Source organism: Eleutherodactylus coqui, chromosome 13 (assembly GCF_035609145.1).
Source record: "Eleutherodactylus coqui strain aEleCoq1 chromosome 13, aEleCoq1.hap1, whole genome shotgun sequence".
NCBI lineage: Eukaryota > Metazoa > Chordata > Amphibia > Anura > Eleutherodactylidae > Eleutherodactylus > Eleutherodactylus coqui.
Genome location: NC_089849.1, coordinates 37,090,049 through 37,203,312, shown reverse-complemented (window position 1 = coordinate 37,203,312; position 113,264 = coordinate 37,090,049). Strand labels below are relative to the sequence as shown.

Sequence of the window (113,264 nt, the reverse complement as noted above, 5' to 3'; positions counted from 1 at the left end):
ATTTGCAGAAACGCACCGTTTTTCAGCGCTGCGTTTACTGCGGTTTCAGCAGCGTTGTCAGGCATTTTGGACAATGTTTTCGCTGCTGAAAATGCAGTCAACGAAGCTAAAAAAAAATCAATACTCACCTAGCTGGCACCCTTCGGGTCCCTGCCACTGCTTTCCGGAGTTCCGGGCACTTATTTTCGCCAACAGAGGATCTTTTGCTAGTGACGGGGTTTGAAGACCCCACCTCCAGCAAGAGATTGCTCTGATTGGCTGGGCCCGCTGAGTGTCAGCTAGCTCAGCCAATCACAGCCAGCACTGGATGTACCAATCACAGCAATTCATTGAAGTTCATTGAGCGTTGGCTCTGATTGGCTCAGCCACCTCTCTTGCTGGAGGTGGGGTCTTCAAACCCCGTCACTAGTAAACGATCCTCTGTCGGCGATGACACGTGTCCAGAAGCCTGCCCGGAGCTCCAGAGAGCAGCAGGAGGAACCTGGACAGTGCCTGCTAGGTGAGTATTGATTTTTATTTAGGTAGTGCAGCTAGCGCTTGCATTTAGCGCTGCCAAAAATGTGGTACTAAATTGTGCCACGTTTTCAGCAGTGCTGAAACCACTGCCCATTCATGTCAATGGGCATTGCACAGCTGAAAACGGCCAAAGATAGAACATATATCGCTGTCAAAGTGCAGCATTGATGCTTGTGTTAACAACCCCATTGAAATTAATGGGAGCGTTGTGCAGTGTTTAGTGCAGCACTAAAAAGACCATGCTAAACGCGGATGAGGTGGCCAAGGCTCTCAGTCAAGAATACTCAGGAAGACGGCCAATGAGTGCGCCAAATGTCAGGAAACTGATTCAGAAGTTCAGAGAAACTAGTAGGACAAACCGAGAGCTGCTCATCTGAGTAGTGTTTGCCGCAGCAGGTGTTGACAGCTGTGTTAGCTCTTTTCAAGAATGGTCCAGAATAAAGCCCCAGCAGACTGGCATTGGAGTATGGAGTGAGTCAACCAACTGTTATCCTCATTGCAGCTGGTGGGATACAAGTGGTTCCCATCCAAACAACAAGTTCTTGGTTTGTCCTGAACACTTTCTTTTCATTCAGAAGATATGCTGGGTGGACCTGAATTTTAAATCACCCTGGAAATACATTCGTGGAACTTAAAGGGGATGCATAACATCAGCCACTGGAGGCACAGAAAGTCTCGTTAAACTTTTCACTCAACACTGGGAAAGGAGACTATCGCCTAGTTCACCGCAATAGAAGATCAGACAGAGTATGTTTTACAACAAAATGTCGGAAGCTGCTCCCATAGACTTCTATGGGCACCCTTGGTGGGCAAATGTGCACAAAAATAAAGCAGGTCCTATTTGGAACTTAATCGGTGGCCTCTCTTTGTCCCTTACTGTCTCAGACATGTTGGCCTTAGCCATGGTCACAGTCTCAACTGATTTGGTCCCTCAGCTGTTGAAGACATACTTTCCAGTCACATTCTTCTACCCAACCCTTCTGCTGCATCACTCTATTGAGGTGAAGGTGCACATAGCAAGGCCATACTTCCAACAGTGTTTCTTCCAACAGATAACCACTAGGGGTTACTGTGTCAAACACTTGTCAGAAGTTCTCACACTGACTCTCTGACTGGCTTCAGGTACTACTTCTCCTAGGGAGGTCTTTGTACAACATCGGGAAGTTAGAGAATTAGATTTGGTACATTAACACAGGGGCGCTAATACTTTTGCACTTAGCATTGAATTTTTGAGTTGTGATCCTTTTACTTTTCCTATTTAGGACCTCAAGAATGCTCTTGCCAAATTTCATGTTTGTACATCGGGAAGTTAGAGAATTAGTGTCGAGTCAGTCAGTCAGTGAGGGCTTTCACCTTTATATATAGACTAGCTTACCTGTCGCGCGTTGCTGCGAAGACAGACATACATACTTTCTTTTTTATATATATAGATAACAACCAATCACAGTGAAGCTTTCATGTTACCTCAGCAGTATAATATATAACAACCAATCGCAGTGCAGCTTTCATGTTACCTCAGCGGTATAAGAAATAGCAACCGATCACGGCACAGCTTTTATTTTACCTCAGTGGTATGGGAATTAGCAACCAATCACAGAACAGCTTTCATGTTACCATAGCAGTATAAGAAATAGCAACCAATCACAGCGCAGCTTTCATGTGACCTGAGCAGTATAAGAAATAGCAACCAATTACAATGATGCTTTTTTTATGTGACCTGAGCAGTATAAGAAATAGCAACCAATCACAGTGCAGCTTTCATGTTACCTCAGCAGTATAAGAAATAGCAAAAAATCACGGCGCAGCTTTCATGTTACCTCAGCAGTATAAGAAATAGCAACCAATCACAGCGCAGCTTTCATGTTACCTCAGCAGTATAAGGAATAGCAACCAATCACAGTGCAGCTTTCATGTTACCTCAGCAGTATAAGAAATAGCAACCAATCACAGCGCAGCTTTCATGTTACCTCAGCGGTATAAGAAACAGCAACCAATCACAGCGCAGCTTTCATTTTACCTCAGCAGTATAAGAAATAGCAACCAATCACAGCGCAGCTTTCATGTTACCTCAGCAGTATAAGGAATAGCAACCAATCACAGTGCAGCTTTCATGTTACCTCAGCAGTATAAGAAATAGCAACCAATCACAGCGCAGCTTTCATGTTACCTCAGCGGTATAAGAAACAGCAACCAATCACAGCGCAACTTTCATGTGACCTGAGCAGTATAAGAAATAGCAAAAAATCATGGTGCAGCTTTCATGTTACCTCAACAGTATAAGAAAGAACAACCAATCACAGCACGGCTTTTATGTTCCCTCAGTAGTATAATATATAACAACCAATCACAGTGCAGCTTTCATGCTACCTCAGCAGTTTAGAAAGTAACAACCAATCACTTTGCAGCTTTCATGTTAACTCAGCAGTATAAGAAATAGCAACCAATCACAGCGCAGCTTTCATGTTACCTCAGCAGTATAAAAAAATAGCAACCAATCACAGCTCAGCTTTCATTATACCTCAGCCGTATAAGAAATAACAACCAATTGTTAAGGACCGCTGCCTGGTCACATAACCTTTCAGGTCTTGAGGTCCAAATTAGAATCGTATCTGGGTGCACCTTAGAAACCAAGAACTAAATTCAGAGACAGTTATCGGTTTCCTCAGATACGCGGAGATGAACCACGACAGGTATACTAGTTCTCTCCTGGTATAAGGCGGGCGTACTGAACGTTTATTAACTTTGTATATATTTTTTATACAGGAAAGGAATGGGTCATTAGTCACAGCGTTAATCTCATTGGGTTGAACAAACATTATGAATCATGCATTGTTCAGCAATCGCATAGCGTGAGAGTCTATGAAATATCCTTCAAATATCTGTTTTCCCGGCGTTATCTGGTTTCTCCCTTGTGATTTTAGATGGTCGCAGCGTCTTGTTAGCACAGTCAGTTCTTCGCCCAAACCTCATGGCGTGGGGGAGCTTTTTCTGATAACGGTTGTACATCTGGCACCCAGACTTGGTTTCTCGGAAGAATAGAAACAAATTGTTAAACACTGTACCGTACCTCCTGCTCTAAACGTATTTCTGCTTGAATTATTGTTTTACTACACACAAGCTTATTTACATCTTATAATGCTCCATTTTGTATCTAGCGGCCATTTTGTATCTAGCGGCCATTTTGAGACAGATTCTTTATTTTTTTATGGACATGTACCTTCTCAATCCCCCCTAGAAACTGTCTCAAAATAAACAATAGCTTCATAGCTTCTACAGAACGGGGTAAGGTTTGGTTTCTCTATTTCTAGCTTATGATCTATGCCCTACCTATCATTGTTGGTCAGCTGTCCAAGATCTAATCCCTTCCCCGACAACTAATCCTAACTAACTAAACGTGAAGACCTAATAGACACAGAAGGGATCTACAACACACATGCTACTCTATTCTAATGGCTGGGAGACTAGAGTGGTCACCCCTGTTTCTGTTGAGACAGATCCATAAGGGGGTACATTGCTCTGTTGTATTATAGGCATGTAAAGGATATGCAGGATCATGAGTTCTTTGCTCCGGGACCCAGGGCCTTTTTGCAGTGCGAGGTGTGGATCCAAGTGGGCTTTCCTTCGAGCTTGAATGCAGTTGGTGTGGTAAGCAACATCTGGTAGGGACCTTCAAACTGGGTTTTTCTCTCAAACTTTTTCACATAGACCCTGTCACCTGGTTTCAAATTGTGACACTCGTCTGTAGGACCTGGGAGAGAAGCAGAGACTGCAGAATGCGTTATTGACAATTCCTTGGAGAGACCTATGATAAAATTAACAAGAGAATCATTACCTAAACTCAGCTACTGTTGTATGTACATAACTGAGAAAAAACTAATGGAGGACACTCAATTCAAGATTTGCCCGTTTCCCCCATTGCCTTTTGGATCTACTTTCCCACTACTCTGTGGATGGTAGAGTGTGTGAAAGGCCTTGGATATACCCAAAGCAGACATGATGTGTTGCATTATTTCACCTGTGAAGTGTGTACCTTTGTTGACTCAATCACTGGTGCCTCGTATCTGCAGATTACCTCATTCATGAGCTTCTGTGCGGTTACCTGCTTATTTACTTTGGTAACAGGGTAGGCCTCCAACCTGAAAAGAAATCAACAACAAGCACATATTCATGCTTCCCAACAAGCGGGAGCTGAATGTAGTCAATTTGCAATCCCTTAAATGGGTAGAGTGGCCCCGGCAAGTGTGATGTGGCAAATTTTACTTCTGCCCTGTTGCTTACGGCAAAGAGCATGCAAAATTGGACAAATGATGCAGCAGCTACAGAAAACCCAGGAGCCACCCGTCCTCGTTCAAGCGCCGACATTATTGCTGCTTTGATAAGTGCGTCTTTCCGTGCATCAGCTGGGCCATCATGGGGCACAGGGACTGTGGTAGGCAAGTTCTGTTGACTGTTCGCCATACGCCGTCCTGTTTCTGCTGCTCCCATATTTAGTCCATTTGTCTTTTTCTTTCTTGCTGGCTTGTAACTGTAAAGTCTTTAGCATATCAAAGTCCAAGTTTTTATCAATGTTCAAAGTTTTGTCCATGTCCAAAATTTAATCAATGTCCAAAGTTTTTGTCAATGTCTTCTTTTCTTCCACGGCTTGAGGGCCGCTGCCTTTGCTGTGTGGTCTGTGAGGGTGTTGCCTCTTTCTTCTCCAGTGTAGAAATTGGTGTTAGCTCTCCACTTTGTCAGGTAAAAGTAGGGCCTCCATGAGACTTTGCACCGCTGCATCATTCTTAATTGGCTGTCCTGTTGAGGTAAAAAATTGTTTGACCTTCCATATTGGGCCGTAATCATGAGCTATGCCAAATGCATACCGGGAATCAGTGTAAATGTTTGCTGTCTTACCTTCTGCCACTCTACTCGCCTCAGTGAGGGCCTTCAGTTTCGCTTCTTGTGCTGAGACATGCGGAGGCAGAGCTTCTGCTTTTAGGACATCTTGTTGTGTGACCACTGCATATCCGGTGTGGAGTCGTCCATCCTCACCCTGGGACCATCTACAAAAAGCTCAAAATATGCATTGGTAACAAGGGGTTTCAGTAACTTTTCAAAACTTACATTTTCTTGTTGCATCACTGCTAGACAATCATGCTGATATTCTATTTCAAATAGATCAGAATCTTGTTGGAAAAAATTTAAAAATAGCTGATCTGCAATACCAATACCTAGATCACCTATGCCTTCCCCTCCCCCCTTTGAACCAGGATACTCAATTGGAAGAAGAGTAGCCGGGTTCAAAGTGGTACAACATTGAAAAGAATGAAAAGAGCACATTGTAGCCGGATCTGACAGGCCAGAAATAAGTGCTTGGGTTGCACTTGCGTGAGTATGCTCTGGATGTCATGAGGGGTGAGGACCACTAGGGGGTAGTCCAATACCAACTCAGAAGATTTGTCAACCATTGCCTGTACTGCTGCCACCACACAGCCATGAGGGAGCTCCTCAAGCCACTGGATCCAGCCTCATGGAGTAGTATTCAAGTGGCCGTGGTTGTCCTCCGTGCTTTTGTGTCAATACTGTCGTCCCATGGCCAGAAAGTTCAGTACAGAAAAGAGTAAAGGGTAAAATGTAGTTGGGAATACCCAAGGCTAGAGTACTGCTTCAGGGGTGAGAGAGAAAAGAATTATTGAAAGACAGTCATAGAGTGGTTGTATAAGGGAGGAAACCGAGTGGATCCATGGGCGGCAGTATGAAACAAGGCCCAGAAAGGTGCAGAGTTTGGCAACAGAGGTAGGTACAGGTATGGCCTAGACAGCAGCCTTTTGTTCCTCTGTCAGATGTCTAGTTCCTTGGGCTAAGCAATGACCCAGGAGAACAACCTTTGTTTTGCAGAACTGGAGTTTGTCTTTAGAAGCTTTACAGACATTTTCTGCAAGAAAAATTAACAGTGTAAGATATCAGTGCCAATAATAGAGACATGAATTACAACAGGACAGAATAATCTACAAACACCTATTAATATTTGAAATGTGATATTCTTCAAGCAAATTCATTATTAATCTGATCCTGCCTGCAATGTCTTATCAAATCTGAAGAAACAAAAAACTTTTACTAGCTGCTCAAGATTCTCACCCCCTCCTTTGTGGACAAGAGAGGGATGACCTATTACGTACTTTTACATCACCTAGCTCCACCCGTTCGATACTGGCCGATTGCGTCTTTCTTCACACTTTCATTTGAACTCCACAGTCTGCCCATCCACATCACAAACAAGCAAAGTCCCATGCAGAGGGGGAAGGAACACTTCTATCCCCAGTCAATATTTGCATCACACATTTTACATTCATCACAGTCTGAACACGGGTCACTAACTCTCATCCATGTGGTCAAGTCTGGCGTTCTCATAAAATGTGGATACATTGCACTAACCAGAGCAGCTGAGGACAGTCCCTGAGCAGTTGGTAGCCGACTCCTCAGATAGATGGATTTTAGACAGGGAAAGTGGAACAAAACACACATTTATAGACAGAACTGACGACCATGCCTGCTCAGAAAGCCTATAGTTAACACAGGATACAGTAGGATGCACACCGTTCACATCAGGACATAACGCGTATGGTGCAACTGTCTTCGTCTTGCATACAAATGCATTCAATCGCTACCACCTCTCTCTGGAATCAATCAAACCTTAACTGTTTGTAATACTAGAGATGTACAACAGATTCCACAGCAACCACTTTGTCACTAATATTTTCCCATAAAAGGAACACACACATTTTGCAATTACACACACCAACCAATCACAGAATTGACATTTACATAAAGAACAGCAAGAATATACCTTAAAATTCCTATCCTTCCTATTTTTAAGACAGTATGATTCATTACGGGTTCTATTCAAATCACGCAATCAAATGCAAGATTCACAGAGTCCGTCTCAAACACTAGCCTTTGTGCTGGCTATCTTATCTATGAGGGGGGGTTTGAGACAAGCTGCGGCTTTTCACAGATCAAGCATTAACCCTTTATCTATTCCTATATATATATATATATATATATATATATATATATATATAATCACGTATCTTCTCCCTCTCTCTGTAGGTTTTTCTACTGCCGTCTGCGATCCTCGCACCTATAGTAACCATTCTCCTCAGCACTATCTGACTTATGAGAACAGCAATGACACAGTGTTAGGACATTAAGACATACAAGACAAACAGTACGATGGTTAATTGTCACATAGTTGTCCACAGATTCTGCATGAACTTGCTTCATGTCATGACACATTTCTTCCCCATGTTTCTCCTTGCGACAACTACATTTGTGGGCAATTTTAAGCACAAAACCTACTTGGGATGGGGGTGCTAAACACAGACTGCAGAACGGATAATCGGGAGAAAGCTGTTTGCAGGCAGGATGAGGGGAGACCAGGGGATTTGAATGTTTCTATGCAAAATTCAGAAAAGGCACTCATCATTGCAGTGCAAAGAATTGGTATGCCAGGTAAAAACATACATAAATGGGAGATGTATGTTTCTGCTGCGGAGCTAATATAACACCTGAGCGGCAGCTGAAGGTATTGTTACAGCAGATGCTAAAATGGCCGCTGGGCCATGGCTGGCACTGAAATGGCCACCAAAGGCGTGGCCTGACTGGGCGATGGTGACGGGAGGGTCCAGGAATACTACATACTAGACACGTATCAAGATATACCGATTGATATTGGCCCCAATAACAACACAGCCATCTAGGGGCAAGGCAAAAAGGGAGAAAAACATCATCCATGACACGGCCAGGGCGGTGCCCTCAGATAGTGAAGAAGGGCTGGTCTTCCTTTGTCTTCAACTCAAAACATATGAATGAAAGCCATCTTGTAACTGCAACTTTACGTCACTTATTGAAACATTTTTCTCTGCAAACTTGAGCAATCGTCTATTTACCAAAATTCCTTCATTGTCAGCTAAGACATTTTTCCTTCTCTGTCTGTGACCCTGAGCAAAGAGTGAAGTCTAAAACCGACAGCCCCCACCTTTGCAAAACAATTGTATGTTAGCTCTCTGTGAATATGAACTATTCCCTGCATTTAAACTCATAAATAACACATATGCTGGGACCTTCTGATAACGCCACATGTTCTGCATTTTCAACTCCTTCTCTACATACTACCAACTGGACAGGATCCAAAAGACCATCATCTACAGTCTTCTTCTTAAAAATTTAAACATCATATATTACGACGGCCTAATCAGTTTTAAATTTAGACATCGTGTATCACGACGGCCTAATTGACTTTATTACTTAAACTACTTATACACCTGAGACGGCCGTCTCTTGTCCGACAGGAACAATCGTTGGACTCGACTAATAACGCTGTATACGGATACACACCTAGGATACTTGTCCCTAGTCCGACAGGAACTATTAAAAGACCTGTCCAACAACGCTGTATACGGATGATTTGGACATCCAAAAGGACCTACAACTCACATACCTAGGACGGCCGACCTCAGCCCGACAGGAACTATTGTCACGTCTGATAACGCTGTATACGGGTGACTTAACAACAATCCTGTCCAGTTATTAATATACACAAAACACTCAAGACCTGAGGTAAACGTCTTTATCGACGACAACTATAATACAAACATCAAACATCCGACTGACATGGGAATCTGTCAATCAAGTGAGCAAAAACAGACCAACGACAGACATCATATAATAAATATGAGACTTACCGGGCTGTATGAGGGTCATCAGTCCTCTATTTTGGCACAGCGGATATAGGTCCTCCCAGTCTGTTGTCGTTGTTCAATGAGTGATATAAGTGTTGACCGATAAATCCTGCCGACTACGCCAATTGTTAAGGACCGCTGCCCGGTCACATAACCTTTCAGGTCTTGAGGTCCAAATTAGAATCGTATCTGGGTGCACCTTAGAAACCAAGAACTAAACTCAGAGACAGTTATCGGTTTTCTCAGATACGCGGAGATGAACCACGACAGGTATACTAGTTCTCTCCTGGCATAAGGCGGGCGTACTGAACGTTTATTAACTTTGTATATATTTTTTATACAGGAAAGGAATGGGTCATTAGTCACAGCGTTAATCTCATTGGGTTAGACAAACATTATGAATCATGCATTGTTCAGCAATCGCATAGCGTAAGAGTCTATGAAATGTCCTTCAAATATTTTTTTTCCCGGCGTTATCTGGTTTCTCCCTTGTGATTTTAGACGGTTGCAGCATCTTGTTAGCACAGTCAGTTCTTCGTCCAAACCTCATGGCGTGGGGGAGCTTTTTCTGATAACAGTTGTACATCTGGCACCCGGACTTGGTTTCTCGGAAGAATAGAAACAAATTGTTAAACACTGTACCGTACCTCCTGCTCTAAACTTATTTCTGCTTCAATTATTGTTTTACTACACACAAGCTTATTTACATCTTATAATGCTCCATTTTGTATCTAGCGGCCATTTTGTATCTAGCGGCCATTTTGAGACAGATTCTTTATTTTTTTATGGACCTGTACCTTCTCACAATCACAGCGCAGCTTTCATATTACCTCAGCACTATAGGAAATAGCAACGAATCATAGCACAGCTTTCATGTTACCGCAGCAGTATAAGAAATAGCAACCAATCACAGCGCAACTTTCATGGTACCTCAGCAGTATAATATATAACAACCAATCACAGCACAGCTTTCATGTTACCTCAGCAGTATAATATATAACAACCAATTGCAGCGCAGCTTTCATGTTACCTCAGCAGTATAAAAAAATAGCAACCAATCACAGCTCAGCTTTCATTATACCTCAGCAGTATAACGAATAGCAACCAATCACAGCGCAGCTTTCATGTTACCTCAGCAGTATAAGGAATAGCAACCAATCACACGCAGCTTTTCATGTTACCTCAGCAGTAAAAGAAATAGCAACCAATCACAGCACAGCTTTCATGTTACCTCAGCAGTATAATATATAACAACCAATCACAGCGCAGCTTTCATGTTACCTCAGCACTATAGGAAATAGCAGCGAATCACAGCACAGTTTTTAGTATACCTCATCAGTATAAGGAATAGCAACCAATCACAGCGCAGCTATCATTTTACCTCAGCAGTATAAGAAATAGCAACCAATCACACGCAGCTTTCATGTGACCTGAGTGATATAAGAAATAGTAACCAATCACAGTGCAGCTTTCATGTTACCTCAGCAGTATAAGGAATAGCAACCAATCACAGTGCAGCTTTCATGTTACCTCCGCAGTATAAGAAATAGCAACCAATCACAGTGCAGCTTTTATGTTACCTGAGCAGTAGAAATAGCAACCAATCACAGCTATAAAACAAAATATAAACTTGTCCCACCATGTTTCATGTGCTGCTGTTCTGTTCCTGTCGGCAGGTATACAGGAGTCCGGCTTTCGTGAGATAATTCCTGCTTTATTTGTATAAACTTGTGCTCATGACAAACAAGAGAGTACGCGTTTCGGTTCACATGGAACCTTGGTCACCTATGTGAACTGAAACGCGTACTCTCTTGTTTGTCATGAGCACAAGTTTATACAAATAAAGCAGGAATTATCTCACAAAAGCCGGACTCCTGTATATGGAAATTTGTGTTTCAACCAATCACAGCGCAGCTTTCATTTTACCTCAGCATTCCCAATATCCAGCAATTGTCTTGCAAAACGTTCGGCGGATGCATCATTTTGTAGTTGAACACTCATCCCGTTGCTCGTAATGCCTTTTTCTTTCGTACTTGAGATGGAAATCGAACGATCTACGTCTGGGGGGCATAACTGTCGGCGATGCTAACACGCGCGCCACCTATCGTAGGATAGTTGTACTATGCCAGTAATCTTCCCAGGAGTGTACTCAACAACTGCCCAAAGTTTCATGGCGATTGGATGAATGGTGTAGTAATGCATAACGGACAGACAGACAGACATTCATTTATATATATATATATATAGATTATGTATAATGTGTAGTTCTATATTGCTGACATACAGCTTATCTATTATCTAACCAGCCATCATCCAACATCTCCACCTATGTCCTCCACAATTACATCCTATATACATAAAGGGATCCTGTGTTAGCCAGAAAAATCTCAGAAATAGTGGATACTCTTGTAAGAAAAAAAGCCATAAGTGTTATAGGGGTGATACGTTTTTTGGGCAACCAGAAGAATGATATCTGCAAGCTCTCCAAGCTATTTAATGCCCCTTCATCAGGCATATAAGGCTATAAAAACTACTTTATCTGTATGGCATTTGATTGGCTGCTCGGCCTCATCTGGTCGCTGTTGGCTTCAGCAAGTGATGTCACGGATTGTTGTGGCTGTTGGCTCCTCTCCCTCATATTACCAGATCATGCAGATTATGATATCTGGCAGGTTATATAAGGAACTTCAGCGTCAACATTCCATTGATGATTGTATTGGTTGAAGGTAAGTCCACTGTGTCTGGAGCTCCTGTTGTGTCCGGCATTATCTTCTATCATGTCTATAGCTCTCCTGCAGGTGGCACTAGAGGTTGGGGAGGGTTTTCTTATAGAATAATGGCTGACCCCAACCCCTAGATTCTCACTATCTTATTTACTGTCTAATAGTGTGGCGAGAGATATGGCGAGTATCTGCGAGATGGATATTGTGGAGGAGTTGGAGGCTGAATACCCAGCAGAGATGTGAGTATCTTATAGTATGATGGGTAGAAGGATGCGTCCGCACGTCACTGATTTGCTGCGGATTTTGGTGCAGATCTGCAGCAAGTTTCACCCATTCAATTGGATTCAAATCAGCTGCAAATTTGCACCAAAATCAATGACAAAATCTGCAACTAATCAGCGCCGTGTGAACGCACCCCAAGGCAACATTTATATTCCAATGGCAGAAGATGAACAGCTTAAAGGGGCATTCCAGTTAGCGAGCGAATTTTCAGAAACTCCACATATAATAGTGGTTGGGACGAGGTTTACACACAACTGCTTCTACTTATAATCTGCACCACCGTTACCTTTTCACACTGTTCTCCAGATCTGCTGTTTCCTTGCATCTCTGTTTTCCGAAATTGTCTAACACTTCCCTTCCAATATACAGCTGGAAACTACATTGCCCATAATTCCCCATTCTGTCACCAAATCAAAGTAAAATACTTGAAGCTGCACCATAAGAGCATATATATATATATATATAGTATTTTCCCACACAGCCCTGTATGAAATGGCGCGCTCGGTTCCAGCTGTGTCCCAGCAGTTGGTAGCTGCACACTGGCAATGCACATGCACTGAGCCGTACGCGTTCCTGACAGCTGTGGGGGACACTAGTCCTGGTCATGCCAACTGAACAAGCCCGACTTGTAGCACTAGAATGCCTGCGGGTCGTATCTAGAGGCACCTGGAGAATAATCGCTGCTGGAGCACCGGGAAAAGTCACTAAAAACACGACCGCATTACACATCTACATAACATTAGCAAATCATTACTAACTACCTAAAACTGCTTGTCTATGCCATTTTGCTTAACCCCTTGATGGTGCAGACTTTTTTTTATTATTTACTTTATTTTTTTATTTACTCTTTTATTCTTCCGGTGACTTCTCTGTCTGAAGGCTTGTTTTTTTGCGAGATGAGTTGTATTTTTATTAGTATTTTTTAATGTAGCCTATAATGTACTAGGAAACTTAAAAAAAATAATACTGGAGTGCAATGGAAAATAAATACAATTCCTCCATCTTTGTGAGGTCTTGTTTTTTTGGCGTACGCACTGCGGCAGAAATGACATGATCACTTTGTTCTGTCAGTACAATTATGACAATACAAAATTTGTATGTTTTTTTTTGTACTAAATCTTTGAAAATAATTTCCTTTGTAGAACGCTTAAACGTAATCAACTCAGGCACTCCCTGAAGTCATGAGAAGCGGCCAATAAGAAAAAGAGGACAGACGCCCTTAGACTTGAAATCTCCAACATCAGACACGAGATCCTATCTATTCTTGACCAAAATTCCTTACATATAAGAGACAGGTTTTGCACGGGGTGTTACGAGTACGGCAACAAAAGTGGGAGATGGTTAGCGAGGGCTTTACATCCTCGGATATCCCAGACAAACATACTATCCATCAACACATCCGACGGGTCGGTCACCCACGCCCCAGAAGGTATTATGGAGGCATTTAGAACTTTTTACTCCAGACTTTACAACATCCCTCGCCCATCAACATCGAAAGAGGCCGAATTAAAAGACACCACAACACAATATATACAGCTAAACGTTGCCAGCACTGTCCCGGCAGAAGAGGCGGCAGCCCTCGAGGAGGATATTACTCCCTTGGAGCTATCCCAAGTTCTGAGGGACCTGAAAATAGGGAAGAGCCCCGGGCCGGACGGGTTCACACAGCGGTTTTATAAGAAACTAGGTGGACAACTGTCAGACCTTTTACTGGAAGCATTTAATGCGGCCTCTTGGGGATGCCCATTCCCTCCCCAGGCGCTGCAGGCCCATATAGTGATGATACTAAAACCAGGAAAGGACCCTCTTTCATGCAATAGCTACAGACCCATCTCCCCTATCAACAGCGACCTTAAAATATTCTCCAAGATTTTGGCAACCCGGTTGAACCCTCTTATCCCCCACCTGATTCACCCGCACCAGGTCGGGTTCGTTCCGGGAAGAGAGGCCCGAGATAATACAATTAAAACATTGTCCTTGATCAATAAGGCACGCAGCACTCACGCCCCCTTATACCTTCTGGCCGTAGATGTGGAGAAGGCCTTTGATAGGGTGAGCTGGGGGTACCTGGAGGAGGTGTTGCAGGGGATGGGTCTGGGTCCGAGGGTCCTTTCCTGGATAATGGCCCTGTACAGTTCCTCGTCCACACGGATTAGTATTAACGGACTCCTGTCAGACCCCTTCGAGATTCATAACGGCACCAGACAGGGCTGTCCACTTTCCCCAATACTTTACATCCTAGCGATGGAACCCATGGCAGAGGCCCTAAGAAGGAACCCGGATGTGCGGGGGGTGGTCAATCAGAGCAGATCCCATAAGTTATCCATCTTCGCAGACGACCTACTGTTATATGTCACAAATCCGCGTATTTCCTTACCGGGGATTATAGCAGAAATGACCAGGTGCAGAAAGCTCAGCAATTTTAAAATGAATACCCAAAAATCAGAAATCCTCAATATATCCCCCCCAACGCCCGAAGTCAATATCCTGAGAGAATCCTTCCCCTTTCTCTGGAGAGAGAAATCTCTAAAATATTTGGGAATTCATATCCCGGCAGACACAGCCAACTCCTACGATCTAAACTTCAGACCTCTACTATCTGTGTTTGAGACAAAACTGGAGGAATGGTCAAAAATTAACTTCTCATGGTTTGGAAGAATTAATATTCTAAAGATGAACATCCTCCCCAGAATACTTTACGTCTTCCCGACGGTCCCATATGACCTCCCCAGGTGTTTCTTCACACTATTGCAGAGGGCTATGGTTAGATTTGTCAGGAGAGGCCTCCCTCCCAGAATAAGTTACAAAAATCAAACAAGACCAAAAAATTCAGGCGGAACTGGCCTGCCGGATCTTTAACTCTACCATAAAGCAGCATTGGAAAGATGTATCTTGGACATCTTGCTTTGTGCAGATAGAAAGGCCTGGGTACCGCTGGAAATAGGTCAGAACCAGTTCAATCTGGGGGGTGCCTTTTGGATCCCAGGCGGGGTAGTCTGGAGAGGAGCGGGAGCTTCGCCACTTGACCTGACCATGCTTGGGGTCTGGGCCCGTCTGGGTAGGAATAAGAGGGTGATTACGTGCCCTGGGCCCCTGACCCCTCTTACCGGAAACCCTCAGATCCAGGCTACATTGAGGACGGAGGTTCTGTCCTTCTTACCAAACCATCCCAGGCCTCGTGCTTGCAATGTCCTGGATCTGCAGGGCATGCGCGCCTTAAGTGATCTTGCAGAAGGCCAGGATACAAAACCAGGAGCATGGATGCAATACCTCCAGGTGAGGGATTACCTAGGATCATTAAAAGCCCCTGTCTTATTAAGAGCAGAACTCACGCCTTTCGAAAGACTATGTGTAGCCTCAGAACCCCTCCCTCATGTGGTCTTTCTTCTGTACGGGTTGTTGATTGATACCAAGAATGGGGAGGACCGACCGAGATGGAAGGTGGCGTGGAAGGAGTCGCTCGGAAGACGTGTCCCCAAGGAGCTCTGGAACAAGTCCTATGCCCTTCTACATAAAATGTCCGTCTCGATCAAAGCACAAGAACTAAATTATAAAATAGTATCGCAGTGGTACAGGACCCCGGACAAACTTAACAGAATATTCCCAATGACCCCAGGGAGAATGTTAAAGATGCGGCTCAGACACGGAAACTATGCTCCACATCTGGAGGAGCTGCCCGTTAATTGCTCCTCTTTGGGGTGACGTTGCTGGGCTGTACAGAGCAGTATGCGTGACATCTCTGGTCCTCACTCCTGAGATCGCTCTCCTGTCCATGTTTCCAGGCTCTATCCCACGGGTCAAGAAGGGCCTCTTGAGACATTTTATTATGGTGATGCGCCATATTATCCCCATACACTAGAAGCAGAGGGGAGCGCTTACAAGGGCTATGTGGGCAGAGTTACTCGATTATATCAGGTACATGGAGGAGCTCAGGAGCTCCGACCTGAGTGAGGATCGGGGTGTTGATGGCTCCTCGAGCACCTGGACAGCGTGGATTGTTTATAAGGGCTCCGCGGCATTCATTAAGTGGCTTGCAGATGGTTCAGTATAGGAATCGGGGCGGCAAGCCCTCTCATCGACCCTGGAGCAGCGCCCTACTTCTACCTCAACTCTAACGGGCGAGGGACCGAGGCGGAGAACACTGATTCCCACCCTCTTTCCCCTCACCCACCACTCTCTTTCTTTACTCGCCATCCTTTTGTGTCTAGAGTCTCACTGCTTCCTCTCCCCCTCTTTCCTTACCCTTTCCTTTCATCTCTTTCTTTTTTCTTCCTTTTCCCCTCTCTTAAGTTGTATTTGAATTTTGTTACAAAAGGTCAGCGGTATGCGACAGGTGGGCTCATGTAAACTCATATATTCTTGCCCCCTCATTATACCCCAGCGATGTCTAGCCGCGGGATCTATCCACTAATTTATCCATAGGGCATCATAGCCCAAACCTGGAGGAGCCCTTAAACGGCTCCCTCCAGGGAGGCACGGGCCCACAGGTCGCATGGTACGCTCCCATGTTTATAAAATGGGTTTCGCTATATAACCTATCTCTACAATATTTTGATAGTAAGTTCAAAACCAGGCCTTGGCCTGTATCTAGGATGTTTCTGCACTGATATTAACCAAAATTTCATTCCCCCCCTTCTTGGATATGTCAATAGACCGCAACCGACTTTATGTCATCTAACATCACAGTGCATTTCTTTGTAATCTCGATAGGTCGGTCTTGTCTGAGATATTGCTTTGAATGCAATTTGCTAAAGAAAACCACAATAAATACATATTGAAAGAAAATAATTTCCTTTTTGCCGCCATCTTCTGACTGCCGTGACTTTATCTTTCCGTTGCTGTATGGGGGCTTGTCTTTTTTGCAGGACGTCCTGTAGTTTCTCTTGGTACCATTTTGGAGTACATATGACTTTTTGATGAACGCTTTTTATTATGTTTTTCTTGAGAGTCGTCTCCATCTTGTTTATTCTCTAATAGGACTCCGGAGGAAGAAGAGGTGCAGTGGGTCCCACTGGATATTGAGGAGGATGATGATGATGATGACCTCATCATCCAGAAAGATTTTGGAGCTATCTTGGATGAGATGTAAGTATCTCACTGTAGGACCCCCACGTTTAGGGTTGGCCTTAGGCTGTGTGGTGCCGTGTGAAATTGCCCCTTGGTGCCCTCTGCTTGTCACTGTTATGTAATGTTGGTATTCTGTACTTTCTTCATGTTTTCTTTTCTGCTAATCACTTTCCCCAGGATAGATGCGTTGGCAGGAGTCTAGATATACCGTTACATGGCCGCCCCACATACCGCTGTCCGACTATCCCTCCTGCGCTTTACACGGGAGTGAAAGTCGTTCTGTGGATGGAGGCGGAGATCATTCCAGCCACCACCATCCACAGTAATCAAGATCTGCCCAAAGATTGAGTGGCTCCAGTTTACACGGGTGACAGTCGCTTGGTTCTTAGTTTTGCAACAAACCACGTGACTGCAACAGAGGAGTGATTTCTCGCTCAGCGCCCTGTCAGCGGCCGCGTGTATACGGGGCAATTATCACCCAAATCTGGTGTTTTTATAAGGACGGGCAGTATTGTTCTGACTACTTGTAGCATATATTAGTCTTATATGATTAGTAATTTGAGGCACTTGGTATTTATTATTGTATCTTATGAGGCGTTATGGTGGGCGGTTATATATTGTGACCCCCAATGGATCATGTTGGTGCATTTTAAATGTTTTTATCAATAAAAATACTTATTAGAGATGAGCGAGTATACTCACTAAGGCACATTACTCGAGCAAGTAGTGCCTTAGCCGAGTATCTCCCCGCTCGTCTCTAAAGATTCGGGGGCCGGCGCGGGTGACAGGTGAGTTGCAGCGGGGAGAGGGGGGGAGAGAGGGAGAGATCTCCCCTCCGTTCTCCCCCGCCGCTTCCCGAATCTTTAGAGACGAGCGGGGAGATACTCGGCTAAGGCACTACTCGCTCGAGTAATGTGCCTTAGCAAGTATACTCGCTCATCTCTAATACTTATACTTTATAAAAAGTTTGGTGGTTTTTGTGCACTTTTTTTAGCACAATCTCATGGTTTGATCTCGTGGTCTGCCATGTATTAGAAGGGATCATGTAGTGCCAGACGCTTTCTATCTCGTCTTTTACAGTCTCATTTTTAAGACAGTCACTGAGCCGTAAAAATGACAAATTATCTTTATTCTGCAAGTCAGTACGATTACTGCGGTATGAAATTTATCATTTCTCGTATGTTTTATTGCTTTTAAAAACTTTTTTAGAAATAAAATAACTTAAATTCTGAGAACCCAAACTTTGTCCTCCTTCAGAGATAATGAGCCTGTTTACCCCCTTTCAGAACTAATGCCTCCATCACCCCCTTGCATGTAATAAAATAGCATCAGTACATACTCACCTCCTCTGTCCCCAAGCCACCGCTGGTAGTCTGCGCCATTGTGCTCCACTGACTTCCACATTGTGTGTTTATGTGTCAAAAACTGTCAGCTGCAATCTGATTGGTTGTTATGGAATATTGTTTTGTCTGTTCTTGATATTTTTATATAAATCTTCTTTTCCGGACCATTTTATAACCTGTAAATGTCATATTTATAGTTTTTTCTTTCTCTACTTCGTACACAGATGGTTTGAGACAATTATAGACACAGATATCTATTTCGGGTAATTATCTTCTATCATAATGCCGTATTTCTCTAGTATTACATATAGGAGTCTTCCGTGCAGAGTGATATAAAGGTTTAGTAGCGCCATCCTTGAAGGACGGCACGCTACATTTGTACTGCAAACCACCATGCACTGCTAAGCTATTTGAGTAGCGCGGTTCCTGCTCTTCAGTTTGAATGGCGGCCATGCTATGTAAATCGTGTAGCCGAGCCACGACTCCTTACCACTGAGGCGAGATGCATTAGCGGTGTTACATCAGTAGATATATTCCTGGGGGAAGCAGTAATATGTTGTATTTTCTCTTCCAGACCTGATAGATCTGCGTACCATCCATATCATCCCACCCTGGAGACAATTCCGTTAAGTATATACGGTAGAAGTAGCAGGACTACATTCATAGTGATGCAGTGCCGTACAAATATGTCTTGGTCCGCTGCTTTAAACCCGCCCCATAGTAAATTTATGCAATCTAGCTCCAACTGTAATGGCTGGGACTAGAGAAGCCTCCATTCCTGATCATTTAACCCCTTCCATGTTGCGATCAATAGTGATCTTGGCATGAAATTGGAAGACAGGAAAAAAAAAAAAGACCATCCATGTGTTGACTTGTTGGTCTAGGGGTATGATTCTTGCTTTGGGTGTGAGAGTTGGTAGAGTATGAGATGCTTAATCTCTGGTTTGTGGGTTTGAGCCCCATGTTATGCAGCCTCCTCTTTTCCATTCTGCTGGCATTAACCTCACACCTGAAAGTATCAAAACAAATTGGCTGCTCCAGTTTTCTGACTAAAGAGAAGGCTGCATTTCCAGAAGCTGGAAAAAAGTTTGGTGGCTCATTGGTCTAGGGGTATGATTCTCACTTAGGGTGTGAGAGGTCCTGGGTTCAAATCCTCAATGAGCCCATGTGATAACATTGGTGTCTTGCCCCTAGGGGTGTGGCTTTGCCTATGTTGTTTAATTCAACTTGTGGGTGTGTTTTTGGACTTGACAGACACTTATTTGCCTGTCATATTTGTCTCGGTGGAAGAAAAATACCACCCATGTGTTGGCTTGTTGGTCTAGTGGGTATAACAACACGGCTAGAGCCTCACCCCAAAACCAAATCGCCACCGTGTTGGGTTTTTTTCAAGGAACTTTCTTCCAGCTTCTGTCAAAGCAGCCTTCTCTTTAGTCAGAAAACTGGAGCGGTTGGTTTGTTTTGCTACTTTCAGGTGTGAGGTAAGTGCCAGCAGAATGGAAAAGGAGGAGGCTGGCCAACATGGGAATCAAACTCACAAACCTGAGATTATGCGTCTCATGCTCCACCAACTGAGCTAGCTGGGCATCTGACAGCTTTTTGGTCTTGCTGCTCCTAAGTGGGAGTTACGCCTCAGATGCAAGAGCCATTTTTTGGATACCTTAATTCAACTCGGAGCCTTTTGGAAGTGTAACTGTGAGGGACACCGCCACATTTTTCTCCAAAATGCGTACACGTCGTTGGACAGGACACTGTTCACACCAACACACAGAACAGGGCTGTTTACACCTCAGGTCTGGTCCCCTGCACAGACACTGAACATGTCAGTGTTCACACCAATTCACACCAAGGATTTGCACGCAAGATAGAACAGGACTGCTCATACACCTGTTAAAGAGCAGGTGAAGGGAGGTCCGCATAAGGTGCAGATGGGGACTACAGGTGTCTAGAGCATCCTCAGGTAATGTGAGCGAAACAGTACAGACTGACCATGCGTCTCTGAATACCAAGCTCTGAGTGGAAATATGACAGAATGCATAAAATGACCAGCATCCTCTAGTAAGGGGGAGCTGGTATTTATGCGCAGCAGGCCAGAGGGGATTGGCTGGCTGGAAAAATCCACACCAGTGTAGCTGGAAACCATATAGAACAGATCTCAGGAGCATAACCTGACAGTACCTTAGTTCACTTTGAAGCCTTTTTGAAGTATGCACACTTCAACAGCTAGTTAGTTTAAGGGGACATTTCTGGTTTTCTGTTGTGAGAGGTAGTCTGTCCCTTGGGCACCTCCGCTACCAGCGTCAGCCCCCTGCCGTGTTTAATCACAGGAATGGACACTCTGCACTGCTGAGGGTGGCGGGTGGGGTACTGTAGGCTGTAAGCTGAACATGTCCAAGCATTGGTGATTCAGTGGTAGTACTCTAGCCTTCCACACGGGAGGCCAGGGCTCCATACCTGAACAATGCAGGGTGCTGATGCTAGGTTGTGCTGTTGGGACCTGTTGTTCTATGGGTTTCCAGGAGCACACCTTCACAGGTGTGGTATAATTGAACTGGTTGGATGTGTTGTTTCGCCAGACAGCCAATCACCACAGGTCTGTTACACAGAGTGATGTCTTGTGTGTTGTCAGGTGCGTAATGTCTGACATGGTTCCCTGTATCTTAGTTTGGTGTCTGGCTAGAGGGAGCTGGATTTCTCATTCCCCCTGGTGTTTGCATTCATGCATGTAGTTCTATAGTTGTATCAGTGATGTGTAGTGTGTGTTTGTGCAAAGTGCTGGGCATGTGTTGTGATCAGTCCTGTTCCATTTTGGATGCATTCCAGGATGTGTTGGTGTGTCCGGTGTGGCTATAGATTTTGGGTGAGCTAGATCCTTAGTTTCCAGCATGGGACCATCCCTATCGGGACGATCACCCTGCATGCAGGCAGGATTCATGTGGAAAATTTCTTGGCAGAGTAGAAACCCGCGAGACAAGGACCCTTAAAGTGTGCTTGCTGGCTTAATTGACTTGGCCAATTTATGAAGTAATACCTTGTACTTTTATAGCTAATACATCTGGTTATGTGTGCAGGTATGTACGGTGCATGTTTTGGTCAATTCGGTCTTTATGTTATGTCTGCCAGTGAGTCCAGTTTCAGTTCCTTAGTGTTTCGTTTGTGCATTTGTGGAGTATCTCAGATTATACAGCAAGTGCATCCTGGAGTGGATGTAACAGCTGCTTTCTTTTTTGCCCTTGTGAGTCACCATAAAACCGGAGTGGTTGTTTTCAATGTTTTTGAGGAGAATGGGAAAAAAAGGGGCCGAATCACCTAACGTGAGGCTCAAACTCACGACCCTGAGATCAAGAGTCTCAGTGCACGGTCTGTCACCTTGTCTTTAGTCGGAAAACTGGAGTGGTTGTTTTCTTTAGCCACTTCCAGTTGTGAATGCCAGCATAATGGGTAAAAGAGGTAGGTCACCCAAGTTGGGCTTGAACCAACCTCGAGATTAGGAGTCTCATGCTCTACCGACTGAGCTAGCCTGCTGTTCCCAAACCAGGAGTCTCGCTTTGGGTGTGAGATATTTTTGGGGGTACATTAATTCATCTGGGAGGCTTTTTGAAGTGGGTCTCTGAAAGAAAGCAAAAATGCACACTTCGTCAGCTTGCTCATCTAAGGGGACAATTCCCATTTCCATTGCAAGAAGTAGTTTTGCTCAGAGGGGGCGTCTATCGCCAATGTCAAATCTATGCTGCGTTTAATCATGTGAATACTCTGTGCTCTGGGGACAAAGTAGGCTGTAGGCCAAATATGTCCAAGCATTGGTGGCATTCGCGTCTGGGTTTGCCACTCTCTCTTTAGTCAAAAAACTAGAGCAGTTGTTTACTTTCAGTCGCGAGGTGTCAGAATAATGAAAAAAGAGAATCATACCCCTGGACCAACAAGTTGACGCAAAGCAGGTCATATTTTCATCAAGTATATAACTGGGTTCTCTGGGAGTTGCTTCAAAAACACAGCTGCAAGTTGAATTAAACAACACAGGTGGCCAAAGTCAGACTCAGCGGTTTGAGCCCAGGGGTGGAAACACACAAACCAAAGAGTATCAGCACTTGCAAGACAAGGGGCCCATCCGGGATTTGAACCCCAGAGCTCTTGCCTGCTTGGAGGTTCTTTTTTTAATTTTCATCACACAATTGTCACACAACTGGGAGAGTCTGCTTGGCACCTACAAAGGCAAGCATAACAGATCAAACATAGCAGGGGATATGGGGAAAATGCTTGCTTCGAGTGCGAGAAGTGCCAGGTTAAAATCTCATACAAGTCCTTGCTTTGGAAGATTTGATCTTCCTGTTTCACCAGCTATGTGTAGTCTTCCCCTTGTCCACACTGTCCTAGGTGAGGAGTTACTGTTTGTTTTCTATGAAAGACTTCTACATGCCACAGCGTAAAAATGGAGTGGCCTGCTTTGCCAATACATTTCTGCTGTTTAACATTTTGTATGGTATGCTTAGTTTTACTGCATCCTATATGAAACAGCTGAGACAAGTGTGTGTAGGTTGTAAAACTGTGACAGGAGAAGAACGGCAAGGAGGGTATATCTCACCACGATGCTTAAACTGAGTGAAATGAAAACTCCAAGAGAGATGGTTGGCCATTATTTAGACATTTACAGGCTTAATTTTTATTGGAGTGATGGGTAGGTTGGTAGTGAGATCCATCACTCCTTCTCCCAGTCCAATACAATTTTCCTGGTTCCTCAGTCAGTGCAGCTGCCTCCACGAAGCTGGTTTCTGCGACATAATCTATAAGCCGTAGGAGTAAAAACAAATTCACTGTAAGATTCTAAGGGCCAGTTCCTACAAGTGTATGCATAAAATGCAACGTTTTACTGTTGTGTGAGCCGGCATATCACTGCATAGGGCAGCGGTGTTGCACTGAGCAGGACTGCGTATCTCATGCAAACTGTCATGAGCAGTCAGAATTGTTTCGTTTTTTTCCCCCACTGTCGTTTAGTGAGGTTACATATAAATGCTGCACATACACAATGTAACTGAATATGTACAGCGTGTATTACGCACCTATAGGCAACAATAGTGCTCTACCACACATAATACCTGGTAGGATAGAACATGCTGCTTTCTTATTAAGGTGCATATAATACGTGATAAAAAAGGCTAGTGTGAGTGGGTCAAGGAAAATCAATGTACTTTCATTGACTCCATTCACCGCATATTATATGCACGTAATTCACTGTCACATATCGACTGTTTCGAGCGCCTCACCATTATGACCACGTGTGACAGCAGAGCCTCGATCGATCACTCTAGCAAGATTGCGAATGTGGAGTCACCAGACTACAGTTGGATTTGTAACCAGCTTTCACGGGGTCCTGCCACATGCAGACCCCCTGATCCATCTTAACACACTCCAGCACACTATAATGCCACGCACATACACACACCACCAGCTGTTAAGGGAAGCTGGGACCCAGATTTTGAATTTTAAACACAATCCTCAAAGTTTATGGTTCGTTTTAAAACGGACAAGGCTTGACTAATAAATTGCATATATTCTATATATACACACACAAACAAAGGATATACAAAAAGGTTGTTATACGGGAGTATAAGGGTATACACAACAAGACAGTATTTTAAAATAAAACAAGGAGAAAAATAAACAAAAGATTCCAGATTTGGGATTCTGATTCGTGTTGAGCCACTGAAGCAATGGGAAAGTACTTACACTATCGGCAAAGGTCTCACAACAGGGGTCTGTGGAGCCCCAAATTGTCAAGGATTGAGTTACTGTTGAGATACGGGGCAACCCACTGTTATGTCAGTGTGAGTTGTAATCCTGTATTGTGGGGCGCACCCATCTATTGGCTGGCTTCTGTGGTATCGTTCACATTGCAGATTTAGTTGCATGCAGTCACTCCTCCCCAATCAGGGCTGGGTTGAGTGGGTGGCAGCATATAAGTCTGCAGTGGACAGTTTGGCGCCTCTGGTTTATAGTCTGGCTTGCTGCATATTGTTAGGTTCTACAGCCATTGTGCCAACTCTACGGCCATTGTGCCGGTCTTATGGCGATCGTGCCTGCTTTGCACCTTATCAGGTATTCCATTTTTGGCTTTTTTCCAGCGAAATATGTTTTTGGGTTTCCCCCACCTCTGTGATTTTAATTCACTCTCACAAGGGCACTTGTAAAAACGCTGTGTTTTTCAACGCAGTGTTTACTGTGGTTACAGCTGCGTTGACAAGCATGTTTGACAGCGTTAACTGTGTCTTCTGCACAAGTAGAAACGCAGCCAAGCAAGCTGATAATGTCAGAACTTAGCCAACCCAGTAGAACCGCCCCTGAAAGTCACATGACTGCACAGGGGCCATTTAAATCTTTCGCTGTATGATCCTTGTAGGTGGGCGTTATTTGTGTCCCATATCTCAGGTTTTTCCTCCATGAGGACTACCAAACGACCCATATCTAGCAGAGGCATTCTGCCCCCTTCCTGTATCTACTCTGAACTGGCTTTTCCTTTGTCTGAGAAGCTAGAGATTAGCTACTGACAACTTCCTGTAATTTTTTTTTTCATTCTTTGTGGCATAGAAACCTGCGTTTAAAAACATAGTCAAGCGCTGTAAGGCCACTCTTACACATGCACTTGCAAAAAAAAAAAAAAAAACGCCGAAAGAAGAAGTCGAGGTTCTGAGTTAATCCCGTGTCACAGAGAGCTTGTAAAGGCCTCACATTCGATGTGTGGCAGCACCCAGAGAAGTTTATAGCCTTCAGACATATGCTGGTGTCCACCTTCGACAAGCAGCTGGAGATTGTGCACCCCTGACTAACGTACAGGGACATGTCAGTGTAGCTGTGCTGAGGAACATCTGTTGGTCCATCTGAATGTGTTCTTTTCTATGGTAACGAATGTTACATCACATGAAAGCCTTGTGTCTAATATATGTTTTCTGTTTGTATCTTATGGCAACAGTGATCTCGGCACGCGGGAAAACAAGAAGGCGATATTCACTGGAAATGAGAGCAGAGGAGTGATAAAATTCTTGTTTCTGCAAGGAAAGTCCACGAAGGATATTCATGGTGATACGTCGCAGACATTGGGGGATCAATGCCCTTCATATTCTACAGTTAAGAACTGGGTTGCCAAATTTAATACGGTCCACTTCAGCACCAATGATGAACGTCCTGGATGACTGAGAGAGGTTGTTGTTCCGGAGATCGTCGATGCTGTGCACAACCTCATACTGGAGAATCGGCCACTTTCTCGTGAACGTGTTTGTGTCATTATCCATGAACATTTGAACATGAAGAGGCTATCTGCAAATTAGGTCCCCAAATGTGTGACAACGGATCAGAAAAGCATGCGAGTGAAAACGTCCCGGTCCATTTGTCAGCGTTTCCGGACTGATAAGAACTTTCTGGATCGACTGGTCACTATGGATGACACTTGGATTTATTTGTATGACCCTGAAACCAAGGAGCAGTCAAAAGAGTGGAGGCACAGTGGTTCTCCTCGCCCAAAGAAGGTCAGCCACTAAGGTGATGGCGTCTGTGTTCTGGGATAAGGAGGGCATGCTGCTAGTGGACTACCTTCAAAATGGTTCCACCATCAATGCAAGGTATTACATTGACCTTTTGGACCAATTGAAGGCAGCTCTGAAGGCCAAAAGGTGCAGCAAGCTGTCCAAAGGAATCTTGTTCCTGCAAGACAACTCCTCTGCTCACACTGCACAAGCAACCACGGCAAAACTGGTGGAGCTAGGCTTCCAGCTGGTTGACCACCCACCTTATTCACCAGATCTGGCTCCCTCCGACTATCATCTGTTTTCAAACCTGAAGAAACACCTCAAGGGGACCAAATTTCACACCATTTCTGATGCCATGGCTGCTACGGATGACGGGTTTGAGGCACAACCGAAATCCTTCTTTTTGCAAGGCTTACAGAACTTGGAATCCCGATGTAAGAAGCGTGCGGACATCAGTGGAGAGGATGTGGAATAAATGTAAGGTTTCATCTTCCCATCTAGTTTCTTTCTGGGTAAAGCCAAAGACCTATCAGCAGCCCCTCGTATATGTCTGTTTTAATTGTATTATAAGCTTCCCACAAGCGTATGCCCGAAAATCGCACGATAGTGCAACGTTTTTCGGCCATGAACGTTGAGCTATCACACATGTATCTTACTGTACTTTTCGTGCTCACCAGGACCGTTCACATGGGCGCAGGAGACAGCCGTGCCTGATTTAAAAGGCTATTTAGCCCAATTAGTCCCCAATGTGCTCTTTTCCCTGCTAAATCGCATGGGTCTCCATTGCACATTTACGCATTCCCCCCTTCACATAGATGCACAAATAGAACGTAAAACAGAGCATGCTGCGTTTTTTAATTTTGCGCTTGCAAAATAGGCATGCAAAAGCAAAAATGAGTATTAACCCATTAAAAACAATGAATTCTGTTCTCTGCGAATTGTGCATGGACAAACATGCCCTAAAACAAGATATGATCAAATAAAAGATTAAAGAGAAGATTAAGATTTAGGAGATGTGTATTTTCTGTATTTAATGCTCCTTTAAAAGTACAGTATATGGTGACATTTATATGTACAGTCTTTGTGGGATAGGTGGAAGACGGTCCTACTGTACAGTCCCAAACTGGATTATAATGCCATGTACATTTCAGAGACTTTGATATATTTTTTGCGGGCACAAACTGCGCTGCTGCTTACCTTTCTCCTGCTTGTTGGATGCAGTTTGATCTAGGTGACTTATTCTAGTCTGCTCCTAATCTCCTCTACATATTCAACTGTTCAGGCTATAATCCAATTTTACTGTTTTTGTGTTGCTCAATCTTGCAAACTCAACCACACGCTGCTGCACCAGCAAGCCAATCATTACTGTTAAGGCCCATTTATATGCAAAGACAATCTTTCAAACGATTGAAAGATTGACAGTTTTAGAGATCGTTTTGTATGAACTGTTAATGGACACTAATGTCCATTAGCAGTTTATTACCTTCATTTGCATGTAAATGAGCCTCCAGCAGCTGTTTGCGAATCCCAGCATGTGGTCTGGACTTTGAGCTCAGCTGCATTGTCTTCCTGTGGGCTGGCAGCTGAATACAATGCAATCAGCTGTTCTCACAGAGAACACAGCTTCTCTCTCTCTTTGGCTGAACAATGGATTTTATGCTCACCTAAAAATCATCGTTCAGCCGAAGAGTGAAAGATGGAATTGTTTACGCACAATGATTATTGCTCAAAAGCAATAGTTTTAACGAATTTTAAGCGATATAATTGTTTTGTGTGTGCATGGGGCTTAAGTCTTTATTAGGTCTGGACTTAAATGTGAGAGCATGAGGTTTCATAGCAATAGATACTTCTGTAGTATTTGTTATATAAAACTGACAAGCTTTAATAGTCACTGTCTAAAAAAAAATAAAATAATAATCTATGTACTGTCTACACGACAATTCCTACATCCAATCCTGTCCAGCCTAGCTACCAAGTCTGTCCTGTCTTTGGACTGATACATTTTCTACAATGAATGCCCATGTGCAATCTAACTCGGCTCCTTTCCTCTGCCTAGTCCCCAGAATCTCTACTGATACCTGTAGTTCTGGATCATGATCTCTGTCTACCTCTTCAGATTTCCCACCTCAAACGTAGTCATATTCCTGATTACGGGCTCTGAACCTGGTTCCATCTGCTACAGTATAGTCCTGCCGCAGCTGTGGCGTCTGGCTACACACTATGGACGATCAGCTATAAGGATTCCACATCCACTTGTATGCGACATTCCACTCCAAGTTGCGTTATGTAGCACATCTGGTAGGACTCCTTTCAAGTTAGAGTGAGTAAACAAAGGAATCAATATTGAAACAAGTTTGGGACAATGGTAAATAGATTTAATTTAAGTAGTGCAATTAGACATAAGCAACATAAGGCACAACTTGTAGGATGGAAAAAAGACAAACAAAAATACATAAAACAGAGTCTGGCCCTGCCAGCGGCGGCGTCCGCGCGTACCTGCTGGCTTTTAGTTTCATCTGTACTGCGGATGGTCTGCTCAGCTCGCTGTTGGACATGAGCAGTACAGATTTTTTAACTCCTGCTTTGCCTGCGGAATCCGCAACCTTTCCACAATTACATTACGGAAGGGCTGCGGATCTGACGGCTTCCATTGACTTCCATGGATTTCGCGCGGACATCTTCCATTGAAAAATGGGAGCACGTGGCAAATTTTTCCTACGCTCGCAGAAACTGCAATTTGTTTCCGCGAATGTGGAGGAAGAATAGATTTCCCAATCCGGCCGCGGATTCTGCAGCAAATTTCAGTCCGTGGACAGGAGCCCTTAGGGTGGTTTCACATCTGCATTGGCACCTCCGTCGCTGATCTGGCACAAAATATCAGAAGAAAAAAAAAAAAAAAAAAACGCCGCATGCAGCACTTTCTTCAGGCCAAAAGCCAGGCAGCTGAGAGTAAAGTGAAAGGACCCCATTAGAGTTAATGGGGTCTATTCGGCACTGCTCGTTCCGTCCCAAGACGGAGCCCTTCGATCACGGGAATTCCCCTTTTCTGCGCCACCAACAGAGCAGGAGAGCAGTACCCCCCCGAAGCAGGTATGAAACCACCCTTAGAAGTGTTTCTCCTTTAGTGTATACAGTAAACCTTAAATTTAAGTGGATGTTCTTGCTTTCTTTGTTTACTAAAAATAAGGACTTTTTTATTCCATGTACGTGGCAAATCTCTCACTAATAAACCCAAACATTCCTCGATAACTTTTAACATTTTTTCTGGTTACCTGGATGAAGATTACGGAGCAAATTTATGAAAAAAACGGTCTTAGAGGAAAACTGTCTTTGTTGCCCATAGCAACCAATCACAGAACAGATTTCCTTTTTTAACAGCGCTATAAAGAATGAAAACTAATCTGTAATTGGTTGCTATAGGTAACAAAAGCAGCTTTTGTTTAAGAGTGGCTACACATGTAGCAGAGTTTGGAGAAGGTTTGCTGTAGCAAAAAATCCAGACCAAAATCTGCATCATTGTTGCGGATTTTGAAAATACCCTCGCAGCAGACTTCACCAGTTCAATAGAAAGGGATTAATCCGCAGCAGATCCACATCAATATACACAAAAAGCGGCACCGCCAATTATGCTGTGGATTTGGTGAGAACACCCTTTAACAGTTTATAAATCTCTCCTCATGTCTACTGAACCATCCCGCCACTCAAAGTGGAATTTACCTGTGATGTCACAAGGGTTTGATTCGGTGTGCCACAAGCATTAACTCAGTTGAAGAGCGTGCGTTTACGGCTCGTCAATACTGGTTAACGGGTTCAGTTAAACAATATTAAAGTGCATTTCGGAAGATGTAGGTTGAAGAAAGGACCAACAAAATCCTGTGTTCGCAAACTGATGGAAAACATTTTTTGTCTTGACTTCAGGCAAACCGGGAACAATTAATGCCCTCAAAGATGCGACACAATGGAAAGTTGCTGTCGCATTAGCGGCGGTCTTTGCCTAAATGCAGCATGGATGATGAAGGGGCCATTTTCAGCACATGCTCTGGGCAGACCTTGTTTTTTATAGGGAACCATAAGAAAAATTAAGTCATAGAGGAATGTTTAGGGTTCTTAGTGAGAAAAATCATCCTGTATCAGAAACTATGCAGTGTAACAAATATGCAATATTGGAATATCTGGAAAGGCAATGGTGACGACTTATAACCAGCATTGTATGCAATATTCAACAAGTACAGAAAAACAAAAGAAATTTAGTTTTGGCCATAAATATGTACAGTTTTCAAAATTACATAAAAGATCCAGAGCATTAGTCTTAATCCTTTCCAATCCAGTTTGTATCCTGGTTTTCCTAGGGGGCTTACTCTTTTTCTGCCGTTCTACAACAGCGCTATATGCTGGCTAAAGCCAGTACTGCATGAGGTGACACGTTGGACAGGCTCCGACAGCAGAGAGGCTGGCAATATACAGTAAGAGAACCCCGACGAATGTCTTCCAACATCAGAGCTGTACAGCCTTAAATCATAATGTCGTCAGACAGTGGATTGGAAAGGGTTAAACCAAAAACCTAAGTCAAAAGTCTAATGTGTAGCCAGTATACAACACCCCTGGCTGTTATAAAGTTCTATGAGCTGTAGAGTAATGAGAGTCCAGCAAACATCACTTTACTCTGTATTTCTTGAAAAGACCCCTTCACTTACTAAATTTGACTAAAGTGTTAAAAAAAAAACACCCGAAAAAACTCCACGAGTCTAGAATCACATTAAGAAAAACATTTGGATGAAAAGAAAAAAAAGATGAAAGCATATTCAGACATTTACAAGCTACTCCATCAGTGTTAATGTGGAACATAGAAGATTAATATTTAATTCTTGCGTGTTCATCACCTTATTGAATTCTCTCTACAAAAGGGTAAAAAAAAAGGTAAAAAAGTAATCTAGGAATGTAAAACCAAATACAAAACAAGGAATGTTGATGGAATTCTATAGAAATGTAACAAATACTAAATTTTACTTGTTTTTGGCCCTATAATTTCATCTAATGATAAACACACAGGCCGTTAAGGAGCAGGTCATCTTGAGATGGCAATAACGATTTCCTGTAAAGCCAGTTCGTAATCACCATTATACTACCAATCTTCCTTCTTGCTCTCCAATCACTTTTTGAGCTACATCTGGTGGGACGTACCCTTTCTAAACTGCCTATCAAATGTTATTATCGAAATTAGTCAAACTAAAAATTTGACAAAATTTTGCCAGTTGGAATGTTTTCTATACAACTCTCATGCGTTGGGCAGGTAAGACTAGATAAATATATTTTATATACAATGACGTGTGAATTAACATACATTTCCATAGGTGGACACCGACATGCTATTTAGAGTGTTCACACGTATAAATTAAGGAACGATGTAAACACTTTTAAGCTTTGAGACTTACATTACTGTACATGGTCTAAGATGATAAAAAACGCATCTCATGTGCAAATCGCATCTAGAAAGAAACTAGAAAAAGTGTTGGAGCATTTGGATTTAGCATTCGATCTGTGATCGTGGACTGCGCCGTAAGTTCATGGTGTGCCGATGCAACTCTTGCATTTGTCTAATTCGATCTTTCTGCCACATCAAGTTGGGGGGCATGGGGTATTTCTGGGTCCCATGCAGATATCGGAATGGGATTCTCACGTGACAGGCAGTAGCACGACACCGCGGCTGAGGCATGGGTGGGAGTAGCATCCAACGCTTGCGTTCAGCACAATATCGATAGGCCTCTTTCCTGTATTGTTTGTCTATGTCATCGCTGTTCTTCCAACCCCCAATAATAAAAACATCCTCTTTGTAAAAGCAGATAGCGGCCCCTTCTATGCCGAGAACTTCTGGCGGTAAGCTCTCAAGAATTTCATTTGAGACCTGCCTAGAGATTTTACTTTGAGCCTCGTCAACAGTCACAGAGTAGCTCTTAGGACAGCAAGAAGCGGTATTATAGAAATTGGTGCATGCAACGGACATCTGGAATGCGCAGTAATTGTCTAGAAGTGGCAGCGACTCAATATCCTGCCACCTACTACTTTCAATGTCATATCTGCAGTTGATTGTTCTAAGGCCATCTTCGTTATCACTATCGACTGGTGTACGAGCAGTTAGGTACACGTAGCGATCTTCTACACTAACGGCCTTCACATCCCGTAAAATTTTGGGGGCAGATTCTAAGATTTGCCACTTATCTTGCTCAGGGTCATACACAGTGACATCTTTAAAGCCAGGGCTAAAGTTGCCATGACCACCAATACTATACAAGTTGCCCTTCACAGACATAAGGCCAAAGGAATGTTTTCGAGTGATCAAATTGCATACTTGCTCCCAAACATTTCTGCTTGGATTGTATCGCTCAACAGTCTTGGCAAACCCAGGCTCCATGGAGCCAGCAACATACACATGGGTATCTGTAGCCATCACTGCATGTCCATCGAGGTGATTGTGAATGTGAGGCAAGTTCACCCATCGGTCTTCATGAATGAAATACCCAACACATTCGCTTAAGTAGTCTCCTCCTTCCGAAACGCCTCCAATGACCATAATTACATCCATGTTCTGACCAAAGCGTGGCAAAGAGGTCATGTGGGTGGCCAAGGACTGCAAATTTCCAGCTTGCAAGTTTTCGGATCGCAAGGCATGGCCCTCAACAGCCTCCGCGACCAACTGCAAGCAGGCCTCATTTGTAGCAACGAGCCGATCGGCTTTCACGTGTCTTGTAAGATAAGTGGGTTTCATTTGAGAGAGTCGAAGAAGCTTAAACAATTCCTCAAAGTACTTCTCTCTCTCATCGGTGTTTTTCTGAATCCATTTTAGAATGGCCTCGAAGAGTATTTCTTCAGAGTCTACTGTGATCTCTGGATCAGAAAGCCAGTCTCTAACGAGATGGAATGGAAGCGTATAAAATTCGTCATCCTCGATTACCTTGTAAAAATTTCTACGAATCATGTCAGCTGACTTCAAGGCTAGCTGGTTGAGGGTGTACATATGAGCCAGGCTGTGAATGGCTACGCAGTTCGAGAGATTGAGCTTTTTCTTCAAAAACTCTCCACAGAACTCCTTCAATCGAAGCAACAAAAATCTAAGGGATTACAAAAGTAACAGGACAAAAAGAAAGAAAGAAATTAGATTACATGTGAGAAATAAATGAAGAAAAGTTATCTGGGTTTGACAACTAAAAATGGGTAATGCTAATTAATGAACATGCTACGACAACATTCGTTACAATTAATTGCCTCATCAGGCCAACAACGTATGACACTGTACAGGGGAACAGAATTTTCTTTGCAAAGTCCCAAAAATGTACAAAATTGTGCCATCAAATATACAATTTAAACAAAAAGTATCAATCTGGTGATCATTTTCAAATCATGTATGTTATAATCTTGAAAGGTCTACCAATTTTTACTCCAAATGTCATGTGGACCAAAATCCATAATACTCTTGCTCCACAATGCCAAACTTTTTTTTCCATTCATACATAGTGTTTCCCTGAAAATAGGTCTTACTATCGGGGTAGGACCTATCGGGTTTTTGGGGGAGGCTTGAAATATAAGGCCTCCCCTGAAAATAGGACCTAGCTAAAGTGCCCAGTGGAGGGAAGAGGGACCAATACTCACCTGGTCCGCGGCGTCCCAATGGTCTCCAGCGGCGCTGCGTCCTCCTCGTCTTACAGCTGATCTTCTGCTGGTGATGGGGCTTTAAATACTCCGCCTCCAGCAAAGCGAGCGCTGTGATTGGCTAATCGAGCGCCGGCAGCCAATCACAGCCGACGCTCGATGAGCCAATCACAGCCATTCAGTGTATGACATCCCCGCCGGGGACATCGGGAGGCATCGGGATGCCGTGGACCAGGTGAGTATAAAGCCACCCCCCGAAAATAAGACACTATGCCCTTTGGGGGGGGGGGGGCAAAAATTAATATACGACAGTGTCTTATTTTCGGGGAAACACGGTATATGCATTCTCTCTTGAATGAATTTCCACAGCAGAAAAATCTGCATCAAATGCTGGAGATTTGGATACGTATTTTGTAGCAGATATGCCCCAAATTTTACTTTTCAAATGAAGGGGCGAAATCCACTGCCAATCCGGACCACTCGGTGCAGATTTTTTTCACTGCGGAAAATCAGCCATAAATCCGTCACGTGTGAAGCTATCCTCAGAAAGGAGACACTTACCAATAGCGGTTTGATGCTACTCACAGTTGTTACTGGAAATTAACACAGAATTCTAAGCAATGGATTGGGAGTGATCGATTGTACTGCAAATCGGTGGTGGTGATGGGGGCGATCACAAAGTTTAAGGGGTTGTCCAGGATTTATATAAAATGGCTGCAGTCAGTGAAAAAAGCAAAAACCCATCCTAGGATGGAAGAATTCATATGCAAACTGGAGGGGGAAGGTGACAGGACCAAAGCAAGGCGTAACAGCTCATTGACAGAATTCATGTGTAGTCTGGGGTGGGAAGGGGCGGAGCCAAGACAGGCAGATCCTTATGTAGCACTGTTCAGAACAGTGCAGCTTTAAGTTTTGCCAACCGCCTCGTCACCAGCCCCTCCAAGCTGCATATGAGCTCGTGTCCTAGGACGGATGGTCTACTGGCTGCCCCGACAGCGACCAATTTATGCTACTTACGTTGTAGAAAAACATGACGGCTTTCTTTCAAATAACGCCACTCTTGTCCGTGGGCTGTGCCTGTACTTTGGTGGAGCTGAGCTGCAATACCATACACAACCATATGGACAAGAGTAGCGCTGTCCATGAACCATGTTGTTCTAATCCTGGACAGACCCTGTAAACAATGTGAGCTTCTCACACATACAGGAGTATATCAAAATAATGGAGACCCCCATCTATGTGCTGTCCAATCTATGGGGACCTGCACCAGGCGCAGTGGGAGCCAGCTGTAACTGACAGGCAGGGATCAGAGTAACACCCATGCCCACTGGTAACCCCTTACATGTAAAGAGGGAGGCCGTCTGCCATCCAATCCAGAGGGATAAAGGTTTGCCATGCCACTTGATGGCATCCAGGTCTGCCATTGCTTTCAATGTGATCGGAAACAGATAATACATTCTGAGCAATCATAGGATAGCAGGTTCAAGCCCCCTACAGGAACATTGCACAAAAAAAGGCTCTCATATTTTTTTCCTCTTTTTCCATTCTTTGTCTACCTGCATACAGTCAGATATGCATTGCGGAATCAGCGGCGAGCGTTCACAGCAAATACCGTCCATAGTATGCTATGGAAAAGTGATTCTTCTTGCACACGAGCGGAAACCAATTGCGGTTTCCACTTTGGAAGCAGGAAAAAAATAAATAAATAAAAATTGCAGCACACTCCATCTTGTCGCAGATTCCACGCGGACAGCTTCCATTGAAGTCAATGGAAGCTGTCCGATCCGCGGCCCTTCCACAATTGACATTGTGGAAAAGTCACGGATTCCGTGTCATTGCTAGGCGAGCAGGAGTTTAGGGGAAAAAAAAAAATTGTATAGCGCATGTCCGAAGAGTTCAGCCCCTTAGTGACCACACATACGTGTTTTCACGTCCTGGGTGTCTGGGCTTTGATCCCCAGGGCGGAAAAAAACACGGGGATTAAAGCCGCGGGGGCTGCGTGGGTGACAGCTTCCTGCTATCGGCTGCTGGAGGTAGCCAAGAGCCTACAGATGCAATGGTGGGCCGCAGTGAGCGATCGCCGTTATCCAAAGCATATTGGTGATCGCATAAAAGTAAACAAAAAGGGTAAATAAAATTAAAGTTTCAGCTCCCCTCCATCCTCCGCGATGTCCCGCGGCATTCTGGTCCCTTCAAGACTTGGAGCCGTCTTCTGCGCATGCACACTAGACTAAAATGGCAGGCACAGAAGGCTGGGGTGCCTGGGAGATTTAAAATCTCCCTGCTCCTGGCTAGCATGAGTAACCAAGAGATGTCACCGGGGTCCGCGGTCCCCAGTCACATGATCACCGTTATCCAGTGGATAACAGCAATCATGTAAAATAAATGACACAATTGCCATAAAAATCATAATTGTTTTTCCTTCTGATTTGCTTAGATTAATTCAAAAACTGTGGGGTCAAAATAGTCCTTACACCCCTAGATGAATTCGTTAAGGGGTCTAGTTTTCAAAATGGGATCCTTTGTGGGGGTTCTTTATCGTTTTGGCCACTCAAGGGCTCTACAAGTGGGCAATGGGGCCCAAATCACCATCAAGCAAAATGTCTGTTCTGAAAGCCACCGGCTGCTCCTGGTTTGGGCCCCGTCGTGCATATGGACAGAAGATTAGGGCCACAAATGTGTATGTATCTGAACATGGGACTAACAGGGGGATACATTTTGCTGTGCAAATCCTCTTTTTCCTGCGCACTATAGAAAAAATTGTGTCTTTAAAATTACGTATTTGCAAAAATCTGAAGTTTTATTTTTTCTTAATTAATTGCATTAATTCCTGAAATGAAACCGTGGGGTCAAAATACTCCTGACCCCCCCCCCCCTCAGTGAATACATTCACATGTGTACTTTTTAAGATGGGGTCATCTATCATTCAGACACCCATGCGCCTTTGCAATCTTGACTTGGAGCAGGAAAACAAAATATTCCTCAAGATGTTAATAATTAAAGTTAAATTTGTACGTCTCCTAAATGGTTAAAAAAAAAAACTAATGTTTTTCCAGTGTGCTTCCAGAATAAAGTAAACAGATGGAAATATATATCTTATCAAAAGTTTGTACAGTCCGTTTGCATATACTTGACATTTTGCAGTTGAAAATGTGAAAAAGAGACAATTTTTCCAATATTTTCCCAATTCTGGCGCTTTTAATAAATATACACAAATTCTATTGGTCTATTTTTACTATGTGGTGAAAACACAACGTCAGAATCACTGGGATATGCAAAACCTTCACGGAGTTATTCCATATTAGAGTGACACGTCAGATTTCCAAAATTTGGCCTGGTCATTAAGGCGCAAACAGGCTTCGTCACGAAGAGGTTAAGAAAGAAACGTGGACGTGTTTTGTTTGTTTTTTTTACACGCATACATATGGTGAAACATTTGTGAAATTTAAAAAAAAAAAAGTGGTGACAAATAACTCAAAGTACCCAAAAAAAAAAAGAATAAAAAAAGATGGACATTGCCGTATCCATAACGCCCCATACAATAAATTGGCCAAAGTTTTTATCTCGAATGGCAAACGCTCCAAGTAAAATTTTGGAGCTAATATGTTTTTATTTATTTTTTCCTCCCAAAAGGAAATGAGGGTCATTCGACCGTATCTCTGCAGGGGGAGGAGGCTGGAAGAGCCGGAAGCAGTGCTCTGAGCTACCGCCCCCTCTGCACCCCCATGAACTATTTTCAACAAGAGGCACGACGGGGTCGGAGCTAATTCCCGAAACTTAGCCCCGCCCGCGTCCCGCCTCCTCATTGCAAATAGTGGAGAGGAGGCAGAAAGGGCGCGGGAGCTCAGAGCACTGCTCCCGGCTCTTCCAGCCTCCTCCCCCTGCAGAGAGAAACGCAGTATATCGGCCGGCGTGAATACCCGGCCGATATACAGTCGTCTGAATGCGCCCTAAAAAAGTGATCAAAGTGAGTCAGACTACTCCAAAATGGTACCAATGAAAACTATATTTGGTCCCTCACATGATTCCATCAACGGAAAAATAAAGACGTTCTTAATATTGTTATGCAGCGTTCCAAAAGACTAAAAAAAAAAAAAATTTTTTTTAAAGGAGCACGGGGGGGGGGGGGGGGGGGGATTATGCAAAAGTGTAGAACCTAAAATATATAAAATTTTGGCATCATTATAATTGTACCGACCTGGCAAAGAAAAAAAAAAAGGAAGTGGAAAACCGCCCTATGAAGTCATTTATACTGTATAGTGAATGCTGGGAAAACAATAAAACAAATTCTATGTTCTTTTACCCCAGGATAGGGGATGACTCCCACTAGGTGTCACGGCAGGGTCGCTTCTATTTGCGCAGTGACGTCAGAATAAACGGAGCACTGGCCAGGCACACGCCCCCCGGGGCGGATGAATACCCGAGCGCTTGCCACTCCGATACAGTTTCCCCAAAAATAAGGCAGGGTCTTAAATTAATTCTTACTCCAAAAGATGCGCTAGGACTAATTTTCAGAGGATGTCTTATTTTGACGACAGCAAGATGGTACTGGTGCATCTTGTCTCCACCGAAACTATGGGTGGAGATATGGGTATGTGCAGGTGGATTTATAGGAACCGCCCACAGCTGCCTATTGGCTACCTGCACGCCGGTAGAAGACTGCGTCGGACACTATATTCCAGTGGAGAACGGAGGCCAGGGCCGAGAGTGACAACGGCTGACTGGAGGTCCCTGCAGTTGACAGCGGCACTGACGTCATGGTAAGAGCGGGGCCTGCTTCTGCGGAAGAGGAGGACTCGAGCACAAATTTGCAGCGGAGGCCAGCAAAGCCACTGAGAGCGCAGCAGCCAGGAGGGGACTTGGCTGAGCGGTGGGGTGTGTGACAGGAAGTAGGAGGGGAAATTATACGAGTACACTGGGATGACTAATGGGACCCCGAGAGGGGAGATAATGGAAGACTGCTGTAGAAAGTGACAGTGGAGTCAGGAGTGGACCTTGCAGCCCCGGCGGAGATATGCCAGCAGGTCCACAAGCGCAGATGGGAGGGGAAAATGACAGTAGCCTCGGTAGATGCCAGGCCAGCATCAGCCAATCCGCTGCTGTGGGCTTCACCTAACCCTCCCATGTAACTTTTCCCGGCCAATCCATGTCTTCACCCATTCTTCAGGTGGAGACAAGATGCACCAGTACCCAGTGGGACTACCCGATCTGTGTGAGAGCTCGGCACATCCCACCCTTATCGTCTAAGTGCTCAGACCTTTGTTGTTATTGGCCTTTTTACTGCGTACGCTGAGCAGTAAAAACGCCGACAAATCCCCCGCCCGCCAACACAGGATCACTCCATGGTTACAGGAGTCATAAATCCCACCTTCACAAAAGCGATGGCTGTGATTGGTTCTTAGAGAGCTGCATCGTTTGAGCCGCAGACTGCAAAAACTGCGCCGGAGAATAGCGGGAAGGATCTGGACCGAGTCTACTGGATGACTCGGATGACATGCGCGAAATGCACTGGAAAACTGCAGCAATTGCATTGTCATGGCCCTTTTCCTGCACCTAAAGCATGCTTATTGACTTTTTCTTAACTGTAAGTAGGGCTTATTTTCAGAGTAGGACTTCTATTTCAAGCCTTCACCCCAAAAAAATGAAAATTGAGCTAGGGCCTTTTTTCAGGGTAGGTCTTATTTTAGGGGAAACATGGTAGTTCCACAGTCCCATTGATAGTAAACGGTTGTGCAGGTGTACCAACGCTCCACTCAGTCTGCGCTAATCCCGCAGGGAAGAGGATACAGGACCCCCAGACTGGAGAGAGGAGAAGTCTCTGCGGTGAGCCCCCAACATACCCCCTATCCTGGGGATAATATGTGATCTTCGTGAGGGCGCAGCGCCCGGCCAGGTGAGGGCGTACTCAGTGCCGTAAACTGGTATTTCTGCTGCAGGTGTGCCTCCCATGATGCACACCGTGTATAGGGCCGCCTGCACCCATGGGAGCGGCCATGGCCCCTGTATAACCCCCTACCCACCTGTCGGAGAGCTCCAGCACCTCATGCACGTTGCCGGTACACACTCGGATCTGCCCGGTGTACATGTACTGCACGACGGCCTCTACAGTCTCCAGGTCCGGCCCGGGCTCCGAGCTCCATTTCATGTCCACCCGGCCCGAACGAGACTCCTCAAACTGGCCGGACAGCAGCGGAGCGAAGTAATCGGTGGCCGCGGCCAGTACGGAGCGGTGCGCGGGGAATTCTCGTCCTCCCCCTCCGAAGACGAGAGTCATGTCACAGAACAGGCCCTGCTTCCTCTGCTCGTTCTGTCGCCATGCCAACTCCGAGCAGTGACTCTCTGACATGAACACCTCAGCCTCCCCATCTTCTAAGGCGCCATCCCGCTGCTCTGCATCCTCTTGCGGTGGAAGCTGGGGCGACAACGACGTCATAGCTATTGCCGCAGCCATCTCGGTCTCCAGGGTGGAGAAGCCACCGGTTATCCGGCCTGACAACCGCCTACGTCACGGCAGTCTGTCAGTCTAGAGGTTTAGGCTTATGGGAGGCGTGGGTATCAACAATGCGTGCTGACGTCATCACGTTGACGTACATACAGTTTAATGGGTCCGAAGTGCTGCACTGGTAGAGGCTGAAGGGGATGGGAAAGGTAGTTGGAGGAGTGTCTCCACGTCTACCTGCTGCGGCCATGGACCTGGAGACCAAGACTGGGGCCTTCATGTAGTAGTGCAGGGAAAAGGGAATAGCAACCAGTCCTAGTCTAGCTTTCATTTTTCTAGGGCAGGTTAGAGAATGAAAGAAGGGATCGCACTGGATGATTTGCATTGGGCGGGTTGGATTCTTCGGGCGGGTTGGATTCTGTGTGCGGGAGCCCGCAGGGGAATCCAACCCTGCCCACAGCAGGGCACCCTGCGTACCTGTCAGGGTCTGTACTGCAGAAGTGGCGGCCGGCGCACATGCACACTACGTTTTCTTTCAACCTCCCTTCCCGTGGAATCCGCGGCCTGTCCACAATGCCAACTGTAGACAGGCCACGGATCGGACAGCTTCCATTGACTTCAGTGGAAGCCGTCCGTGCGGGAACCGCACTAAAATGGAGCATGCTGCGATTTGTTTTCCGCATGCGGAATCTGGAAAACAAATCCGCATGTCAAAATTCAAGTGCGGACTCCCATGGTTCCCTATGAGCGGCCTGAACTGCGGTTCATCTGCATGGATGCCCCCTGCAGATTTCACAATTTTAAATCCACCTGTGGACATCGGGCCTTAGGCCTCATGTCCACGGGGAAAATCCCTCCTGCCCCACGGACATGAGCGCTGAAAATAAGAATAACTTACCCGCAGCGGACCGGGCAGCTCTTCTCTTCTTCACGGCCGGATCTTCTTTCTTCGACCGGCGGATGTGCTCAGCACGCCGGCTGCATTCACTTTTATTGACCATCCGCGGGTATTTATCTACCCGCGGATGGTCAATGCATCCCTATGGGGTGCGGAGCCGCATGCGGGTGATCCGCTGCGGATTTTAAATTCTCTTTTGCCCGTGGACATGAGGCCTTAGGGCTTGTTCACATCTGGAGGAGTTGCAATAGACCGCCTGCACATGGCCAGATCGGATTCCACATGTGGGATCCTGCAGCGAAATTTGACCCTGTGCCCAGCTGGTGACCCCATGTACCTGTTTGACGTCTACTAATCTGTGCAGCGGATGTGCCGACCGGCGCACATGTGCAGTACAGATTATGCTGCGGCGATGATGCGGATCCCACAACCTTTCCGCAATGATGTGGAAGTATTGTGGAAGGGTCGCAGGGCAGACAGCTTCCATTGACTTCACGTCCGCACGGAAGCTGCACAGAATCGCAGCATGCTGCAATTTCTCCTCCGCAAGCACAAAATCGCAATCAATTTCCGCTCATGTAGAGGAAATCCCGTTTTGCCATAGCATGCCATGGGCGGCAATTGCTGCAGAATCCGGAGGCGGACACCCGCTCCAGATTGCACAATGCAAATCTGCTCGTGTGCAGCCAGATTTATTATGGGAGCAGGTAAAATGGCACCTAATGGATTAATAGGTGAGTTGTAGGGCTCCTTCAAACATTTCCCCAGTGGTGAACCAGCAACAAATACGGAGGGGACCAATCTGCAGGTTTTCATCTTTGCATTTTAAGGCCACGGTCACACAGGGCGGATTCCCAACGGAAATGTCGCGGTTTGGCTGCAGCGTCGGCTTCAAAGCGGCCCGGCCGCTGGCTCTTCTGACGGCTTAGCCGCAGCGGATTTGCCGTCCCGTGTGGACGAGATTTCTGAGAAATCTCGTCCACATGGCTGGCTAATCCCGGGATTAGCGGCCGCATGCGGATTTGTCACGGCGAAATTCCGCACGGAATTTCCGCGGCAAATCCGCCCTGTGTGAACCCAGCCTAAAGAGTGAAATCCACTTGCATTCAAAATCCGAAGCATAAATGGACATGCTGCAGAGGATTTTAAATATACTGCTAATTGGGTGCAGAAGTTTTCCACTCCATGTGGATGAGATGTTTAAAATCATGACATAATTTGTACCGTAAATCCTATAGATTTTCCATAGCAAATTCCCTGCATTTACATCCTGTGTGAAGGAACCCATATAACGGAAGCGGACGAACCCCATCAACCAGAATGGGATCTGTCCGGTACTTTACCAGAACTCTGTGACACAGATTCCGAAAAGCCCCTCCGATGCTGATGTGAACAGAACCTTAGGCCACTCTCACACTCATTGGCGTTTTCAAACACTATACTGTGTTCAACAGCGTTTTTTAACGCACCCCATCATCGGGATGGGTGATGACGTGCGTTAAAAAGTGCAAAAATAGGGCAGATAGCTCTTGAAAATCACGTTGTTAGAAAAAGCCGCATTTGAGCGCAGGTCTGCCAGGCCCATTGAAATCAATGGGAGCGTTGTGCTGCAATTATCACGGCGTTGAAACCGCTGCGGTAAAAAGCGAGAGAGTGGCCGCACTTGTGGGTTCACGCTAGTGTATATTGGGGGAACTCCCACTGGCTTCCCTAAGCTACCACACTATGATATTGGTGAGGCAGGAAGCAGCAGTAAAACACATCATTTTTGCACACTTCACCGCTTTCAAACAAGACAAAAAGGCAACAAGACTTTCCCCCAGTTTGCATTTTTACATTAGACCACTCCTTTTTACATTAAGCCGCACCTTTTGCTTCCCCTCACAGTAAAAATATAGTCATGTCAGTTGCACGGAATGATAGGGATTACGGTGTAGATACGTCCAGTGATAACAGGTGACCTCCCTTCTGATTGGTGACGTCAGTTTTCATTTTTCTCCTCCATCTGGACCCAGACCGCCATGAAGACTTCTTCCAGCCACATCGACTTGTAGTTATATAATCACCCCTCCTACTGCTAATCCCAATGCTACTTTCAGTACCCCTAACAAGAGTACTACTCTGTTTTTACTTGGGTACACCGCTCTCCAGCTCCCACAGCTCTGTACATTGCCCAGTGAGAGCCCTCTTCTTCACTCACTTCCAGTAACAGCATCCCTCTCTCCGGCTCCTTATGCCATTATACAGCAGTTCATGGTAACACTTACATTTTTGCAGAAAGTGGGCTTGTAACAAGCATAGAATCAGGCACACATAAGAACCTACCGTAGACACGGCAGGGCACTTTATGGCAGGAGTCTTATTTTTATTTCTAGCTTTTGCCAGGGTTGTTCCACCGGAGTTGGTGATGTCGCTCCCAATGTTGCCTAGGTGTGTTCTAGCTGTTGAGGTTTCCTGCCTAGGTTACCAGAAGTGCTCTGTTGTGTTCCTTGTGGCTGCAATCTACTCAGCAATGCAGTTGGCAGCTACATGGGGCACTATATATGTGCTTAGTTTCTCTGGATCTGGTGGCTTTGGTCTGTATACAGGACCTCCATACTTGAGAGGTTTTGAGTAATTGTCCAGTAGTAGTTCTATGTTCAAAATGGCATCTGCACCCCTCCAAGACCGCAGGACCAGGAGACTAGGCAGCCAAGATCATACAGCTCTGCCGGAGCACCGGGCTGCTCGGTTTGCTTTTTTTGCCCAGTTGTGCTATAGGTGGCCAATACACTAGCATGGCAGTTTGTCTACTAAGTATCCCAGAGGTGCGCTGGGCCGTTGGTTTATGACTAAATAACATTCAACAACAAAATGGTAAATTGAACAAATGTAGCTAATCTGTATGGATTTGGTGCTGCTAAAAACGAAAATTACAGACAACATTGATAATTAGCTTTAGTTTTTATTTTAGAAGTGTCAGTTGTGGATAATTGTAATGCAGTAAATGAAATAGAAAATCCACTCACACCAGTAATAGTAAAGAGACGAAAGGTGTTATACTGAAGGGGTTACAGGGATTTGTTGTGTTGCTATAAATTAATATTTTGACTTTATTTAGATTTTCATTGTGCGTTATTGCTTGTTTACAGCTTGGAGATCTCATTTTAGGGCACAATCAGATGAGCGTTTTTTAAGCGCATGTATAGCTGTGCTAAAAAAAATAAATTAAAAATTGCATCTGATAGAATCAATGCTATCCAATGGAAGCGGTCATATGTCGTATTTTTATATGTGCAAGAATATCACACCTGTAAAAAAAATAAATAAAAATTATATATGAGAGAGACAGCGGTTTCACATGTGACAGCGGGGCAGAAAAATGTGAAACCCCTGCATGCTGTCACATGCAGGGGTTTCAGCTTGCTGTCAATGGGCTGGCTCCATCAAAAACATAGGGAGTACATTGCGCCCCCCTGACACCGCTATGGCTGGGGATTCCTTTATCCACTGCGGGGATGAAGGAATCTCCTGCAGCTTTGGCAGAGGTCCGCAATGCTAGCCCATTAAAAAACAATGGGATGTAGTCAACCCCTCCAGTGATAATTTTTCAGGAGGCGTGGGGTGGGGGTGGGGGCTTGAAATATAAGCCCTACTCTGAAAATCATCCCTAGCTGTAGAAAAAAAAAAAAAAATTAACTCGCCTAGAAGCGCTGTCCGGCTCTTCTGCCCGTCCCCAGCCGTCTTTTCTGTATTCTGGTAGCCGGGAATTGATAAATCCCTGCCTCGAGAAACCGCTGCCTCCGATTGGCTGAGCGCTGTGGCCATTCTAGGCCATTAAAAAAATTGGAGTGAAATTGAGGGGGGGTGGGGGGGGGGGGGGAGTTCTGCCATCTTTGGGTGCGTCTTGTTTCTATACCAGGGGAAAAAAAAAAAAAAAAAAAAAAAAATCACAATAACTTTATTCCATGAGTCTGTATGCTTTAATTTTTTTGCTGTACTGCTTTTATTTTTATCTGAGAGATTTAATTTTTTGTTCAAGGCTAGGGTATCAGTGCAAACCCCAAGAGCGAGTGATGCCTAAGCAGAGTCTCAGGACACTTCTCAGAGCTGTCCGGATTCCACCCATCTCTTCAATCTCTCCGAAGAGATTTAATTTTTAAAACATTTTCTGTTGCCATCTTCTGACAGAACTTTATTTTCCCATTAACATAGTTGTGAGAGGGCTCATGTTTTGCGGTATGTCCTGTAGATTCTAATTGGTACCATTGGAGTAAAGACGACTATCAGTTTTTATTACATTTTTTTCCTTGTAGACTGGGTGACCAAAAATAGAGACGCTGCAGAGATACAAAACAAACGGCAGGCGAAGAGAAAAGCGCAAAACTTGACATCACAATAAATGTAGTTCTTCATTATGTACTTTGGCCTATGTAATGAGGTCATACAAATTGTAACCATGAGGTGCTTTATTGATTTTATGGTCTCACAGCTCCAATTTTAAATACTAGAGCTAATGATTTAGCTATATGAATAGATTCTAATCCCTTATGGTCATAGATATGTAAATAACCTCATTTGAATGCATTTACAAGTCTTCATGAAGTTTTGTTGAACAGTGTAACCTGTCCGTGGTCTCCAGAGGTGCTCGGGGGAAGGAGTATTGTGCCATTACATGCTGTTGGTCCCAGAAGTGGTCTGGGTGGATTGCTTACTATGATGTAGTCCTGTGTTTCCTCTGCTAGAGCAGGGGTCCCCAACTCCAGTCCTCAGGGACCACCAACAGGTCATGTTTTCAGGATATCCTATAGTAAGGACACCTGTGGCAATGTCTGAGGCACCGACAATAATTACATCACCTGTGCAAGACTGAGGAAATCCTGAAAACATGACCTGTTGGCGGTCCCCGAGGACTGGAGTTGGGGAACACTGCGCTAGAGAACCTGTTCGCTCTGAAGGCTTTCTTCCATCACCATCTGAAGAAGTTGCAACCAAACAGATGATTTTCTCACAAGGTGAGTGTCACCTTAAAGGCAACCAAGAGACCATCTACTGGTCTTAGTAGATCCGGGTCAAATTCTATACTTTAGGTCAAAGTACAGAACATTTCTACATCTAGTATACCTCAGATGCTGATGTTCCTACAGTACGGGTCTGATAGAGGGCTTAAGCCTAATACCTTCAAGGTACATCTTGCGGCCATTAATGCTCTCTAGGATTACATTTTTTTAAAGCAAGCCATTAATTAGAGGCTTCTTCTGGGCTTTGAAAAACCTCAGACCAGCTGTCAAGCCCCTTTATCCGGCCTGAGACCCATCGTCCTTTTGTTCTCCAGTCACTGAGCTACTAGAGTAGGGAAAGAACAAAAAAGGCAAGAACAGAGCAACCTCAAGGTAGAGGGCGGTTCAGATTAGATTGCGTAAACGGGATCCACAGAAAAACTGTGCTACTTGCCCAGCACGATGGTTGACGACTTGCGCTATGAAATACAGTAGAAGGAGGAGGTTTGGGAGAGCCAAGGCTCAGGCACAACCTGCTAGTTGATTAGAATTCAAGTTGAAACCAATTCGGATTGTGCAGATATTCTTGGACACAGATCACTTACTTTTGAACCAGCAAGTGTTCTTACCCTCACCCACCCAACCAGAATCCTACTGTACACCAGTGTTAGATGACGCAGCCGGCGGGGACGTGTATTCACGTGATACTTCTGCTGTGCTACAGCGGAAGTATAGTGCGACGGCCGGCTTCCATTGACTACAATGGAAGCCGGCCGTGCGTATTCCTGCGGCATTTAGAACATGCCGCGGTTTATTTCACGCTGCAGAATTCCGCAGAGTAAACATTGAGCTGTTAGGGTCAATAGAACCCAATAGCTGCGGGGCAACGCCACAGATTTCCGCCACGTAAAACGAGGCAGAAATCCATCCGTAGGCATTAGCCCTAAAAGAAAGCTGGACAGCCGAGTCAATGCATTTCCATTTAATAAATACAGTTGTCAATACACTTTAATCGGACAGGAATGTCTACACATATCAAAATAAAAAGATGTAACAAGGAGCAGTAATAAAAAGGGTGGTGAGATAAAAGCAACAAATTAAAAAAAAGGCAAAAATACAGAAGGAAACACACCGACCATGACATTAAAAGGAGTAACATATTGTAGTCTTTGATGGAATTGCTTGAGAATGCAGGAACTACTGCAAGGAGCCTGCACACAGGAAGCCTCCACTGCGTGCGCCACGACATATCAAGTATTCTAATTGGAGTGTCCTTCAGATCTCTACATGGTCATATGCTCTGGCAGAACATAGGAGATGTCATCCCAAGGATGCCGGTACAATCCTTGCTTCAGCCTCTTTTGGTCCAAGTAATGCCCTGCAAAAAAAACAAACATATTATAATGTGCGCAAATCATAGCAAACATTGGAAATAGGATGTGAACATTAAAGAAAAAAACGCAACAGACTTACTCCTACCCAGTAAGGGTATAGTCACAGTGTTAAGGTATTGCGTTTGTCTCCAAGTTGCACCTTAAATTCTGAAAACAGCATTCAGACAGAACCACAGGGTATAAAAGAGGTATAAAAGGAAGACCACTCTGGTTTCCATTCTACAACATTTCTGTACATTTCTGGTATTTAACATTTTTTTTGCAGTTTTCAACATCTGAGACGAAACCAAGAGACAAACAGTGTGTGTTTATTTAAAAAAAAAAAAAAAAAAAAAAAAGGATCAAATGCTGGGAGAACACCAAAAAGTGTACATAAATTGCTATAAATATTCCAAATATCAGTACAGAGTAGAGATGAGCGAGTATACTCGCTAAGGCACATTACTCGAGCGAGTAGCGCCTTAGCCGAGTATCTCCCCGCTCGTCTCTAAAGACTCGGGGGCCGGCGCGGGTGACAGGTGAGTTGTGGCGGGGAGCCCCTCCGTTCTTCCCTGCTCTCCCCCGCCGCTCACCCCCGAATCTTTAGAGACGAGCGGGGAGATACTCGGCTAAGGCACTACTCGCTCGAGTAATGTGCCTTAGCGAGTATACTCACTCATCTCTAGTGTAAACTGATCCCCTTCACTGCAAAAGAGGAAAGATGATCAACAAAAATATTTTTTAAAACAGCAGTCAGGTAGCATAATCTTACCGATAAAGCCCATGCTTCTTCCCAATACAAAGATACCATTCAGTGCTCCGATATCGATGTATTCATCAGCTTCTTCTCTAGAAAGACCAGAACAAAATTGTTCCATTATTGAAAATAAAACTGAAAAGGAGTGCACATAATTTAGAAGTTCTAACAACGTGACTCTCCAATCCTACATTTAAAAAGTGAACTAGTCAGTTCCCCAAAGCAGTCAAGGCTGTCAGCAGCAGGGTGTAGGAACAGATTTCAGGGTGTAGTGACAGATTTTAGTGGTTTGTCACTTGTTTAGTGGTTTTGCAAATCTTATTGTTGAAACTTTGCAGAGCTGGACTGGAGAGTAGTTCAATAAAGCTCATGCATATTCATCTATGCACAACCCTCCTCCGCCTTTCCTCCAGATCATAGACCGGTAGAGTTTGAAGGGACCTCCAGGGTCAACTGCTCCAACCCTCTCCTCAGTGCAGGATTCAGCAGTGGTAACCTGTTCCACTCACTGATCACCCGCACTGTCAGGAAGTTTTTTCTAATATCTAATCTCTGTCTTCTCCCTTTCAGTTTCATCCCATTGCTTCTAGTCTTTCCTTGTGCAGATGAGAATAGGGCTAATCCCTCTGCACTGTGACAGCCCTTCAGATATTTATTTGTAGACAGCTATTAAGTCTCCTCTCAGCTTTTTTTTTATTGCAAGCTAAACATTCCCAGATCCTTTAACCGTTCCTCATAGGGAAAAATAAAAAAAGTTGAACACTGGGCCTAGGACAGAGCCTTGTGGTACCAGACTTGTGCAATTATTAATAAAATGAGCTTTACTGGACTTGCCTCTAGTCCAACTCTACAAAGTTCTAAAAGTAAAGGACCATCTGGACAACGATTGCTCAAAAGAGGTCTTTAACGATAATAGTTGTCATTTACAGCGCAAGATGGTCGCTCAAACGTTGAGTGAGCACATTGCGCTCCAGCTGTTCTCTGCATGGAGCGCTCGGCTGTTATACAGCTGAGCGCTCCGAGCGGGATATGGAGAACAGAGCTGGACTGCTCTGTTCTTCATACTCAACCTGTCATCAGGGAGCGGGCTACAGCTGAAACAATAGTATCAGCTGTTTCCCGCTGTGAATCCCTGATAAGGCTCATTGGGCCTTTCAGCACGCTGAGAGACGGCATAACGAAAACTGCACGATGTCAGGGCAGTTAGACTCAACGATTCTCACTCAAAAGACTGCTTTTCAGCAAGTTTTGAGCGATAATCGTTGTGTCTGAATGGGTTTTAAGATTTGCAAACTGGTATAAAAGTGACAGATTGCTGAAATCAGCATATCAGTCACTATATCCTGCTGCCCCAGGAGCTTATGTGACCGGACAGGTTCTTTAATAGTTTTAGCCCAGCAGTACACAACTAGACTGATCTAGAAAAACTTTCCACACAACATTCCCTCAGCCTCGGTTTGTACCAAATGAAAAAAAACGTAGTTTAAAAAAAGGAACCAGTCATCAAGTTTGAGCTCCTCAACTATGTTATGGAGCTCAGAATTCAGGGAACACTGTAGTTTTATACTCCCTGGGTCCCCCCCGTTTCAGCATTGTGTTCCTGTGAAGTTGCTACATGCACACAGTGTGACTCATTTCAGCTGGCTGTGTGCATGCGCTCTCCCACAGCGTCCTCCAAGCTTCCTGTTCCCTAATGTTTGAGCCCCATAACAGTTTATGGGTCTCAAAAAGTGATGATCTATATATTTAAAAAAAAACAAAAAAAAAAACAAACCACATACACCATCTATCTTTTTGTAGTTCTGATCGATTTTTATTCAGCCAACAGCCGAGGGCATCTCTTGATGCCCTTTCACATGCCCCAACATGGCACATAATAAAATGGACAGTGGACGAACCCTTTACTATACAAGAACAGGATACAACAGTCTTACCTAGTGAAAGAGCCGCAGTTTCTCAGTAAATCCACAAAAGCAACACCAATTAATCCATCTACATTCAGGATCAGATTAGGTTTCTGCAAGAGAAAAATAAACGTTTGATCTATGAATTCTGAAGATGACACTAAGGGTATGGAAGGTATTCCACAACAGATCTGTGACAATCTGCAGGTGCCAGATGTGGATTAAAACCCCCATGTCCATTAATGCTAACGATTTTTCCCTTAGCACATCGATGAAACTTCTTGAAAAGGTCATTCATTTTCCATACTCAACTCTATGACAGAAGATATGCAATGTATATGTCTATGAAAATACTCTGTAGTTGATTTTTGCATCAGTCTTCCTTTGCTTACTGAACACAGGAGTGAACAGTAAAGTAAAATGGGCTATAAAAGGAGAAATCTATATATCCGTGCTCAGAGACATAACTTGAAGCTCCTGGGCCCCGATGCAAAACTTGTAACATGGCCCCCAACTATAATGCTTTACTTCTAGTACTGGATTCCCTATATGGAGGAGAGGCCTTATGGGCCCCCTAAGGCTCCTGGGCCCTGGTGCAACCGCATCCCCTGCACCCTCTATAGTTACGCCCCTGTCCGTGCTTGTGTCACAATGAAACCAGAACTGGACAGTTATTAATGGGGTGCACTGTTATGTGATCTGTAAGATACACACTAGGTCAGATATTTCAACCAACCTTTGAAGTGGTGATCTTTTCCACTTCCAGTGCATAGTCTAACAAAGGAGTAGCAGGGAAGTGTTGTTTGACGTAGTCCTTCAGGATCTGTACCCGCATGTCTGGATTATTGATCTGAAAAAGTAAGACGAATATTAGAGAAAAATGGGAAATATTCACGATTCGCAAATCAGAGAATATACAGGACACTTACAGATTTGACTCGGTGACCAATACCCATGATAAGCTTTCCCTCCTTCTTCATCTTGTTAACAAACTCCATGGCGATTAGGCCACTGTCAAAAGCTTTGCTAAACATCTTGGCAGCAGCATCAAGCGCACCTCCAAACCGATCTCCCTGTAATATAATGTAGAGTAGGTTAGCTCCGTGTAAGAGGTTATGAAATGAGGAAGTACTCCCTCCAACGAGGAGCTCTACTGACGTTCCATGGTGAACTTACTATAGTGAGTAGACCAGAGGTAAGGCTGGAGATGAGATCTTTCCCAGCTCTGGCACAAACAATAGTGTTATGAGCTCCTGACACAGCTGGTCCATGGTCCGCTGTTACCATAAGACACATTTCAATAAAGTGTGAGGCATATTTAGGTACCCTAAACGAAGTAGAAATGGTTAATCGAGTTAAGTCTACAAGGTTTAATTATATATAAATTAACATACATATCACAAAAACCCTTACCGTCTTTGGAACCAAAGAAGTCCCAAAACTCCACCAATCCCAATATCTTCTTTGAAAACATCAGTTATTGGCATCCCTGCATAAATGAGTTCTTGCCCCCTCTCATCACAAATGCTGGTCATGAAGGAGGCAGGTTTCCTAATCAATCCCAGCTCCTAAAGAGAAAGCCCATGAGATACAAGAATGTGAAAACTCAAAAAAATTTTGTAGCTGCTAAAGAGTTAAACCCATCAAAAAAGATGCCATATAACTAAATTATTCCATCACGTTCTGATCAACAGGGTCTCAGTCCAAGGACCCCCACTGATCCTAAAATTAAAGGGCCCACAGTGCCGTTTCACATTTTTTTCCTATACAGAAAGGCCTCTGTATACACCTGTGGCCTAGTTTTGTTCAAGTGAACGGGGCTGTGCTGCATTTCCTGCACAGTCGCAGGTTGGGGGCGCTACTGTGCAGAGAAATTTTTTGAAGGGAATGCAGTGCTAACCCCTCAATTTCAGAATCTGTGGGGGTCATGGCAGTCGAAATACCATAAGTCAGAAAGCGATGGCATATTTTTGCAATAGGTCATGATAAAAGCCCTTTAAATATAACCATGATAATACTTTACAATTACTTCAACTATTTACTTTTAAAGATGAATACATAATGCTCCAATATCGAGTACCTACCCTTGCCCATGAGTAGTCCATTGGAACTGTAGGAGGTGGGACCTCCTCTGCTGGGACTATTTCACCCTTGGCAACCAGGTCTTCATACACAGACCTCAACAAAAGGACAAAAAAGTTGATTCATTGTCCAGTCCGATGATGAAAAACATTAAGCCAACTAATAGTACTATAAATCACCAGACACACGTCTAAGCAGAACTAATGGAAATTTAACACATCTCATTTTGACAACAGTGCTGTGTGACATAAAAACCTCCTCCCACATAAAACAACTACACTTGACCATATCCTCTGTCACGCTGCATCTAAAATGTGGAGAAGCATTTTCAAATAAGCTCCATTACACAGATAAAAATTACATAAAACCCAGAAGACAAAAGTAGAGTTGCATCTAAAGTTCAAGCCCTGGGCCACTTACTGAATGACATCTCCCAGCTCATCAAAGCTACGCGGCACAAACACTCCCGCTTCTTTTAAGGCCTGGTTTTTGGCCACTGCGGTTTCGGATGCCTGGTTGGCACATGCTCCAGCATGCCCAAACTGCACCTGTGAGTCAGATATATGGGTTGGTAATAGTTCAACATTCATTTCGGTTTCCCAGTCATAATTGCAAGACAGATGACAATCAGAAAGCTTTCCAGAAGTGCCATTTCAACAAATAAGGACAAAGCTACGGCGACTGGACTCTCCAAAAATGAGGTCTGTAAAAGTCAGCTTTGTACCTGGGACTTATAATATGGCTCTATATCTGTATGCTGTGCAAAACCACACTATATAAAAGTAAAAATTACTTCCAACATTAACTGGACCTGGCTTATTCTGAGTTATAGTATGGTCATAGAAAAAAAATAAATAACTTTTTTTCAATATTATAGCTAGAGATGAGCGAACACACTAGTTTAAGGCTGCTGAGGGATCTCACTCACTCTCCCCCCCACTCCCCCCCCCCCCCCCACATGCTGCTCGGGCGACTACACAGTTACTCGATCGAGTAGCAGCCTTAAACGAGCGTGCTCGCTCATCTCTAATTATAACGCATATACACGGTATATAGTCTCATAATTGCTTATGAGTTCAGCTTCCTGCTTTCTATGCTGGGGGCAAGATCTGCACCATCAGTATCTCTTCATTATCAGTTGCCAAATTTACTGGACATTAGTAAAATGCATTGTACATGTGCCAAATCTGAACAAATTTAAATTGATGCCAATGGATAATAACTATATATCAATTAGATAAAGCATAGTAACGAAGTTGCAGAAACAGTATCGACTTTCTATCAATACCTCAGATGAGAACATTGTTGCACAGGTTCCTATACACCAGCACACAATAGGCTTACTGAGTCGGCCTTCTTTAACACCATGGCATATCTTATATTCCTCTGTGCCACCAATCTGAAAAAAGGTTTAAAATAAAGAGATAATTACCCACATTTAATTGTACTCCTTATACCATGTGTAGTTCAAACTTTGGCCAAATCAAAGAAAAAAAAATGTAATGGCAAAAACATGAGTTTATAGACAGATTCCCACCTCTCCAAGGACCACAATCATCTTAACTCCTTCAGTGTCCTGATAGCGGAGAACATGGTCCATAAAGGTGGAGCCAGGATACCTAGCAAAAATGACATAAAGAGTCACTGCAAACAATTATCATGACTGGATACCAGATGTGCGCACTTGAACTGATCATTAAATTGCGGAAGTTTAGAAAAATAGTTACAACATCTATGGACACATTTCTAACTTTTATGTAAAACATTGGAAAGAATAAACATTGTTCTAAAATGCTCTCTTTATTCCATTCCATATCATGTACTTAGCATCTAAAGTAGTCTTACGGTACTTACCGGTCGCCACCAATGGCCACACCTTCATAAACTCCATCTGTGGTCCTGGAGATGATGTTGTTAAGCTCATTAGACATCCCCCCAGAGCGAGAGACATAAGCAACACTTCCAGGACGATAAAGCTTAGAGGCCAGGATGTTATCAAGCATTCCTCCAGTGTTCCCAATCTTGAAACAACCGGGCTTGATGCCACCTACCTATAGAGGATATGCACATTAATGTGTGATTATTCACAATCATTAAAAACAAAGCGATCGTTCACAATTATGGTTCCGCAAGGAAATTTCTACACATGTTGATAGCGGCAGTCATTTAGAATCCACCATCAAGAAACAAAACTCTATAGTAATGCTGGCAATACGCTTTAGTTAGCCGTCAAGTAAAGGTTCGTTCAGCCAACAGTTCTTTTCTACTCCCATAGGCATGCAGGCTCTGTGAGACTCCTGTGGAAGGTTATTTTCCAGACAGAAACCAATTGGGCATGTTGAAAGCCATCTGCCGTATCTTTATCATCATTGATAAAGATGGGTAGTTGGATATAATCAAAGAGATTCCAGAGGATCAATACAGATGGTCAGTTGATCCTGCAGAAATCAGTATGTTCGGCCGATATTAATCTAATGTGTATGGCCAGCTCAAGTTAATTCAGGACAACAAAAATTCCCAAAAGTTTAAAACTTAAACAAAAACTTTTTACAGAGTTGTCACATGGCCGTAGTTTTGATCCGTGGGGGTCTGGGTGCCAAGACCCCACAATTTCTAAAATGAATGGGCAGAAGAAGAGGTCATCTGAGTGCTGTGGACACCCAGATATGTGGTGTGCAAGCTCCATAAACTTCGCGTGAAGCCCGTACAGCACTCCAAGCTATGACTGAGCCAGACGAATGAGCACAGTGCAAATATGAAGGCTTTTGCCTGTTCATTTCAGTGATCGGTGGAGGTCTCAGAACTCAGACTCCCTCCAATCAAATCTTCTATCAGGTCAGAAGCTTAAAATAAATAATGTAGTTACACTTTAAATAAATCGCCAATAAAATAACCCCCCCCCCCCCCTACTGCAAGACAGATACCCATACTATACGCAATTCTTACAGTTGCAGGTCCAATAATTGTGACCCCTTTTTCATCCGCCATCTTGATAAGCCTCCTGGTTAAAGCCTCTGGGATTCCTTCGGCAATTATTGCAATGGTGCGGATCTGTTAACAAGACAAAACCATTCTAAGCACATAGCTTAACAAAATCTTTAAAAAAAAAAAAAAAAAAATATTGGAATGATCTTAAACCTGAGGGTAATTCATGGTTTCCATGCTGCTGTCATAAGCAGACCTTAAAGAGGCAAAGTTGATAAGAACGTCCACTTCTGGATGCTTTCTCATAGCATCGGCCATGTTCTTAAAAACTGGGATGAGGATTTCTTTGTGACCCCAGTAAAACTTTTGCTTATGATCCCCACTGGTAAGAAAGTGTAAGAAAAAAAGTAGATTACACATATTAAAATGTATGACCCCAAACTATACATCCTTCAGCTACAACCTCTAGCGTGATGGGTAGCAATTAGAGATGAGCGAGCATTGCCCTTAGCGAGTACCTACCCACTCTGAAGAAAAGACTCGGGTGCCGGCCTGGGTGAGTTGCGGGAGTGAGCAAGGGGGGGGGGGAGGTGAAGGGAAGAGAGAGATCTCCCCTCCGTTCCCCCCCCCCCCCCCCGCTGGCACCCAAATCTTTTCTTCCAAGCGGGCAGGTACTCGCTAAGGGCAATGCTCGCTCGAGTCATTTCCCTTAGCGAGTATGCCTGCTCATCTCTAGTAGTAATATATAATCAAAGTTAGGAATATGCCAATAAGAAAAAAAAAAAAGAAACTATTTTCTATATAGAGTCTAAAACTGCCCTAAGATATCTATATTTGAATTACTTCATTATGGTTTTTCTCAAGGTAGATATTTGGAATTGTGCTAGTAACAGTAAATACTAAGAGTCAAGGACTTACGTGAAAGGATAAACCATTGCAGATACGGACGGTTCAGATCGTGAACATATGTAGTCAAAATCTAGCATGCCTTGCACAGCTCGGGTCTGCATGCCCCACACGATAGCTTTGGTATGCCGACTAAACAATGTAGTAGCCTTAGCTGAAAAAATAAAAAGACAGAAGAATTAGCAAGTACCCAAAGAAGTGAAATGATGGCACAATGGACGCAGCAATGAATTGAAGCAGAGAGGTGGCATAGGACAAGGGGCACACAGTGAGCCCTAAGTGTCTAAGGATTCCTAGCACAAATAGGAGGACACCTTTACACATCTACAGGGTCTTAGCTATACAATACCTTTCTAATGTTTGTTTTTGTAATGTTCAGCTATTCACTTACAGTATGCTCCAGAACTCTGGAAAAAAGTCAAAAATATCGATGTTGTGGGAGGGGTTTATTGAACTAAAAGCAAAGAACCCCTCCTTTTCCTACTGTCTCTTGGTGTCTAAAGAGAACTTCAAATCTGGACTCCATGAATTCTCTTTGCCCATATGACAGCTGTCCAAACTTTGTTTTTAAGTCAGGGTAAGTTTCATTCTTGCTGGGAAAATCCCTGAGGCGGTTCCTGTTTGAGACCGCGCATTTCCAAACTTCTGGAGCATACTGCAATCTATAATATGATTTGCATTTTCTTAAATTCAATGTTGAAACTCGCTTTTAGCCAATCGTCCACATCAGAAGCGCGTGTGTTAATCTTTGGTGTGCTCTAAAAAAAATCATTAAAACTATTATTTCCAACCTACCAATAGAAAAAGAAACATATTTGCAAATCATATTATTCTTTTGGGAATAGACTACAAAACCAAGTTGGCGGACTGACCCTAATGGCCATTGTACATGGGCAGAGAATGTCACGATTCTCATTTGCCCGACTGAATAAGATCACAAAGTCTTCACCAGCTCATTCGTACTTGACTGCCAGTTTAGACCGCATGATTCTTGCAGAGCATCTGTCTGCCTACCGCTATTCGCCCTTGTTTGCTGGCCATTCCAGGATGTCGTCCTCCACAACCTGTTTGCCTGCCGGTGTTGGCCCTCGTTTGCTGGGCGCTCCAGGATCACTATCTGCTGCTGTACTGAAGCGCTGTAGCCAATCCACAACTGCGGCAGTCCCCTGTTAGTGAGCCAAACCAACCCACAGCTGGAGGCGGTCCTGTCAGTGAGCCAAATCAACCCACAGCTGGGGGCGGTCCCGTCAGTGAGCCAAATCAACCCACAGCTGGGGGCGGTCCTGTCACTGAGGCTGGCCAACCCATGTCTCCACTCATACTTCCAGTGGAGACATATTGCCCCAGAACGAATGAGGGTTTAGGTCATAGACCTTTGAATTGCTACTTTGAATCATCTGTAGGTTCATTAAGTATTTCTTGTGAGAAAAATAAAGCAAAACCAACAAGTCAAGCGAAACATCCAAAAGTACTAAAATCACTTGAACGATTGTCACCTCACTAGGCTTGGAATGTTTAAATGGTCATCGGAGCTTCTCATTGATGACATGATCCGTTAACCATTTAGATAATTAGGTTTTCTAGCCCCTAATCTAATTCCATCCCATTTTTTCATAAATGAGAATTGGTCAGCATTCATTGATGATCAAAATTTCAACTCCTTATATCTACCCAATCTCCATCCTCCAAGCAGGAGGACTGTGGCACCTGGATTTCTCTTTTACCTTTTGATAGCCCATTTTCCCTAAGAGGGCAGACTATTTAGTGATACATAACAGATGACTTGAAAATGGCTTTTCTATAGACAAGTGTCTATTCACAAATGTGGGATTTAATTTGTGTGGTTAATCCATGTCAAATCCAATGACAATTAAAGCCTTTAGATGTGAAAGGGGTTTCCATAACCTCATTGATGCACAGGTTAATTCTTTCCATGAATTCAGCATGGAAGAGCCCAAGGTTAGCCCTTTCCAATCTACTGTCTGACGTCTGAAGACATTCTGATTGAAGGCTGTACAGCTCCAATGTCAGAAGACATCTGACACTGTATTCTTACTGTATATTACTGGCCGCTCTGTTGTCAGGGGCCTCTCCAGCATGTCCCATGCTGCAGTACTGGCTCTAGCCAGCAGAGGGCGCCATTGTATAATGGCAGAAAGAGAAAGCCCCCTAGAAAGCCCCCTTTGGATAGCAAAGGGTTAAACCTGATGTGGCTTAACCTTTTTGAATGGAACTTGTGTAGATCTGCAGCACTTCAAGATGCACAAATGCACCTGAAATGTATATATTTTTTTTTTTAGAAGATCCACAGCAGAAATCCATGCTTTACACTTCAAGTCAGATTTGCAGACAACAAAGAACAAAACTGAAGTTTACACTGACGATTACTGCATAGAGAATTATGCCAATAGTTTGACCTTGAGTGTAGCTTAAACTTAACCCTTTCCAATCCACTGTCTGACGTCTGAAGACATTCTGATTGAAGGCTGTAGAGCTCCGATGTCGGAAGACGTCCAGCAGGGTATTCTTATTATAGATTACTGGCTGCTCTGTTGTCAGGGGCCTCTACAGCATGTCCCATACCGCAGTACTGGCTCTAGCCAGCAGATGGCGCCATTGTATAATGGCAGAAAATGAAAGCCCCCTAGGAAACCCTGAATCCAAAATTGGATTGCAAAGGGTTAAGTGAATGCAAACTGTTTATTTCCAGCCAAGCAAAAGAAGTTGTCTTGTTATGTATACACCAGCCTTACATAAACCCTTTATGCATGAACAACCCTAACTACTGTACTGTAGAATCAGCGCTGAAGGAGGGAGGAATGAAATGCATCACATTTATTTACACAGAACAAATGGTTCATCTTGATTTTGAGCCATGTTTTGCAAAAAAGAATAGATGAGAGGGGGAAGGGCAGCAAAATACACATAGTAAATTGTAAGACCACACTGCAGACTGAGACAGAGTACAGCCAACACCCAGCTCTCAGCTGCTAGCCTACCTTTAGTTGGTCCTCGTACAGCCGCTGAATCTGTTAAAATGAGAACGTTAGGGTGCATGCCCATAACGGCGGCGTCAAGAGAGCGTGAGGTTGAATGAAGCTCACTCTATACATTTACCAAAACAGTTCATAATGTGGGCAGCTACATTTAGGACCCTACTGGGTGTCTAATACAACAGCAAGGTTGCGCAACTTTTTTTTTTTTTAGTATACTTAGGCCACATGTCCACGGGCTTTAAATCCGCAGCGTTTCTCCCGCACGCGGATCCGCGCCCCATAGGGATGCATTGGACACCCGCAAGTAGTTAAATACCTGCGGATGTCATTTTTCCCCGTCAGGCGCGGATCCGCGTACGGGAAAAGAAATGGACATGCTCCCGCAGGCTTCTATTGAAGCCTATGGAAGCCGTCTGGATCCGCGGGAGACCCCTACCAGAATTAAACTCACCTGCTCCGGACGATGCGGTTCTTCCCTTCTTCGCGGCCGGATCTTTTTTTTTTCGGGCTGGCGGATGTGCCTGGCGCATGCGCGTGGCACGCCGCCGGCGTGCCGAGCACATCTGCCGGACCGAAGAAAGAAGATCCGGCGCAAAGAAAGGAAGATCCGCATCGTCCGGAGCAGGTGAGTTTATTCTTAGGCCTCATGTCCGCGGGGCAGGAGGGACCCGCTACGGATTCCACATGGAGAATCCATGGCGGCCCTGATTTTCCCCGTGGACATGAGGCCTTAGATACTTAGTTTTTCTCATGACTATATAAAATCTTGAAAAATGGCAATGAACTGAAACAAAAAATACACAGTCACCGAAGTCTGTGAATTTACGTATCAGGATATAGTTTAAAAGAATTGAATAAATACAAGCTCAAATGAACACGGGCTAAAATGCGGAAGCACTGTGACAATTTAAGTACACCCCTATTACTTCCATAGGAATTAAGTGATTTAAGCATGTTTTGCAGTCACAGGACTTGGACAACTCGCAGTCATTGAGTTGATAATGACCTCTGTATAGCAAAGTATTCTAAAGTCAAATATATGAGGTCATTTATCAAAAAGCTAAAGCTTGTCCGAAACTGGGTCATGCAACAGGACAACGATCCCCAGGACACCAGCAAATCTACATCAGAATGAAAAGGAAAAGAATCAAGGTGTTGCAATGGCCCAGTCAAAGGGCAGACCTCAACCCAATTAAAATGCTGTGGAGAGATCTTAAGAGAGCTATGCATAAATAAATGCCCAAAAACCTCAATGAGCTGAAGAAATGTTGTAAAGAAGAGAAGGCCGAAACACCTCCAAAACCATTTGAGAGAAAGTCATACAAAAAAACTGTTACTTCAAGTTATTGCTGCTAAAATTGGTTGTACAAAATTAAGGATGAATGGGGTTTACTTAATTTTTCACACACTGCTTCTGCACATTTTGATCTAGCTTTTGGTAATCAAATAAGGACTGTAATTCGGCATGAGGTTTTTAATCTCAGGCTGCCTTTATATATTAGAAGGCTTAAAGAACAGAGGTTTTAATTTTGATGTCCCGATACGTAAAACCACAGATTTCAACAAGGGTGTACTATCTCGTGACTGTACTTGCGAATGAAAATTGGATCATTAACATCCAGAAGCCAAAACCCTAGCACAGATCTTGTGCAGTTTCCACACATGTAGCTGGCTTAAGTGTATCAGATCTCTTAACAAGCCATCCACATTCACAGACAGCAAGCAGAGAAAATGGAAAATGGAATGGGGAAAAGAAAAAAAAAAGAAGTACATTTAAAATGCTTCATGTAAATAATACTTATTTCATGCAAAGTACATAATAAAATGCCGGCACACCCAAGCTACTGCACTTACGCTTCAATAAAACAATCACTATCGTACAAGTATTGTATGGTGTTTTAATGGGAGTGTGAAGTGTCTTACTCTTGTTTTTCAATTAGGAATATCCCATGTGGATAACATGATCCCTGCTTATCCTGTACACAACCCCTATAAGAATGTATCACAGCATATAGGTGGTTTTTGACTAACATTAGGTTCCCCTACTCACTGAATACGTCAGGCGGCATCACTATGTACGTGCAAGGGACAGGCAGAAGATAGACAAAAGGGAGTCTCCGCTCAATATGGTAGCTTTTAAAAGCGGTCAATCCTTTAATAAATTGTCTTAGGTTATGTTCACATCAGCATTGCGGTTCCCATTTTCCTGCACCATTATGGGAGCAAGAAAACGGAATCCTCGGCTGAACTTATCCGTCTTAAGGCAGAAACTACTGGCCACATAATTACAATGAGCTCCAATCAGTTTCCATCATGTAGTCCGGCATTTTCCAGGACGAAACAGAGCCCCCAACACTGATGTGAACAAACCCTTGGAGGGGATTCTAGAGCCCAAATACACATACAGAGCTGTGGTGTCAGAACTTCTACTTCCACCTGATTCCAACGCTGGGTCACGTGGTATAGAGGGGGGGGGGGGGGGGGGTGTCTGTCTCTGTGCCTATCAGGCCATCAAGGGGGCTAGCCGTTTGGTTCATTTTAGTAACCAAGACGACCCCCTTGTCCATTATGGCCAAAGCAGAAACAGAGAAGGGGGCTGGCTAAGTTATTAAGATGAGCCGAACAGCCAGTACCCTTGATGGGCAATACCACATGGTCAGGCCAAAAGCAGAGGTTCCAACACCACAGGGATGTATACGTTTTTAGGCTCCCTAGACAACCCCTTTAAAATGCAAAAGCTAAAGGCTTACACTTTTGAAATGGGATTCTTTGCCAGGAGCTCTCCAATAGCCCAAGAAATTACTATTAAGTGAGACCTGGTGAGGAAAATAGTATTGGCTTTTGAGAAATTTTACTATAGCATGACAGACAAAGAAACGTAAACCATGGTTGTGCATAGGCAGTTGGACAGATGGGACATCTGATCTTAAGATTTTAGCAATTCACCCAAAGTCTTATAATACGTCACATATATGTGATGGTACACAGATAAGATAATTGGAAAAAAAATTACCATTGGGTAAAGTTGGCTTGGACTTTTTTGCTGGAGCGATGTCATCCTGTCGCGATTCTGAGAAGGATGCCGTTCTGCTGGGTGCAGGGGTCTGCAGAAAGATAGATCATGTTACTGAAAATATTGGTTACCGTAAAGCCATATACTGAGGCTTTAATGAAAACCTAGATAGTCCAAATTCTGTGTTCCTTCAGCTAGTTAATGTAAAAGGTGTTACGGGAGATCTGTTAGAATGTAACGTTCTAGTACTAAGTGCCTCCTATGGAGTGAAAACTCCACTTTAGTCAGGTTTGGTGTGTGCCAAAACGAATGATTGAGGGTACAGCCTTATGATGAAAAATGCCATACAAACTAACTTTCTAAGCAAGTTGGATACAGATTGTATTCTTTTATTATTCCTGGTCCAAGAACTTGAGATTTGTTTTTTACCCCATTTACGATTTCATTCTTTTGTCTGCTGTAAGTGTATAGCTGGATAGTTTATGTCTGACTTACTGAGGAGCTGCCACTGGCATTCAACAGGAAATTGGCAGTGTGGGCTGCAGTGGGAGGCTGATTTGGAATTGGTCTGTGGCCCAAGGCCATACCCACAATGGCTGTCATGTGAGTTTCAGTACCAAATACATGAATTGGGATTCCAGTTGTTTTACCTAAGAAATACCGGGGAAAAAAAAAAATATGACAAAAAATAGTCACTTGGTCTCCAAGCCAACATCCCAGAAATAGTGCTGTGTGGGAAGACTTTTTACTTATCCCTTATTCCACTACTTACCAACTTCACCCATCACACGAAGTCCCTCCTGATAATTTGGTCCACCTCGTCTCACAAATATTGTAACCTCATGTTCCTTCAATGGTCCCTGAAAGTCTTTAATGGCTCGAACAATACCCTGAGACCAAAGAAATAAAAAAAACGTGAAGTCTAATCAGGCTAAATTTAACACATTCTGTGGTCTAAGTGTAAGAGGTCTGACGACTCACCTTGAAAGTTGCAGCGACATTAGTGAAATTCGCAATACTGCCTCCAATGATCAGAATTTTACCTAAACAGAGGCATTACACACCAACGGTTAGAATGGATGCTTCATTAAAAAAAAAAAAATAAAACAGCTCAGATGTTTTAGTAAATAGCAGAATTTTCCATGTGCAAATAGTAAAAACCGTGAGAAGAGTAGAGATGCTGAAGGGGGTTTATTTTTAGGACAAGCACCAATGATTTGTAGTCAAGATCCCTAGAATATGCAGAAGAGTTTTCCTAGTAGAGGCCCGATAGCTACACAGTAGGAGGCCCGATAGCTACACAGTAGGAGGCCCGATAGCTACACAGTAGGAGGCCCGATAGCTACACAGTAGGAGGCCCGATAGCTACACAGTAGGAGGCCCGATAGCTACACAGTAGGAGGCCCGATAGCTACACAGATCTTCCAATAGATGCAATAGAAGCTCTTACCATCAGCATGTTTTTCTCTTGTCATAAGAGACAAGATGGTCTTGGCGTAGTCATAGGTCTGTTGCTCACTTGGGGCTCCAGAATACTCCCCATAATTAGCGAGCTCATCCACTCCACCCAGGTCACAGATGGTGTCACTAGTAGAAAAAGATGATAAAAAGAATGACTAATTAAGCAGTCTTCAAGAAAGTGGATTTGCCTGCAGCAATCTGCAAATTGGAGTCTTTTCCTCATGGGGAATATTCTGGTTTGGCCTGCATCTTATTCATGTTGCCCGTCAGAGGATCGGACAATGACTTGGAGGGTAACTAGCTCCCAATAGGGGGCACTAGAGACAGTTTTCCCTTCTTCCATAAAGGCCAGCTTATTTGCATACTTTTCCAAAGGATCACTGCAGGGTGTATAAGGTCTAAGTCACACGGGCGTGCTTTATATCAGATCTGTCTGGGTTTATAACGGAGTAAACTTGGATAGAGGTCTGAGCCCTTAAAATCAATGTGGCTGTTCAGACAAGCAATTTTTTTTCCCCACAGACGGATGGCCTGTGTAAAAAAGTTTTGCAGCGTGTCTTATTCGGATCAGTTTCACAGACAAGTGTAGAACAAGCAACGTCCAGTAACCCGCATAAGGGACAGCACACCGACGGGGTATCTGTGCTGTCTGATGGGACTTTCATTAGAGAATCTCAAGTGCAACTTTGCTATCTGAAAGACTCCTTACTTCAACTTGGCACGCTCGGTATACAGAAACAGTCGTCGCCCCCCCCCCCCAACCCACATATTGTGACCATCAACTACAAGACTTAATAGCAAGATAGCATCACAACAAATCAGGCCACCTAAAAAGGTGTTACCCCATGACATCACCACCTATTTGCAAGATTAGTGGTAGTGCAACCACTGGGCCCTCCGCCCTGCATAATTATTGGAACAAGGGTCTCGAGTCCCCACAACTCATTCACTGTTCTGCTGCATTCAATGTCTATGGGATTTATGAAGATGGCCAAGCTAACTGTTCATTCTTTAGACACACAAAAAAGGCATCTAGGCTCATTTCAGGATATTAACCTGTAGAGATGGATGGGAGTGAGAACATTCATGGCCATCATCACTAGCCTTACTGATAAGGACACACAGGATGAGGACTCCAGTACTGAGAAGTAGAGGCTTTTTGGACAGTTGCAGGAGACAAGATTCTGAATGTCTCTTAGCCCCCCTGTCCACGGGCGAGCAGGTGAGAGAACTGACAGTTCTCTGCGGTGAGCCCATCTGACAGATAGGCTGACTGCGGAGAATCGCGGCTTGCCACGATTTGAGTCCCGTGAGCGGAGAATCACTATGATTCTCCACTCGTGGACAGGGGGGCTGTGCTTTCCATAGTAACGCTATGGAAAGTGTGCACTGCGTTACTCGTGACCGGATTATCGCCGCGAGTAACGCAATGCAAGAGCGTCCGTGGACAAGAGGCCTTAAGAAACAACTGATAAAGTTGGGGGAAAAGTAGAGCTTCCCTAATCCATTTCTACTTTTGTCAAGGAAAGTAATGACACCCTTCCACGAACATCAGTTATGTGTGACCTTTTTATTCACAATAGCCTCATGAATGAAAAGAGAATAATTCTTAAGGGGGGTGGGGAGGGGCAATAAAACATGACTACCAAAACTAAAGTTGATTTTAAGGACTAGGCTTCTGTAACCATTCTTGAAGGCGGCTGCATATTTAACGGTTTTAATATTTTAACACCTGACCAATTTTAAAGATTGGTCATTTAGATTCTTATTTCCAGATCTTAGATTTCGACAGTGAATTATTGACATAAAACAGAACATAGGTGTTAGGGAGGAACTCTATTCTTGTATTCACCCATCCGGTCTTTAGGGAAGTACGAGGTTATTACATTTTGCATAACCTGGCAAACAAGAAACCCAATTCATACTATACTTACAAACCTGCCTGAAGGCTTGAATCCTATTCCCTCTTCTGTATTATCCAGGAAATACCATTAGAATGTGATTTTTCTGTCCCTCACTAATAAAGTAACTAGCCATCACAGGAGATCTAATGACAGCAGTCCTCGTCATTGTCCCCGGCATTCAAGCAGATACACAAGTCCCAGATTCAGCGCCTCTGGACCATCCCAAGGGGTGAGGACTGTTTTAGCACAATGGGGAAAATAACAAATTATGGTTCATCTGTGAGGTATAGCCTGAAGCGAACTGTATCCCCAGAACCATGAGGGAAAATGGTCATTGGTGGCAGCGAGTATTTTTGGGGTGCGTCTTATGATCCTTTTTGTTAGGATTGAGGGAGCGGAATTAGATCAATCCCGTGCGGTTGCATAAATGCCACATGCCGTGCGCCCTGGTGTTCAGGACAATGGGCATTATCCCCAAGAATATGAGATTGTAAGAAATCTAAGAGAAGGAAAAGAACCCTTGTGCATTAGTTGATGCATTCAGGTTATTATAATTCTTTACATAGTTACTCACTTACCTGTACACAACTGAGGCTCCTCCACCGGCAACCATAGTCCAGATCCTGCCACGTGGGTTTAAAATAGTGAGCTTTAGACTAGCTCCACTTTTAGCATCCAAATCGGCAATATAGGCTTCCTGTCATAAAATGAAGAGGTTTCAGATATTTTCTTGTCAAATGTTTTTTTCTACTTCGAGTATAGAACAGCAAAGCTGTACATTATGGGCAGAGGGCCATATATCATACTGTGCAATACTGTCTGCCTTAGATATACAGGTTATGCAATCAGTTGAAAAGCATGTACAGAAAGTGCTGGAACATGCATTCATGATAATTATAGGCAGATAACAAGGCGTTCTAAAACTCCCATCAGCTGAAATCTATGGGGAACACAAGCAGTGTTCATTTACCGTGGTGATGTGGCAGAGAAACAAGCATTAACCCTTTCCAGTCCAATTTGTATCCTGATTTTCCTAGGGGGCTTACTCTTTTTTCTGCCGTTATACAATAGCGCTATCTGCTGGCTAAAGCCAGTACTGCATGAGGTGACACGTTGGATAGGCTCCGACAGCAGAGAGGCTGGCAATATACAGTAAGAGAACCCCGACGGACGTCTTCCAACATTGGAGCGATACAGCCTTAAATCATAATGTCTTTAGACGTCAGACAGTGGATTGGAAAGGGTTAAACAGTTTCCATTGGACGGAAGGGGTTTAGTAATGATCACTCAGCGGGTGGGGAAAGTTAAAAAAAAGGGGTGATGCATACTCCCTTGGGAAATTTAGCATGCGAATGGAAGTTGGTACGATGTCTCTGCAGCACAATCCATTAGAAGGTAGCATTCTGCAAGTCTATGTCCAACCTCTTAATAGGCCTTCTAAACATGACTGGGAATATAAGCCAGAGTCTCTCCACAAGGAGAAACCATACCCCTCCCAACCCACATCATAGGCTTATCACCCAGCAAACCAGAAACCTACTGTACACTGCCAATGGGCGAAAAACCCTGAAACAGCCTGCCTGTACATGGTTCCCTATTCCTTCTGGAGAAGGTCTTGGCTTTGGCTTATAGTCTCAATCTTGATATAGGGCCTACTAAAAAGGTCAACATTGACTTGCAGGAAAGCCATCGTCTATTACTGAAGGAAAGTTGCCCCCCATTTGCATACCCCAGTTCCCACTGAAATGGGTGGTCTGTATAATGCACAAACATGCCAGGTCTCTGCCCTGACTGATAGATGAGTCATGTCTCCCCCCTCCCTCGCAATGTATTCTAAACCAGAAATTCCAATTAATGTTCGTGGTTCTGCATTTTATATTTCTCTAGCCTTCTGAGATGAAACTAAGTAATTACTTTACATAAATATATAACAAGTACATTGCTTTCTAACTCCGAATATTCATTTTTATAGGGGAAAACGCATTTATCTCAAAGAAAAATTAATTTAACCACCGAAAGGAAACTGCAGCACTACACATGTATTAGAATAAAGATAAGTCACCCCGGCGGGATAAATGGACTTAGTTTAGATGTTAGTAACAGTTATATAGAAATTGATTTGCGCCAACATATTCTGAATTGTTTGTAATTTTCAGTCCGTAGAGGAAGGCCACTCAGCTTTAAATCACCTTGAAACGACCTTGAGGAGATGGACCTCTGGGGAGAGGCACTGGAAAGACGGATTTGTTAAAACAAGGAAACTGAGTTAAGCCGGTGTGGTGGGGGCTTGAGATACACAGGCTCCTGGCATCTATACAGAACCTCGGGCTAAAAGGAATGACTGCAGGGACAGAATTTGTAATTCATAACATAAAAAATGCCTTTATTAGGCCGGCAGAACAGCGATTAGAAGAGGAATAGCATTTCACTGCAGTTTTATAAGTACACAAAGTGCAGCATTTCCCAGTATTTGTAGGACTTGTTCCACACCCAAGGACTAGTCCCATTTTCTTTTTGTCTTTGTTCAGTCTAGTAAACAAACCGCCTTTCATGCAAGGATCTTAAAAAAAAAGATTTGTCCTATGATATAAATATCCCCTAGCCCAGGGGTCCCCAACTCCAGTCCTCAGGGACCGCCAACAGGCCATGTTTTCAGGATTTCCTCATGTTGCACAGGTGATGTAATTATTGTCGGTCCTCAGACATTGCCACAGGTGTTCTTACCATAGGATATCCTGAAAACATGCCCCCCCCCCCCCCCCAAGGCTCCTGGGCCCGGGTGCAATTGCATCCCCTGCATCCTCTATAGTTACGCCCCTGTAGAGGTGCATGGATCATCCAAGAGCACATGGTCCAACACTGCTCCATTCATAAGAAGGAATACTGTTCTAGTAAAATGTGGGGGTCCCCGCAGTCAGACTACCCCCCCCCCCCCCCCCAAATCTGCTCAGACCAGTATGCAGTTACTCGAGAAGCGCGATGTTCGCTTGACTAATTGCCTTAAAGGGGTTCTGACATGAATAATTTTTTTATGCTTTAGCAGCCATTGTTCCCTGGTCTGCCTAATGGACCCAGGGAACCCATGGGTTAATGGCTGCTAAAGCATAAAAATCTTATACTTACCTGTTCTCCTGTTGTTGTTGACATCGGGGGGTCATCTCCCGGCAGCATATTAGCACTTTCTGCTTAGGTTAAGCAGCCTGACTAGAGCCACCTGATTGGTGCACGCTGTGCAGTCACGTGGTGCCGAAGAGCCAATCAGGTGGCTCTAATCAGCAGCGCTGCTTAACCTAAGCAGAAAGTGCTAGTATGCCTCCCGGCAGGCAGTCTTCTTCCTCCAGCAGCCGCGCCGCTCCGGGATCGCGCGCAGTGGAGAGGTGCCCTCTGACAGGAGTCAGGACGGGCCGCGTCTCCACTGCGCATGCTCAGCACTCCGGAGTTCAGCCGGACGGACGGGCCGCCCACAGCAAGCACTGCTTGTGACGTGCTTGCTGTGGCGGTCCGTCCGTTGACCTCGGAAGTGCCTGACGGACGGACCAGAGCAGGAAGCGGTCTTTTTGACCGCTCCTGCTCTGCTTTAAAGGCACAGAAGAAGATGCCGGCTGGAGGGGACATGCCTGGCGATCGGGCCAGGCCAGGCAAGGCGAGTACAAATTTTTTTTTTTCATGTCAGAACCCCTTTAACCGAATGTGCTCGCTCATCTCTAACTACCACCAAATCAGACACTTATCCCCTTATCCTATGGGTAGGTGGTAAGTTTGTGTCTTGGGGGAAACCCCTTTAAAATATAGGTTTCTACATTTACTGATCAAAGTCGGGAACTTAACTCAAATTGGTTTTAACAAAGATTATGGCTAAAAGCTAAGGGTCCTCACAGCATAGTAACTGATAGTTGATTCCTGGGGTCCATTCTAGTAAAAAGGGATTTAACCCTTTCCAAATCCACTGTGACATCTAAAGACATTCTGATTGAAGGCTGTACAGCTCTGATGTCAGATGACGTCCAGCAGGGTATTCTTACTGTACATTACTGGCCGCTCGATTGTCGGGGAGGGGGGGGGGGGGGGGCCTCTCCAGCATGTCCCATACCACAGCACTGGCTCTAGCCAACAGATGGTGCCATTGTACAATGGCAGAAAGAAAAACCCCATAGGAAACATCGAATCCAAAATTTGATTGCAAAGGGTTAAAGTAGACAACTCCTTTACCAAATACCTTTGGTTTACTAGAACTGGTGGGGCATGAGCCAAAAGGTCCTTAATAGTATATGAAGAACAGTCATGGTCTCACAGCACTGTTCAGTCTAATATAACATGAACTACCTAGATCTGCCATCAGGCAGCAAAAGCAGCAATGTAGTAGAATACCAAATACATAAGTAGACAATAAAGCTAAAATCTCCAATCACAGAATAAAATTAACAGAAAGGGAAGGACATTACTTCCGAATAGGACATACGCACAAGCATTAGGAATTTCCATCTGGATTCTTACCTCTGGATAAGCTTCTCTTCCAAAAGGTGGTGGAAAGTCCACCTCTCCCCATTTAGCCTTGCAGAGATAGTCAGCGGTGGCATCAATCTTAGCAGCCATATCCAACACATACACGCCATTCTTCGTTACAACTGGAAAGTGGACATAAAAAACAAAGTGAAATTTGTTTAATCTACTGGAATTTTTAGGCCAACCTTCACATTCCACCCATCCTAAATACCAGACTTACCTAAAGGATTGATCTCCATGTAAGTGAAGTAAAGGTCATCGTACAAGTTAAAAAGGCCAGTGATAAAGCTAGCAAGGATCCTGCAGTGTAGAACAGAGAAGTTACATAAGAGAAATGTGGCAAGGGTTTCTAGAACGTAGTAATTTTTATTTCATGTAGAAAGGAAATACAGCATACCAGGATATAGCGGTGCTCCAATCTCCGGTCCCCCGACCCCCCCTGTGCACATCAGACACCAACTATGCACGGAACTGCTGCGCGGCTGCGCTCACTTGATTGGCGCCACCCTGCAGTTTCTTGCACAGCAGGTGGCTAATGCTCCCCAGCGCTGCGACCCCTTCCTTCTCAGAATTGGTGTGGGTCACAGAAATCAGACTGCCACAGAACATGCATATTCAAGCATTATGCTATCGCTTAACAAGATAGGATTAAAGCCTTAAATGACTCTCAGCATAATCTTCATTTATGTGATTGGGTATTACCAACACGGCACAAATAGGATATATACTACAAAACATGCAGGCTAAGAAAAAGAAAGAAAAGCAGACCAGAGGGATAATAATCCATTACACAACCACATAACCGAGCCGTCCGCCTCAAGGAGATCCATTATACCCCAAGCAACAATACAGCACTCTCTGCAGCAAATCTAAAGCCCCCCAGCCAGGTCTAGTGAACACCACTTGTGTCCTGGACAAGTTGCTACATATAGAAAGATTTTACAGCATGCCAAGTCTAATCAATGTAGAAAAAAAAAAAAGGAAATTACGGTCCACTTTTAAAAGCATTAAGCGTTCTAGGATGGGTTAGCCTTTTTTTACTTACTCTTGCTTATCAGGGGTTACATGAATCAGTAGGCGATTCTTCACATCTTGTCCAGTCAAGCGATCCCCCACACCAACAAGTAACTTCTGTGCCTTTGCATCCACATCTCCAACATCCACACCTCCCTCATGATGGAAGAGCACATAGTCCCCCTCCCGGGCCGCATAGATGCAAACATAGAACTCCTCTTCCTGCCACAAAACAAGAACGTATGAGCGACCGTACACAAAAGGACTTTACTGTTAAAGTGATATATTACTGAATGGTGGATACAAAAGTTCATCTTCAGTGTGTACTAATTTAAAGGGGTGATTTCTAGTTGGTCTTTTATTACTCCTGGCAGTGATACAAAGAGGAGCTTGCTTAATTACTATAATGAGCCAACAATCTGTCCTTCATCCATGACAGACACACCGGGCGCCCGCAATATCACGTGACGCCTTGTCAGGATGCAACCAGAAGTGGCTGGTCCCACTCTGAGGTGCTGGTAAGAAATTTAAATCCCCGGATAGCCCCTTTAACCAGGAACTAAAAGTGTCAGACTTTCATGTTCATTACCATATAAGACTCAGTGGTGTTGAATCAAGACGAATGTTGTACGCACCTGCTTATGTGGAACAAATGGCTCAATCAGGAAATTCTTGAGAACTCCCCTTGCTTTGGCAATCTGCAGAAGACACAAATCACAGGTAAAAACCATGAGGAATAAAGAATTGAACACAAAGTCTCAAGTTCAGCAGTTTATCGAATGAGATTTTAGTAAATAAAACCTATCACTAGCCATATTATGGAGTTGAAGGGGTTAATCACTTCTATATTCTTGATGAGCTATCCTGAGGTTAGGTCATTAACAGTTGATCCGCAGAGGTCTGCCGCTCGGGACTTCGACCGATCAACTCTTCCCCTCCGCGGCGGTTACTGTGTACAGTGTAGGAAGCAGATGGCTCCATCCATATTGCACTGGCCCAGGTTGGTCATGTAGGCAATGTCCCCACTGAATCAATGGAAGCCACATTGGAATTACCAACCCAGGATGCTGCAATGTGCAATGAGTAGAGATGAGCGAGTATACTCGGTAAAGGCAATTGCTCGAGCGAGCATTGCCCTTAGCGAGTACCTGCCCGCTCAAGGTGGGGGGGGGGGGGGGAAGAGAGGGGGAGAGAGATCTCCCCTCCGTTCCGCTCCCTGCCCGCCGCCGGCACCCAAACCTTTCGTCTCGAGCGGGCAGGTACTCGCTAAAGGCAATGCTCGCTCGAGTAATTGCCTTTAGCGAGTATACTCGCTTATCTCTAGTAATGAGCTGCCAGCTTACAGCTCTGTATACACACACAGTGGGACAATTTAAAGCGGATTGCAAGGCCCCTCAAACAGCAGACCCCTGCAGATTTGCCACTGATGACCTATCCTGATAAGTCTTCAATAGTTTAGAGGTGGACAACCCCATAATCGGAATCGCATTAGTTTTTACAAGTGCTCATACAAGTCAAAACTTTTTTGCTCTTATTACTACTGTAGCAATTTACATGGTATAATAAGTTAGTTACTAAATTGCATATTGAAAACAGAACATCATGGCGGCTGTCAATGACGGTATCGGCTTTTCTCATATTATTTTAGTGCTGCCCCTGCTCTTCAGCTATTTAGAATTCCAATCAGGCGCTTGTTTGTTTCTTCGCAGAATGTACTGGATCATCAGGCGTTCTGACAGCAGGCAGCCAATCAATCTTCAAGAGCCGAGCTACATCCCTTGCCAAATCACACACCGGGAATACATCCTGCTAATTGGACATTCTGACAGCTGAAAACAAGTGGATCCAGATATTACAGACACTGCTGAAGTGATTTATTCTAAAGATTAAGGCAGATACAGTAGTCAGCTCCTTAAGAAAAAAACAAGGGGGAACTTAAGAAGAGCGGTGCAGAACTTTGTGAAAAGAGTCATATTTTAGCCCTTTTCTGTCAGTCTCACCAATTTTCTAAAGGATGGGCAAGGCGCCTCAGCCAGGCAGATTTACTAGAATTTCCACCATAAATTCACATGAACTATACCGAAAAGCCCTGGCCGCTCACAGCTGGGGTAGGTTTCAGTTTGTGGCTCACAGAAGGCTCAAGATACGTTAAATGTCTCAAGAGGCGGTCTTCATAAACTAGGCTACACATTGTATGTAATCCATAGCAGATACTCACAGTGGTTTCATGTCCCAGCCGTGGTTTTAACCAACTCTTTACTTGGTCCAAGTTTAGGTTAACACCTACAAGCCCAAGCTTTCCACGGCGTTTGATGAGTTGGTCTGGTTTCACCACCAAGGGCTGAAAAACACACAAGAAAAAGACAATGAAGAGGGGGTAAGCATAGTAAAGCAAGAGCATTAATAGTCAAGGCAAATCAGAATATTACAGGATTCATTAAAATAATTGGCCTGTGCATGTGAAGACATTAACATGGTTTCTCAAGGTTTCTAAGTCAAATACAAAGTATCCCCAAGGCTACAAATTCTACACTGTGCTATGAATTAAAAGAATGGCATATAGTGGATGGGGGGAAAAAAAGTAAGATAGAAAAATTGTACCACATTTCAGATAATTGTAGAAAACAAAGTAGTCGAAAAATCGTGTACCATCCGTGTTTATGCTTCAGATTATATGGAGAGTATCTTTACTCTACATTTATGCAGTTGCTCTCAGCCAGAGTCAGCAATGCCTCCCATGGCATCACACGGCAGTCAGTATTTACTCTGGATGTTGTCGGGGAATATAGGAGATACATGTTATATGATAACAGATATAGGAAATCAACTAAATGAACGGATATCACTAAATGAGGAAGAAAAAAAAAAGGCCTTTTGCTGTGCTTCTGATGGAGTTACCTCGAAGAAGTGGCTGCCAGTTGGTTCTAACTCCATCAGAAGCGCAGAAAAGGACTTTTATTCTTCATCATTTTGTTTCTTATCCGTTTTTTCCCTTGGAAAAAAAACGGAGGACTCCTGGACTGCAGCTCTCCAGTGGACTGGATCTTGGGGAACCTCTAAAAAAGATACCATTAGAGGTGCACTTGGATCCTCGGTGCAAGTGTGTTACTACAGTGACACGCTGAGCACCCGGTGAGCTAGACTTCATATTTTATTCTTTGACCTAAACAGTGTGCAAGGCGCTCTCCCCAATACCTGTTTTTTTTTTTGTTTGTTTTTTTCCAAATATCACTAAGCTATTCAAAACTGCACCTGATTTCTTACATCTTTTTTTAAAAAATTACAGGATTCATTAAAATAATTGGCCTGTGCATGTGAAGACATTAACGTGGTTTCTCAAGGCTTCTAAGTCAAATACCAAGTATCCCCAAGGCTACAAATTCTACACTGTGCTATGCATTACAAGAATGGCATATATTTGAATTTAGCTCAACCGTGTCTTCACGGGGCAGAGGAGAAATATAAGTTTAAATCTCATTAAGTAGCCCTATTTGGATAGGTCAAATTTATATACCTGAAATACGTACAGCTGTATTAAAAACAATTTAATTAGAAAGGTTTTAAAATCCTTGTTGTTTATAACTTTGATGAAGGTGAATGAAAATTAGAGAGTTTGGATTGTAAACTTAAATTGTAAAAATTTGAATAAAAAGGGATTTAAATAGAGATGAGCGAACGCACTAGTTTCGAGTAATTACTCGATCGAGCATCGCTATTTTCGAGTACCTGGCTACTCGGGTGCAAAGATTCGGGGGGGGGGGGGGGGGGGCGCCGGGGATGGCGTGGTGGAGCAGGGGGTAGCAGTGGGGAACGGGGGGCTCTCTCTAACACTCCCCTCTGCAACCCCCGCTCACCCACGGCACCCCCCGAATCTTTTCTCCCGAGTGGGGAAGTACTCGAAAATCGCGGTGCTCAAGTGAAAAAGGGGCGTGGCAGAGTACGTTCGCTCAGCTCTAGATTTAAACAAAAAAAAACAAAACAGAAGTCGTACTTAGGACTTATTCAGACGGGCGTATATCAGTCGGGCTTTCACGCCCAGCCAATATACGCTGCCCCTCTCTGCAAGGGGAGGAGGCGGGATTGGACGTGAGCTCGTGCACTGAGCTCCTGCCACCTCTCCGCCCCTTGTCACTGTTTGCAATGGGAGGGGCGGAGCTAAAAGTGTATATCATTTCATAAGGATGCTGATTAATCGGATGAGCTACTCATCATCTATCAGAGTTCTTTTACTCAATAAACAGTCATCATTTCACTTAATACATTCATTCATATTAGACAAAGAAGGAAGAGCTCCAGCCTTGCTGAGTAATAAAGCTGGCAGTCAAGGAGAAGCTTTCTACTCTGCATTACGACAGACTGCGTAACATAGCAGGGCGGCTGCGCCAAGACATTGACCAGTCTTATTTATTCCGAAATGACGTCATACAAGTCCCAGCGTTCCCTGCAGCAGTGCATTAAGTAGATTAACACTCCGATGATTAGATATTGCTCAATGATTTGGGCTCTAGCCAGTCTGCAAATGGACACTGCAGATACAGAGATTTAATGACGGCACTCTGCTGTCATTTATCTACATTAAGTGGATGCTTCCAAGGACTTTGGTATTCACCTCCTTGGAGAATAGCGTTTTGGAAGCAGATTATCTTGTTCTCATGGAAAAGGGTCAAATAAGATACTGAATTTCTTCTTGCAAGGTTACCAATAAGATAGCGTCTTAGTATTTCCAGATTTGGAATGGTATGGGTGGACTACAATACCCAGAGAAGTTAGCAAAACTTCAGTTTAGAAAAAGACAGCTGAGAAGTGACCTAATAACTATGTACAAGTCTATCAGGGGACAATACAGAGATGTCTGCCATCATTAATTTACACCCAGAAGGGCATCCTTTAAAGCTAGAGGAAAGAAGGTTTCTAAACAGACATAGAAGGGGGTTCTTTACTGTTCGAGTAGTAAAATTATGGAACTCTCTGCCTGAGGATATGATGGCGAACTCGATAAATGTTTAAGAAGGGCCTGGATGCCTTTGAGTGGTAGAATATTACATGTTATAGCCACTGATTACTTCAGAAGGGTTGTTCAATCCAGCAATTATTCTGATGGCCAGATTGGAGTCGGGAAGGAATTTTTTTCCCCCCTTAAGGCCGTCAGCAGATGGCCGGGTCGGATCCTGCTGCGAGAATTCTCACAGTGGGATGCAGACCTGTGCCCCTGCATGGCCCTGCGGCTCACCCGCTCCCGGCATCTCCTCTGCTTTGTGACATGCCAGCTACTGCCAAGTCGGCGCAGCCCTAGGGAGGTTTTTGCGAGACCCGCAAAGAAATAGAACATGCCGCGATTTAATTCACGCAGACAAAATCGCGTCTGTGTGCCTAGGATTGCATGATGTAATGCAATCCTATGCAAGCAGGCACGGCGGAAATTCTGCAGGAATTCCCGCCACGAAATCGCCGCCCGTGTGCAGGGGGCCTAAACGGGAAAAACTGGCTTCTACCTCATTGGGGTGTTTTGCCTTCCTCTGGATCAACATTAGGGGGCGGAGCGCAAACAGGCTGAACTGGAGAGACATATGTCTTTTATCGGCCTAACTTACTATGAACTAGGAGAGAAAACAGACAAACATAACAGAACGAGGCAGAGAGTAAAAGTCAAGTAGCCCTTAAATGACCTACTGGTTGGTAAACCGTATGGTTACCTTTAGTGGATTGCAATTTATGTTGTTCCCCATTACTAGAATCCCTCCCTTTAGCAACAAGTAGAAAAAAGGTCTGTGTTTTTGCTACTCCGTAGACTAAGAACGAAGTAAGGTGCTAGCTGTATGGCTACTGGGATTTGCCAACTATGCTTACCTCCGTTAGAAGCCATGGATGGTCTTGAACAAGTCTGTCCCAGTCAGTATCGTAGGTCACTTGGGCGTACTTGAAGCGGTTCTGCACTGCGGCTGAGGTGCAGATGTATTTATACAAGAACTCCTTTCCGGTCTGCTCCGAGATCGCTTTAGCTGACATGGTACGGCCGTAAAGTTGTGGATGCTACCTGTGACTGGCAAAGAAGAACAAAGTAGAAGAAGCGTTACTTAATCTACAGAGTCAATAATATTCTAGCGGTTTAGCCTCTGTTCACATTTGTGTTAGGGGGTCAACCACAATTTTTTTATAAAATTTAACAGCTAGAATATCACATGTGCAAAGAAACCCTGACAGATCCCATTTAAATCAAAGAGCTTAGGCGCCATTGGGATTGGTCGTATGACAAATCCAGAATAATGGAGGGCGCACCACACATGGGGAGAGCATTATATTAAGCACTTAGTCTGGGGATCACATTCAATTTTGTGGTGGTTGGAAATTTGCTGTTGATGATCTATCCTCATCTCATGATAGATCTACAATAGTTGGCCGGCTGTCAGTGCAGTGGAGGCATCACTTGCATTGATTTTCATAGAAGTGAAGCCGTCACTTCCAGATCCTCACTGCGGTCCGGGCTAAAAAGCATAATAGAAGGGATCGTTGGGAATTAAGCAATTGATTATACTTCTGTCCCCGACCATCAGTGTGGACGTCCAGCCCCACTGCACCGGCAGCGGGCCAAGGAATCAGGATCCCCGCCAACAAACTATTGATGACCAATCCCAAGGACAGATCATCAATAGTAAAAACACGCAAAAGCCCTCTAATTAAAAAGAAAAAACTTTTATCATGATAGCAAAACATTACCATCGCCTTCCAGGTCATAATTTAATTCTTGCACTCAGTAATTAAATTTGTTCTCAAGAAAAACGGTGCGACTACCAAATAAGACTACTACAGCTCCCATAGGGGGCGCCAGCCAGCAATTCCCTACAACTCTATCATAGAATAACTACAAATGCTCCATAAAAAAAGTTGTTAAAGCAGCCATATATATGGCCACACAGCTTTCCTAGCACTCATAGAAATGAAGTAAAGCTTGACAGACTCACGTAACGATCTCAGATACGGCAAGTATAAAACTGCATTATGTTGGCAATATATAGCCTGCCACTAACACATTTTGTGCCCAGACTCAAAACCTCATTAGGTTACTATCGGAGAGGTAGGCACATAAAAGTTTTTAAAAGTTTTCCAATATATTATAGAACACATTAAAATGGTACTAGGTCGACAGATTAATAAAATTGGGATTTTTAGGGAAATTGGAAAGGGGAGGAGAGAATCTGGTCCTGAAAGGGTTAAGGGAACACTGCAGAACCAATACACCCGAGCAGCCTTGAGGGGGCCTTGGGTATTGCTACATGATTCAGGGATTCCCTGCGTCTGTCATACACCAGACTCTTCTCCTCGTCGGACGCTGCGCTACAGATCAATCTGGCATAGAGAGTGTATTCCTTTAAGAGATCTGCAGCCATGAAGAGCCACATCCCTACATACAGTATATACATTTATACCTTTGACCCCCTCCACAATAAATACTTGTTGCTCAGGGGATTAAACCTGTGGAGGCCTCATAACGGAACAGAGTTGCCTTGTTCTTGTGCTGTAGTAGCCGAGCCCTGCCTTTACAGCGGGCAGCCTGGAAAACATTATGGGCCCAGCCGAGAAATGATGAGGGTTTGCATCAGATATGAGTAACGTCGGTGAACACCCCTGCTGCATAAAACAGGGCTGGAACCACAGACACAACTCCCACGAAGAAAGATGATAAACATGACGTTTATGTGATTTTAGTCACTCGACCCATTTCCTTTATTTCTTGAATGCCTTTCTCCGTAGACTGATATTTTGCAGCAAAAAATAAAGTTTCCTTTAATCCTATGCAGAAATGGTCATTGTATATCCCGCTCTGAAAATGGCATAAGATGTGCAGAAAATATATAGCATCTTAACCCCTTAGCGACCCAGGACGTAGGCGAAAGTCCTAGGTGCATAGCTATTGCAGCGAGTGGGCTTGGGAAGCAAGCCCCTCCATACTCAGCCGCAATCAGTGTTCATGCAAATCATGGCCGCTAACCCTATAAATGCTCCCACCCTTCTGAAAGTCTCCAGGGCTGCCATGTATTTCTACCTATTAAGACAGGCCTGTGGCATGTCTTAATACAATACCGGCAGAAATACCATATACTGCAAGTCTTAAATTTTTCCAATACATGGTGTTTAAGTTCCCTTATGGGACTAAATTAAATTACATAATGTGTAAAAAATAAATAAAATAAAACTATACTAAAAGTTAAACATGAGAACACACACCGTATCTGGTAGTTTAATATTCGTAAAGCCAGAACTGCTTTTTTTTGGTCACCAGTTAGCCGCCCGCCCCCAGAAAAAAAATTACTTAAAGTCCTATGTACACCAAAATACCGATAGAAACCATAGGTTGCCCCACAAAAAAATTAAAATAAATAAAAAATGTCTGCAGGCAACTCCATCGATAAAAAGATAAAGTGGCGTCCTTAAGGGGTTAAAAATGCAAAGTCTGTAGACATACAGACGAATCGATTTTTCTTGGGTAAATAATCTCAACTAGGCTTTCCTTGTCTGCCACATTGCAGCAATTACTGACTTAATGACTTTTCCTTCCCACACAACGGAGCCGAAATTAAATAGTACATGTCCGGTTAGTGACCTGCAACAGAGGAGCGAGCGTATCCAAGCATATGGTATAAGGCGGCCGACGATCTAGAAGTAAGGATGGCTGCACAGCCTCTCAATCTAATGATGCATAATGAAGCTCTACCGCCCCTGACAGATGTTAGGACAGGTCTAAGGCCTCTCATACAGGCGCTTTTCACCACGATTAACGTGGCGTTTTGAACGCCGCAGTATAAGGCTTTCATTGAAATTAATGGGGCCTCTCAGACATGCGCTTGATGGCGGCGCTGGATGGCGCTTTCCAGTGCCGCGATTTTTGAGTGCCGTCTGCCCAATGTTTGGCCACAATGATGGGGTCTACTAAAACACGCTGCCGGCCGCAGGGAGCTGTAGCCGAAAACAGAAGTAAAATAGCGGCAATGCCGTATCCATGTGCGAGAGGACCCTTACTCTGCAATGTCTGGTGTTCCCATTGAATTGACATGGGGACCTTCTTCTCGTTTTTGGGATTGGCGGTGGTCCCAGCGGTTGCCTGCGTACCAAAGTTATTCCCTAACCTGTGGGTAGAGGATAACTTTATGTATCGGCAAAACCCCTGTAAAGTGGCCGTTCACATAAGGAAAAGAAAGGCCAGAGAAAATATCCAGTTTTGACCATTTCGGCAAGCGATCATTTAAAATTTTTATGCAAAAGATTTTTCACAACGCCCGACTTCTATCTGCTGATAAACATGATCTTTCTGGTTGAAAGTTTGGATCGTTGTTGCCATTTGTTGTCCATAAGGGCTAATGCCCACGGACAAGTTTCTGCCGCGCTTTATGCGGCAAAAATCTGCGGCGTTGTCCCGAAGCCATTAGGTTTTATTGAACCTAATAGCTGAATGTTGACGCTGCGGAAATCCACAGCGGAATTCCGCAGCATGAAAGAAACCGCAGCATGAAAGAAACCGCAGCATGCTCTATTTGCCGCAGAAAACCGCACGGCCGGCTTCCATTGTAGTCAATGGAAGCCGGCCATCACGCTATACTTCTGCTGTGAGCACAGTGAAAGTATTGCGCAATTACGCGTCTCCGCCCTCCACATCATCGGCCACTGGGGTCCTTGGGGTGGAGGGTGGAATCAGCCCTATTCCCATCTGCACAAGGAAAGACTAGAAGCAATGGGATGAAACTGAAGGGGAGAAGACACAGATTAGATATTAGAAATAAAACTTTGACAGTGAGGGTGATCAATGAGTGGAACAGGTTACCACCGGAGGCGGTGAGTTCTCCTGCAATGGAAGTGTTCAAACAAAGGCTGGACAGACATCTGTCTGGAATGATTTAGTGATCCTGCACTGAGCAGGGGGTTGGACCCGATGACCCTGGAGGTCCCTTCCAACTCTACCATTATAGGGTTCTTATAATGCAGTCTGCCAGGTCCTGTTATAGTGTTCATCATTTTACCAGAAAAAAAAAAAAATAGTGTTCTACACGGCGTCATTTTTCTGGCAATTATGACGGAATCTGCAATGCAGGCTCAACGCAGACGTGACCCGAGTCCAATCTGTCAATTTAGTCTGGCATTTTGCTAGCAAGATCGCTCATATCAGTGAGCTGAAGGATGACTGATCCATCAGTCACATTCTGGCCAGTCATAACCTTATGTGTAGGCAGCCTTACTCCGGAGAGGACAGCCACTACCCTCGCTGACAGCTTCTAGAGCCGACACTGTCTGACTGCTAGAGAAAGTGACACGAACATTTCTGTACTTGCTGAATCACTGAAGGAAAAAGACTGGCAAGTACAGGGAGGTCAGAAATGACAAGCTTTGTCCACGGTCCATGGGGTTTCTTTTAAAGCCGTCAGTCACACACACTTCAATATAGTTTGTGTAACTGAAGGAGAAAAAAAAATTAGGACAGTAAAACCACCACATGGGTAAAGTCTCTAAAAATCCCCTGGTTCTTAAGGGGTTAAGCCCCAATATTTTGCCTGCAATGACAAGCAATTTGCTTGTTTACTGCTACACTTGCTTGTTCACATTTATTGCAGTGTTGGAAGCAGTTTCACTTAAAGGGGTTGTCTCGCGGCAGCAAGTGGGGGTATACACTTCTGTATGGCCATATTAATGCACTTTGTAATGTACATTGTGCATTAAATATGAGCCATACAGAAGTTATTCACTTACCTGCTCCGTTGCTAGCGTCCCCGTCGCCATGGTTCCGTCTAATTTCGGTGTCTTCTTGCCTTTTTAGACGCGCTTGCGCAGATCCGTCTTCTCCCTTCTTCTCCCTTCGGCTCCGCTCGGCAGCATAGGCATTTTGGCTCCGCCCCCTTGCACGCATCATCGCGTAGCTCCGCCCCATGACGTGTGCCGGTTCCAGCCTCCTGATTGGCTGGAATCGGCACATGACGGGGGCGGAGCTACGCGATGACGCGAAAAGGGGGCGGAGCCAAAACGCCGATGCTTCCAAGACCAGCCGAAGGGAGAAGATGCATCTGCGCAAGCGCGTCTAAAAAAGCAAGAAGACACCGAAGTTAGACGGAACCATGGCAACGGGGACGCTAGCAACGGAGCAGGTAAGTGAATAACTTCTGTATGGCTCATATTTAATGCACAATGTACATTACAAAGTGCATTAATATGGCCATACAGAAGTGTATAGACCCACTTGCTTTCGCGAGACCACCCCTTTAATGGGCTGGGTGGTAATTAACTTTTTTATGAATGCACAATCAATTTTCCAAATAAACTAGGCCGAGGTTTTTTTTTTTAAATCTCATTTACATGGAATGATAATTGTTATGGCAGCTCATTATTTGCATTGGAACAATAATTGCCCCGTATAAGAGGGTCATTATTCAATTATTTCCTTACATCTTCTTGTATTATGTAGATTAACGGTCACTACAGAACACACCTTTTTATGCCCTAATGCATAACTGAGAACAGATGGGCCTACATGGTGACTTTGGCCAACCTCAATGGATTTCTTTCCACGATCTAAGATTTGCCGAAGTCGGTATTAGTGTATCTTGACGCCACCGGAAGCTAGGGGTTTAATGAGGAACGCCCCTGTCACACCCCTGGCTCCCGATAGGGTCAAGGCTCGCAGGTCCTACTAGGACACTGTGGCTAGAAGTGTGCGCGATGTGCAAATTACTTGTTAGGCTTACATGATTCGCTGCAAATGCTGCCATGTTACTGCTATAACGTGGCAGCATTAACATGTAATACTGTAAGCCTAAGAAGAAAAATTACCCTCACCCTAAGGTCCCCCTGCTCTCAGCAGCCGGACTGCAGCTCTGTGTCGCCTGTTCCCCCGTCAGAACCGTCATTGCCGTGGACGCCACCCCCCTGCTGACACATGGTGCCCTCACCGCGTCTTCTCCGCCACCGCTTGGACTCTTACATCCGTGCCCCCACGTTCTGCGTAGACTCTTGGCTGTCCCTAGTATTGCACTCTTCTGGGTAGTGTGCTCGGATGCTGCGCCTGGGACTTGTTGGAGCCGTTCCCCTAGCTCAGGAGCCCCAAGTGCTCTTACCACTACTCTACTACTTTGGCCTTCACTTCCCGCATCCTGTAGTTCTTTCAGGCCCTGGGACGTCCACCTGATGTTGCTCTCACTTAGTATTCCCATCTTCTGGCGCTCATCAATTACCACCATGTATGGTTGGCCAGTCAGTACCTGCTTGTCCATCTATATTTGGAAGTATCACTGGATCGTAGCTCCAATCTTCTGTACAACTTTCAGGATTTGAGAGGATTTAGCCCATACACTGTGCAGATGTTCCTGTACACGATGGCCGCTACTTGGTTGTGCCGTTCAGAGTAGGCCGTTCCTGCTTGCATTCTGCCACCATGTGTTGCACCACACATACCTTTTGGAATTGTGGTCTGACGAGACCAAAGGGGAACTTTTTCGCCATAACATGTTCTCTCATATATCTTTTGGCAGACTTGATGTAGGTTTTCGCAAAACGTAGCCGGGCTTAGAGGTTTTCCTTTGTTAGAAAAGGCTTCCGTCTTACCCCCATACCCCACAGCCCAGACCTATGGAGAATACGGGAGATGGTTGTCACATGCACTACAAACCAGTACTTGCCAGAAACTCCCGCAGCTCCTTTAGGCCTCCTACACATGGGCTGGTGCATGTGAGATCGCTGTGTCATCGCACGGCAATACCGCGACTTCGTAGCACCACATGCGAGGATATTTTTTCTTTTTAGGGTTGTGTGTGTCTTAAAATTAGTTAGTTTAACCCATTTGTGCAATACTTTATGGTAAGCAGCTTAACTGACTGTCTTAAAGATATAGATGATACAAGGGAATAGAAAAGACTTCCAACTAAGAATTTCTCTGGGTGCGACAATATTGTTGTATTTTGCACAATCTCACAATACTGGGGAATACTTACGGGGTGGGAGTATTTGCCATTAGTATCTGGAGGTCCGTGCTTAGTTAATGTGTTTGAATACTTAAATTCCAGTTTCCATATGCACTGCACCTTAGAACCCATATCATACATTACAGTGGATATAAAGTCTACAACGTGTTAAAAGGTCATGTTAAAAAAAAAAAAAGCCAATAAAAATGAATCATTGAAGGTGGAAATAAATCTGAAATGTGACCCATTATCTGTAAAATGCCATTAGAAAGCAAGCTGCTATATTTGGAGATGTGATTGTGTACAATGTAACAGCATCTGAAGAGCATAGCGGCAATAAGGGAACCCTATAACTACTGGGGCCGCAATGGGGGACCCCATCACTACTTGGGACGCCAATATAGGGGGGTTCCTATTACTACATGGGGCGGATTTGCTGCGGAATTTACAGTAGCTGTAGCAGCAAAGTGGATGAGATTTTGGTTGCGCAAAAATTAAACAAATCTGCTCTATTTTACTGCACATTTGCACACCAAAGGTCCTCATAGAAGTCAATGAGTGGTGCACAAAAGCTCTATTCAGCGAGCTGGTAGAAGGTCATGGACTACGTACTTACTAATTATGATATTTTAGGACATCCTCCTCTCTTATCTTGGTTTGGGTTAGTGGGTACAGAGTGTGATTTCTGCTATACGATACGAAGTTATTTCAGCTGTGCAAAAAAGAGAATAATGTATCCAGTACAATGAGATGAACTGTTGCCAATAAGGATTTCCTTTACTGGTTCACAGCACTAGAAGACAAAGCCATGCTGGTCAATGGTTTCTGAATAGCTCAACTGACAACCCTCAACATAATCAGAGTGACACGTTATAAAGCGATCTGCAGGTGAGTGACCCCCGACGTGCTACAATTCCCCCCCCCCCCCCAAAAAAAGAAACCGCCTCATTTTTAAATACCCTACTTAGAAATTTAGGAGAGTTCCTCCTCTTACTCTTCCTAGACCCTTACCAGGATTGTCCATCACTCTGGAGGACCTAGTACGCTGGCATAATTATAAGGGATGTGGATGCACCCAGGTCCAGAAGCCCTATATGGCCCATAAGGCCTATCTTCTCCATATAGGGAGCCCAGTACTATGAATAAAGCATTAAAGTTGGGTCCCTGTTACAGGTTTTGCATTGGGGCTTGCAGAAATCCAGCGTTAGCCGTCAGAACAAGTCGGGTCCGAGGAATGAAACCGATTTCCAGTTGTAAATGTCTACGAAAAAATGTACCAGGTGGGAATATACTCTTGTAGCGAGGGGTACTGGACTACAATACCAGATATCCCCCATGGACTAATGGAGCTTTGGTCTCTGCTTTTAAAAAAAACCTTAGGTAATAAATCAAGCGAACACAGGGCTAGAATGTGTCCAAGCCTAAAGTAGGGATTAGGAAAACTGCATCACACGTTGCCATCCTCATCCTACCTGAAATTAAATTCCATTCCATCTTACGGCGTTGAGCTCTGATTAAGTTTAGCTGTTTATTGCATCCATGAATACATGTACGTTAGGTGGAGACATGCATACTTGTACTAGAGAACCCAAAAATAGGACTGCTTGGAATGAGTAATAGAGGAATGCCTTCAGAGCAGGGTCACACCTGAAGGCACACCTTGGGATGGAAGAATTATGTCACAAAAATAGGAGCAAGATTAACTTACCCCTAATGTGGCCTAGATACACATATTATAGACACTAAGGTGGCGGACAAAGCCAGATAAATGCGGAAGTCACCAAGTTCCTCCAAAAAGGACCAAACAGCATAAACAAACTGCTGAGAATCTGACGTTTGGGAATAAGAACTAACGTGACACATCAGTCATGTAAGGCCCCACTGACACCTGTGGTGGGCTCTATTAAGGATTTAAAGGGATCCTTTTTTTCCCCCCCATTGAAATCAATGATGGAAATGTTTTTATTTACTTTTTCTCTGTTTGCGCTATTGGTCCTGACAAAGAAAAAAAAAAAAAAAAAAAACACGGCAAATTCATTGATTTCAATAGGAAAGTTTCTCTGTTACAAAACAGGGACAGAGAACTGGAAAACACCATCAGAGCCCAAATGCAGGTATACATTGAGCCTTAAAGGGATAAAAATCATCTGTTTCCAAAGGGCTACAATGCGTTAACCCTTTCCAATCCACTGTCTGACATCTGAAGACATTATGATTTAAGGCTGTACAGCTCCGATGTTGGAAGACATCCGTCAGGGTTCTCTTACTGCATATTGCCAGCCTTCCTGCTATCGGAGCCTATCCAACGTGTCACATCATGCAGTACTGGCTTTAGCCAGCAGATAGCGCTGTTGTATGACAGCAGAAAAAGAGTAAGCCGCCTAGGAAAACCAGGATACAAATTGGATTGAAAAGGGTTAAACCAAACTAACCCATTCTCACCTTTTAGGGTCCCTGTTGCTTAAGTCCCATGTTACTTACAGTCTTGCAGCCAGTCGGCACCAATACTGCATGCAATAATTAGTTTTTGTTCAGTCGTTAGTCACATTTACATGGAATGCTAAATTGCTGAGTTAGGTTAAAATAACCGATATAATCATTCCACGTAAAAGGTCATGTAAGAAGCATTTGGTCACGGCTAGGGACAAGCCGACCGAAAGAAGCCAGGGATTACGAGAACAATGGAAATAAACAAGATCGTTGTACATATGACAGGCATGTACAAAGGTCTGTTTGTTTTCCATTGTTCTTCCAATTCTTGGCTTCTTTTTGTCAATGTTTACCTAGTTGTGACCAAATGCTTCTTAAAGGGAATCGGTCAGGTCTCCTAAACTGCCCAGGCTGCCAGCAGGGTATAGTAATAGTCTGCCACACCAATCATTTAGGCTGCATCCGCACGGGCTACAATGTGAAGCCCATGGTTTCCAATGGTTCTTTCACATGAGCGATGTGCGGATGCAGCATTAGTGTCTTTGCAAAGCTTATTGTTGAACGTTTGCAGGGCTGGACAGCCGACGAGTTTAATAAAGCTCATGAACATTCATATCTGCACACATCCCTCACCCAACTCCTATTTTCAGAGGATGATTGGCACATCCAGGTACTTTTACATGTGACGACTGTTGGGTGCAGAAGCGAGTGCTGTAGTCGATCAATGAATGGAGGTGGAGCGTTCAAGAGATCTCTTCCAGACGGCCAGCCAGCCAGCCACCTCCATTCAGTGTGAACTAAAAGGTAGTTTGAAAATAAACTGCTGCCCATTTACACGGAATGAGAAGTAGCTCAATAGTCATTTTGTTGTTACCTTCTGCATTTACACAGAAAAAAAAAAAAAAAAAGAAATCGCTTGTCTGAGCTATTTTTCGGCCGATAGTTGGCCCGTGTAAAAGTACCCTTGCACATGGAGTGATCATCTGGAGGGTGGTGAGGATATAAATATATATTATATATGCATGAGCTTCATTAAACTCCTCTCCAGTCCTGCAAAGTTTAAAAATGTATGATCTGCAAAACCACTAAGAGCCCTATTTACACTGAAAGATGGTCGCTCAAACGACAGTAGCCAATTAGCTACTAAAGAGCCAATGCAGGCAGAGCAGAGTACTACTGCGATCACTACGAGAACAAGGCAGCTGTTTTACATATGCAAACAGCTGTATTGTTCTCCGATCTTTCAGCTGGTGTCCCGCTGAGAACTGCAGTGGGATACCAGCTGAGAGAATCTTATCAGCGCTGTCGGCTGAGATATTAGCCTGCGCCGCTGATAAGAGTCATCTCATCGCTCATTTCTAGAAAACTAGAAATGAGCGATGAACGAACAGTGCACGATGGGCAGGCGTTTAGACGCAATGGTTATCACTCAAAAGATGACTTTTGACCGATAATCATGGTGTCTAAATGGGCTTTAAACAGTTTAATTTTAATGGTCTCTCACTTATACCAGAGTGTCTGTCACTATACTCTGCTGCCCACAGCCCAGGGGACCCGACAAGTTCTCTTTAAATTCTGCTTATCTTATTCGTACTGCCTTCTTCCTCTTTGACCTGTCTTGGGTCTCATTTTCTGTCATCTACAATTTAGGTCCCTTTCACATCATGTTTGGAAGATCCTTTCTCCACTATGTATTGCAAATCAAATTGTGAATCAGATCTTGACACAAGGGAGAAGGGAAACATTCCATAAGAATCCTTCAGATCCATGTCTCTACTGCATAGATCCTTCACTTAAAAATAGGCTTTCCAGGATTGGGCAAAATTTGCCCAAGGAGGGAGAAATGGCATAATAGAAGACCCAGTACTGACCTCATAAATCCTCCACTGGTCCCCGGAAATCTGTTTACCTGGCTGCAGCGATGACGTCACATCTACTACACGTGACCACTGGAGTGTTGCTACGGCCAGTGATTGGCAGCAGCAGTCATGTCTTATAGAAGTGATGTCATCGCTGCAGCCAAGTAAACAAAGGCCGGACAAGAGGGCTGGAGCAGCAGTGCTAGAAAGGTCTAGGATTGGCCGGGTAAGTGATGGGTTTGAGGTTTTTTTTTTAATCGATGGCATTAACCCACTTGAGGCAAATTTTGTGTGATCCCGGAACACCTCTTTACAGCATAGATGGAAGATTCCCTTAAATACCAAAGTTCAAGTTCTAACCTATTGAAAGGGTAGGTGTCCTGTGAACCCCCGATTTCCGTCCGTCAATATTCTCCGTGCACTTATGTACGGCCCTGTCCATGGAAATCCCTGGCAGTTACAGAAATAGACGAGCAAGCAGCCACCTCTCCATTAAACTGTATGGAGAATGCATCCCACCGATCAGTCATTCATGACATAGACCCTTGCTACACTCTCCGAAACGGAGACCTTGGGGGCCTGGACCCCTCAAGAGGTCCTGCTGTTTTTGCTGTGCAGTAAGATCCAGGCAGACACCTAATGGAATTATCTGCAACGTCTTGTTGGTGGAGGGAGGAATTCCCTAGTAGAACTTGTTCTCTATCAGTAGACATACCTAAGATCTCAGCTCTCAGGAGGATGGGGGGGGGGGGTAGATTGTGCTCAACACCAGTCAAACCTGAATTTTCAGGTTTACCTAAAGTTATTTTGTGAAGTCCGTCACATCATGTAGTGAGACCCCTAAAACTGACAGATGCTGAACAAGGTGGCATGTGCTAATCATCCCTCTGAGCATCCTGGCCGGCTAATCAGCCGAGTCCACGTGGCCACAACCAGGCATTTTAGTAGGCACTACATGGGAAGCTTAGGGGACTTTAGCAGGGTCCTGAAAAGAACTGTATGACAGAGAGGGGAAGGAAATACAGTAGGTTATTCTCTCCCTCCTCATCTTTGACAACTGTGTTCTTGTAAAGGGTGCAGATTTGCAAAAGCACCCAAACACCGGTGCCTAAAGGTCTCTCTACCTCATGAGACCCCCATATTTTTTTTTAGGTGGCACATAGTGTATTGAGGGGCCCTATTAGAGATTCAGCAACAATCAGCCCACTCAATAACTAAAGCCCCATTTACACTGACAGATGATCGCTCAAACAATAGTGTGAGTGACAGTTTTGAGAGATCATCTTTCCATACTTTATAGTAGCTACTATAGAATATGCAAGCGGAGTGGGAGACCGCCACGGACGCTGCAAGAGGAATACAGCTGTTTTGCTTAGACAGACAGCTGTATTCTTCTCCGCTCTGACTGTCAGTGTTCCCGCTGAGAAACTAGCAGAGAGAATCTTATCAGCGCAGCCGGCTGATAACAGCTGATCGCTCAATTCTAGCAAGCTAGAATTCAGTGATCAACGACTCATGCAGGAAAACTGCTCGATGTGCCTGCATTTAGACAGAACGGGAATCGCTCAAAAGACGGCTATCTAGATGGGCCTTAAGACCACCTTCACAGCGGCTGCAAATGCTGCAGAAATTCCACAGCGCTAACAGGATAAGCCATGTGGAGGAGATTTGAAGAAAAAAATAATCTCCTTCGCACGGAGCTGAAAACTTCCACTCTGAATCCACAGCATCGAGGTGCAGATTGGGCCACTGCAGATTTGCAGCATATTTCCTGCAGGTTCTTCGGCGGTGAAATGCCCGCAGCGAATATGCCATGTGTGAAGGTACCCTAAGGGCTTTGGGTAAATTACAATCAATCAATGTCTGTATGTCTGTGTATTCTGATAGTAAACCGCAGTAATAAAGCTATATACACAGAGGAGTAAAGTAAAATATAAAATCAATTATCTTTGATATATTACATATATTTTAAATACAAAAACCCCATGATGATATAAACAGGCTTTAAACTCACGCGACATTCTTGTGGTCTGTATATAGGATTACTGGTTACTATTCATATGTGGGTTGTTTCACTATGAATGGTTTACTATAACCTCAATGTTCTACATGGGCATGTTGGTTTAATCCTACTTTCTATGCACTTTATTACGTGGATGTTTTCAGACTTTAACCCTTTCCAATCCACTGTCTGACCTCTGAAAACATTATGATTTAAGGCTGTACAGCTCCGATGTTGGAAGACGTCCGTCGGGGTTCTCTTACTGTATATTGCCAGCCTCTCTGCTGTTGGAGCCTATCCAACTTGTCACCTCATGCAGTACTGGCTTTAGCCAACAGATAGCGCCGTTGTATAACGACAGAAAAAGGTAAGCCCCCCTAGGAAAACCAGGATACAAATTGGATTGGAAAGGGTTAAGGGATGTTTGTATCACGAGTTATCACCAATATTTTGCTATTAAATATATGTAATTTAATAAAGATGGTTGACTTCTATTACTGTAACTCCTCTGTATAATGCTTTATCGGTGCAGACTCTGCATACAAGTTACGGCTCTGGCTGCAAACGCAGACTAGAAGCAAGTTCTTCTACCTGCAAGCTCCATCCATCAGCCTTTGATTATGCATAGAGCCATCCATACCGTCAAAAAAAAAAACAAAAAAAAAAACAATGGAATTAAAATTGAAAGGGTGAAACCTGCGAGGAACCAACGATGTGAGAAGGCAGCCTTAGGTAGTCCCCGTACACACAAACCACTCACAGAACTACATTACTATAGTACATATGATCCAAAGGGTAACACCATTACACAGACAGCTACATGAAGAATAAAGATTCTTAAAGGATCTCATTAGAAGAATTGCAACATGCGAAGACTGCGATCGTAGCCATCAACTAAAGAATGACACGCTTCATTCATTCTACAAGGATCGGGTATTTGCAGGTTGCAACAATGATGGGGAGATCTTTCTTTTTTTGGGGGAATTATCAAAAATGTATCATCCCACAATAAACAGACCCCACGGTGAATTCAAAATGACAAGTAAAAGAGCCAAAGAAGCTGAGATATGGGGGGGGGGGGGGGGGGGCTCTTGTAAGGGGCATTAATATAAAAACCCTCAGCTCCACCCACCTACAGGACAGGCACAGAAGTGCATATATTTACACACACACCATCAGAGATCCTGGTAATAGGATTACAAATGGTGAACCTTGGCAAACAGCACCTTATATCTAATCAGCCCAGACCATTAGAAGTATGATTGGGGGCAGCAGGAAGTGCATTCTGAAGTTTGGTAACTAGTAGGAAGTTATACTAAACAGGAATTATGGCTTACAGAAATTAGGTAATGCCAACATAATAAAGGGATCAATGCTGCCCTCGTGGCATTAAACCAGCCTGGCATCATCCTGCCAGAGTGCATGGGTAGGTAGTGGTGGAAAGCAGTGATGGACACAGAGGGCTGCATCAGTCCTGTACTATTATACATAGAGGTAACTGAACTATAAACAGATTGCAGACATCAGTTGGTGCACAGTGCCAGCTATGCCACATAGAGAGAAGAGATACCCATGCCCGGTGCCCTAGACAAGCAGGTGTAGTCCTGGAGCTCAGTCCGACCTGCAGTGACTCAGCAGCACTCACCCGGCTCTGGTGTCCCGTCTCTGGATCTCTGGCAGCTCCTGCTCCTTTTGTTGCTGCCGACAAGCCCCTCTTCCTACCACTGCCTCTCCTCACCATCTGCTGACATGGGTACATCACCAAGCGAGCCTCCTATTGGCTCTGCCCACACCACGTGTACTGCATGTCAACTACCGACCAATCAGGCCCTAACGGCTCCCTGGAATGGCCCCGCCCCTCCGGACACGTCACCTGCATGCCGCAAAGACGCGTGGGAGATGTAGTCTTGAGGTGTGCCTTGCTTAGTATAGAATAGGTGTAGATCGTAATGAATGAAGTGTAGTGAACGAATGAATGAATTAATTAATGAATGGTTTATTTTAAAGGGACAGGCGCCTAGTAATGTCAATAAGCCTGTCAATTACTAGGGTTATAGCTTTTTTTAGTTAGAAAACTTGTTTTTGCAGAATCTAAGGTAGCCCAACAAAATTTTAAAGCACTTGGGGTTTAAGTTCAGGTACCTTTACACAGGGTAATCATCGCCCGCATTATCGATCCGTGTACAAGCGTTTACCAACAGGGCGCTGAGCGAGAATTTGCTCGCCTGTTGGTGTCACTTAGTTTTCAGCGGACCTAAAAACCAAGCGCCTGTCAGTAAACTGAGTCGCTCAAGCTGTGGGCGACCCGGAATGATCTCTATCCCACCCCATCTCCATGCACAGAAGTGATAGTTGATAGGATGGCTGTCAGATCCTTATGCGCCCAAATGTTGTATCGTGTAAAGGTACCTTTAGATGTCTTCAATATATTGTCTTATTTTTGTTCAATTAGTCTAATCATCCCCCATGCTGCCCACAACAACTTTGTGAATTGCTTACGATTCAGCTGATGTACCAGTTGTCATTGCTAGAAGCACATCAAGTCACCTGTGACGTCAGCCCTTCAGCCTGGCCAGGTGACCTCCTGTATACAGATCACATGGGCTAGCAGCAGATGGTCCATATACAGGGCTATGACTACTGGTATCTGACCCTAGCCCATGTGATCTGCAGTGACCTTTAATTTCAGCCAGATGGCAAAAAATTCCCTACAGCCGTCATATTACCTTTGCAGCCGTGTAAACAAAGACCATGGGGGACCAAGCAGTCCAACCTCTGTTCACACCTGGCGAATTGTCGTTTGAACGAGCAAATGATGTCAGAGTTTACTTGTTCGCTGCGGCAGCCTGATTATACACGCAGATACATCATTGGCTCGTTCAAATGCGACATCGTTCATTCATTCCCATTCCCTGTATAAGCCTTTATTCACACAAGCTATATCGGCCGCCGTTTGCACGGCCAGCTGATGTATGCTACCATCTATTGCATTGGATTCCAATGCATCAGATCAGACGGGCGATTTTCCGCTGCGTAAAAGCGCCCGGCCAGCCAAGATAGCGCATTTCGTCTGGGCACTTTTACGCTGGGCAGGAAAGATAGTCCTGGAACTATCTTTCTGGCTGGGATACGTCTGCCGCTGAATAGACTCCTATGGGAGCCTCTGACAGCTGCCGGACTGCTAAACTCCCTCCCCCTTATCTCCTCCTCTCCCCCCATTGCCGGCTGTTTGCAATAGGAGGAGGTGGGGTGGAGCTAGTTGCTAAGCTCCCGCCCCATCCCCCTCCCTCTCATTACTGTCTGCCGAAAAGGGGTGGAGAGGGGGCAGGAGCTTAGCACACAAGCCCCAACCCCGCCGAGAGCAGGCGAAGGGACGGAAAGGGGGAGGCAGTTTTGAGGAGCTAAACTATCTCCCCCCGCCCGACGGCATTGCAGACTCAGTGTATATGCCCCGGGCCTGGGTCGTCTGGACAGGCGCACAATTGGTAGATTTGTGCACCCGTTCACACGTTTTTACGCTGCGGAGGGCAAACGTAAAACCGCCTACGCCCATCTGAATAAGCCCTAAGTGACTAAGAACGACTGAACGATCGGTATTTATACGGAATGATTAGTGAACGAGCCAACAATGGTTTTTATGCCTGGACTCACATAGAGTTGTATGTAGCAGCAGTGCAAATCCACACTCCAATAACTCCTCATTCACAAAGTACTGGTGAGTTGGAATTGGGGACTATAGTCCCTGTACTAGTGATCGCAGGGGTCCAAACAGTGGGGCCCCCAGCAATCTAACATTTACTACCTATAGGTACCTTTACACAGGTGTGTGCGATAATCTCATGTACGGCTGCCGGAGTCACTGGGTTTTTAACAGAACTAAAAACCAAGTAACTGTCAGTCAGTGGAAACAGGAGTCACTCAATCCTTGAGCATCTGCCTGATTGCAGTGGATGGAGGAGGGAGGTCAGAGCGATCCCCATCCGCCCCATCTCCATTACAGAAGGACTATCACTCATGTATAAATGCATAGGAGTGATAGTCCGTGAGACGGCTGTCCGGCACTAATGCGCCCTGCCCTACTATTGTCCTGTCTGAAGGGACCTCATACTGTAGACAGGGATTGCTGTGGGGAAAATCCCTTTAAGGTGGTGCCACAAGTGTGGAATAAGAACCTTAGCATACAATGTAATACAGGGTATGAAGAGTCATTGGTTTGGGTGCATGTCTGCATCTTATCAGCATGTGAAATGCTCATTGTTTACACTGAATATCACATCAGACTGTCTGAGTAAACAGGAGTGTAAACAATGCGTGTAAATGAAGGCGGCCATAGGGGAATAATGCTTGACAAGGAAAAGGAGCCGAGTGCTATCATCAGCACACTGAAAGCACCAACAAAAAGGGAGTACAATACTATCATAAAGATATAGATTTATATAGCATAGCTAAAAGAATACGCAGGGATGACAGAAAGGGACAGGGGAATTACAGGTGAAGCGCACTACACAGGATATATGTACCATAAATAATGGGAGAATGATATGGACTAACAAGACACAGCCCAGTATCGCAGGGTAAAAAGAGTTAGGGCTCATGCCCATGGCCGTGTCGGATATGCCAGTGGAATATCGCAGCAGAATCTGACACAGCACCCCACAGACACCCCACACTCACCTCTCTGGATCGGCCGCGAGAGTCCCATCTGGCGAACCGGCGCGCATGTGCAGTGCAGGGTGGTGATGCGTATTCCCGCGATACTTCCGCTTTGCTCACAGCAGAAGTATCGTGGGACGGACGGCTTCCATTGACTGCAATGGAAGCAGTCTGCGCGTTTTTCCACGCAAAATAGAACAAGCTGCGATTTTCTCCCGAAAGCAGAAAATCGCAGCTGATTTCCACTCGTGGACAGGGGGGAATCATTTACTGCAGCATGTCTATGGACGGCTATTGCAGCGGAATCCGCGGCGGGTTTCTGGCCGTGGATTCTGCTGCAGTGATCCGTCCGTGGGCATTAGCCCTTAGAGGGAGAATACTACTGATGACCTATCATCAGGATAGGTCATCAATAGTTGATCAGCTGGAGTCCGTCGCTCAGGACCCCGACCGATCAGCTGAGCGGGCGCATGCTGTCAGCCCCACAAATACACAGAGATCAGAGCGGAAGTCTCCGCGCCAACCTCTGTGTAGTGGCCGGCGCTTATAACTGCAGGCACAGCTCACATTGATTTCAATGAAAGCCGTGCCTGCAGTTACAAGCGCCGATCGCTACACAGAGTTCGGTGCGGAGACTTTCACTGCTTCCGCTCTGATCTCTGTGTATTTGCGGCACTGACAGCATGCGTCTGCTCAGCTGATCGGTCAGGGTCCTGAGCGATCAGCTGAGCGGACACATCAACTATTGATGACCTGTTTATGACCCCAGCCGATCAACCATTGATGACCTATCCGGAGGACCTTCTTTTTTGAAAGCTAAACATTCCCAGGTCCTTTAACCGTTCCTCATAGGACATGGTTTGCAGATCGCTCACAATCCTGGCAGTTCTTCGCTGCACTTGCTCCAGTTTTTTTATGTCTCTTTTAAATTGGGGTGCCCAGAAATGGACACAGTACTCCAGATGAGGTCTGACTAAGGAAGAGTAGAGGGGGATAAAAACTTTACGTAATCTAGGCTCTGCTTCTCTAAACATTTCCCAGGATTGTGTTTACCTTTTTTGTTGCTGCATCACATTGCTGACTCATGTTCACTCTTTGATCTATAAGTATAACTGTTGCAGTGGTTCTGGGATTTGTTCCCTTCTAGTAATCTGGTTCAGGTCTTGTATTTGTTTCATCGCATTGAATGACTGTGATTGGTTCATCGAGCACTGCAGTGATTTGCTGAGCCGCTGTGCTCGAGAACCAACTAGAGCCAGTGCTTCCTGGAGGCGGGTTTTTGAACCTCTGACCTAGAAGCACTGGTTCAAAACTACAAGCTAGTGTGACGGGGACCTGTGGAAAAGAAATGTGGCAGAGTGGACTCTGCCCGTTAGGTGATGTATTGTTTTGGCGTTTTTTTCAGGTAGGGCTTATATTTCAAGCCCCAACTTTGTAGTCTTGCAACTTTGTAGCGCCACAAAATCGTGATATCGCCACGAGAAAACGCAGCGATAATGCAGAACACAGCTGCGATATTGCTGCGATTTTTTTCGTGGCGATATCGCTGTCGCCCGTGTGAAAGAGGCCTTAGCAGTCATTCCATTGCAAGTAGAAAATTCTAATTTACTAAATGTTGCATTCTTGCTGCTTCTCTTCCCGTTCATCAATATACATTTTCTAAGCTAAGACATCACAGTCATGGGGGGATGGGAAGCTGATGTATTCTTGCTGTGTTTTCTAATTGATCCAGACTGTTCTCCAGTGGTGATTTCTACCCTGACAGCATCTGATGGACGCACTTGTTATGCTTGAGATACATTGTGCGCAGTGTCCGGAAACATGAGAAGTGGCAGCTTTCACACCTGCGTGGGGCTCGGTTCAGGGTTTCCATCTCTCTGCTCCGTTTTAGCAGGAGAGAAACTGTAATAAAACTGAAAAACTGATCCATTTTTTTCCCCATTGATTTCAATAGGGTTTCAAAAAACAGAAAGCAAACGGAAAGGCTTCAGTTTTTTTGGATAGAAAAAATTATTATTTTTTCCAGACATTATTAAAAAATAAAAAAAACCTCACGGAATGGATGCGGACGGAAACTTTTCTGCTTTTTTGAAATCCCATTTAAATCAATGGAGAAAAAAAAAACGCATCAATGTTTTAAAAAATTTTTAATGTAGTTTTTCTCTCCTCCAAAAACAGAGCAGAGAGACGGAAACCCCGAATTGAGCCCCAACGCTGGTGTGAAAGCGGCCCATATGAAACAAGCACGCCAGTCATTACCGTTTTCTGGACCTTGTTCTTACCTAAGAAAACGAAGATGTAGACCCAACACTGAACACACTTCCAAGGCGTTATGCCGTGAGAGCTTTTCTTGCTGGGTCTGCCTTAATTCATTACCCCTTATTTATGTCGAGCTGAAGCATGAGCAGTATAACTGTCAGTGGAGCTCATGATCAAATCCGGTGTTTTATTACATACACTTATGATATGAACATCACGGGACCAATTTCATAGGAACCAATTAACTTACGCAATTAGAAGAAGGATGAAGTACCCAAAGGAAACCCAGGTGTATATTATGTATGATAACATTAATGCTGTGCCGCATGACTGCCACAAGAGGAAAAAATGGCAGATTAAATGGGTCACTTATGGCACATCCAAAGCTTGCCCAGCTGTTTCCGAAGAACGCATTCACAGCCACCTCAACTGGCAGAATAGAGGTATGGCGTCTACCATTATCCTGGTACACAGGGCTCCCAGAGTTGGGAAACCCATCTATCTGACATTTATGGCATATCCTGTGAATATGTTTTAAGTTTCTATGATATGAAAACTTTTTTAATAGATACAGTCTTCTGCAATCTTGGGGGCATTTTCTTCCCTAAGGAAAGATATGTAGAGCTGTCTGTATGGAAAACCATGCCACAGTATTACGCAAAATGAAGAACATGTTGCATTTTTGAACAGATACAATCCCTTAGGCTCCATTCACACGGGCAGTTCGGTTGCAATAAAAACAACACAAAAAAAGTGCATTTGCAAAACTGCGTGCGTTTTTTTTTGCCACATTTTACTATAAAACATAGTAAAAACACACATGGTTTTACCAATGCACTTTTTGGTGCAGTTTTTACCACAACCAAACCACCTTGTGTGAATGGAGCCTTAGGGTACATGCACAGGGGCGATTGAAAAGCTGCGCCTGAGATTCTCGGGTGTAACTTGCATTGGACAGCTCTCAGACATCTTATCCGTGTGCTGACCAATGTGCTGAATCATTCCTACCATGTTGCACTGAAAGTAAGAGCTACCCTTAAAATAAGCCCTAACCTGATTGTTGGGGAGTGTTTTAAAATATAAGCCCTACACCGAAAATAAGTCCTAGCTACACTACATGAAAAAAAAAGCAATAGTTACCTAGCAGGCTCCATCTGGGTCCCTCCTGCTGGTCTCCGCAGTTCCAGCAGGCTTTCTGGCAGTTTTCAGCCACCGACAGAAGATCGCTTGCTGGTAACGACTGCTTTGATTGGTTCTGGAGTGCCACGGCTCAGCCAATAACTGCGGCACTTAATGAACCAATCACAGCTATTCAATGCGATGGCGTTGATTGGTTCATCGAGCACCGCAGTGGTTGGCTTAGCCTTGGCACTCGAGAACGAATCAGAACAATCGCTTGCTAGAGGCGTGGTCTACAATCCCCGTTACCAACAAGCGATCTTCTGTCAGCATTGAGAACTGCAAGGAAGCCTGCTGGAAGTGCGATACCAGTGGGAGGGAGACAGATGGCGCCTGCTAGGTAAGTATAGTAAGACATTCCCTGAAAATAAGACCCTGTGCCTCTTTTGAGGCAAAAATGAATATAAGACAGGGTCTTATTTTCAAAGAAACACAGTATACACATACTATAGTCGGACAAGAATAGGACATGCTGCGACTTTATCAGTCTGAGTAAAAAAAAATCTGTGTGCATATGAATGAATGAGTGCTATTTCTGATTTTTCAGTTTTACAATCGGACAGCAATATCATCCATGTGCATGTACCCTCAGGCCTCTTTCACACGGCGGTTTTTGTGTTCAATTTTTCGTGAACCAAAACCAGAAGTGAAGAAAGTGTAATGGAAAGATTTGCAGTTCCTCTATATTTTGGACCCACTCCTGCTTTTGGCTCACAAAATACTGAACACAAAAACTGTCATATGAAAGCGCTATAAAGCTGCCTTCCCGCGGGCGAGAAATATCGCATGTGAATTAACCCATTAATGGTATATAAGTACAGTACCAGAAGTGGCCAGCAGGGGGCTTGGCAGTAGTCTCTGTAAGGAGATATCCAGCACAGAAAGGGTTGGTCACACCTATTAATCAGCAGACACAAATACAGAAACTCTGACTTGCAGAACTCAAGGTCTTTCAGAGGTCCATTTGCTGTTCCATAGTGGTGAAGGACAGGCTGGGAGCCTATGCTGGGACCCGGTCCGAGCACCACGACTAACAGGGGAGGATGCCCCTAGCTGGTACCCTGAGAGGGTATGAAGTGATGGACATTATGTGTTAAGGCACTAGGCCTGTATGGTAGACATGATATATAGGCCTGTGTTAGGGCCCCCGCAACGTGTAGACGAGATTTGTGCAAATCTCGTCCACTTTGTTGACTATCCCGGGAAAAAAAGCCGCGGGCGGAACGTCCGTGCAGAAAGTTTGCACGAACATTCCGCGGCAATTATGTCCCGTGTGAACCCAGCCTAAGGGTTCATTCACACGTGTTTTTTCCATTATCAGGTGATCAGGGCCCACGTTTTCTCATCCATTCACATCACCGTGAGCAAAAAAATACGCTGCACCCCGGAAAACCCTCGCTCTGCAAAAATCCTCGGGATGCCTTCCAGTGCCTACATAGCGGCACCTGTAAGCTTTTTGCAGTGTTAGACGCTGCAAAAATGTCTCCCCCTCGCTTTTTTTTCCTGCTCGCATAGGAGTCTATGGGACCCGCCAGCGTTTATTGGCCAAATGATAGTTCCAGAACTTTCTATTTGGCCACCGTGTATACGCCGTACGTATTTTGGCTGCGTATGTTCTATTTTCAGCGGGGTGACGTTTTCACGCGCCGTATATTGAACAAATGCATTGGAAATCAATGCCTCAGATGGTTGCGTATATACGGTCGAGCGTAAAAACGCGGCGTATATGCGCTCATGTGAAAAAGCCCTAAGGCTGGTTTCATACGGGCGATTGGGATATCGCAGCGAAAATAATCACATCTTTTTACCTGCGATTTTTTTTTGAGCATCAACGCTGTTTTTTCTCGCTAAATCATCGCCGCTGCTTATGGTTTTCTTGCGCATTTTTTTTGTGCGATGCTGCCGCACTTTTTAGTGCGAAAGACAATAGGACTGCCTAAAATTGAAAACACATCCCATCACACAAAGATCGCGAGCTTATGCTTTGCAATGTGATAAAAAGGAGCCTCCATAGGCAGGGGTTAACTAAAAGTTCAGGGGCCCTGATGCAAAAGGTGAGCAGAGCCCCCCCTCTATCTGTATTTATACCCGTACCCATACCTAAACCATGCTGCACAGAGGCATAACCTGAACCTCCTGGGCCCCAATGCAAAACCTGTAACAGGGCCCCCAACTATAATGCTTTATTCATAGTACTGGGTTCCCTATATGGAGAAGAGAGGCCTTATGGGCCCCCTAAGGGTCCTGGGCCCGGGTGCAACCGCATCCCCTGTATCCTCTATAGTTACGCCCCTGTCCATAGGGAAACATTGGTGATAAAATAATGTAAAATGCGGAAAGATAGGACATGCTGCAATTTTTTTTTTTAGCGCAACATTGCATGAGTGAAAACATCGCAAATGTAGGGAAACTATTGAAAAGCATGGGTTTTATAAGTCTGCATTTTTACTCACTCTCGCATCAAGCAAAAATTGAACGATTTTCTCACCCATGTGAAACCAGCATAGGGCCTCTTCCACAGAAGCGTGGTTTTAGCGCATTACACCTGAAAATATTGTGTCATTAGAAATAATGCGTTCACATGAAGAAATTTTAGACCCGCAAAATACTTGCGCCTTCACACTTGCGAAACTTTTTGAGCAATGCAAGAGTGAGTGAAAACGCTGAATTATGAAAGCAATGATTTCCAATGGTTTCCATTACACTTGCAATGTTTTCACTCATGCGATGTTGCGAGAAAAAAAAAAATCGCAGCATGTTCTTTCTTTCTGCGTTTTGCGGTTTTTTTTATCACCCGCGATTTTTATGTGATGCGTTCTTAACATAAGAAAGTCCTATTGACTTTCGCGTAAAAAAAAGGCAGCAAAATCGAGTGAAAAAAGCGTGAGAAAATCGCAAGTGGCATTGATATTTTTGCACAAAAAAAGCAGTGCTGATGCTCAAAAATCTCAGGAAGAAAAGTAGCGGTTTTGCAGCGATTTTCACGTGGCAATATCGCGATCGCCAGTGTGAGGGAACCCCCAACCAAGATAGGACATGCCACTGCAATGCTCGCATCTAAGGTCCGTGGTTCGTGAAAAGATAGGACCTGACTAGAGATGAGCGAACTTACTCGTTTCGAGTAATTACTCGATCGAGCACCGCGATTTTCGAGTACTTCCGTACTCGGGTGAAAAGATTCGGGGGGGGCAGGGGTAGGCGTGGCGGAGCGGGGGGGAGCAGCGGGGAACAGGGGTAAGCCCTCTCTCTCTCCCTCTCCCCCCCACTCCCCGCTGCAACCCCCCACTCACCCACGGCGCCCCCCGAATCTTTTCGCCTGAGTACGGAAGTACTCGAAAATCGCGGCGCTCGGGCGAAAAAGGGCGTGGCCGAGTAGGTTCTCTCATCTCTAGACCTGACCAATCTTTGGTGCGTGATGTGTGGGAGTTTCCATAGACTCCTATGAGAGCTGGATAAAACGCACCTTTGATCGCGTGAATGGGCAATTTCACAGCTAATTAAGCTCGAGACCTAATTATTGGAAATCGCCTGTTCATGTGATCAGTACTAGTGCAGTATGTCTCCACCAGAAGTATGGGTGGAGACATGAGTAGGCTGGCCTGAGATACAGGAAATGCCCAGGTCACTCCCACAGCTGCCAATTGGCTACTGTACATGCAGGCGGTGTACAGCCTTCATCCTCCCCATTCTCCTCCCTGGTCGAGCGGCCAAATCCGAACAGCAGCGGCGGTGACCAGCCTCCATCCTCCTCATCCTCTCTGCTTGAGCGGCCAAATCTGAAGGCGGGTGCGGGTGAGCTCCGGCTGTCTATGACCCAGCAGGAGCAGGACAGGAGCTGAGGTGACCCGGTGGTGAACAGCCTCCATACTCCTCCCTGCTCGAGTGGCCAAATCTGAAGGCGGCGGTGGGTGAGCCCCAGCTGTCTATGACCCAGCGGGGGACGGGACAGGAGTGGAGATGCGAGCGTGGCTCGGATGGGCAGCATGGACAGTGAGAGCAGGGCCGATGGGGATGGGAGTGGAGATGCCAGTGCAGCTCAGTGAGAAGGAGGCCTGCAGGAAGAGTGACGGTGGGGCCGGTTGCGGCAGCGGGGCATGGCAGTGAAGATGGGAGGCTGGCAGTGAGATGTCTGAGCTGTCAGGGAGATGGCCGGTACATGTGTGTCTGGGGATGTTTGTACGGCAGCCAATCCGCAGCTGTGGGTGTGACCTGTAACTCAGCCCAGCCAACCCATGTCTCCACCCATACTTCCGGTGGAGGCATCCTGCACTAGTACCCATATGATCTTTAGTGCAGTATAGCCGCGATCTTCTCACGCACCTATACTGCGCTAAAAGCATGATCGTTTGAACAAGCCCTAAGACGGTCATTACATGAGCATTAGTGGCTGCTAACGCTTGTGTTTTTCTGAAATTACTGGGCTGAACCTGCAGGCACAGGTGTAGCCCACCAATTAGCGCTACTACATGAGTGTTAACGGCACTCATGTAATAGACCCTTAAAAACAATAAACTTGTACAGAAACCAATATACATTACCTAAAGACCTGCTTACATGTAACGATTATGTCTTGTACATTTCTGTGCAATTCCTTAAGTTATACTTTGATCAGTGATTGTTATCGCGGATAAATGTGGGTCATTCATATAGAAGCTTTACCTTCTGTCTTTGGACTCTGTCTTATAAAACACCATTGCCAGTACAATCAAACGTGTCTTCATAAAGGTCCTCTGTAAAGGCTCATCTTTTAGTCTAAATGATTTTAGGCATCAGGAATCCTGAGTTGGTGGTTTAGCAAAATGGCCATTAAAAAACTGCCATTGGCAGGAATCGGACATGCTTTTTTGCAGCAGCTTTTTGAGACAAACGCAGGAGGCAAAAGTGCCCGCCCTTCCTCTTTTACTTCTTTTTCTATCCAACTTGTTCGAAAAAGCCACATAAAAAATGGGCACAAACTGTATATTGGATAACCGCCTAGAGATTTTAATGAATTTATAGACGGCAAAGGGTTATTCTGTATTCTCTTTAGAGGCTGATTTTGAAATATTTGTACAAACAGGTCTAGTACAAGAACATCATTACTGAGCGTATAAACAGATGTAGTGATTAAATGGCCTCTGACTCATCAATTGCAGCATAATCAGTAAATTGGCGTCTCAAAATAGAAAACTGCTATATAATGACAGAACGGCTATCCTCCTGCAAAGGGTGGAACAAGAAGCTATGGGGCCCTATAATCTCAAAAACAGTGGAATATTCCTCTATGCAGCAAAATCCACATAAAAATCTGCAGGTTTTAAAATGGCTTAATTCTGCCAGCAATTCCACTTCAAAGTAAGCATTTAGGCCCAATGTCCAGGGGCGGGTTTGATTTGCAGAATCCTCACAGAGGATCTGCAAGTCAAGCCACCCATAGGGAAACATGGGCGTATGCAAATGAAATAAAGCATGCAGATTTGATTAGATTTGCAGACCTTTTGGTGCAGAAAACAAATCGCAGCATGTTCCATTTTAGTGTCGATCCCGCACGGATGGCTTCCATTAAAGTCAATTATGCGGGAATTCCGTGGGAACGCAGGAGTTAAAAAAAAAAAAACTCCACTGCGCATGTACAACGGATTGCCGGCCAGCGCTTCTGCACACATCTGCAGTGAAGAAGATAGAAGACCCGGAAGGGTGAGCAGAAGACCCGCAGTGTCCTCGGCCGAGGGCAGAGTCGGATTCCGCTGCAGGCTCTCTCATCCGCCCGTGGACATGATGCCTTAGACATGCAAATTTAGACAGCGGAATATTCCAAAGTGCTGTCAGGTTGTGTTGCTGGGATCTGTTCTATATGGTTTCCAGCAGCACAGCTTCACAGGTATGGGTTCATTGAGCTGGCTGGGTATGGATTTCTCCAGCCAGCCAATCCTCCTGGTCTGGTGCTCATATATAGCAGTCCCTCTGCTAGAGGATGCTGGTTTCTCAACACCCTGGTGTTTTCTCCATTCATGGTGCTTCTATGTATTTGTGTGAACAGTGTCATGCTTAAGACATAAAACACTTATGTTAGAGAGCACTTTGTCCCTATGTCTTTCCTTGGTCTCCATGACATCTATATTCAATTATCCACGGCCTCCTATAGGTCAGTGAACATGGGCCCCATAGCAATTACTTTGTCTGCTACTTGCACACATGATAGTTGCCAGTTCATTTTACCAAGCCTTTTCATACAAAGTAGTTACCAAAAAAACCCAAAAAACTCTGCCAGTATGAAACTGGCAGACAGTCGTGCCCCATAGAAGTCTATGGGTAGGATCATGTTCTGTACAATTCTGAGATTGTACGAAGATGTGATATACCCGGACCCATAGCAGCATCAGTGGTTAATTAAAGTATATATCTGATTAAATATGCAATCAGGAAAAAATGTGTCCTACAATAGCCCTTTTGTGAGCAAAGCCTAAAATACACATATTGCAATAGTCTTGGCTGAACGTCTCTCAGTTGCAAAGTCAGATGTTTAAATAGAATAGTGTCATAACAATCGGATGATGTAGATAAAAAGCAATCCTCATCTTGACAACATAAAATATCACAAAGCAAGTAGGAAATTACAAAAAAAAAATATTTGTATGATTTTGCAGTCTTGCAAAGGCCCATTTACACCAGCCGATGATCGCTAAAAGATCGCTCAAAGGACAGTTCGAGTGACAGCTTTGAGCGATCATTTTGCATAAAGTATTAAGTAGCTACTCAGCTACTTAAATACCAATTAGGTATGCAAATGAAGCTCTTATCTGCGCTCAGATCCTTTGTTCTCCAAGGGGGGGGAAACAATACTATCAACACTCCACTTGGAGAACTCCTGATAAGACTGAAGGTCCATTGAATTTAAGGATAAGCTAGCAGTGCCTGAAAAGCACAGGATGGGCGCGTGTTTAGACGCGCCGATGATCGCTAAAATGATCGCCGATTAGCAGGTTTTTTTTGTTTTTTTTTAAAGGAATCATCGGCTGGTGTAAATGGGCCTTTAGTATTTCAGGTAGTTTATACAGCAACAAGGAAAAGTTTGCAGTGCTAAGGTGATTCACGTAGAACAGGATCTGCCCACATCCTTGTCACCGGATCAGGTCACAGTGATATATTGAGCTCATATTTGCTATGTATACACCACACCCTTCATTGACACAGAAAGATGGAATGGGGAATGTATTAAAAATGTTCTGCATAATACATCTGTGAGAATCTCTATCACAGAAACTGATGATCTATTTACAGCATCATTACGAATTTGAAATGCCCCCCGCCTATCCCCCTCCCCAACCATACTCAAGCACAAACTCACACATGCCTGTAATAGAATAAGGACCATTAAAAAGTGTTTAGGCCTAATTCCCACAGGCGGATTTCCACCGCATATCACGCGGCGGAGTTCCGCGGCGTTGCCCCGCAGCTATTAGGTTCTATTGAACCTAATGGCGCAATGCTTACGGTGCAGAATTCCACCATGGAATTCCGCCCCGTGAATTCTTCCGTACTCACCCGCAGCATGTTCTATTTGCCGCAGGCGTATGCGCAGACGGCGTCCATTGCACTCAATGGAAGCCGTCTGTCATGCTATCTTCTGCTGTGTAGCACAGCGGAAGATAGCGTAAAAGCGCTCCCCCGCCTACCGCCCGGCGCGTCACATGACACTGCCGGCACGTCAAGCGCTCTACTGCGCATGCGCGTCGAAGCGTCATGCGGGACGTCGGGCAGCGGATCCGGAGGTAAGTATGGGGTCTCTGGGGGGGCGGTGTGACGGGCTCCGCTGCGGTATTCCGCTTGCAGAGCCCGTCACGGCTGTGGGCATTAGGCCTTAGAGAGGTGTAAAAAAATGTCTAAAATAAATAACAGATTTGGCATGGCATGGCATGAATTGTAGTTTGTTGACAAAGTTGACTTACTGAATCTGTCTCAGTGTATTCAGATATTTGACACATAATGAACTGAACATGAACCCCAGTGACCCCTTTTTACAGTTGTCCAATTTTCAAATGATCTTTGGGACAAATCAGACCATTGGACAGTCGTCCTGTCGGACATTACTTAATGTAGTCAGATATGTGTCACAAGAGATTTGATCTCTGGGTAAGATTATGTAACGTTGAGTAACCAAACTGTACTGGCATAGTAAAGCATATTTGTACTGTAGGGAACTCACAAGACTATAGTAGAGAACTGCGTATATACAGGGTGGGCCATGGAAAGTCCCCCGGCACCTCACACTTAGGCCTCATGTCCACGGGCGGGTCGGATTCTGCATGCGGCAGCCCACAGCCGAGGACCCTGCGTACCTGTCCAGGTCTTCTATTTTCTGTACTGCGGATATGTGCAGAAGAGCAGGCCAGCACGCCGGAGCACATGCACAATAGAGTTGTTTTTTTTTCAAACTTCTGCTTTCCTGAAAAATCCGTGACCCGTCTACAATTGACATTGCCGCGGATCAGACGGCTTCCATTGACTTCAATGGAAGCTGTCCGCACGGAATCGGCACTAAAATGCAGCATGTTGCGATTTGTTTTCCGCATACGGAATCCGGAAAACAAATCCGCATGTGTAAATTTAAGTACAGACGCCCATGCTTCCCACGTGGATTCCGCAAATCAAATCCGCCCGTGGACATTGGGCCTTTGGCCCCCTTCACACGGCCGTAACGTATTCATGCACGCAATATGCAGAGAATAGAATCCATTGATCTCAGTGGGTTCGTTCATATGTCTATATTTTTTCTGCGCAATTCGGTTGCACAAAAGAAAACCGAAGCTAGGAGATGCATACAATACTGCATAATTGTGCAGGAAAAAGAACACATAGAATTGATTAGACTAATTAGCCATTTCAATTGGTGCGTCTTTGTTTGCCACATGCAAATGTACATGCCTTGCAAGTGCAAAAAGCAAGGTAAAATATGCAAATGAGCACGCAAAACAGCCTAGTTCATTCTGCAAATACGCATACGCTCGTGTCAAAGGGGCATTATGAAAACTGCTTTAGAAAAAAATCTTTGTTGTTGCCCATAGCAACCAATCACAGCGCAGCTTTCATTCATTTTACCTCAACATTACAAGAAATGAAAGCTGCGCTGTGATTGGTTGCTATTGGCAATAAAGACAGAGTTTCTTTTAGACAGCTTTCATAAAGGTAGGGTGCTGGTCTACTTTCCGTGGCCCACCGTGTAGAATATCCTTAAAGGCATTTTCAGCACCCATCCTGAATCCCTGCAGCCCATTCCCCCCATCAGGTCTGTTTGCAAGCACAATATCACAGATTGCTGCAGCCACTCGCAGACCTCAGTGGGGTATAGGCTCTTTTGCTAGCCTTTGCTAACGGTACTGAAAAGTGCTGACCAAAAGCAGCGTAGACTACCAATGCACGGTGTGACCATGTTGGAAGACTCCCAAGAAGCCTCAAGAAGGGACGGCTCCGCAGCACTATGCATATAGAGAGGGGCATCAGCTAATATAATTTCCCACCCTCTGGTCTCTGGATACATTTTGTCTGGAGGGTCATTTTAAAACCTTGCGAGGCTTATGGATCATTCACATAGACGTATGCAGGTTATGGTCACCTAAATATGCTGCGTATTTACATGACTGAAAATCGTATCTGCTGCGTATTTGCACACACAAAAAAGTATCCAGCAAAAGCCATGGTCCAGAAAGAGCTTACAACACATGAAAGGGATCTTATTGTCGAAAGGTATCAGTCAGCGGAAGGGTACCATGTCCAGAGCATTATATATCCCATTAAGGTGGTCATCAAGAAGTGGATTAACCCTTTCCAATCCAATTTGTATCCTGGTTTTCCTAGGGGCCTTACTCTTTTTCTGCCGTTATACAACAGCGCTATATGCTGGCTAAAGCCAGTACTGCATGAGGTGACACGTTGGATAGGCTCCGACAGCAGAGAGGCTGGCAATATACAGTAAGAGAACCCCGACGGAAGTCTACCAACATCGGAGCTGTACAGCCTTAAAGGAGATGTCTCATGAAAGCAAGTGGGGTTATATACTTCTGTATGGCCATATTAATGCACTTTGTAATATACATTGTGCATTAATTATGAGCCATACAGAAGTTATTTCACTTACCTGCTCCGTTGCTAGCGTCCTGGTCTCCATGGTTCCGTCTAAAATCGCCTCTTCTGGCGATTTTAGACGCGCTTGCGCAGTCCGGGTCTTCTTCTTTCCTCAATGGAGCCGCTCGTGCAGGAGAGCGCTTCCGTGTAGCTCCGCCCCGTCACGTGCCGATTCCAGCCAATCAGGAGGCTGGAATCGGCAATGGACCGCACAGAAGCCCTGTGGTCCACCGAGGGTGAAGATGCCGGCGGCCATCTTCACAAGGTAAGTATGAAGACGCCGGACCGCGGGGATTCGGGTAAGTACTATGCAGTTTTTTTTTTTGATCCCTGCATCGGGTTTGTCTCGCGCCGAACGGGGGGGCTATTGAAAAAAAAAAAAACCCGTTTCGGCGTGAGACATCTCCTTTAAATCATAACGTCTTCAGATGTCAGACAGTGGATTGGAAAGGGTTAAAACCAAAAGCTAGACGCCGCTGAAAAACTGATGAAGAGATCAGAAGAAATTTGGTCCAGGAGGCTGCCATGAGGCCTAGAGCAATATTAAAGGACCTGCAGGAATTTCTGGCAAGTACTGGTTGTGTTGTGCATGTGACAACCATCTCCCGCATTCTACATATGTCTGGGCTGTGGGGTAGGTGGGCAAGACGAAATCCTTTTCCAAAAAAGAAAAACATCCAGCCCTGGCTACATTTTGCCAAAAATACATCTGCCAAAAGTATGTGAGAGAACATTTTATAGTCTGTCGAGACCAAGGTTGACCATTCTGGCCATAGCTCCAAAAGGTATGTTTGGTGCAAAGCCGACACTGTGCATCACCAAAAGAACATCATACCGACAGTGAAGATGGTGGAGGCAGCATTATGCTTTGGGGCTGCTCTTCTACAGCTGGGGCTTTAGTCAAGGTGGAGGGAATGATGAACAGTTCCAAATATGAGGCCATTTTGAGAGAAAACCTTCAGGGTGCATTCACACAAACGTATATCGGCTCGGTTTTCACGCCGAGCCGATATACGTCGTCCTCATCTGCAGGGGGGGGGGGATGGAAGAGCCAGGAGCAGGAACTGAGCTCCCGCCCCCTCTCTGCCTCCTCTCCACCCCCTCTCCACCCCTCTGCACTATTTTCAATGAAAGGAGGCGGGATGGAGGCGGGGCAAAGTTCCGAGAATTAGCCCCACCCCCGTCCCACCTCTCCCCCTTGCAAATAGTTCAGAGGGGCAGAGAGGAGGCAGAGAGGGGGCAGGAGCTCAGTTCCTGCTCCTGGCTCTTCCATCCTCCCCCCCCCCCCCCTGCAGATGAGGACGACCTATATTGGCTCGGCATGAAAACTGAGCCAATATACGTTCGTCTGAATCCAGCCTAAGGCCTATGCTAAAAAGCTGAAGATGAATTTCACCTTTCAGCAGGACAACGACCTAAAGCATATCTCCAAATCAACAAAAGAATGGCTTCACCAGAAGATCAGTGTTGGAATGGCCCAGCCAGAGCCCAGGCCTGAATCCCATTGAAGATCCATGGGTTGACCTGAAGGGGGTGCTACACACAAAATTCCCTTGCAATCTGACAAATTTGGAGCACTTTAGCAAGGAAGATTGGGGAAAGATTGCCAATTCAAGACGTGCCATGCTGATAGACACCTAGCCAAAAAGACTGAATGCTGACGCTGTCATAAAGTCAAAGGGTGCATCAACAAAGCATTAGTTTTAGAGGTGCAGATTTAGGCAACCATATTGTTTTAGGGGGTGGGTGTTGAACTCAGTTTGTTTTTCAATGGAATTGTACAGATAATGGGTCACTGAAGGTGGAAATGAATCTGAAATGATTCATCTTTGTTGGATTTTTTAATATGACAAAAACATGGCATTTTACCAGGAGTCTGTAGACTTTTTATATCCATCGTTTAATATGTTGTCTAACTTATTACATGTTTGGGGGGAGATAGAAAGAACATCCAGAAAATCTGCCATTCTTTTTTTTTTTTTTTTTTTTACAGCGTTCACTATTCAGTAAAAATAACATGATAACTTTCTTATTTTGATCAGCATGACTGCTGCGATACCAAGTGTATCTAGATTTTTTAATTTTTTTTTACTACTTTATCACAATAAAAACACATTTTTAAAGAAAAAAAATTGAATCTACACTGCCGCATTCTAAGTTCCAGAACTTGGCTCCGCCCCTGCCCCGCCCCCTCCAATTGCAAATAGTGGCGAGGGGCTATGTGCGGGTTTTTCTTTGCGGGAAAAGTTGTAGTTTTTGAAATACAACAAAATACTTTGGGTAACAAAGTTAAAATGAAAGAAAATTAGGCCGCTCTCACACACACAGCGCTTTTTACAGCGTTTACTCTACAACACCTCCATTGATTCTAATGGGGCTTCGCAGACTAGCGTTCGAATGCAGAATTTCTAACGCTGCAATTTTCGAGCGCTGTCTGCTCTTTTATCGTGTGTTTCAGCACTTTTTAACGGAACTCATCACCCATTACAATGATGGGGTGCGTTAAAAAATGCTGTTGAACGCTGTACAGTGGTGTGGCCTTACTCATGATCATGGTGAATAAAAAGATGTATGTGCGGGTGTAAAGCCCATTAGTGACTGCCGTAAAAAGCCTGTTGGCTGTCCACAAAATCGGACACAAGAAACCTCAGACAGCGACCAGTGTCCAATGTTTACAGATCTAATCAGCCTTGCACAAAAATGGACCAGAATAGGATATTCTGCACAAAAAAAAAATCATGTCTGACTCGCCCCATTGAATGTAATTGGTCGGCTTGCTGTCTGTGTGAAGTTCATTGAACAGAAGAAAAGCAGCGTGAGAATAGGCCCTTGGAGGAAATGCTGCAAGCTGTTAGAAGAACATTTTGGTTCCTTCATCAGGTAATTTGTCCGTATAACAATTTACCAAATGTACACTATAACATAACTGGGGGCATCAAATGGTGCCAATTAGAGTGGCACATGTTCTGCAAGGTTATATTCCAATACACTTTTTAAGCAATGAAAAGTCTGCTTCCGTAATTAAAACCCTAATATGCGTCTATCTTCTGGTCATGTGATACCGGACTAACAAGGAAGACTTCATTAGAATCGTCAGGGCATTTGATGGTGGGACAATTTTAGGTGTAGTTTCCCTTTAAGAGCAGCTGCAAGGATGTTGCGTAAACACTTTCTGCAGTGCGATGATGTCACCCGACTCCTCCTAGAAACAAGGAAGTGCATTGCAGAGTCTGACATACTGTTGTGCTATAGGTGAGACGGGTAAACACGGGGATGTTCGAGTTTTGTGTAGCCGATCAGAAATTAGGAACAAGAAGTGAGAGATACAATTTTGGGAAGCAGTTTGTTTTGAGACTGCGTTTGAGCCGGAGTGCTCGGCACATGTAGCAGCCGGCTGATGCTTCCCCGTTTGCAGAACTAGGATGAGAATAATTCACTTTGGCTCTTTTCCCGCTTGCGTTATTTTGCAGTATGTTTGTGTAAAAGGGCTTCGTTTTTTTTTCTCAGCGTCTATAAATGTCATGAATTTCAAGCATTTTTGGTGACATTTTATTATTGTTACATTTGTAGCATTTGTTTTTATGTTCTATAGCACACATGTCAAAAACAAGGCCCAAAGGCTGTATCAGGCCCTCCACATTATTTTATGTGGCCTGCTGGCCATGCATTAAATCTTAACCCTTTCAAATCCACCGTCTGACCTCTGAAGACATTATGATTTAAGGCTTTACACCTCCGATGCTGAAGACGCCTGTCGGGGTTCTCTTACTGTATATTGCCAGCTTCTCTGCTGTCGGAGCCTATCCTATGTGTCACCTCATGCAGTACTGGCTTTAGCCAGCATATAGCGCTGTTGTATAACGGCAGAAAAAGAGTAAGCCCCCTAGGAAAACCGGGATACAAATTGGATCGGAAAGGGGTTAAGGGAATTCTACTCTCCTCGCTTGCAGCTCCGATCCAGTGACGGAGTGCAGGGTCAGTGACCACTGACGTCATCAGTCATAGGCTCAGCAGTGGCTGCCCCCACCAAACCAGAGCCGCGGGTGTTGCAAGTGAAAAGCCTTTGGAAAAGCAATGGAATTGCTCAGTGTTTCACGCATCTCCTTACGTACTGCGCGCCCCCATTGACTTCTATGGGGATTTTTGGTTCCTAAATACGCGGTGAATGGAGTTAATGAAAGTACACTGATTTCCAATGATCCATTCACACTTCGTATGCACATTGTGTAACATTGGCGCTTAAAAAAGAATGCAGCATGTTGTATTTTTCTGGTTTTATACACAATACGGCTACTGTTCTCCATGAGTGCGTAATAATGTACTTTCATTGACTCCATGTATGCTCTTACGTTTCATTCACGTGCCCATAATGCAACCTCATTTTAGCGTCCATTCCTGTTAGTACGGCCGCAGTACTAGCTCATCTTTCTTCTTGTTCGCCTGTAGTTATAATTTTATCTTTATGTGGCTCCGTATTCACAGATAATGGAGGAAGATAACAATATGAAACAGACGAGGAGAACCCCAACAAGATCAGCAGATGAAAAAAGTGACGCTACAAAGAAGGGAGAACCACAGATTCATCCTGAGATTGAAGAGGGGAGCGCACCCCAAGTCCAACTTGGAAACAGAAAAGTGGATGACATGAGATTCATGATCAGCTGCACCAACTGGTACTGAAAAGGATGTTCAATAGAGCAAGTAAGGCCCAAAGTCCACGGGCGGATCCAACTTGTGGAATCCGTGTGGGGCACCTGCAAAGGAAGATCCGCAGTTCAAGCTTCCCATAGGGAAGCATGGGGCATCTGCAGCTCAATTAACACGGATTTGATTTGTGAATGCTACTCGCGGAAAAGAAATCGCAGCATACTCCATTTTACCGT

The 113,264-nt window shown here is 44.5% G+C and overlaps 2 protein-coding genes across 4 annotated transcripts; both read right to left on the bottom strand.

The window, feature by feature from the left end:
- Positions 1-28,518: 28,518 nt before the first annotated feature.
- Positions 28,519-40,344, bottom strand: KLHL11 (kelch like family member 11). Its single transcript, XM_066588022.1, has 2 exons — positions 39,830-40,344; positions 28,519-33,271 (listed from the first exon to the last, which is right to left on the bottom strand). Exons 1-2 carry the CDS (start codon positions 40,258-40,260, stop codon positions 31,690-31,692), a joined length of 2,013 nt encoding a protein of 670 aa, XP_066444119.1. The 5' UTR covers positions 40,261-40,344; the 3' UTR covers positions 28,519-31,689.
- Positions 40,345-47,092: 6,748 nt separating this feature from the next.
- On the bottom strand, positions 47,093-91,965 carry ACLY (ATP citrate lyase). Of its 3 annotated transcripts, none has more exons than XM_066587217.1 (29): positions 91,835-91,965; positions 76,811-77,003; positions 73,182-73,304; positions 71,599-71,661; positions 70,995-71,185; positions 70,170-70,249; positions 69,941-70,071; positions 66,025-66,143; positions 63,532-63,668; positions 63,063-63,124; positions 62,854-62,971; positions 62,577-62,731; positions 62,082-62,172; positions 59,072-59,101; positions 56,085-56,226; positions 55,380-55,548; positions 55,188-55,292; positions 54,096-54,292; positions 53,779-53,860; positions 53,530-53,640; positions 52,662-52,789; positions 52,244-52,337; positions 51,573-51,727; positions 51,336-51,486; positions 51,089-51,232; positions 50,896-51,009; positions 50,190-50,272; positions 48,271-48,347; positions 47,093-47,503 (listed from the first exon to the last, which is right to left on the bottom strand). In XM_066587217.1, the coding sequence occupies exons 2-29, from the start codon at positions 76,967-76,969 to the stop codon at positions 47,409-47,411; spliced, it is 3,306 nt and encodes a 1,101-aa protein (XP_066443314.1). In that variant the 5' UTR covers positions 76,970-77,003; positions 91,835-91,965; the 3' UTR covers positions 47,093-47,408. The 3 variants fall into 3 exon arrangements, with proteins under 3 accessions (XP_066443314.1, XP_066443315.1, XP_066443316.1); XM_066587218.1 differs by having other exon boundaries at positions 76,811-76,997; positions 91,835-91,939; XM_066587219.1 differs by lacking the exon at positions 59,072-59,101.
- Positions 91,966-113,264: the final 21,299 nt, after the last annotated feature.

Bases quoted from the DNA above. Each gene is read 5' to 3' on its own strand.
- KLHL11 (XM_066588022.1), bottom strand. From the start codon at position 40,260: ATGGCTGCGGCAATAGCTATGACGTCGTTGTCGCCCCAGCTTCCACCG. The intron at 33,272-39,829 runs GTGGGTAGGGGG...GTAATCCCTTAG, and splicing joins GTGCTGGAGCTCTCCGACAG to ATTTTTGTTGCTTCGATTGA.
- ACLY (XM_066587217.1), bottom strand. From the start codon at position 76,969: ATGTCAGCTAAAGCGATCTCGGAGCAGACCGGAAAGGAGTTCTTGTAT. The intron at 48,348-50,189 runs GTAAGACTGTTG...TGGTCTTTCTAG, and splicing joins AACTGCGGCTCTTTCACTAG to AGAAGAAGCTGATGAATACA. The intron at 47,504-48,270 runs GTAAGATTATGC...TTTTTTTTGCAG, and splicing joins AAGAAGCATGGGCTTTATCG to GGCATTACTTGGACCAAAAG.